The sequence below is a fragment of the Plasmodium yoelii genome, assembly GCF_900002385.2.
Source record: "Plasmodium yoelii strain 17X genome assembly, chromosome: 9".
NCBI classification, from domain to species: domain Eukaryota; phylum Apicomplexa; class Aconoidasida; order Haemosporida; family Plasmodiidae; genus Plasmodium; species Plasmodium yoelii.
The window spans coordinates 107,030-251,208 of NC_036181.2; the positions used below are offsets into that span (position 1 = coordinate 107,030).

General features: G+C 21.3%; 35 protein-coding genes across 36 annotated transcripts; 10 read left to right on the forward strand and 25 right to left on the reverse strand.

Moving 5' to 3' along the window:
• Positions 1–761: 761 nt before the first annotated feature.
• On the reverse strand, positions 762–1,786 carry PY17X_0900097 (PIR protein; the record flags this gene model as incomplete). The annotated part of the gene is made up of 3 exons (XM_034637532.1): positions 762–827; positions 913–1,653; positions 1,772–1,786. The coding sequence occupies 3 exons, from the start codon at positions 1,784–1,786 to the stop codon at positions 762–764; spliced, it is 822 nt and encodes a 273-aa protein (XP_034493486.1).
• A 2,445-nt stretch (positions 1,787–4,231) lies between these two features.
• On the reverse strand, positions 4,232–5,262 carry PY17X_0900100 (PIR protein; the record flags this gene model as incomplete). Its single annotated transcript, XM_022955861.1, has 3 exons — positions 4,232–4,318; positions 4,400–5,119; positions 5,245–5,262. 3 exons carry the CDS (start codon positions 5,260–5,262, stop codon positions 4,232–4,234), a joined length of 825 nt encoding a protein of 274 aa, XP_022812083.1.
• A 2,390-nt stretch (positions 5,263–7,652) lies between these two features.
• On the reverse strand, positions 7,653–8,777 carry PY17X_0900200 (PIR protein; the record flags this gene model as incomplete). The annotated part of the gene is made up of 3 exons (XM_022955862.1): positions 7,653–7,739; positions 7,827–8,630; positions 8,763–8,777. 3 exons carry the CDS (start codon positions 8,775–8,777, stop codon positions 7,653–7,655), a joined length of 906 nt encoding a protein of 301 aa, XP_022812084.1.
• Positions 8,778–11,481: 2,704 nt separating this feature from the next.
• Positions 11,482–12,546, reverse strand: PY17X_0900300 (PIR protein; the record flags this gene model as incomplete). The annotated part of the gene is made up of 3 exons (XM_022955863.1): positions 11,482–11,574; positions 11,675–12,394; positions 12,532–12,546. 3 exons carry the CDS (start codon positions 12,544–12,546, stop codon positions 11,482–11,484), a joined length of 828 nt encoding a protein of 275 aa, XP_022812085.1.
• A 2,284-nt stretch (positions 12,547–14,830) lies between these two features.
• Positions 14,831–15,879, reverse strand: PY17X_0900400 (PIR protein; the record flags this gene model as incomplete). Its single annotated transcript, XM_022955864.1, has 3 exons — positions 14,831–14,896; positions 14,983–15,738; positions 15,865–15,879. The coding sequence occupies 3 exons, from the start codon at positions 15,877–15,879 to the stop codon at positions 14,831–14,833; spliced, it is 837 nt and encodes a 278-aa protein (XP_022812086.1).
• Positions 15,880–18,265: 2,386 nt separating this feature from the next.
• PY17X_0900500 (uncharacterized protein) lies at positions 18,266–19,370 on the reverse strand (the record flags this gene model as incomplete). Its single annotated transcript, XM_725370.2, has 3 exons — positions 18,266–18,352; positions 18,441–19,247; positions 19,356–19,370. 3 exons carry the CDS (start codon positions 19,368–19,370, stop codon positions 18,266–18,268), a joined length of 909 nt encoding a protein of 302 aa, XP_730463.2.
• Positions 19,371–23,216: 3,846 nt separating this feature from the next.
• PY17X_0900600 (fam-a protein) lies at positions 23,217–24,760 on the forward strand (the record flags this gene model as incomplete). Its single annotated transcript, XM_022955865.1, has 6 exons — positions 23,217–23,395; positions 23,539–23,776; positions 23,869–23,938; positions 24,108–24,217; positions 24,298–24,531; positions 24,686–24,760. The coding sequence occupies 6 exons, from the start codon at positions 23,217–23,219 to the stop codon at positions 24,758–24,760; spliced, it is 906 nt and encodes a 301-aa protein (XP_022812087.1).
• Positions 24,761–25,392: 632 nt separating this feature from the next.
• PY17X_0900700 (PIR protein) lies at positions 25,393–26,479 on the reverse strand (the record flags this gene model as incomplete). The annotated part of the gene is made up of 3 exons (XM_022955866.1): positions 25,393–25,479; positions 25,565–26,356; positions 26,465–26,479. The coding sequence occupies 3 exons, from the start codon at positions 26,477–26,479 to the stop codon at positions 25,393–25,395; spliced, it is 894 nt and encodes a 297-aa protein (XP_022812088.1).
• A 2,773-nt stretch (positions 26,480–29,252) lies between these two features.
• PY17X_0900800 (PIR protein) lies at positions 29,253–30,413 on the reverse strand (the record flags this gene model as incomplete). The annotated part of the gene is made up of 3 exons (XM_022955868.1): positions 29,253–29,318; positions 29,409–30,275; positions 30,399–30,413. The coding sequence occupies 3 exons, from the start codon at positions 30,411–30,413 to the stop codon at positions 29,253–29,255; spliced, it is 948 nt and encodes a 315-aa protein (XP_022812089.1).
• A 2,792-nt stretch (positions 30,414–33,205) lies between these two features.
• On the reverse strand, positions 33,206–34,152 carry PY17X_0900900 (fam-b protein; the record flags this gene model as incomplete). The annotated part of the gene is made up of 2 exons (XM_022955869.1): positions 33,206–33,907; positions 34,084–34,152. The coding sequence occupies 2 exons, from the start codon at positions 34,150–34,152 to the stop codon at positions 33,206–33,208; spliced, it is 771 nt and encodes a 256-aa protein (XP_022812090.1).
• A 2,225-nt stretch (positions 34,153–36,377) lies between these two features.
• PY17X_0901000 (PIR protein) lies at positions 36,378–37,541 on the reverse strand (the record flags this gene model as incomplete). Its single annotated transcript, XM_022955870.1, has 3 exons — positions 36,378–36,443; positions 36,531–37,385; positions 37,527–37,541. 3 exons carry the CDS (start codon positions 37,539–37,541, stop codon positions 36,378–36,380), a joined length of 936 nt encoding a protein of 311 aa, XP_022812091.1.
• Positions 37,542–39,837: 2,296 nt separating this feature from the next.
• PY17X_0901100 (PIR protein) lies at positions 39,838–40,985 on the reverse strand (the record flags this gene model as incomplete). The annotated part of the gene is made up of 3 exons (XM_022955871.1): positions 39,838–39,921; positions 40,024–40,833; positions 40,971–40,985. The coding sequence occupies 3 exons, from the start codon at positions 40,983–40,985 to the stop codon at positions 39,838–39,840; spliced, it is 909 nt and encodes a 302-aa protein (XP_022812092.1).
• A 2,372-nt stretch (positions 40,986–43,357) lies between these two features.
• Positions 43,358–44,461, reverse strand: PY17X_0901200 (PIR protein; the record flags this gene model as incomplete). Its single annotated transcript, XM_022955872.1, has 3 exons — positions 43,358–43,444; positions 43,532–44,338; positions 44,447–44,461. The coding sequence occupies 3 exons, from the start codon at positions 44,459–44,461 to the stop codon at positions 43,358–43,360; spliced, it is 909 nt and encodes a 302-aa protein (XP_022812093.1).
• A 3,145-nt stretch (positions 44,462–47,606) lies between these two features.
• PY17X_0901300 (fam-b protein) lies at positions 47,607–48,483 on the reverse strand (the record flags this gene model as incomplete). Its single annotated transcript, XM_721426.1, has 2 exons — positions 47,607–48,245; positions 48,415–48,483. The coding sequence occupies 2 exons, from the start codon at positions 48,481–48,483 to the stop codon at positions 47,607–47,609; spliced, it is 708 nt and encodes a 235-aa protein (XP_726519.1).
• Positions 48,484–50,678: 2,195 nt separating this feature from the next.
• PY17X_0901400 (PIR protein) lies at positions 50,679–51,845 on the reverse strand (the record flags this gene model as incomplete). Its single annotated transcript, XM_022955873.1, has 3 exons — positions 50,679–50,744; positions 50,833–51,693; positions 51,831–51,845. 3 exons carry the CDS (start codon positions 51,843–51,845, stop codon positions 50,679–50,681), a joined length of 942 nt encoding a protein of 313 aa, XP_022812094.1.
• Positions 51,846–54,245: 2,400 nt separating this feature from the next.
• Positions 54,246–55,375, reverse strand: PY17X_0901500 (PIR protein; the record flags this gene model as incomplete). Its single annotated transcript, XM_022955874.1, has 3 exons — positions 54,246–54,332; positions 54,437–55,252; positions 55,361–55,375. 3 exons carry the CDS (start codon positions 55,373–55,375, stop codon positions 54,246–54,248), a joined length of 918 nt encoding a protein of 305 aa, XP_022812095.1.
• A 3,908-nt stretch (positions 55,376–59,283) lies between these two features.
• Positions 59,284–60,627, forward strand: PY17X_0901600 (fam-a protein; the record flags this gene model as incomplete). Its single annotated transcript, XM_022955875.1, has 5 exons — positions 59,284–59,462; positions 59,606–59,843; positions 59,936–60,005; positions 60,174–60,283; positions 60,364–60,627. The coding sequence occupies 5 exons, from the start codon at positions 59,284–59,286 to the stop codon at positions 60,625–60,627; spliced, it is 861 nt and encodes a 286-aa protein (XP_022812096.1).
• Positions 60,628–61,354: 727 nt separating this feature from the next.
• Positions 61,355–62,518, reverse strand: PY17X_0901700 (PIR protein; the record flags this gene model as incomplete). The annotated part of the gene is made up of 3 exons (XM_022955876.1): positions 61,355–61,420; positions 61,509–62,375; positions 62,504–62,518. The coding sequence occupies 3 exons, from the start codon at positions 62,516–62,518 to the stop codon at positions 61,355–61,357; spliced, it is 948 nt and encodes a 315-aa protein (XP_022812097.1).
• A 2,797-nt stretch (positions 62,519–65,315) lies between these two features.
• Positions 65,316–66,158, reverse strand: PY17X_0901800 (fam-c protein; the record flags this gene model as incomplete). Its single annotated transcript, XM_725136.1, has 2 exons — positions 65,316–65,951; positions 66,078–66,158. The coding sequence occupies 2 exons, from the start codon at positions 66,156–66,158 to the stop codon at positions 65,316–65,318; spliced, it is 717 nt and encodes a 238-aa protein (XP_730229.1).
• A 2,114-nt stretch (positions 66,159–68,272) lies between these two features.
• Positions 68,273–69,439, reverse strand: PY17X_0901900 (PIR protein; the record flags this gene model as incomplete). The annotated part of the gene is made up of 3 exons (XM_022955877.1): positions 68,273–68,338; positions 68,427–69,296; positions 69,422–69,439. 3 exons carry the CDS (start codon positions 69,437–69,439, stop codon positions 68,273–68,275), a joined length of 954 nt encoding a protein of 317 aa, XP_022812098.1.
• Positions 69,440–72,472: 3,033 nt separating this feature from the next.
• On the reverse strand, positions 72,473–73,438 carry PY17X_0902000 (fam-b protein; the record flags this gene model as incomplete). The annotated part of the gene is made up of 2 exons (XM_721183.1): positions 72,473–73,192; positions 73,370–73,438. 2 exons carry the CDS (start codon positions 73,436–73,438, stop codon positions 72,473–72,475), a joined length of 789 nt encoding a protein of 262 aa, XP_726276.1.
• A 2,194-nt stretch (positions 73,439–75,632) lies between these two features.
• Positions 75,633–76,780, reverse strand: PY17X_0902100 (PIR protein; the record flags this gene model as incomplete). The annotated part of the gene is made up of 3 exons (XM_022955878.1): positions 75,633–75,701; positions 75,789–76,628; positions 76,766–76,780. The coding sequence occupies 3 exons, from the start codon at positions 76,778–76,780 to the stop codon at positions 75,633–75,635; spliced, it is 924 nt and encodes a 307-aa protein (XP_022812099.1).
• A 2,526-nt stretch (positions 76,781–79,306) lies between these two features.
• Positions 79,307–80,366, reverse strand: PY17X_0902200 (uncharacterized protein; the record flags this gene model as incomplete). Its single annotated transcript, XM_718869.1, has 3 exons — positions 79,307–79,369; positions 79,459–80,220; positions 80,352–80,366. 3 exons carry the CDS (start codon positions 80,364–80,366, stop codon positions 79,307–79,309), a joined length of 840 nt encoding a protein of 279 aa, XP_723962.1.
• Positions 80,367–86,048: 5,682 nt separating this feature from the next.
• PY17X_0902300 (reticulocyte binding protein, putative) lies at positions 86,049–94,491 on the forward strand (the record flags this gene model as incomplete). Its single annotated transcript, XM_022955879.1, has 2 exons — positions 86,049–86,100; positions 86,240–94,491. 2 exons carry the CDS (start codon positions 86,049–86,051, stop codon positions 94,489–94,491), a joined length of 8,304 nt encoding a protein of 2,767 aa, XP_022812100.1.
• Positions 94,492–95,744: 1,253 nt separating this feature from the next.
• On the forward strand, positions 95,745–97,361 carry PY17X_0902400 (fam-a protein; the record flags this gene model as incomplete). Its single annotated transcript, XM_022955880.1, has 6 exons — positions 95,745–95,959; positions 96,111–96,366; positions 96,453–96,522; positions 96,661–96,770; positions 96,864–97,094; positions 97,257–97,361. The coding sequence occupies 6 exons, from the start codon at positions 95,745–95,747 to the stop codon at positions 97,359–97,361; spliced, it is 987 nt and encodes a 328-aa protein (XP_022812101.1).
• Positions 97,362–100,401: 3,040 nt separating this feature from the next.
• Positions 100,402–104,484, forward strand: PY17X_0902500 (serine/threonine protein kinase, putative; the record flags this gene model as incomplete). The annotated part of the gene is made up of 1 exon (XM_721449.2): positions 100,402–104,484. The coding sequence occupies one exon, from the start codon at positions 100,402–100,404 to the stop codon at positions 104,482–104,484; it is 4,083 nt and encodes a 1,360-aa protein (XP_726542.2).
• A 1,388-nt stretch (positions 104,485–105,872) lies between these two features.
• Positions 105,873–106,526, forward strand: PY17X_0902600 (peroxisome assembly protein 22, putative; the record flags this gene model as incomplete). The annotated part of the gene is made up of 1 exon (XM_721450.1): positions 105,873–106,526. The coding sequence occupies one exon, from the start codon at positions 105,873–105,875 to the stop codon at positions 106,524–106,526; it is 654 nt and encodes a 217-aa protein (XP_726543.1).
• Positions 106,527–107,432: 906 nt separating this feature from the next.
• Positions 107,433–113,010, reverse strand: PY17X_0902700.1 (membrane associated erythrocyte binding-like protein; the record flags this gene model as incomplete). 2 transcript variants are annotated; one of them, XM_721451.3, is made up of 5 exons in its annotated part: positions 107,433–107,449; positions 107,574–107,641; positions 107,774–107,852; positions 107,949–112,706; positions 112,827–113,010. In XM_721451.3, the coding sequence occupies 5 exons, from the start codon at positions 113,008–113,010 to the stop codon at positions 107,433–107,435; spliced, it is 5,106 nt and encodes a 1,701-aa protein (XP_726544.3). The 2 variants fall into 2 exon arrangements, with proteins under 2 accessions (XP_726544.3, XP_022812102.2); XM_022955882.2 differs by lacking the exon at positions 107,433–107,449 and having other exon boundaries at positions 107,636–107,641; positions 107,774–107,868.
• A 1,206-nt stretch (positions 113,011–114,216) lies between these two features.
• On the reverse strand, positions 114,217–114,945 carry PY17X_0902800 (ATP synthase subunit delta, mitochondrial, putative; the record flags this gene model as incomplete). Its single annotated transcript, XM_022955883.1, has 3 exons — positions 114,217–114,256; positions 114,411–114,711; positions 114,822–114,945. 3 exons carry the CDS (start codon positions 114,943–114,945, stop codon positions 114,217–114,219), a joined length of 465 nt encoding a protein of 154 aa, XP_022812103.1.
• A 1,460-nt stretch (positions 114,946–116,405) lies between these two features.
• On the forward strand, positions 116,406–118,690 carry PY17X_0902900 (conserved Plasmodium protein, unknown function; the record flags this gene model as incomplete). Its single annotated transcript, XM_022955884.1, has 5 exons — positions 116,406–117,686; positions 117,947–118,036; positions 118,192–118,267; positions 118,416–118,501; positions 118,619–118,690. The coding sequence occupies 5 exons, from the start codon at positions 116,406–116,408 to the stop codon at positions 118,688–118,690; spliced, it is 1,605 nt and encodes a 534-aa protein (XP_022812104.1).
• A 690-nt stretch (positions 118,691–119,380) lies between these two features.
• On the forward strand, positions 119,381–122,377 carry PY17X_0903000 (uncharacterized protein; the record flags this gene model as incomplete). Its single annotated transcript, XM_725194.1, has 1 exon — positions 119,381–122,377. One exon carries the CDS (start codon positions 119,381–119,383, stop codon positions 122,375–122,377), a length of 2,997 nt encoding a protein of 998 aa, XP_730287.1.
• Positions 122,378–123,172: 795 nt separating this feature from the next.
• On the forward strand, positions 123,173–123,653 carry PY17X_0903100 (conserved Plasmodium protein, unknown function; the record flags this gene model as incomplete). The annotated part of the gene is made up of 2 exons (XM_725195.1): positions 123,173–123,258; positions 123,506–123,653. 2 exons carry the CDS (start codon positions 123,173–123,175, stop codon positions 123,651–123,653), a joined length of 234 nt encoding a protein of 77 aa, XP_730288.1.
• A 639-nt stretch (positions 123,654–124,292) lies between these two features.
• PY17X_0903200 (conserved Plasmodium protein, unknown function) lies at positions 124,293–127,442 on the reverse strand (the record flags this gene model as incomplete). The annotated part of the gene is made up of 1 exon (XM_725196.2): positions 124,293–127,442. One exon carries the CDS (start codon positions 127,440–127,442, stop codon positions 124,293–124,295), a length of 3,150 nt encoding a protein of 1,049 aa, XP_730289.2.
• A 2,027-nt stretch (positions 127,443–129,469) lies between these two features.
• Positions 129,470–138,034, reverse strand: PY17X_0903300 (tubulin-tyrosine ligase; the record flags this gene model as incomplete). Its single annotated transcript, XM_725197.2, has 1 exon — positions 129,470–138,034. The coding sequence occupies one exon, from the start codon at positions 138,032–138,034 to the stop codon at positions 129,470–129,472; it is 8,565 nt and encodes a 2,854-aa protein (XP_730290.2).
• Positions 138,035–140,559: 2,525 nt separating this feature from the next.
• Positions 140,560–141,450, forward strand: PY17X_0903400 (dynein light chain, putative; the record flags this gene model as incomplete). Its single annotated transcript, XM_022955885.1, has 4 exons — positions 140,560–140,689; positions 140,821–140,890; positions 141,049–141,112; positions 141,406–141,450. 4 exons carry the CDS (start codon positions 140,560–140,562, stop codon positions 141,448–141,450), a joined length of 309 nt encoding a protein of 102 aa, XP_022812105.1.
• Positions 141,451–144,179: the final 2,729 nt, after the last annotated feature.

A 144,179-nucleotide genomic window follows, 5' to 3' on the forward strand; every position in this document is an offset into this window, starting at 1 on the left:
AATTAATTTTAACACAAATGTAAAATACAAAAAGATAATAGTAACTACAATTAAAACTTAAAAAATGTTGTATATATAGTACGATTTTTATTTTATTATTAAAAATGTTAGAAGCATAATAATATTTTATAGACAATGTTATATTGTCGATTCTCGATCGATATTGCATGTATCTATATTTTATGATTATCTATTACTGTTCAGTTGGATAACATGATTTAAATTAAAATCAATATGTCACAAATAATAAGTTTTACTAAATAAAATAAAGAAACATATTATGATATGCATAATTCAATATAATTATGATTAACAAGCTTTATATAATAAATAATTATGATATATCATAAATGAATTAATATATGCAATATAGATATTTTATTTTAATCAAATTAAATCGGCATGAACACTCAATTATATATATTATAACTTATAAATATGTTATATAACCCCTTTCATATTAATGGCAATGCTCCTTTGGTAGTGCATATTTTTTAACTTCATCTTGTGATTAAACATACGGAATGTTACATATATAAAATTAGTGTTTAAGTTATAAAAAATTAAATGCAATACAATACTTAGCTCTAACCCGAATATGGGTTCCACAAACACAACCCTGACCCACATCATAAAAATTATATAAAAATTATGCAAAAATTACTTCGAAATAGACAATTTCCTAAAATATATCAACCATTATTACTATTCCTGGAATAATCACTACTCTTAGAATAATATATTAATGATCAGTTTCTTTTTTATTTTTTCAGCTTTTCTCTTAAATGTTGTTTTTGAGATCGTTTCCGAAATCCAAATAACGAATACTAATATAAAATTTTAAGAAGCGTACGGTTGTTCGTTAATTCTTACATATATATAATATTTTTTTTTTAATTCCTTATTATTTACCTTATAAGAAACTACCAATAAAATTGATGCTGCAACAAATATAATTGCAATTGGAATTATTATGTTTTTTGTTACTGAACTTCGTGGACAAGCTACAAATTGTGAGTAATTATTACATTTATTATTATATTTATTTTCAAAAATTTTATAATCATTTGATAAACTAGACAATAGATTATAATAAGAACTTCCTTTATGAATATCTAAAGCATTTTTAAGTTTTTCATATTTTTCAACCAATTCTCCAGCAGTTTCTAAACATGTCTTGCATTCAGTACTTTTTGCTGGATCAAATTCACTATACATGTTACATAATGATTTAAATGCATCATAAAAATTAGATATATCTTTAATATCTATATCCATCGAGCTTATTTGTTTTTCTATAATATCCTTATTAATCTTATTATTAGTAGATATATTATCCTTATATTGACTATTGTCTCCTATATAGAAAGTATAAAAATTGTTTAATGTGATGATTTCACTTTCTGTTTTTTGATTTAGTCTATAACTTAACCATAAAATAGCATATTCAGCAAGTTTATCACTCTCAAAATCTTCATCACTAATACCATCAAATAAATTTAGTAATGTTATAAAAGTAGAAATAACTATTTTGTCATAAGTATCACATTCATTATCAAGGCAATAAAAATTATAATAACTCATAGAATTATGATCTTTCGGTTTGTTCGGATCATCAACAAAATTATTATCAGCCCCATTAATTATATCACACTACGAATGTATTTTACGAATTAAACAAAAAATGTATTAATATAAATGTTACTAAAATTAAAATTATTATAATTTATAGGAATGCAACATACGAATAATATAAGAAAATGATATATACCAATTCCTTAGACATTATAATGAAATTCTGTTATAATTCGGAGATTATGCGGGGTGATGTTATTTATATATATTGTATAAAATATATCTTGTATAAAATATATCTTGTGTCTACTTAAGTTCTTTACATAGCAGTTATCTTTCGTTAGACATATTATTCTTAATTTTAACTTCATATAAAATAATAATACATTAGTATTACTAAAATCATATTATACTTATTTTATAGAAGTTAGCTAAATTGCCTTAAACAGAGGGTTGCTTATACACTTTGCCATATGTATATATGATGCATTTTATACAAAAAGTACTATTCTTACTAACATTTGGTATAACTTTATTATAAAAATTAATATACTTTTATAATGAATTTAAAAAATATATACATATGCTTTAATATAAAACACAAACAACGTCCTAAAACTTAAATAATGCACAAATATATAAATTTAAGAAAGTTATTATTATTACAATCCTTAAAGTATATAAATAATTATTTAATAAGATAGACTAAATACTTATATACTTGTTTCTTATAATATATAATACAGTCTTTTCTAAAATAACACTTACAAAATAAGTTGAATTGTTCCATTTTCTATGCAAAATACATAATTTTATATTATTTTTAATGAATGTAGATAAATTAAAAAATAATTTTAATACGTTAAATAACTTTATTTTTATTCCAATATACTTCAATTTGTAAGTATGCCTTATTGGATAATTTTATAATATATTTTCCGCATAATTTCCACGGTTTAAAACGACAATACCACTGAACCCGAATTCATAACCTTAAATAAGTCTTTAAATGCCTATTGTTTTTAAAATAATACTTAGTAGATATTAAATATTAACATATAAATAAGTATTGCTGCTAATTTTAAAGTATAATAAAACTATGTTTGATTATGTCATTATTTTACCCTTTAATAGGAGAGAGATAAGATATATTAGCTCTTTAATATATATATTTATATAAAGATTCGCTAAATATTATACATAAATTTATCTTATATATTCTACTGTTATAGTTAATGTATATCATTCAAATAATTTATTAAAAATTCTATATTTTATTAATTCTATGATGCAGTAATGTTGTTTTGTATTATAAAATGATTATTCACTAAACACTAATGTGAATAATAAAATACCATTTAACATGAATTGAGTCTTTAACCATTTCACCATTGATTCATATTTTATAATATAAAATTATAAATCCCAAATTGGATCTTTAATAAATATATACCATTGATACCTTTATAATGTATTATTATGTGTCTTTTCGATCAAATTAATATTTAATTATATGAAGTTTCCACAATAAAATAATATTTAATATTAATTATTGGTATAGTATTTTGTTATATTATATATATAGGCACATAATAATAACATTATTTTGTCATATTATTTATAATTATTAGAACAAAACATGAAATTTTATTAATATACTTATATTTTGTCTTTTAACGATTTTAAATGTAATATATTTATACCTGAAAATATAAAATTAAAAAATTAATAGTGATTAATCTAATATTATACCTTTATAGTAAATAAATTAATATATATAGAACGATTTATATTATTTGAATTTAAAACTTTAACATAAAATGATACTATATATAATCGAAAGTTAAAAGGATAGTATACATATATCTATAATGTAATTTTTATGTATTACTAAAAATGTTAGATGCATAAAACATCTTTTATAGGTATTGTTGTTGAACCTCGATCGATATTTTATGAATCTATATTTTATGATTACCTATTATATATTGGTAATATGTTTAATTAATCTTAAAAACACACATATTAATATGAAGATATATTATAATGTAGACAATTGTTCCAAATGAATCGAATTATAATAATACCCAACCTCATATATAATGCCATTATTACATTTCAATTGGCATAGTATAATTTAAATTAATTGTAGCATAAATTATAAGTTTCACTAAATAAAATTTTAATCAAATGAAGAAACATATTATGTTATACATAATTCAATATAACCACATATTAACAAGTTTTATATAATAAATAATTATGATATAGAATAATATGAATTGATATATGCAACATAGACATTTTATTTTAATCATATAAAATCGGCATGAACACTCAATTGTATATATTATACTTTATGGGAAAAATATTATGGGCCCTTTTTCATATTAATGGCAATGCTCCTTTGGAAGTACATATTTTTAACTTCATCTCATGAATAAATATACGGGTATAGCACATATATTTAGTTAGTGTTTAAATCATAAAAAATTAAATGCAATATAATACTTAGCCCTAACCCAAACATGGGTTCCACAACATAAAACTATATAAAAATTATGCAAAAATTATTTATTTATAAATAGACAATTTCTTAAAATATATTAACCATTATTACTATTCCTGAAATAGTCACTACTCTTCGAATTATATATTAATGAATCATTTTCTTCATTATATTTTTTATTTTTTCTCTTAATTTTTGTTTTTGAAATCGTTTCCGAAATCCAAATAATGAATACTAATATAAAATGTTAAGAAACGTATATTTTTTTTAATGTTTGCATATATATAATAATTTTTTTAATTCCTTATTATTTACCTTATAAGAAATTCCCAAAAAAATTGGTATTGCAACAAATATAAGTGCAATTGAAATTAGTGAATAAGTTAGAAGAGGTGGAAAATAATAACATTTATTTTTTAAATTATCATAATCATTTGATAATATTGAAAATAGTTTACCATATGATTCGTTTTTATTAATATCCAAATCTTTAAGTTGTTCATATTTTTTAACAAATTCTTGAGTCTTTTCTAAATAACTATTGTAATCTGATTCGATGTTATCACATTCAGTATACAATTTACATAATGATTTAAATGCATCATAAAATTTAGACATATGTTCATTAGGAATATTAAATACATAATTATGTTTATTTATAAGATCGTTATAACTATTATAATCATCAACATAATCTATTTTCTTTGCATACCCATAGTAATTTTTCATATGTGTATTGTAAAATTCATTTATATTGGAAAATTGAGTGTTTAATTTATGATTTAATTTATAGCCTAACCACATCATAATATATACAACAATATCAATCTTGCCATCTGCATAATAGGAAAAAACTGATTTACCATCATAAAATGTATCTAATAACCATAAGAACCCACCGTTAACTATATTGTTATAAGTTTTACATTCTTTATCAGGGCAGTGCTGCTTGAGCGTTCCACTTGTAGACATATACTTTACAGGATCATCCAATTCATCGGGAAATTTTTCCCTCAAAGAATCAAACTCTTCACACTAAGAAAAAATTTTAAAAAATCAAATAAAAATGTCTATTAAAATGAATGTATTATTAATTTATAGATAGTACAATATCAAAAATTTATAATAACAAATATTTTTATTCAAGAAATTGTATGTACCACTGTACTAGTTAACATATTGGAGATTTATTTTTAAACTATAAATTAAGTATATCATATTAATTTCATATATTGCATCAGAATAGGAGACATGAAATTGGATTCTCTATATAAAAATTATCTGTAGTTAACCATATTTTATTTTTAGTATTAATTTAAAATTAATGTAAAGTAATAATACAATAGTAATACTATAGTAAGTTTATATATATATTATTGAAATTAACTAAATTGCCTTAAATTGGAGATATTTGTTTTGGTCATATGTATAACATAAATTATGCTTAAATTTATGATTATTAATAATGTTCATGCTAATTTTATTATAAAAATTTAAACAATTTTATAATGATATTAAAATACATCCCCTTATATTTATCTCTCAATATAGAAAAATACAAATTTGTTTCTCATGTTTTAATAAATAGATTTATACCCATGAACATGTAAATATGTAAAAATTAATAAATCTATTATTAGCATATTTTTTAAAAGTATATAAATAAATATTTTCTAATATATTTTAAATATTTAATCTTGTTTCGAATACTGCATACCACTGTTTTATTAAAATTATAGTATTTTCAAATTAAGTTACATGCTACATTTTCTATGCAAATTAAATAAATTTATATTGTTTTTAATGAATGTAGATAAATTCAAAATTCATTTTAATGTGCTCAATAACTTTATTTTTATTCCAATATACCTTATTGGGTAATTTTATAATATATTTTCCCATCTTTTCCATTCTTTAAAACAACAATTAGCACTGAACCCGTATTTATAAGCTTAAATAAGACTTTGAATGCATATTATTTTTAAAATATTGCTTAGTAAATATTAACATATAAATATATATTAATAATATTTTAAAGTATAATAGAAAACTATATGTATTAGGTTGTTATATTGCACTTTAAGAGGAGAGAGATAAGATATATTGCTATTTTAATATATAAATTTAAATAAATATTTGCTAAATGTTCTACATAGTTCATTTTTATCTTATATATTTTATTTTTATATTTATCAATGTATATACATTCAAATGATTTATTAAAAGTTCTATATTTTATTAATTATATGGTAAAATAATGCTATTTAAGATTAAAAAATGATGATTCATTAAACAATGATAATATAATATGTATTATTGAAATGTCATTTGAGATTAATTGAGTCTTTAACCCTTTCTTTATTTATCTAGTTTTTTAAAATATAAAACTACAAATCCCAAATTGGATCTTTAACAAAATATATAACATTGATACCTTTATAATATATTATTATTTGTCTTTTCGATAATATTAATATTTAATTATATGAAGATTTCATAATAAAACAATATTTCAATATTAATTATTGATAGAGTATTTTATTAGATTATATGTATAGGTATATATAATAATGCATTTTACCTACCATATTATTTATAATTGTTAGAATAAAATATAATATTAAATTTTATTAATATTATTATATGCAATTATATTAACTATTTTTAAATATAATTTATATATATCTCATATCTTTAAAATTTACAAATTAATAGTGATTAATCTATTATTATACCTTTATGATAATTAAATTAATATATATATAACTATTCCTATCAATATAAATTAGAACATTAATATAAATGAAAATTATTGAAATGAAAAAAATTATTATTATATATATTTATAGTTTATAAATTTATTATAATATATCTATAGTACATTTTTTATGTATTACTAAAAATGTTAGATGTATAAAATGCATTTTATAGATAACGTTGTGTTGTCGAATGTCGATCGACATTTTATGAATCAATATTATTACAGTTCAGTTGGATAACATGATTTAAATCAAAATAAATATGATACAAGTTATAAGTTTTACTAAATAAAATTTTCATAAAATAAAGAAACATATTTTTATATGCATAATTCAATATAGCTCTAGGTTATCAAGTTTTATATAATGAAAATTATGATATTGCATAATACGACTTCATATATATTCAACATCTATATTAATATATACAATATAGACATTTTGTTTTAATAATATTAAATCGGAATGAACACTCAATTGTATATATTATACTTTATGGGAAAAATGTTATGGGGCATTTTTCATATTAATGGCAACGCTCCTTTGGGAGTACATATTTTTAAATTCATCTCGTGATTAAAAATACGAGTATAGTACATATATTAAATTAGTGTTTAATTATAAAAATTAAATAAAGATATAATACTTAGCCCTAACCCGAATGTGATCCCACAAATATAACCCTGACCCACAACATAAAAACTATATAAAAATTATGCAAAAATTATTTACTTCAAAATAGACAGTTTCTTAACATATATCAATAATTATTATTATTCCTGAAATAATCACTCTCTTTGAATCATATATTAATGATTTATTCTCTTCTTTATATTTTTTATTTTTTCTCTTAAATATTGTTTTTGAGCTCGTTTCCGAAATCCAAATAATGAATACTAATATAAAATGTTAAAAAACGTACGGTTGTTTGTTAATGTTTGCATATATTTAATGAAAATAATTTTTAATTCCATATTATTTACCTTGTAAGAAATTCCTAAAAAAAATCCTATTGCACCAAATATCGATAAAACTATAAATAAGTTCTTTAATATCGACGAATTTGATGATGTAACTTCAGAAGTTTGTGCAGAAGTGTGTACAGAATTGTCTGTTGTTTCTATCGATGGAAAGGACGAACACTTGTTATATTTCTTTTTAAAATTATCATAATCATTTGATAAATTAACCAAAATTTGACGACATGAACTGTTTTTGGTAATATTAGAATCTCCCATAAGTTTTTTATATCTTTCAACAAATTCATTAGCTTTTTTTAAATAATCCCCGCATTTTGGATTTTCTTCATTAATTTCAACATACATATTACATAATCTGCTAAATACATCATATAATTTAGATATATCTTTAATATCCATATCTATCAAATCATTTTTTTTATCTATAAGATTCTTATAATTACTATATTCCGTAACATTCGCTATAGACTTTTTATACTTATCACCACCATTTACATATGTATTATAAAAATATTGTAGATTGCTTGTTTTTCCTACTTGGGGCTTTAGATTTAACATATAACTTAACCATATGATAATATAATCAACAATATTGATGTTACCTTTTGCAACAGAATTAAACACAGAAGAACTCTCAAAGAATGCATCAAACAAATATAAACATCCAGCATTAATTTTTTCAAGATCATTAACACACCTATTACCACTACAATACCCTTTTAAATTATTTTCAATAATAAGTTGATAGTTTCCATTATTGTCCAATTTATCGGAAATCGTGTTCCTTATAGCAAAGAAATTTCTACACTAAGAAAACAATTAAAAAAGTATAATAAACATATATTTTAATGAAACTCTTATAAAATAAAGTTTAATGATATATATAATACAATATCAAAAAATGTAAAAGAAATTATTATTATTAAAAAATTCATATACTATTTTGTCATCCATTATAATGGGATTTTATTTTTGATTTGTAAATTGAGTAAAATCATGCTGTTATATATATACAGCCCCCAATATGTGACGCAAATACTTTAGTCCTATATATAACAATTACCTGTAGTTAAATATATTATAACTTTTTAATAATTAAGTTAATATAGAATAATATAATAATATGATTACAAAGAAACGCTTTTTTTTTGTTTATCATAATTAGCTAAATTACCTTAAATAGAGGGATGTTTAATACAGTTTTGGTTAAATATAAATATGTTGCATTTTATACAAAAAATGACTGTTAATAAAATATGGTATAACTTTATTATAAAAATGGATATACTTTTATAAATAATTTAAAGTATGTTTTAAGATAGAAAAGGAATATATTTATATCTTATGTTTTAATGATTGCTCTTCTAAAACTTAATACTGTATAAATCTAAAAAATTAAAAATTATATTATTACTATAATTCTTAAAATTATGTAAATAGTAATTTTTTAAAGTATATTAAATATTTATATAATTGTTTCTAATATTATATAGCTTTTATTTTTATAAAATTATATTATTTTCGAATTAAGTTGCATTGTTCCCTTTTTTAATTGCATATACATAATTTTAATATTATTTTATTTAATATAGATAACTTTACAATCTATGTTAATGAGTCCAATAACTTTATTTTTATTCTTATATAATTAAATTTAGAAATATATCTTATTATATAATTTTATAATATATTTTGCACATCTTTCTCACGGTTTAAAACGACAATTAGCACTGGTCCCGTATTTATAAACTTAAATAAGTCTTTAAATGTATATTGTTTTTAAAATAATACTTAGTAGATATTAATTATTAACATATAAATAACTATTGATGCGAAATTTTAAGTATAATAGAAAACTATGTGTATTTAGGTTGGTATATTTTCATTTTAGATAGGAGAGATAAGGGAAGTATACTTTTTTAAGACAAGGATACAGCCATATAAAATTTACCTATTCTATATAGCTAATTATGTATTGTATGCCTTTAACATTAAAAATGCCTTAGAATTATTTTCTAAATATATAGTTTACTTTTATATTTTATAATAAACTATATTTAGTTTTATTATGAAAAACTATAAAATTATTAATATTATTTTTCTTGGTAGTGTTAATTCTAATATTATAGCATTAAATCTTACTTAAATAAATGTTATAATATTTCATTTGATGTTTTGTGCATATAATTTTAATCTTATTACAAGTTTAATAATATATATCAACTTATTCGAATCAAATAAATTTAATGATTTTTTCGTATTTAATACTTTATCTATTGTTATTGTTATTTTTATTACTGCTATATCACTGTATAGTACAACGGAATAATTAATGTGCTTAATCAAAATACTTTAAATCAATTAGTAATTTTTTTGTTTCATTGTTTTAAAGCATAGTATTTAGAACATATTATTTAGCAATAACAATATATTTGTGAATTATATATATATAATAACCTAATAAAAATATTATTAATTCAAATTAAATTAATTATTACATACCATTATACTTTGCATTAATATGTAATTGTATATGTTTACAAATTTAACATATTTCAGTTTTAGTCATTTATACAATATTATATATATTAGGACAATAACGTTAATTTAATATACCAAGTTGTTTATAAGTATTATAGCAAACTATAATATTAAACTTTATTAATATACTTATATTTTATTTTTTAAATATTTTAAAATATAATTTATATATACTTCAAATCTATAAAGTTTAAAAATTAATAGTAATTAATATAATGTTATAACTTTATGATAAATTAAAGCGTATAAAGAAACTCTATTAATACTAATTAATTTTAATACAAAAAGAGAATAGTTACTAAAATTAAAACATAAAAAATATTGTATATATAGTGCATTTTTTATGTATTACTAAAAATGTTAGATGCATAAAATATATTTTATAGGCATTGTTGTGTTGTCGAATCTCGATCGATATCCCATGCATCTATATTTTATGACTACCTATTATATATTGGTAATATGTTTAATTAACAATAAAAATATTCCCATTAACCTGTAGGTATATTATAATGTAGACAATTGTTCCAAATGAATCTAATTATAATTATTATCCAACCTCATATATAATGCTATTATTACAGTTCAGTTGGCGTAATATAATTTAAATTAAAACAAATATGATACAAATAATAAGTTTTACTAAATAAAATGTTTTATCAATAAAGAAACATATTGTGTTATACATAATTCAATATAATCACAGATTAACATGTTTTATATAATTGACAATTATGATATATCAAATATCTATATTAATATATGCAATATAGACATTTTATTTTAATCATATTAAATATATATTAACACTCAATTATATATATTATAACTTATGAACAAATGTGACGTAACCCTTTTCATATTAATGGCAATGCTACGTTGGGAGTACATATTTTTAACTTCATCTTCTGATTAAACATACGGGATGATACATATATTAAATTAGTGTTCGAATTATAAAAAATTAAATGAGATATAATACTTAGCCCTAACCCCAATATGGGTCCCACACCATAAAAACTATATAAAAATTATGCAAAAATTACTTCGAAATAGACAATTTCTTAACATATATCAACCATTATTACTATTCCTGGAATAATCACTTCTCTTCGAATTATATATTAATGATCAGTTTCTTCTTTATATTTTTTATTTTTTCTCTTAAATATTGTTTTTGAGCTCGTTTCCGAAATCCAAATAACGAATACTAATATAAAACGGTAAACAAATTATTTTTTGTTAATGTTTGCATATATTTAATGAAAATAATATTTAAATATTATATTTTTTAATTCCTTATTATTTACCTTATAAGAAATTCCCAAAAAAATTGGTATTGCAACAAATATAAATGCAATTGAAATTAGTGAATAAGTTAGAAGGGATGAAAAATTATTACATTTACTTTTTAAATTATCATAAGAATTTGATAAAATAGACAACATTTGAATATATGAATTGCTTCCAGAAGTACTAGAATATTTCTTAAGTTCTTCATATTTTTTTAAAAATTCATTATCACATTCCAAATATTTCTCGCATTTTGGATTGACGTCATCAAGTCCATCATACATGTCACATAATAATATAAATGCTTCATAAAATTTAGACATGTCTTCAAAATTAATATTCAGCAAATCCTTATTTTTATTTATAAGCTCAATATAATTTGTATAATCAGTAACATTATCTATGCGCGTTTTATAATGTGTATTATCCTTTATATGTTTAATATAAAAATCATTTAGATTCTTGATTCCATCATGTGACTTTTGATGTAACTTATAACTTAACCACGCCAAAATGTATCCAACAATATTGATATTACTGTTTGCATAATTATTGAACGAAACAGAATCTCCAAAAATTGCTTTAAACAACCATAAACAAAAACCGTTAATTTTATCGATATCAGTATATTCCTCTTTATTACGATCCATTTTGTATTGATTATTATCATTAAATTGATAATCTCCATTATTCAATCCATCGGGAAACCAACCTCTTACAGCAAAGAACATACCACACTATGAAAACATTTAAAAAAGTATAATAAAAATATACGTTAATGAAACTTTTATAAAATAAAGTTTAATGATGTTTATATATAATACAATATCAAAAAATGTAAAGGAAATTATTTTTTTTTAAAAAATGCATATACCACGTCCTTATTCATTATAATGGTGTTTTATTTTTGATTTGTAAATTGAGTAAAATCATGCTGTTTTATATACACTTCCCCCAATATGTGACATAAATACTTTAATACTATATATAGCAACTGTCTGTAGTTAAATATATTATAAGTTTTTCAATAATTAAATTAATATAGAATAATATTATTACTAAAGAAACGGTCTATTCCTGTTTTTGATAACTAATAAGCTGCCTTAAATTGGAGATATTTAATACATTTTGGTCATATCTATAATGTAATTTATGATTATTAATAACATCCATTATAATTTTATTATAAAAATTTAAGTAGTTTAGTAATGAATTTAAAATACTCCCTCTTATACGTGTGTCTCAATATAGAAAAATACAAAATTTTTTCATGCTTTAATAAGTATATTTATATCATGAACCCGTAAATATATAAAAATTAATAAATCTATTATTAGTATAATTTTTAAAAGTATATAAATATTTTATATACTTGTTTCTTATAATATATAATATAGTTTTTTCTAAAATTATAACATTTACAAAGTTACATTGTTCCATTTTCTATGCAAATTATATAAATTTATATTGTTTTTAATGTTTCCAATAACTATATTTTGATTTCTACATACTTCAATTTATAAATATACCATATTGAGTAATTTTACAATATATTTTGCGCATAATTTTCACGGTTTAAAACAATTAGCACTGGACCTGTATTTGTAAGCTTAAATACGTTTTTATATGTATATTGTTTTTAAAATAATACTAATTAAATATTAAATATTAACATATAAATAACTATTGATGGAAATTTTAAAGTATAATAGAAAACTATGTTTAATTAAGTTATTATATTTCACTTTAAGAGGAGAGAGATAAGATATCTTTGCTCTTTTAATATATAAATTTATGTAAATATTCGCTAAATTTTCTGAATTGTTCATTTTTATCTTATATATTCTATTGTTATAGTTATTAATGCATATACATTCAAATAATTTATTAAAATTTCTATATTTTATTAATTCTATGATAACATAATGTTGTTTTTAATTAAATACGATTCATTAAACATTGACAAAATGTCATTTAACATGAATTAAATCTTTATCATTTTCTCCATGGATCCAAATTTTTATAATATAAAACCACATATCCTCAATTGAATCTTTAACAAATATATAAAAATTATAACATTATAATGTATTATTATGTCTTTTCGATAAAATTCATATTAATATTTAATTATATGAAGTTTCCATAATAAAATAATATTTCAATATTAGTTATTGGTATAGTATTTTATTAGTTTATATGTATAGTCATATAATAATAACGCATTATATCTATAATCTTATTTATAATTATTGAACAAAATATGATATGAAATTTTATTAATATACTTATATTTTATTTTTAAAAATTTTTAATGTAATATATTTATGCCTCAACTATAAAATTTAAAAATTAATAGTGATTAATCTATTATTATACCTTATGATAAATAAATTAAGGCGTATAAAGCAGCTTCTATTAATACTAATTAATTTGAACACAAATGTAAAGGAAATACAAAAGAGAATAGTAACTACAATTAAAACATCAAAAATATTGATATATAGTTCAATTTTTTATGTATTACTAAAAATATTAGATGCATAAAATGCATTTTATAGATACTGTTGTATTGTCGATTCTTGATCGATATTCCATGCATCTATATTTTATGAATATTTATTATTACATTTCAGTTGGATAACATAATTTAAATCAAAATAAATATGGTATAAATAATAAGTTTTACTAAATAAAATGCTTGATCATATAAAGAAACATATTGTGTTATGCATAATTTAATATAACTATGGGTTAGAAAGTATTATATAATGACAATTATTATATAGAAAATGTCTATATTAATATATGTAATATAGTTATTTTACTTTAACCGTATTAAATCGATATGAACACTTATTATATATATTATAACTTATGGAAAATATGTTATGTGACCCCTTTCATATTAGCTTATACCCCTTTTGGTTGCATATTTGAACTTCTCATGATTAAATATACGGGTATATTTAATTAGCGTTCAAATTATAAAAAATTAAATAAAGATATAATACTTAGCCCTAACCCGAATATGGGTTCCACAACATAAAAACTATATAAAGTTATGCAAAATTTACTCCCCAATAGACAGTTTCTTAAAATATGTAAATCATTATTATTATTCCTAAAATTGTCACTCTCTTCGAATAATATATTAATAATCAGTTTCTTCTTTATTTTTTTAGCATTTCTCTTAAATGTTGTTTTTGAGATCGTTTCCGAAATCCAAATAACGAATACTAATATAAAATGTTAAGAAGTATACGATTTATTTGTTAAAATTTGCATATATAATGAAAATATTTTTAATTTCCTTATTATTTACCTTATAAGAAACTCCCAATAAAATTGATGCTGCAACAAATATAATTGCAATTGTAATTAGCATATTTTTTGTTACTGAACTTCGTGGACAAGCTACAAGTTGTGAGATACTACTACATTTACCAATATATTCCTGTTTAAAAATATTATAATCATTTGACAAACTAGACCATAGTTGTAAATAAGAACTTCCTTTATTAATATCAAAAGCATTTTTAACTTTTTCACATTTTTCAAAAAATTCTCCAGCAGTTTCTAAACATGTCTTGCATTCAGTACTTTTTTCTGGATCAAATTCACTATACATGTTACATAATGATTTAAATGCGTCATAAAAATTAGATATATCTTTAATATCGATATTCATCGATTCTATTTTTGTATCTATAACATCCATATGAATCTTTTTACCACTACTACTATCAGAAGCTATATGCTTATTATAACAATCATTTCCTTTTATATTTCCAGTATGAAAATCGTTTAATCTCGTCGTTCTATTTTCTTTTTTTTGATTTATATTATAACTTAACCATAAAATAGCGTATTCAACAAGTTTATCACTATCTAAATCCTCACCAATATCAATACCATTGAATATAGTTAGCAATGCTATAAAATCAGAGATAAGTTTTGGGTCATCACTACTACAATTATTTCCAGAGAGTACTAAATTTAATAAATTCATAGAATTATCTTTTCCCAGGGTTTTCGGATCACTAGCATAATATTCATCGATCGTATTAATTGATTTACACTACGAATATATTTTGCGAATTAAACAAAAGAATGTATTAATATAAATATTACTAAAATTAAAATTAAAATTAATATAATTTATAGGAATGCAACATACGAATAATATAAGAAAAAAGATATATACCACTTCATTAAACATTATAATGAAATTCTGTTATAATTTGGAGATTATGCGGGGTGATGTTATTTATATATGGTATATTTACTTAATCTCTTTATGTAGCAGTTATCTTTCGTTAGACATATTATTCTTAATTTTAACTTCATATAAAATAATAATACATTAGTATTACTAAAATCATATTATATTTATTTTATGGAAATTAGCTAAATTAAATTAAATATAGGGTTGTTTATACACTTTTGCCATATGTATATATGATGCATTTTATACAAAAATTGCTATTCTTACTAACATTTGGTATAACTTTATTATAAAAATTAATATACTTTATAATGAATTTAAAAAATATATACATGCTTTAATATAGAACACAAACAACGTCATAAAACTCAAATACTACACAAATATAAAAAATTAAGAAAGCTATTATTATTAGAATTCTTAAAGTATATAAATAGTAATTTTTTAAATAGATTACATTTGTATATACTTGTTTCTTATAATATATATTATAGTTTTTTCTAAAATAATTGAATTTTCAAATTTAGTTATATGCTCCACTTTCTATGTAAAATATATAAATTATATTGTTTTTATTTAATATAGATAAATTAAAAAATAATTTTAATGTGTTAAATAACTTTATTTTTATTCCTACATATTCCAATTGAGTAGTATTCTCTATTGGGTAATTTTATAATATATTTTCCCATATTTTCCATTATTTAAAACAACAATTAGCACTGAATCCGTACTTATTAATATATTTATAAGATTAAATAAATCTTTGAATGTATATTGATTTTAAAATAATACATAGTAAATATTAACACATAAATAAGTATTGATGCAAATTTTAAAGTATAATAGAAAGCTATGCGTAATTATGTTGTTAAATTACCCTTTAAGAGAAGAGAGATAAGATATATTTGCCATTTTAATATATATATTTAGATAAATATTTCCTAAATACTATGCATTACTCATTCTTATCTTATATACTTATTGATATAGTTATCAATGTATGTACATTCAAATAATTTATTAAAAATTCTATATTTTATTAATTATATGGTAACGTAATGTTTTAGATTAAAAAATGATTATTCAATAAAAACTAATAATGTAATAAGAATTAATATAGAATAATGAAATGCCATTTAACATTAGTTGAGTCCTTAACACTTTCTCCATTAATACAGTTGTTTAGAATATAAACCACATATCCCAAATTGGATCTTTAACAAATATATAAAAATTATATCATTATAATGCATTATTATTTGTCTTTTCAATAACATTAATGTTTATTATATGAAGGTTTCACAATAAAATAATATTTCAATATTAGTTATTGATAGAGTATTTTATTAAATTATATATATAAGCATATAATAATAACGTATTATATTTATCATATTATTTATAATTATTATAACAAAATATAATTCGAAATTTTATTAATATACTTATATTCTATTTTTTAAATCTTTTAAAATATTATTTATTTATATCTCAAAATATAAAATTTAAAAATTAATAGTGATTAATCTATTATTATACCTTATGATAATTAAATTAATATATATATAACTACTCCTACCAATATAAATTAGAACATTAGCATAAATTCAAATTATTGAAATGAAAAAAATGAGTATTATATATATTTATAATTTATAAATTTATTATAATATATTTATAGTACATTTTTTATGTATTAATAAAAATGTTAGATGCATAAAATGCATTTTATAGATAACGTTGTATTGTCGAATATCGATCGATATTTTATGAATCTATATTATTACATTTCAGTTGGATAACACGATTTAAATAAAAATAAATATGATACAAGTTATAAGTTTTACTAAATAAAATTTTCATTAAATAAAAAAACATATTATGTATGCATAATTCAATATAACACGAGGTTACCAAGGCTTATATAATAGGCAATTATGGTATTGCATAATACGACCTCTTATATAGTCAACATCTATATTAATATATACAATATAAACACTTTATTTTAATCATATTAAATTGGCATGAACACTCAATTATATATATATTATAACTTATAAAATATGTTATGTAACCCCATCCACATTAATGGTTATATCCACTTTTTGGTTGCATATTTGGACTTTATATGTGATTAAACATACGGGTATAGTATATATATTTAATTAGTGTTTAAATTATAAAAAATTAAATAAAGATGTAATACTTAGCCCTAGATCAATATGGGTTCCACAAATATAACCTAAATCCTGACCCATAGCATAAAAGCTATATAAAAATTATGATCAAAAATTACTTCCCAATAGACAGTTTCTTAACATATGTAAATCATCATTACTATTCCTGAAATAGTCACTACTCTTCAAATCATATATTAATGATTCATTCTCTTCTTTATATTTTTTAGCTTTTCTCTTAATTTTTGTTTTTGAAATCGTTTCCGAAATCCAAATAGCGAATACTAATATAAAATTTTAATAAAGTATGTTTTGTTTGTTAACGTTTGCATATATTTAATGAAAATAATTTTAAAATTCTTTATTATTTACCTTGTAAGAAATTCCTAAAAGAAATGCTATTACACCAAATATCGATAAAACTGTAAATAATTTGTTTGTTACCGATGAACTTGCTGATGTATCTTCAGAAATATGTGCAGAAGTTTGCATGTTTTCTATCTTTGGAAGGTCTGGATAGTCTTTACAATTACCACTACTATTACAATGATTTTTAAAATTAATATAATCATTTGATAAAGTAGACAATAGTTGTTTATAGTAATCATTACTATTAATAACAGAATCTTGATTCATTTCTTTATATTTATTAACAAAATTACTAGCATTTTTCGAACAGTTCGCGCAATATGATGATTTATCATCAAATTCAGCATACATTTCACATAATAATTTAAATGCTTCATAAAAATTAGATATAATTTTTTTATCCATACCCAAAAAATATTTTTTTTTATCTATAAGATCCTTATAATTTTTATAATCATTTTCAACGCCAGTAATAGAAATTTTATACTTATCATTATCTATAGTTGTACTATAAAAAAAATTTAGATTGTTATCATTTCCTGGTTGTTCCTTTAGATTTAACATATAACTTAACCATATCAAAATGTACTCAACAATATTGATGTTACTATTTGCAACAGACTTAAACAATTCAGAAGTCCCAAATATTTGCTTAAAAAGATATAAACATCCACCATTAATTCTTTCGAAAGCACTATCACAACTATTACTATCACAATAACCATTTAAAAAATTTTGATCATTAAATTCATATTCTCCTTTATTCAATTTATCGGGGAAAAACTCCCATATACTCCTAAACTTTTCACACTAAGAAAACATTTAAAAACAAATATTAGAAATGTATATTATTGAACATTTGATTAAAATAAAGTTTAATGATATTTATATGTAATACAATATCAAAAATACATATACCACTTTCTTATTCATTATAATGGAATCTTATTTTTGATTTCTAAATTGAATAAAATAATCCTGCTTTATATACACTGTCCCCAATATGTGGCGCAAATACTTTAACCCTATATATAAAAAATGTCTGTAGTTAAATATAATATAAGTTTTTCAATAATTAAATTAATATAGAATAATATTATTACTAAAGAAAGATTTTATTTCTGTTTATTATAATTATTTAAATTACCTTAAATAAAGGGTTGCTTAATACATTTTTGATTAAATATAGATATTATGGATTTTATACAAAAAAGACTATTATTAATAAAATGTGGTATAGCTTTATTATAAAAATGAATATACTTTTATAAAGAATTTAAAGTATGTTTGAACATAGAAAAGAAATATATTTATATCTTATGTTTTAATGGTCACCCTTCTAAAACTTAAATACTGTATATATCTAAAAAATAAAAAATTATATTATTACTATAACCCTTAAAAGTATATAAATAGTAATTTTTTAAAATATACTAAATATTTATATAGTTATTTCTAATACTATATACCATGTTTAATTAAAATTATATTATTTTCGAATTAAGTTGCATTGTTCCCTTTTTTAATTGCATATAAATAAGTTTAATATTATTTTATTTAATATAGATAACTCTACAATCTATGTTAATGAGTCCAATAACTTTATTTATGTTCTTATATAATTAAATTTAGAAATATATCTTATTATATAATTTTATAATATATTTTGCACATCTTTTTCACGGTTTAAAACGACAATTAACACTGTAACCGTATTTATATGCTTAAATAAGACTTTTAATGCATATTGTTTTTAAAATAATACTTAGTAAATATTAAATATTAACATATAAATAACTATTGATGCAAATTTTAAAGTATAATAAAAAACTATGCGTAATTAGGTTGTTATATTGTCCTTTTAGAAAGGAGAGATAAGGGAAGTATGTTCTTTAAAGACAAGATATATCCATATATTATTTACGTATTCTACATAGCTTAATTATGCCTTATATTTTCACCATTAAACTTTCAATTAATGTATAAATTAAAAATAACTTAGAATAATTACTTTTCTAAATATATACTTCGCTTTTATATTTTATAATAAACTATATTTTTAAGTAAATTAAGAATTATTAATATTATTTTGCTTGGTAGTGTTAACTCTAATATTATCGCGCTAAAGATTACTTAAATAAATATTATAATATTTTATTTGATCTTGCATGTATACAATTTTAGTCTTATCATGCCTTTAATAATATATAATGAATTTATATCTATGTAGTGTATCAAATAAAATAATATATTAATATAATATTGTTTTTGTTGGTATTAATGTTATATCACAGTATAGTACAATGGAATAGTTAAAGCGCTTAATAAAAATGCTTTAAATCTGTATAATATTTCATCGTTTCATAATTTTTAAATTAAGTATTTTATAACATATATTATTTCGCAATAACAATATATTTAAATTATATGTCTGTGAATTTTTATATATATAATAATCTAATAAAAATATTATTAGTTCAAATTAAATTAATTATTGCATACTTTTTCTATATACTTTGCATTAATATATAATTGTATATACTTCACAAATTTAACATATTTCAGTTTTAGTCATTGATACAATATTATATATATTGAACAATAACGTTAATTTTATATACCAAGTTTTTATAAGTATTATAGCAAACTATAACATTAAATTTTATTAACATTCTTATATGTAATTATATTAACTATTTTAAATGTAATATATTTTATACATTTCAAAATTCATATATCCTTAAAACTATGAAGTTTAAAATGTAATGGTGATTAATATAATATTATACCTTTATGCGATATAAATTAATGTATAGATCATTATTTCTATAATTTTAATTTAAAACTTTAGCATAAAAGTATACTATATATAATCGACAGTTAAAAGGATAGTATGCCTATATCTATAATTTAATTTTTTATTAATATACATATTTTTATTGATTATTAAAAATGATATATGCATAAAATACCTTTTATAGACATCGTTGTATTGTCGAATTTCGATGATATTTTATGAATCTATATTTTATGATTATCTATTATATATTAGTATTATGTTTAATTAATATTAATTATATACATATTAACCTGAATGTATATTATATTGTAGACAATTATTCCAAATTAGTATAATTATATGTTATAGCCTCATATATAATATTACTATATTGTCTGGTTGGAGTTTTATAATTTAAATCAAAATAATAGCGGCACAAATAATAACCTTTATTAAATAAATATGTTCACAAAATATAGAAATGGATTATATACTATGATATACATAATTCAATGTAACTCTGAATCAGCAAGTTTTATATAATAGATAACAAGGGTTCTTATCTATAGTTAGCCAAAAATAGCAATAAACTATATAATTAGAAGTTATAATATTTCCAAATTTAATATATATGAACAAATTATGCAGAGAATTATAACTTGTGGAAAATATGTTATTCGACCCCTTTCATATTAATGGCTATGTCCTTTGGGGTGCATATTTATATTTCATCTCGAGACTAAGCATACGAGGATTCTCTATATATTTAATCAACATGTATAGACCAAAAATATTATAAACTTATAAAAAATTAAATTACATATACCTCGACCCCTAGCTCAAAACCCAGATTAGTGAACAAAACTATAACCCATAAGCATGACCTTGACCCATAATACATGAACACCTCTACATCAAGGATATTAGAATTAAAAACTAAATTAATTATATATATATTTATTGAATTTGAAACTTTGTGTTTCATTATTTTATTTTTATATTTTATTTATTTGTATTTTTTAAAATTATATATATACTATGTTTTACTATTAAAAGGGAATTTCTAATTTGTATTCATTTATAAAAAAGCATGGGCACCAATATTATTACCCAAAATAATTCTTATAAAATTAACAAATTTTCTAGAAAAATGTAATTTAGTGAAGTTTGTATTAAAAGTAATAAAAAAATCACAAATTGTGCGATTCTCATAATATAAATTTTAGAATACTATTATTATGATAATATAAAAATATTGTTATTATAGTAGTATTAGTAATATATAAAATTAATTATATTTCTCAGATTAAATTAATTATTTTAATATTTAAAAATAGAATATACATGTTTCATATTAAAAACGGTGCATTATCAAAGAAATTTTGTAAAACAAATAGAAGAGAATAGGAAAATAATTATTTTAATATAATTATTAATGTAAGTATATATAATTAAATTGAAACTAATATATATATTTTTATTATTTTCTTACTTTTATATTTATATTTAAATGATTTATTTTCTATTAGGTAAAAACAACATTGTTTTTTTCTATTATATATAAATATAAGTATATATGTAGTTCCATACGTAACGGGATGTTTTATAAATTTTAATTTGAGTTTAGTCAATTATAAAATATAAAAATTATGTATCTATAGTTCTATATGTTAAAAATATCATATATATAATTAAAATGATTAATTTTTAGATATTATAATAATAATCAAATTATTAATAATAATATTTGTTATATTCATTATTTATGAATGCTTCTGTTATTGACTTCGTTTTGTGATTTAATTAATTAAATAAAAATACATTAAACTTATAAATCTGATAAAATATTCATTTTATCTTTTAAATAATAATTGTTTGTACTTGATTAGAGAAATTTATTTGCTTCAATTTTAATTACACTTGTCCAGGTTTTCGAGTTATTAATTTTTAACTAAAAAATACTGATATATATTTTAATATTTTGTTTGTAAAACTCAAAAATGAATAAACTTTGTATTCAAATTGTTTTATTTCTTTTAAGCATCTCCGTATGCGTGAATACTAACCCCCTTGCAACTGAACCTGCTCCAAAAAAAAATACAAAACTCAAATCAAAAAAAAATACAGAATCCAAATCAAAAAAAAATAAAGAACCCAAACCAGAAAAACTTTGTCCTACGTAAGAAAATACAACAACATATATATATTACATATTTCATTATGAACATATTAAATGTACGTCTTTGCAACAATGTTATAATATAAATACAATAACTTTATTTTTGTACGCATAAAAAATATGTCCATTTTGATCAATGATAGTCCAGAAGAAATATATGAAAAAAACAAGCACTTATTATGTACCAATCCCGAAGAAACTATACAAGCAGAAAAACTTATGAAAGATGCTGTAAAACATTTAAAATATTATGCTACAAATAAATATGGTTATTATTTCGATGGAGAATATTGTCATTATGACATGCTTTCTTATAAAAAAATATATCGCGATTTTACATGTATTGAAAAAAATCAATATATAGTTGATAAACCGAATAAGGTATCAATTAATAAACAACATCAAAAGTTATAAACCAAATTGAAATTAAAAAATAATTATAATATATATATATTTATCTTTATTTCCATTAGTATAATGAACTACTAAACGAGTTATGGGATCCCGATAATGACCAATATTTAAATAAAGCCTATGTTAAAAGTATACAAAACATAAATAATTAGGCAAATTAACATAACATTGTTACTATATATTCGGAATTTTGTGATTTATTATTTCCATTGTTATATTATACTATTTATTCTTTCCCATATCTTCAAGATCATGATATTTTAATTATATCTATGCAATTTTATAATATGTTTCTTAGGAAAAATTGCCCGTGTGTACACCCCAAATTTAGTAATGATACAACAACGTTACAAAAATGGTAATTTGGAGCGTCAGAAATATTTTTATGCTTTAGCTGCAAAATTTGAAGTAAGGAAAACTTTCCTCTTCTATTTCGTTATAAATCATATTTTTCGTATTACTCAAATACACTTTTATTAATTTTGTAGATATCAGAAAACAAAACTGTAATTGTTATGACTTCGGCAAATATAAATGATCACAACAGTAAAAATAAGAAGCCCTTTGAAAACACAATAATAAAAAGCGCAAATTTATTCAAAACTGACATTGATTCTGAAGATGATATTAGAAAAGGAAAATTAAAAAAAGCAATTGTTAACATAGCTGGATACATCATTAAAAAAAAAGAAAAATATATTGATATCACCTATGTCGAATCTGTAATCAATATACAAATTTTAGAAACATAATAGTTTATTTCAAAAATTGCTAAAAAACATTATTTTAAATAAATGTACACATTTATAATATGTACTATAACTTGCAAAAAAATTAGCATTTTATATATTCATCCATTTATGTTTTTTTTCTTAGATTGATCGATGCTTTCCCAATTTCCTAACCCGCATTATTATAGAAGCTTTAAAATTTTTTCCCCCTCATAAATAAACATATACTTCATATACATTTTTCACTGCCTAATATTAGAAAATTTATGTTAATAAAACGATTTGTTTACATGCATAATAATTGCTTTAAATTATCATCATAAAATGTTCTTTTGTTTTAAGAATGTTTTTTGCATGTTATTTGTTTGTCTTTTAATATTATAATGTTTTTATATATATTATTTGTTTATATCTTTTAATATTAGAATGTTTTTATATATGTTATTTGTTTGTCTTTTAATATTAGAATGCTTTTATATATATTATTTGTTTATATCTTTTAATATTAGGCTATCTATACATATTAATTTTGTAAATACTACAAATATAACTGTTATAACTTATGAAGATATTTTATTATGATATTCCTTTCATTTAATGCTTGTCACCCTTTTGGGTTGAATGTTTGAACTCCATCTCTGATTAAAAATAAGGAATGGTACATATATTTAATTAGTGTCTAAATTATAAAAAATTAAATAAAGATATAATACTTAACACTAACACAACCCTAACTCACAATATAAAAACTATATAAAAATTATGCAAAAATTACTACCCAATAGACAGTTTCTTAAAATATATTAATCATTATTACTATTCCTGAAATAGTAAATCTCTTTTAATCATATATTAATGATTCATTTTCTTCTTTATATTTTTTATTTTTTCTCTTAAATATTGTTTTTGAACTCGTTTCCGAAATCCAAATAACGAATACTAATATAAAAATGGTAAACGAATTATTTTTTTTTTAATGTTTGCATATATATAATAATATTTTTTTTAATTCCTTATTATTTACCTTATAAGAAATTCCTAAAAAAAATGCTATTGCACCAAATATTGATAAAACTGTGAATAATTTATTTCCTATCGGCGAACTTGATGTAACTCCAGACATTTGTGCAGAAAATTCTGTTGTTATCTCTGGAAGGGATGTAAAACTTTTACATTTATTTATTAAATTATTATAATCAGTTAATAAAAAAGGCAATATTTTGCTTCGTGCTGTATCTTCAATATTATAGCCTTCGTTGAGGTCTTTATATTTTATAACAAAATCTTTCGCCTCATTTGGCAATGTGCTATCTTTTGTATGCTTTTCAGCATTAATATACATACTACATAATAATTTGGATGCATCATAAAATTTAGACAGATCTTCAATATTAATATTCATAAAATCATTTCGTTTATCTATGAATTCTCCAAGATCGCCAATTGTATAGGCATCACTTATAAATTTTTTATATTTACCACTATTTTTTACATATTCAGTAAAAAAATCGTTTATTGTGGTAGCATTATGCCCTTTGTTTTTATTTAATTTGTAACTAAACCATGATATAATATATATAAAAAATGTATTAACACTATTTTCATCATGAGTTTTATTTTTTAATGCAGAATAACATTGTTCAAGTAACCATAAAAATCCAGCCGTAATTTTACCAAAATTATTATCGCATTCATTTTCTCCTGAATCTGTAACAGGACAATAATTTTTGAAGTCTGTATGTTCTTTAAGTTCAAGTGTTCCGTCTTTGCTTAATTCATCGGGTAAATATATCCTCAATAAATCAAATTTTCCACACTAAAAAACCATTTAAAAAAAATTGATAAAAATATGTATTAAGAAAATGTTATTAAAATAAAACTTAATGAGGTTTATAGGAAATATAATATCAAAAAGTGTACATACTAGAGTATCATCCATTATGATGTAATATAATTTATAATCTCTAGGTTAAGGGGCTATCATATTAGTTTTATATATATATACTAAAATAGGTGTTACAATTATTTGTAGATAAAAATATTTTTATTGTTATTAATTTCAATTTAAATTTAATATGGAACAATATATACTTTTATGGTAGTTAGATCAATTGCCTTATTTTGGGGAGGGTTTAATACATTTATTATCATATGTATATATAATACAATTTTGCATAAACAGTTATCCTTAATAACACTCATATGAGCATTACTATAAAAATTAATATACTTTATAATGAATTTAGAATATATATACTTATACATATGCTATAATATAGAACATAAACAACGTCCTAAAACTTAAATACTGTATAAATCTAAAAAATAATATTATTACTATAATTCTTAAAAGTATATAAATAGTAATTTTTTAAAATATATTAAATTTTGTATGCATGTTTCTTATAATATATAATGTAGTTTTTTCTAAAATTATAACATTTATAAAATAAGTTGCATTGTTCCCTTTTTTAATTGCATATACATGATTTTAATATTATTTTTATTTAATATGGATAAATTCATAATCCATTTTAATAAATCAGTAATTTTATCTTTATTCCTATATAATTCAATTTATAAATATACCTTATTGGGTAATTTTATAATATACTTTGCACATCTTTTCCACGGTTTAAAACGACAATTAGCACTGAAACCGTATTTATAAGCTTAAATAAGTCTTTTAATGCATATTATTTTTAAAATAATACTTAGTAAATATTAAATATTAATGCATAAATAAGTATTGATGCAAATTTTGAAGTAAAATATAAAACTATGTGTATTAGGCTGGAATATTGCACTTTGAGAGGAGAGATAAGGGAAGTATGCTTTTTTAAGACAAGAATGTACCCATATAAAATTTACCTATTATACATAGTTTAATTATATTTTATATTCTCTACCATTAAAAATGCCTTAGAATTATTTTCTAAATACATACCTTTCTTTTATATTTTATAATAAACTATATTTAGTTTTATGATGAAAAATAATATTTTTAAAAAGACTAGAATTATTAATATTATTTTGCTTGGTAGTGTTAATTCTAATATTATCGCATTAATACATACTTAAATAAATGTTATAATATTTTATTTGATCTTTTATGCATACAATTTTAATCTTATCATACCTTTAATAATATATATAATTAATATATATAAACGTATTTGAATCAAATAAACATAATATATTTTTCGTATTTAATACGTTTATCTATTGTTATTATTATTATTGTTGTTACTAATGGTATATCACTGTATAGTACAACGGAATAATTAATTCAGTTAATAAAAATAATTTAAATCAATGTATAATATTTTCTTGTTTCATAGTTTTTAAATTATTTTATAACATATATTATTTCGCAATGACAATATATTTCTGAATTTGTATATATATAATAACCTAATAAAAATATTATTATTTCAAATTAAATTAATTAGTACATACCTTTTTTATATACTTTGCATTAATATATAATTGTATATGTTTCTCAATTTTAAGATATTTCAGTTTTACTCATTTATACAATATTATATATATTATAACAACAATGTTAATTTTATATACCAAGTTGTTTATAAGTATTATGGCAAACTATAACATTAAATTTTATTATATACTTATATTTTATTTTTTATCTATTTTAAATATATATTTCTAATTTATTTATACCTCAAAATATAAAATTTAAAATAAATAGTGATTAATTTATTATTATACTTTTATGATAAATAAATTAAACCGTATAAAGCAACTTCTATTAATACTAATTAATTTTAACACAAATGTAAAATACAAAAAGATAATAGTAACTACAATTAAAACTTAAAAAATATTGTATATACATTTCAATTTGTTATGTGTTGCTAAATATGTTAGAAGCATAATAATATTTTATAGACAATGTTATATTGTCGATTCTCGATTGATATTCCATGAATCTATATTATATGACTATCTATTATATATTGGTAATGTTTAATTAATAAAATATACTCACTAACCTGAATATATATTATAAAGTAAAGGAATATTTCAAATGAATTATCTTATAATAATACCCAACCGAATATATAATGATATTATTACATTTCAATTGGCATAATATAATTTAAATTAATTGTAGCACAAATTATAAGTTTTACTAAATAAAATTTTAATCAAACAAAGAAATGCATTATATATTATGATATGCATAACTCAATATAACTATGGGTTAAAAAGTCTTATATAATGACAATTATTATATAGCAAATATCTATATTAATATATGAAATATAGTTATTTTACTTTAACCACATCAAATCGATATGAACATTTAATTATATAAATTATAATTTATGAAAAAATGTTATGCGCCCCTTTTCATATTAATGGCAGTACCCCTTTTTTTTTCATATTTAAACTTCAGCTAGAGATTAAACATGCGGGGGTTGTAAATATATTTGATCAGCATTTACAGATCAATAAACATTATTTAATTACTCAAAATTAAATAAAATATAATACTTAACCCTGACCCGAATATGGGTCCCATAGACACAACCCTGACCCACAGCATAAAAACTATATAAAAATTATGCAAAAATTATGATCAAAAAATAATTCTTAATAGACAATTTCCTAAAATATATCAATCATTATTACTATTCCTGAGATAATCATTACTCTTTGGATCTTATGTTAATTATCCATTTTCTTTATTTTTTTAGCTTTTCTCTCAAGTGTTGTTTTTGAGATCGCTTCCGAACTCCAAATAACGAATACTAATATAAAAATTTTAAAAAATGTATAATTTATTTATATTCACAAATTACTCAATTCTGAATATATTTTTTAAATTCCTTATTATTTACCTTATAGGAAATTCCCCCCAAAATTGCTATTGCACCAAATATCGATAAAAATATAATTATTTTGTTTACTAGTGACGATCCTGACAATGCAGTATTAGAAATCGGGATTATCGTTGGAATATTTTGTTTTCCTGTTTCACTCGATAATTCAGTTGTTTTAGTTACTTTAGTATCTGATATACTGCCATTTTTAGCTGTTTTTTTTGTTGGTAATGAAGGAAAATCTTTTGTTTTATTACGGTATTCACTACCTTTTCCAAAATTAGTATAATACCTGGATAAAACAAGTAATAGTTTATTGTATGAACTGTCTTTAATATTTTTATCATCATTAAGGAGTTCTTTATATTTATTAAAAAAATTATTAGCATGTTTTAACATATCGCTACTACTTTTTTTTCCTATATCATTATTCATATTACATAATAATTTAAGTAATTCATAAAATTTAGGCATATGACTAATATTAATATCCATATATTCCTTTATGCCTTCCATGACTTCCTTAATATATGTTCGTTGATTATTAACTTTATTCTCAGTGTACATCTTGTTTTTTTCTATATGGTTAGAATAAAAATCGTTTAATGTGTTGATTTTATCAAGTGGTTTTAGGCTTAATATATAACCTAACCATATCATAATACATGTAGCATCATCCATAAGAGTATTATTATCAACTGAAAAATCAGATGTGCTGAAAATGTTATTAATTAACCATAAACATCCAGCATTAATCTTATTTGTATCACTGTCACAATTATTATTAGGACAATATTTCCTAAATGATACAGTATTAAAATTATAATTTACAGAATCTTTTAATCCATCGGGAAAAAACCTCCAAAAAGTATCAAAATCTCCACACTAAGAAACCATTTTAAAAAATCAAATAAAAATGTCTATTAAAATTATATTATTATTAATTTATAGATAATATCAAAAATGTGTAATAACAAACATTTTTATTCAAGAAATTATATGTACCACTTTACTAATCGCCATATTAGAAAATTACTTTTGAAGTATAAATTAACATCATATTAATTTCATATATATTCCATCAAACTAGGGGATGTAAAATTGGATTATTTGTATAACAATTATCTGTATTTAACGACATTTTATTTTTATATTAATTTAAAAATAATGTAAAGTAATAATACAATAGTAACACCATAGCAAATATATATATTATTGAAATTAGCTAAACTTCCTTAAATTGGAGATATTTGTTTTGGTCATATGTATAACACTATTTATGCTTAAATTTATGATTATTAATAATATCCATTATAAAAACTTAAATAATTTTGTATGAGTTTAAAGTACATCTCCTTATATTTATGTCTCAATATAGAAAAATTCAAATTTGTTTCTCATGTTTTAATAAATATATTTATGTCTCTGAACCTGTAAATATGTAAAAATTAATAAATATATTATTACTAAGATTTTTAAAAGTATATAAATAAATATTTTCTAATATATTTTAAATATTTAATACTTGTTTCGAATGCTACATACCACTGTTTTATTAAAATTATAGTATTTTCAAATTAAGTTGCATTGTTCCCTTTTTTAATTGCATATACATAATTTTAATATTGTTTTTAATGAATCACTTAACTATTTTTATTCCTATATACTTCAATTTAAAAATATTCTTTATTGGGTAATTTTATAATACATTTTGCATATTTTTCCACTGTTAAAAGAACAATTAGCACTGAATACGTATTTATAAGCTTAAATGCGTCTTTGAATGCATATTATTTTTAAAATAATACTTATTAAATATAATATATAATATATAATATATAACATATAAATACTATTGATTCAAATTTTAAAGTATAATATAAAACTCTACGTGATTAGATTGTTATATTACCCTTAAGAGGAGAGAGATAAGATATATTTTCTCTTTTAGTATATAAATTTATATAAATATTTGTTAAATGTTCTTCATTGATCATTTTATATTATATATTTTATTGTTATAGTTATCAATATATATGTATTCAAATAATTTATTAAAAATTCTATATTTTATTAATTCTATGATAAAATAATGTTGTTTGGATTAAAGATGATTCACTAAGCACTGATAACATAATACGCGTTAATATGAAATAATAAATGACATTTGACATTAATTGAGTATTTAACCTCTCCATTAATCCATATTTTAAAATATAAAATTATAAATTCCAAATTGGATCTTTAACAAATATATAAAAATTATGCCTTTATAATATATTATTATGTGTCTTTTCGATAAAATTAATATTTAATTATTTGAAGTTTCCACAATAAAACAATATTTTAATATTAGTTATTGGTAGAGTATTTTATTAGTTTATATGTATAGGTATATAATAATAACGAATTTTATCTACCATATTATTTATAATTGTTAGAACAAAATATAATATTAAATTTTATTAATATTCTTATATGCAATTATATTAACTATTTTAAAATATAATTTATATATACCTCATATCTTTAAAATTTACAAATTAATAGCGATTAATCTAATATTATACCTTTATAGTAAATAAATTAATGTATATAGAACTACCTCTATTATTTGAATTTAAAAATTTAGAATAAAATTATACTATATATAATCAAAAGTTAAAAGGATAGTATACCTATATCTATAATGTAATTTTTTATTAATATGCATATTTTTATTGTATTATTAAAATTGTTAGATGCATAAAATGCCTTTTATAGATAACGCTGTATTATCGATTCTCGATCGTTATTCCATGCATCTATATTTTATGACTACCTATTATATATTGGTAATATGTTTAATTAATCTTAAAAATATACGCATTAATATGAAGGTATATTATAATGTAAAGGAGTATTCAAAATGAAATTTATTATATTTTATACCCTGGTATATAAGATTACTATATAGTTCAGTTGGGTAACATGATTTAAATTAAAATAAATATGGTATAAATAATAAGCTTTACTAAATATATATTTTCGCCGAACATATAAATACATTGTATATTATGATATGTATAATCCAATATAACTATGGGTTAATATGTCTTATATAATAGATAATAAGGGTTCTTATGTATAGTTATACCACATTAGCAATAAAATATATAATGCGAAGTTATAATATTGGCGCATTTATTACATATGAACGAATTAAACATAAGTATTATAACTTATGAAAAAATGTTATGTGCCTCCTTTCATATTAGCTTATATCCATTTTTTGGTTGCATATTTAGACACCATCCCGAGATTAAGCATACGGGGTAGTAAATATATTTAATTAGTATTCAAATATCAATAAATATTATCAAATTATAAATAAATTAATAAAAATATAGCCCTAACACAAAGCATAGATTACATAGAACAAAACTATAACTCATAGTACAAAACCCTGATCCAAAATACGAATTTCCTAAAGCGCAATTCTAAACCTGGGGATAAACCCTTAACATAGCTTATAATTTTATTAATAAATGTGTCTAAATTAAGTTTATTTAAAATAATTATAAATATTAACTAAAAATTAGTAAATTCAAAATCCATTAATATATAATATATATGCATAAAAATAAGGATAAATGAGTTTTTGACAAACACTAAAAAAATATAAATTAAATATATATAATAATAAACAAACAATTAAACAAAATTTCATTATTCTATAAAACGTAAAAAAGTATAACTTTATGTCATAAAATGTTAAATATATTATTTATAATCATTTAAACAAATATAATAAAGAGTGGTTATTTTGAATTTTTTTATTTTTTAATGTTTAATTCATAGATTTCCCACCAGTTCTTAATTCCGTCAAATAAATCCTGTGTAATTAAAAGCATAAATGGAATTGCGAGCCCTGATGATAGTATTATCGCCAAAAAAGTTGAACTCGTTATCATCATCTTAAATAGTTTTTTTTTTACTTTTTTAAACTTTCGATTAGTTTTGGGTTCCTTATAATTATTATTTGATGTAATTTCATTATATTCATTTTCAATTTTACCATCTTCAGTCTCCAAAATATTTTCATAATTTTCTAAATGTTTAAAGTCTTTTTGTTCTAATACATAAGTATTTTTATCTTTTTTTGTTATTCTTTTATCTTGTATTTGTTGTATTGGTAATTCATCATTCCTTTTATTATCAAGCTCTTTTTTTACTTCTTCTAATTCTTTTCGAAGTTCATCAATTAACTTTTTAGTTTTCCTATTTACATTATTTAAATTGGGTAATGTATTATTCTCTTTATGCTTCTTTACATGTGAATTTATAATATTTCGAAGATATATTATTTTTTCGTCATCAACATTGTATTCATTAAATTGATCTGCAAGACTCAAAATTGATTGATAAAACTCATTTAAATCGAATTGGTTATCTGTATCTGCTAATATCCTATTATTTCTAAAATTTGTTATATTCCTTTCATGATATATGTTTCTCTCATTTACAAGGTATAATTCCTGAAATAAATGAAATATTTATTAACATATATATAACTAATTTTAATTATTTCTTTAACTTAACATACGTGTTTTACCAATATATGAAACAATAATATGAGGTTAATGTAAAAAAATAGATACGAAAACTATAATAGAATAGTATTAATAATAAAAAAAAATCATGTGTAACTTACATTTTTTGCATATTCAAAAGAGCAAATAACAATTGAAAAAAGAACATATTTTAAAATAGCGACTCTCATTTTTAGCTTTGTTTGTTAAATAAATGAACTAATATATGTAGTTTGAAATAATCTTTATAACTTGATATTTATTCCAAAAATAGTAATATTTATTAGTTTTTTTTTCTAAAATTTATGAATAAATGATGTCTATAAAAACATAATTTATTTCATTTATTAACTTTTTCCATTTTCTATAGAATTTATAAATGTATTGTTGTAATAAAATTCGTTATATTCATTAAAATTATTTATGGACATAAATATTATATACTTATTTCACATAAATATTAATTTTTCTCTAAAAAATACACCATTTTTAATATTTTAATTATAAAAAATATATATCTATATAATAATTTTTCCCTAAAATATATTTTTTGGAAATTTTATATAAAATAGGCTTTTAGTATAATTTATAATAGATTGGTGCGTTTAGTGATACAATTTTAATATTTTATAAACTTATATTTTTCTATTATTGTTTACATATGAACCAATTAATAAATATCTATTAAAATAATAAAATATTAGATATATTTTTATATGAATAAATACAAATATATAATGAAAACATTAACAAAGCACCATTGATATTTACATTTAAATCGTTTCTAATTTATTATATTTTATTATCATATTTCTCCAATTTTAAATATTACTTGATATTATTCTACATTTTATTTTTCTTCGGTTTTTAAAATATATGGCCTCCATAGATTGATATGTAATAATTTTATTTACAAATATATCTCAAAATATACAGCATCAAATATACTATTTATATTAAAATAATATAAAATATACATTTTTTCAAATTTAATCCAAACTAAAAATAAAATTACAATATTAAATCACAGAAATAATACATATAGAACCAATTTATTTTTATTCCAAATCAAAAAATGAAGTATACTTAATTCTACTAATTTTTATTTTCATCATATTTGTTTAACAAATCTTAAGACACTTTTGTGTTTAAGAAATGCAATATTTGACTTTACAAATAATAGTTAAAGACAAATATAGATTATAATTAATTTATAATAGAGAATTTTATCATGTAGAAAATTTATTTTATGTTTTATTATAAAATAAGAAACAAACTCTTGACATATATCATATATGCACAATACTTCTTTATATTAATAGACAAATCTACTATTTAGTATTATTTAAATTTATACATTTTTTAAATTCGACTTCAAATATAAGTTAATTAAATTTATAATTCTAAAGAATTGTGCTTTCTTTATAAAAAAAAAATTGACAAACAAAATAAATTAATAAATGTACAGGATCGGCTCCATAGCATTCTTTATATTTAATAACCACCTTTTCTCATCAATTCAATTTACGACTTTTTTCATGTTTTTTCCTTATTTCCATTTCTATCCCAACTCAAATACTATCATATGCATTAACGTAAAAATCACTAAAATATATAAAATTTTCAATTGGACAAATATTTTTAAAATATTATACTAGTTCTTAAAATAATGGGTATTAAAATAATATATCTTTAACGTAATTTAACTTTTCTTCTTTAAATATATTTCCTACAAATAGTACTTTATACTTCTATTCCATTCAAATTCATTCCTCCTTCACTTACTCCATTTATCATCCGATTCAGGTATCACTGATGGAGGAAATCATAATAATTATTTTCTTTCAATTCCCTTTCTCCCCCAGTTTCTCAGATTATGCATCGTAATTATTTAAGTCATCGTTTCCTTCTAGGGCCAAGTCGATTCCAATATTTGATCAATTTCCCCATAAAGCATTAACCCCCAATTAACAATAAAATATAAAAAGTAAATAGTTCAACGGATTTACAATTAATTTATATTAACACGAAATCAAATTCATATAATTTATCAAGATATATTTCTTTATTAGTCCTTTTTATAGTAATCTTCATCATCATATTTTCTTACATATTTAGACTTAATATAAATCTTAAAAACTCCAACTTATCCTATGCATATTTTTATTAACTTATTTCCTACATACATTTAAAACAATTCCTTAAAATAATAAATATTATCAAATTATTCAAAATTATAAAAAATTAATACAATATAATTATTAGCCCTAACCCGAATATGGATCCCACAACATAAACACTATATAAAAATTATGAAACATTTTTGATAAAAATTTGTTATTTCCAAATATAAAAATAACTTAAAGTATATTAATCGCTATTCTCAGGGTCGTGTATTAATGATCCATTCTTTTCCTTATTTTTTTAGCTTTTCTCTTAAATGTTGTTTTTGAGGTCGTTTCCGGAATTCAAATAACGAATACTAATATAAAATTGATAAACGTATGATTTTTTTGTTAACGTTTGCATATATTTAATGAAAATAATTTTTTAATTCCTTATTATCTACCTTATAAAAAATTCCAAAGAATATTGGTATTGCAACAATTATCGATAAAACTGGAATTAATTTGCTTAATATTGATGGGTTTGATGATGTAACTCCAGAATCTTGTAAAGTTTGTTCAGGACTGTTTACAGAAACTTGTATTTTTTTTATAGGTGGAAGGGATGGAATATCCATGCAATTAACACTATTACATTTCTTTTTAAAATTATCATAATCATTTGATAAAGTACACAATACTTTTCTATACGAACTGCCATCAATATTATTAGAATCATCATTAAGATTTGTATATTTCGAAACAAATTCATTAGATTTTTCTATATATCCCGTGCAATTTGGCTTATGTTCATTAAAATCAGTATGTATGCTACATAATAATTTAAATGCATCATAAAATTTAGACATATTTTCAATATTAATATTCAACAAATCCTTTTTTGTATCTATGATTTCCTTATAGTTTGTATATCCCGTATTATCTTTTAATAAATTACTACAATCTTTACCACCAGTATTACAATTAGTATAATGCGTATTATTTCTTATATATGCTTCATAAAACCCTTTTAGATTGTTGATGTTTTTAACTTTCTTTAGGGTTAACATATAACTTAACCATATCATAATGTATTCAAGAGTATTGATATTACTATTATTATTTTTCACAAACAATTGCTCAAACAACCATAAACATACAGCCTTAATTTTGTCGAAATCAGTCTTACATTCTTTAGTGTTTCCTGAATCTCCATCAGAGCAGTAATCCTTAATATTCCCATTACTATGAAAATCAGAATATGAAGGTTTGTTTAATTCATCAGGATAAAATAACCTTAATGTACTAAACCTACCACACTAAGAAAACATTTAAAAAAGATAATAAAAATATACATTAATGAAACTCTTATAAAATAAAGTTTAATGATATTTATATATAATGCAATATCAAAAAATGTAAGGGAAATTATTATTATTATTATTAAAAAATGCATATACCATATAATCATCCATTATAATGGAATTTTATTTTTAATTTGTAAATTGAGTAGAATCATATTGTTTTATATACATTTCCCCCAATATGTGACGCAAATATTTTAACCCTATAAATAACAATTGTCTGTAGTTAAATATATAAGTTTTTCAATAATTAAATTAATATAAAATAATATTTTTACTAAATAAACGCTTTGTTCCTTTTTATGATAATTAGCTAATTCACCTTAAATAGAGGGTTGCGTAATACATTTTGATTAAATATAGATATGATGTATTTTATACAAAAAATGATATTCTTGGTAACACATGGTATAACTTTATTATAAAAATGAATATACTTTATAAAGAATTTAAAAAATATATAATTACAGATATGCTTTAATATAGACATAAACAACATCCTGAAACTTAAATACTTCACAAATATAAAAAGTTAAAAAAGTTATTATTATTATAATCCTTAAAGTATATAAATAATTATTTAATAAGATAGAGTAAATACTTATATACTTGTTTCTTATAATATATAATGTAGTCTTTTATAAAATTATAACATTTACAAAGTAAGTTGCATTGTTCCATTTTCTATACAAATTACATAAATTTATATCATTTATAATTAATATAGATAAATTCATAATCCATTTTAATGACCCCAATAATTTTATTTTTATTTCTATATACTTCAATTTAGAAATGTATCTTATTGGGTAATTTTATAATATATTTTACCATCCTTTCCACTGTTAAAACAATAATTAGTACCGAACCCATACTTATTAAGCTATTTATAAGCTTAAACAAGTCTTTGAATGTAGATTGTTTTTAAAATAATACTTAGTAAATATTAACATATAAATAAGTATTGATGCAAATTTTAAGTATAATAGAAAACTAAGTGTAATTAGGCTGCTATCTTGTCATTTAAGAGGAGAGAGATAAGATATATTTTCTCTTTAATATATAAATTAAATTGAATATTCGTTAAATAATCTACATAGTTCATTTTATCTTATATATTTTATTGTTATAGTTATCTATGTATATATATTTAAGTAATTTGTTAAAAATTCTATATTTTATTAATTCTATGGTAAAGTAATGGTAATATAATATGCATTAATATGGAATAATAAAAAGAAATTTAACACTTTCTCTATCCAGTTTTTTAGAATATAAAACAACATCCCCAATTGGATCTTTAACAAATATATAACATTTATACCTTTATAATGTACTATTATGCGTCTTTTATATAATATTAACATTTAATTATATGAAGTTTCCACAATAAAACAATATTTCAATATTAATTATTGGTAGAATATTTTATTATTTTATATGTATATAATAATAACGCATTCGATCTATCATATTATTTATAATTATTATAATAAAATATAATACTAAATTTTGTTAACATACTTATATTTTTCTTTTAACTATTTTAAAATATAATTTATTTATATCTCAAAATATAAAATTTAAAAATTAATAGTGATTAATCTATTATTATATCTTATGATAGATAAATTAAAGCATATAAATCAACTTCTATAGTACTATTAATTTTAATACAAATATAAAATACAAAAAGAGAATAATAATTACAATTAAAACTTCAAAAAATGTTAGAAGTATAATAATATTTTATAGACTATGTTACATCGTCGATTATCGATCGGTATTCCATACATATATATTTTATGAATATCTATTATTACATTTCAATTGGCGTAATATAATTTAAATCGAAATAAATATGATATAAATCATAAGTTCTAAATAAAATTTTCATAAAATAAAGAAACATATTGTGTTATGCATAATTCAATATAATTCTGGGTTTACAAGTCTTATATAATAGATAATAGATAATAAGGGATCTTAAATGTAGTTAACCATAATTAACAATAAATATATAATTCGAAGTTATAATATTACCACATTTAATATATATGAACAAATTAGACATAAGTATTATAACTTATAAAATATGTTATGCTAACCCTTTCATATTAATGGTTATATCCCCCTTTTTGTTGCATATTTGACTTAATTTCTAGATTAAAAATACAGGGATGGTACATATATTTAATTATTATTCAAATTATACAAAATTAAATGCAATATAGTACTTAGCCTTAACCCAAATATTGGTCCCACAAGCACAATCTCAACTCTGACCTACAACATAAAAACTATATAAAATTATGCAAAAATTATTTATTTCTAAATAGACAGCTTCTTATCGTATATCAATAATTATTATTATTCCTGAAATAGTCACTAATCTTCGAATTATATATTAATGAACCATTTTCTTCTTTATATTTTTTATTTTTTCTCTTAAATGTTTTGGGGCTCTTTTCCGAAATCCAAATAATGAATACTAATATAAAATATTAAGAAACGTACGTTTTTTTGTTAATTTATGCATATATATAATGAAAATAATATTTAATATTATACCTTTTAATTCCTTATTATTTACCTTATAAGCAATTCCCAAGAAAATTGGTATTGCAGCAAATATAGATAAAACTATAATTAATTTTTTTGCTATCGACGGACTTGATGCAGCATCAGAAATTTGTATAGTTTGTTCAGGACAATTTACAGGAATTTTGTTTTTGTCTATCGTTGGAAGGGTTGAAGATTTGCAACAATGAGTATCATTACATTTATTTATAAAATTATCATAATCGGTTGATAAAGTACACAATACTTGTTTATATGAACTGACATTAATATTATTATGATCTCCACTAAGTTCATTATATTTTTTAACAAATTGATTAGCTTTTTCCGAAAATGTTTTGCAATCTTGATTGTTTTTATCAAATAAAGTATACAATTCACATAATAATTTAAATGCTTTATAAAAATTAGATATAATATTATTATCCATATCCTCAAAATATTTTTTTTTATTTAAAAGATCCTTATAACTGCTATAATTTTCAACGCCAATTATAGACTTATTATAGTGTCCACTACCATTTATATATGTTCTATAAAAATGTTGTAGACTGTCTTTTAATTCATTTTCCTTTAGGCTTAACATATAACTTAACCATATCATAATGTATTCAACAATACTGATTTTATTATGATTCTTTAGCGAAGAATCCTCAAAGATTTCATTAAACAAATATAAGCATCCAGCATTAATTTTTCCGAGATCAGCATCACAATTACTATTACAATACTTTTGGAAAGGTTTATCATCATTAAATTTATACTTTTTATTATTGTCTAATTCATCGGGAAAATTTTTCAATAAATCCTGGAACTTTTTACACTAAGAAAACATTTAAAAACAATTATTATAAATGTATATTATTGAAAATTTTAATAAAATAAAGTTTAATGATATTTATATATAATACAATATCAAAAAATGTAAAGAAAATTATTATTATTAAAAAATGCATATACTATTTGGTTATCCATTATAATGGGATTTTATTTTTTATTTGTAAATTTAGTAAAATCATGCTGTTTTATATACGCTGTCCCCAATATGTGACATAAATACTTTAATCCTACATATAGAAACTGTCTATAGTTAAATATATTATAAGCTTCTCAATAATTAAATTAATATATAGTAATAAAATAATATTATTACAAAATAAATGTTACATTTCTGCTTATAAGAATTAGCTAAATTACCTTAAATAGAGGGGTGCTTAATACATTTTTGATTAAATATAGATATGATGAATTTTATACAAAAAATGCTGTTTTTCTAGATTCTGTTATAATTTTATAATGAATTTAAAGTGTGTTTGAACGCAGAAAAGGAATATTTTTATATCTTATGTTTTAATGGTTTCAATTCTAAAACTTAAATACTGTATAAATCTAAAAAATATAAAATAATATTATTACTATAATCCTTAAAAGTATACAAATAGTAATTTTTTAAAATATATTAAATTTTTATATACTTGTTTCTTATAATATATAATGTAGTTTTTTCTAAAATTATAACATTTACAAAATAAGTTGCATTATTCCCTTTTATAATTACATATACATAATTTTAATATTTGTTTTATTTAATATAAATAAATTCATAATTCATTTTAATGAGTCCTATAGCATTATTTTTATTTCTATATACTTCAATTTATAAATATTCCATATTATGTAATTATAGAATATATTTCGCGTATCATTTCCATAGTTTAAAACACCAATTAGCACTGAACCCATACTTATTATGCTATTTATAAGCTTAAATATATCTTTGAATGTAGATTGTTTTTAAAATTATACTTAATAAATATTAAATATATAATACATAAATAACTATTGGTGCAAATTTTAAATAATACTAGAAAATTATGCGTAATTAGATTAGTATATTACCATTTAAGAGGAGAGAGATAAGATATATTTTTCTTTTAATATATAAATTTAGATAAATATTCTCAAATTTTTCTACATAGTTAATTTTTATCTTATATATTTTATTGTTATAGTTATCAATGTATATACATTCAAATAATTTATTAAGAATTCTATATTTTATTAATTCTATGGTAAAATAATGATAATATATTACGAGTTAATATAAAATAATAAAAATATTTTTAACGTGAATTGAAGCTTTATCCTTTTCTCTATTTATCCAGTATTTTAGAATATAAAACTACAAATCCCAAATTATATCTTTAACAAAATATATAACATTGATACCCTTATATTGTATTATTAATTGTCTTTTCGATAATATTAATGTTTAATTATATGAAGGTTTCACAATATAACAATATTTCAATATTAGTTATTGGTATAATATTTTATTATATTATATGTATAGATATATAATAATAACGCATTATATCTATCATATTGTTTATAATTATTAGAACAAAATATAGCATTAAATTTTATTATATACTTATATTTTATTTTTTAACAATTTTAAATGTAATATATTTATACCTTAAAACTATAAAGCTTAAAAATTAATAATGATTAATCTAATATTATACGATTATGGGAAATAAATTAAGTATATAGAACTATTTTTATTATTTGAATTTAAAACATTAGCATAAAATTATACTATATATAATCGAAAGTTAAAAGGATAGTATACATATATCTATAATTTAATTTTTTATTAATATGCATATTTTTATTGATTATTAAAAATGTTAGATGCATAAAATGCATTTTATAGATAACGTTGTATTGTCGATTCTCGATCGGTATTTCATGCATCTATATTTTATGAATATCTATTATTACATTTCAGTTATATAACATGATTTAAATCAAAAAAAATATGATACAAGCTATAAGTTTTACTAAATAAAATTTTCATCAAATAAAGAAACATATTATGATATGTATAATTCAATATAGTCTCTGAATAACAATTTTTATATAATGACATTATTATATAGCAAATATCTATATTAATATATGCAACATATACATTTTATTTTAATCATATTAAATCAGCATGAACACTCAATTATATATATTATAACTTATAAAATATATTATGTAGCCCCGTTCATATTAACTTATGCCCATTTTGGGTTGCATATTTAGACCTTTAAACTTCTTCTTGAAATTAAACATACGGAATGACGCATATATTAAATCAGTGTTTAAATTATAAAAAATTAAATAAATATATAATACTTAGCCCTAACCCGAATATGGGTCCCATAACACAACCCTAACCCACAATATAAAAACTATATAAAATTATGCAAAAATTACTTCCCAATAGACAGTTTCTTAAAATATGTAAATCATTATTATTATTCCTAAAATAGTCACTCTCTTCGAATCGTATATTATTGATTCATTCTCTTCTTTATATTTTTTAGCTTTTCTCTTAATTTTTGTTTTTGAAATCGTTTCCGAAATCCAAATAACGAATACTAACATAAAATTTTAATAAAGTATGTTTTTTTTGTTAACGTTTGCATATATATAATGAAAATAATTTTTAAATTCCTTATTATTACCTTATAAGAAATTCCTAAAAAAAATGCTATTGCACCAAATATCGATAAAACTGTAAATAATTTGTTTGTTATCGATGAGCTTGATGATGCATCTTCAGAAATTTGTTCTAATCTTTGTGCAGCTTGTTCAGGATTTTGTTTAAAATTTTCTACACATTTTTTTGGTTTTTCTATCTCTGGAAAGGATGAACAATTGCTACATTTACTTTTTAATTTATTATAATCAATTGATAAAGTACACAATAGTTGATTATAGGAACTGTCGTTAGTGCTATTATAATCCTTGTAAAGTTCTTCATATTGTTTATCAAATTTATTAGCTTGTTCCGAACATTTTGTGCAAATTGACGTGTCTTCATCAAATTTAGTATACATTTCACATAAAATTTTAAATAAATTATAAAGTTTAGGCACTTTATCTTTAGAAATATTCATCAATTCTTTTTTATTATTTATAAGATCAATGAAACTATTATACTTTTCGTGTTTATTTACATTTACTTTATAAAAATTATTTAGATTGGTAATGGTATCATCTTGAGTACTCTTTAGGTTTAACATATAACTTAACCATAGAATAATATATTCAACAACATTTATATTATTTTCCACATTATACAATGACCCAGAACTCCCAATGAATTGATTAAGCAAATAAAAAAATCCAGCATTAAGTTTTCCGTAATTAGTATTACATTCATAATTATCACAATAACCTTCTAAGAAATTTTCTTTTTTAAAATCATACTCATTATCACTGGTCAATTTATCGGGAAATTTACCCCATACATTCTCGAACTTTTCACACTAGGAAATGATTTAAAAACAAATATTAGAAATGTATATTATTGAACATTTTATTAAAATAAAGTTTAATGATATTTAAATATAATACAATATCAAAAATGCATATACCACATTCGTATCCATTGTGATGAAATTTCATTTTATATTTGTAAATTGAGTAGAATCATGCTATTTTATATACGATCCCCCAATATGTGACGCTAATACTTTAACCCTATATATAGCAACTGTCTGTAGTTAAATATATTATAACTTTTTAATAAATAAATTATTATACATAATAAAATAATATTATTAGTAAAGAAACGTTCTATTTCTGTTTATCATAATTAGCTAAATTACCTTAAATATAGGGTTCTTAATACATTTTAGTTAAATATATATAAATGAATTTTATACAAAAAATGACTATTAATAAAATATGGTATAACTTTATTATAAAAATGAATATACTTTTATAAATAATTTAAAGTATGTTTGAACATAGAAAAGGAATATATTTATATCTTATGTTTTAATGGACGCCCTTCTAAAACTTAAATACTGTATATATCTAAAAAATAAACAATTATATTATTACTATAATCCCTAAAGGTATATAAATAATAATTTTTTAAAATATATTAAATATTTATATAGTTATTTCTAATACTATATACCATGTTTAATTAAAATTATATTATTTTCGAATTAAGTTGCATTGTTCCCTTTTTTAATTGCATATAAATAATTTTAATATTATTTTATTTAATATAGATAACTTTACAATCTATATTAACGAGTCCAATAACTTTATTTTTATTCTTATATAATTAAATTTAGAAATATACCATATTATATAATTTTATAATATATTTTGCACATCTTTCTCACGGTTTAAAACGAGAATTAGCGCTGACCCGTATTTATAACCTTAAATAAGTCTTTAAATGCATATTATTTTTAAAATTATACTTAGTAAATATTAACACAAATAACTATTGATGCAAATTTTAAAGTATAATATAAAACTATGCGTAATTAAATTGTTATATTTACATTTTAGATAGGAGAGATAAGGGAATTATACTTTTTTAAGACAAGGATGTAGCCATATAAGATTTATTCATTCTACATAGTTTAATTATATTTTCTACCATTAAAACTTTCAATTCGTGTATACATTAAAAATAACTTATAATTATTTTCTAAATATATAGTTTGCTTTTATAATTTATAATAATTAACTCAGATTCATAATGAAAAACTATATTTTTAAGTAAACTATAGAATTATTAATATTATTTTGTTTGATAATGTTAATTCTAATATGATCGCATTAAATCTTACTTAAATAAATGTTATAATATTTCATTTTATTTTGTATGTATACAATTTTAGTCTTATTACAAGTTTAATAATATATATAATGAATTTATACCCATGTAGTGTATCAAATTAACATAATATATTTGTTTGCATTTAATATATTTATATATTGTTATTACTATTATTATTGTTACTGCTATATCACTGTATGGTAGAACGGAATAATTAATGGGAATAATAAAAATATTTTAAATCAATGTATAATATTTCCTCGTTTCATAGTTTTTTAATTAAGTATTTTAGAACATATATATTATTTCGTAAAAGATTACATTTAAATTGTATATTTGTGAATTTATATATATTATAACCTAATAAAAAATATTATTAGCTCAAAAGAAATTAATTATTATTTGCATTCTCGATAAAATTAATATTAATATTTAATCATATGCAGGTTTCAAAATAAAATAATATTTCAATATTAGTTATTAGTATATTATTTGACTAGTTTATATGTATAGACGTATAATAATAACGTTATTCTATCTATCATATTATTTATAATTGATAAAACAAACGATAGTACTCAATTTTATTAATATACTTATATTTTATTTTTTAAATCTTTTAAATTATAATTTATTTATACCACAAAAATATAAAACTTAAAAATTAATAGTGAGTAATCTAATGTTATACCTTTATAGTAAATAAATTAATGTATAAAGAACAATTTCTATTATTTGAATTTAAAACATTAAGATAAAATGATGCTATATATAATAAAAAATTAAAAGGATAGCATACATATACCTATATCTTAATTTATTATTAATATGCATATTTTTATTGTATTATTAAATATGTTAGATGCATAAAGCATCTTTTATAGATAACGTTGCATTGTCGAATCTCGATCGATATACCATGCATCTATATTTTATGATTATCTATTATATATTGGTAATATTCTTAATTAACATTAAAAATATACTCATTAACCTGAAGGTATATTATAATGTAGACAATTGTTCCAAATGAATCTAATTATAATTTATACTATGATTTATAAAATTATTATACTGTTCGGTTATCAAAATACGATTTAAATTAAAATAAATATGATACAAATAATAAGTTTACTAAATAAAATGTTTCATCACATATAGAAATATATTATGATATGCATAATTCAATGTAACTATGGGTTAAAAAGTTTTATGTAATAAATAATTATGATATAGATAGTATGAATTCATATATAGTCAATATATATATTAATATATTCAGTATGCTATTTTATTTTAATCATATTAAATCAATATTACACTTTATGGAAAAAATGTTATGCAACCCCTTTCGTATTAATGACTATGACCCTTTGGGGGGTACATATTTGAATTTAATTTCGAGATTAAACATATGGGTATAGTATATATATTTAATCACCATTTATAGACAAATAAATATGATCAAATTATAAACAAATTAATAAAAATATAACCCTAACTCAAAGCATAGATTTCATAGAGCAAAACTATAACTCACAGTACAGAACCATGACCCAAAATACGAGTTCTCCAAAATGCAATTCTAAACCTAGAATAGCTTATAATTTTATTAATAAGAGTGCTTAATTTTTTTTACTTAAAATAATTATAATGCTAGCTAAAAATTAGTACATTCGAAAACCATTAATACACAATATATATGCATTAAAATAAGAACAAATGAGTTTTTGACAAACGCCAAACACAGAAAAATTAATTATATAACGTGATTATATGTTAAATTCAAATATTTAATAATATAACAAGCAATTAAATTATATTTAACTATTATATAAACTGTAAAAAGTATAACTTTTATGACATAAACTATTAAATATATTATTTCTAATCATTTAAACATGTATAATAAAGCATAATAATAAAAAGTGGTTATTTTTATATTTTTTTTAATTTATTGGAATTTTTATTAAATCTTCAAAGGAAGTAATATATGGAAAAATAGTAGGTATACATAGTATCATTAAGGATGGCCCTCCTAGTGATAACCAAAAAGCAACTACTAGAACTGACAAACGTGACAAGATGAATTTGTTTGCTTCTTTTCTATATTTTTTAGTCAACTTTGATTTCATATCACGATTACTTAATGCAATTTCATTATTTTTCAATTGTTTAAAATCTTTACATTCTGATAAAAAACTATTTTCATCTTTTTTTACTTTTTTTTTATCATGTATCGGTTGTATTGCTAATTTACCATTCCTTTTATTACCATGCTCTTTTTTTACTTCTAGTTCTTTTTGAAGTTTATCAATTAACTTTTTAGTTTTATTATCTACATTATTTAAATTGGGTAATGTATTATTTTCTTTATGGTTCTTTATTTGTGAATCTATAATATTTCGAAGCTTTGTTATTTCTTCGTCATCATTACAGTCATTAAATTGATATACAAGACTCAAAGTTGATTGATAAATATCACCTAAATCGAATTGATTGTCTGCATCTGATAATGTCCTATTATTCCTAAATTTTATTAAATCCCTTTCAAGGTATATCTCCCTCTCGTTTGCAAAGTATAATTCCTGCAAAGAAATGAAATATTTATTAACATATGTATAATTAATTTTAATTGTTTCATTAACTTAAGCGTTTTACCAATATATGAAACAATAATATAAGGTTAATGTGAAACAATAGATACGAAAAGTATAGTGAAATATTAATCATAAAAGAAAATAATGTGTAACTTACATTTTTGGCATATTCAAAAGAACAAATAACAATTGAAAAAAAAACATATTTTAAAATATTGACTCTCATTTTTATCTTTATTCATTAAATACATGAACTAATCTGTGTAATTTGAAATAATATTGATAAATTGATATTTATTCCCAAAATAGTAATATTTATTAGTTTTGGGTTCTAAAATTTATGAGTAAATGAACATATCTAAAAAAAACGGAATTTATTTCATTTATTAACTTTTTGCACTTTCTATAGAATTTATAAATGTATTGTAGTAATGTTCGGTATATTCATTAAAATTATTTATGGATATAAATATTATATTTTTTTTCAAATAAATATTATCTTTTCTCTAAAAAATACACCATTTTTAATATTTTAATTATAAAAAAAATATATGTAAATAATAATTTTCCCTAAAATATATTTTTTGGAAAATTGTTATACAAATAGGCTTTTAATATAATTTATAATACATCGGTGTGCTAGTGGTACGGTTTTAATATTTTATAAACTTATATTTTTCTATTATTGTTTACATATGAATACATTAATAAATATCTATTAAAATAATAAAATATTAGATATATTTTTATATGAATAAATACAAACATATAATGAAAACATTAACAAAGCACCATTGATATTTACATTCAAATCGTTTTTAATTTATTATAATATTCTCCAATCTGAAATATTACTTAATAATATTCTCCACTTTATTTACCAATTTTGTGTAAAAAAATATTTTTTTATATATTATTATGTAATAATTTTATTTACAAATATATCTCGAAATATACAACATCAAATATATTAAAATAATATAAAATATTCATATTTTCAAATGCAATTCAAACAAATAATTAAATTATAATATTAAATCATAAAAATAATACATATAGAACCAATATATTGAATGTGATACCAATTTATGTTTATCTCAAGTCGAAAAATGAAATACACTTAATCTATTAACTTTTATTTTCATTATATTCATTTACATATATTATGACACTTTTTGTATTTAAAATATACAATATTTTGACTTTTATAAATAATAATTAAAGACAAATAAATATTATAATTAATTTATAATAGAGAATTACATCATATAGAAAATTTATTTTATGTTTTATTATAAAATAAGAAACAAACTCTTGACATGTATAATATATACACAATACTTCTTTATATTAATATACAAATTTACTATTTAGTATTATTTAAATTTATACATTTTTTAAATTTGACTTCAAATATAAGTTAATTAAATTTATCATTCAAAATAATTGTCTTTTCTTTATAAACAAAAAAAATTAACAAACAAAATAAATTAATAAATGTACAGGATCGACCTCCATAGCATTCTATATATTTAATAATCACATTTATCAATTCAATTTACGACTTTTTTCATGTTTTTTCTTTCCACTTCTACCTCAACTTATAAATTCTAACGTAAAAATCACCAAAATATATAACATTTCACAATGGACAAATATTTTTTAAATATTATACTAATTCATAAAATATGTCTATTAAAATAAATATATCTTTAACGTAATTTAACTTTTCTTCTTTAAATATATTTCCTCCAAATAGTATTTTATACTTCTATTCCATTCAAATTCATCCCTCCATCAATTGGTTCATTTATCATTCGGTTCATGTGATACAAGGAATTAAATCGTTTTAAGTGTTCTTTTGTTTGAAATCATAATAAATTATTTTCTTCCAATTTCCCTCCTCCCAGTTTCTCATATTAAATATTGTAATTATTTAAGTCAACGCCTCTTCTATGATCAAGCCAATTCCAACATTTGGTTAATTGTCCCATAAAACACTAACCACAAATTAACAATAAAATACAAAAGAAATATTTCAACACATTTACCATTAAGTTATATTAACATGAAATCAAATTAATATAATTTATCAAAATATACTTCTTTATTGTTCCTTTCCATAGTAATATTCATCCTCATTTTTTCTTACATATTTAGACTTAATATAAATCTTAAAAACTATAACTTATCCTATATATATATTTAATAACCTGTTTACTATATATATTTAAAATGATCCCTTAAACTAATAAATTTTATCAAATTATACAAAATTATATACAATAAAATACCCAACCCTGATCCACAACATAAAAACTATATAAAAATTATGCAAAAATTACTTCGAAATAGACAGTTTCTTAACATATATCAATCATTATTAATCTTCGAATAATATATTAATGATCAGTTTCTTCTTTATTTTTTTAGCTTTTCTCTTAAATGTTGTCTTTGAGCTTGTTTCCGAAATCCAAATAATGAATACTAATATAAAATGTTAAGAAATGTGTGATTTTTTGTTAACGGTTTCATATATATAATGAAAATATTTTTCGAATTCCTTATTATTTACCTTATAAGAAATTCCAAAAAAAATTGCTATTGCACCAAATATCGATAAAACTATAAATAATTTGTTTACTATCGACAAACTTGATGATGTATCTTCAAAACTCAGTTCAGAAATTTGTAATTTTTTTTTTGTTGTGTTTATCGGTGAAAGGAGTGGAATATCACTACAATCAACGTGATTTGCACTACAATAATTTTTAAAGTTATTATACTCATTTGATAATGTAGACAATATTTGATAATAAGGACTATCTTCAGAAATATCAGAAGCATTAATTTTTTCATATTTTTCAACAAATTTTCTAGCATTTTCTAAACATTTCTCACATTTTGGATCGTTTGCATCAAGTTCAGTATACATGTTACATAATAATTTGGATGCATCATAAAATTTAGACAAATCTTCAATATTAATATTCATCAAATGCTTGTTTTTTTCTATGAACTCCTTAAAATTATTATATCCCGTTTTATCTTTTAATAAATTACTACAATCATTATCATTTTTTTTACAATTAGTATAATGCGTATTATTTTCTATATATTTTGTATAAAAGCCATTTAGGTTTTTAATTTTCTCATCTTTCTTTAGGTTTAACATATAATTTAACCACAGCATAATGTAAATAATAAACACTTTAGATTGATCCTTACTTAAACTGTCAATATTATTAATAATATTTTGCTTGAACAACCATAGGCATCCACCATTTATTTTATCGAGATAAGTCTTACATCCTGTTCCCTCTGATTCCCCATTAGAGCAATAATCCTTAATATTCCCTAAACTATGAATATCATTCTTTGTAGGTTTGTTTAATTCATCGGGGAAATAATTTCTCAATTTATCAAACCTTAGGCACTAAGAAAACATTTAAAAAAGTATAATAAAAATATATGTTAATGAAATTCTTATAAAATAAGATTTAATGAATTTTATAGGTAATATAACATCGAAAAATATAAGGAAAGGCAGATTTTATTAAAAAAACTATATACCAGCTGATAATCCATTGTAATTTCATTTTGTTTATAATATGTAAATTATGTAACGTCATGTGATTTTATATATTTTACGCTTAATAAATGGCAAAATAATTGAACCATAATATATAATTGTCTGTGGTTAAACATGTTATTATTATTCGTAATATAAATTTAAATATAATATAGAACAATATATATGTTTATGGTAGTTAGGTAAATTACCGTATTTTGGGGATGTTTAATACATTTTTTACCATATGTATATAAATACAATTTTGCATAAATTGCTATCCTTAATAAAACTCATATGGATATTATTATAAAAATTAACATTGTAATGAATTTAGAATATATTTTCTTTTACATATGCTTTAATATAGAAAATAAACAACATCATATCTTATGTTTTAATAAATGGTACCCCAAAACTAATATACTGCAAAAATCGAAACAATTAAGAAATTCATTATAGCTATGATATTAAAAGTATATAAATAGTCATTTTTTAAAATATATTAAATTTTTATATACTTGTTTCTTATAATATATAATATAGTTTTTTCTAAAATTATAACATTTACAAAATAAGTTGCATTGTTCCCTTTTCTAATTACATATACATAAATTCATATTGTTTTAATGAATATAGATAAATTAAAAAAGAAATTTAGTGCGTTATATAACTTTATTTTTATTCCCATATACTTCAATTTAGAAGTATTCCTTATTGGGTAATTTTATAATATATTTTATCCATCATTTCCACGGTTTAAAAAAGCAATTACCACTGAAACTGTATTAAGCTATTTATAAGCTTAAATAAGTGTTTGAATGTGAATATCTTTTAAAATAATACATAGTAAATATTAAACATATAACAAATAAATAAGTATTGATGCAAATTTTAAAGTATAATAAAAAACTATGTTTGATTAGGTTGTTGTATTACCCTTTAAGAGGAGAGAGATAAGATATATTTTCATTTTTAATATATCAAATTATATAAATATTCGCTAAATGTTATACATTGTTCATTTTTATCTTATATATTCTATTATTATAATCATTAATATATATACATTCAACTAATTTATTAAAAATGATATATTTTATCAATTCTATGATAACGTAACATTGTTTTGATTAAAAAATGAGTATTTAACAAACACTAATAATATAATACACGTTAATATGGAATAATAAAATGGAATTTAACATGAATTGAATCTTTAATATTTTATTTATTTATCCAGTTTTTTAGAATATAAAACCATATATCCCAAATTGAATCTTTAACAAATATATAAAAATTGATACCATTATAATGTATTATTATGCGTCTTTTCGATAATATTAATATTTATTTATATGAAGGTTTTACAATATAACAATATTTCAATATTAATTATTGATAGACTATTTTATTAGATTATATAGACATATATAATGCATTATATTTACCATATTATTTATAATTATTAGAACAAAATATGATATGAAATTTTATTAATATACTTATACTTTAATTTTAACTATTTTAAAATATAATTTATATATATCTCAAAACTATGAAATTTAAAATTTAAAATTTAATAGTGATTAATCTAATATTATGCCTTATGGGGAATAAATTAAAGTATATAGAACTATTTCTATTATTTGAATTTAATACTTTAGCATAAAATGATACTATATATAACCGAAATTTAAAGGATAGTATACATATATCTATAATTTAATTGTTTATTAATATGTATATTTTTATTGATTATTAAAAATGTTAGATGCATAAAACATATTTTATAGATAACGTTATATTGTCGAATATCGATCGATATTTTATGAATGTCTATTATTAAAGTTCAGTTAGATAAAATGATTTAAATTAAAATAAATATGATGCAAATAATGAGTTTTACTATATAAAATTTTCATAAAATAAAGAAACATATTATTATATGCGTAATTGAATATAGCTCTTGGTTATCAAGGCTTATATAATAGGCAATTATGATATTGAATAATGCGACTTCATATATAGTCAACATCTATATTAATATATGCAATATAGACATTTTATTTTAATCATATTAAATCGATATGAACACTCAATTATATATATTATACTTTATGGGAAATATGGTATATGGTTCCTTTCATATTAGCTTATTCCCCTTTTTGGCTGTATATTTGAACTTTTGAACTTCTCTTATGATTAAACATAGGGAAATGGTAGATATATTTAACTAGTGTTCAAATTATAAAAAATTTAATACAATATAATACTTAACCCTAACCCGAATATGGGTTCCACAACATAAAAACTATATAAAAATTATGCAAAAATTACTTCCCAATAGACAGTTTCCTAAAATATATAAATCATTATTACTATTCCTGAAATAGTCACTCTCTTTGAGTCATATATTAACGATTCATTTTCTTCTTTATATTTTTTATTTTTTCTCTTAAATATTGTTTTTGAGCTCGTTTCCGAAATCCAAATAACGAATACTAATATAAAATGTTAAGAAACGTGTATTTTTTTTGTTAGCGTTTGCATATATATAATGAAAATAATATTTAAATGTAATATTTTTTAATTCCTTATTATTTACCTTATAAGAAATTCCTAAAAAAAATGCTATTGCACCAAATATCGATAAAACTGTGAATAATTTGTTTGCTGTCGACGAACTTGATGATGTAACTCCAGATTTTTGTGCATAAATGTTTGGTATTGTCTCTGGAATGGGTGGAAAATCTTTACATTTATCACCTTTGCTAGTACAATTATTTTTTAAATTATCATAATCAGTTGATAAAACAGGCAATATTTTATTACGTACGGTATCTTCAATTTTAGAGTTATTGTTAAGTTCTGTAAGTTTGTTAACAAAACTAGTAGCACTATTTGACAGTATGTCGTTTGTTTTATTCTGTGCAAGATTACTATGTATATTACATAATAATTTGAATACATCATAAAATTTAGACAAATCTTCAATATTAATATTCAAAAAATCACTTTTTTTATCTAAGACATCCTCAAGATATGTAAATTTATAAGCATCTTTTGTAAAACCGATATATTTATCACTATTTTTTACATGATTGTTATAATAATCGTTTATTGAGGTGGTTTCGTGATTTGATTTTTGCTTTATTTTGTAACTAAACCATGAAATCATATATAGAAAAAATGGATTAGTATTATTTTCATTATATTTTCCATTTTGGGACATAGAATAATATTCTGCAAGTAGCCATAAAAATCCAGCCGTAATTTTATCGAGATCAGTATGGCATTTATTTTCTTCTGTACCTTTATTAGTACAGCATTGCATAAAATCATTATTTTGATGAAAATCAAGTGTTGAGTTTTTGCCTAAATCATCGGGGAAATATTCCCTCAAAGTATAAAATTTTCCACACTAAAAAATTATTTAAAAAAAAATGATAAAAATATGTATTAAGAAAATGTTATTAAAATAAAACTTAATGAAGTTTATAGGAAATATAATACCAAAAAATGTACATACTAGAGTATCATCCATTATGATGAAATATAATTTATAATCTCTAGGTTAAGGGGTATCATATTATATATACTAAAATAGGTAATACACTATTTAACCCTATATACAGCAATTAACTGTAGATAAAAATATTTTTATTATTTTTAATTTCAATTTAAAATTAATATGGAATAATAATATAATATTATTACTAAAAGAATATTATATTTTTGTATATGGTAGTTAGATAAATTACCTTGTTTGGGAGGTTGTTTAATACATATTTTATCATATGTATATATAATACAATTTTGCATAAATTGTTATCCTTAATAACACTCATATGAGAATTATTATAAAAATTAAAGTAAAATTGTAATAAATTTAGAATATATCTTCTTATATATGTACTTTAATATAGAAAATAAACAACTTCATATATTTTGTTTTAATAAATGGCGCTCCAAAACTAATATACTGAAAAAATCGAAATAATTAAGAAATATATTATTACTATAATCCTTAAAAGTATATAAATAGTTATTTTTTAAAATATATTAAATATTTATATGCTTGTTTCTTATAATATATAATATAGTTTTTTCTAAAATTATAGTATTTTCAAATTAAGTTATATGCTCCAATTTTATGCAAATTATATAAATTTAATATTTTAATTAATATGTATCCATTTCAATTATATTTTAACATTTTCAAAAACTTTATCTTTATTTCTATATACTTCAATTTATAAATATACCTTATTGAGTAATTTTATAATATATTTTGCACATCTTTTCCACGGTTTAAAACGACAATTAGCACTGACACCATATTTATTATGTTATTTATAAGCTTAAATATGTCTTTAACTCATTGTTTTAAAAATAATAATTAGCAGATATTAAATAATAACACATAAATGAGTGTTGATGCAATTTTTAAAGTATAATAGAAAACTATGTGTATTAGGTTGGTATTTTGCACTTTGAGAGGAGAGATAAGGGACGTATGCTTTTTTAGGACAAGGATGTAGCCATATAAGATTTACTTATTTTACATAGTTTAATTATGCCTTATATTTTCTAACATTAAAATTTTCAATTAATGTATACATTAAAAATAAATTATAATTATTTTCTAAATATATAATTTGCTTTTATATTTTATAATAAACTATATTTAGTTCTATGATGAAAAACTATATTTTAAGAAAACTATAGAATTATTAATATTATTTTGCTTGGTAATGTTAGTCTAATGCTATCGCATTAAGCATACTTAAATAAATGTTATAATATTTCATTTTATTTTGTATGCATACAATTTTAATCTTATCATACCTTTAATAACATATATAATGGATTTATACCAAGGTAATGTATCAAATTAGCATAATGTATTTGTTCGTACTTAATGCATTTATCTATTGCTATTACTATTATTATTGTTACTGTTATATCGCTGTATAGTACAACGGAATAATTAATGCGCTTAGTAAAAATACTTTAAATCAATGTATAATATTTCCTTGTTTAATAGTTTTTAGATCAAATATTTTAGATCATATATTATTTCAAAATAACAACATATTTAAATTATATATTTGTGAATTTGTAAATATATAATAACCTAATAAAAATATCATTAGTTCAAATTAATTATTACATACTTTTTCTATATGCTTTGCATTAATATATAATTGTATATATTTCCAAATTTTAAATATTTCAGTTTTAATCATTTATACAATATTATATATATTAGAGCAATAACGTTAATTTTATATACCTAGTTGTTTATAAGTATTATAGCAAACTATAACATTAAATTTTATTATATACTTATATTTTATTTTTTAACTATTTTAAAATATAATTTATATATACCTCAAAACTATAAAGTTTGAAAATTAATGATGAATAACCTAATATTATACCTTTATGATAAATTAAAGCGTATAAAGCAACTTCTATTAATACTAATTAATTTTAATACAAATGTATAGGAAATACAAAAAAGGAATTGTAACACAATTAAAACTTAAAAAAATATTATATATAGTTCAATTTTTTATTATATTATTAAAAATACTAGATGCATAAAATATATTTTATAGATATTGTTGTACTATCGAATCTCGATCGATATTCCATGCTCCTATATTTTATACTACCTTTTATATATTGGTAATATGTGTAATCAATATTAAGAACACACATATTAATATGAATATATATTATAATGTAGAGGAATATTCAAAATGAATCGAATTATATGTTATGGTCTCGTATATAATATTACTATATAGTTTGGTTGGAAAGTTATAATTAAATCACAATAATGATGACACAAATGATAAGTTTTACTAAATAAATTTCCCATCAAATAAAGAAACATATTTTATATTTTGTTATGCATAATTCGATATAACCACAGATTAACAAGTTTTATATAATAGACAATTATGATATAGTATAATACGACTTCATATATAGCTAATACATATATTAATATATGCAATATAGACATTTTATTTTAACCATATTAAATTTATATTAACACTCATTTTAATATATTATAGCTTATGAACAAATTATATGCTACCACTTTCATATTAATGGCTATATCTCATTTGTGTTGCATATTTAGACAATCTCGAGATTAAACATACGTGTATGGTACATATATTTAATCAACATTTACAGACAAAAAATATTACCAAATTGTAAAAAATTAAGTTACAATATACCATAAACCCTAGCTCAAAACATAGATTCAGTGAACAAAATTATAACTCATAAGCATAACCTTGTCCAATAATACATGAACACCTCGACATCAAGAATATTAGAATTAAAAAATTAATTATATATATATTTCTTGACTTTACAAATTTATGTTTCATTATTTTATTTTTATATTTTATTTATTTGTATTTTTTAAATTTTATATATTCTATGTTTTACTATTAAAAGGGAATTTATAATTTGTATTCATTTATGAAAAAACATGGGCATCAATATTACTACCAATAAATAATTTTTATAAAATTAAGAATTTTGCTAAAAAAAATTACAAACATCTCGATTTATCATCATATATATTTTATGATGAATTAGTAGCATTATTATTGTGGTAGTAGGAGCTGAAATCATGCATAAACTTAACTGTAATTCTTAGATTGAATTAATTTTTTTAATATTTATAAATAAAAGACATTTTTATACTAAAAATGAACCATCATATAAAAACTGAAAAAATAAATAGAAAGAAATAATAAAACAATTATTTTAATATAATGCTTATATTACTTTGGCCGTTTATTTATTAACGTAAGTATATATAATTATATTAAAATTGCATGCTATCCAAATTATATTCAAACAAATATATGTTTTTATATCATTTTCTTACTTTTATATTTTTATTTAAAATGATTGATTTTCTATTAGGTAAAAATAATATTCTTTTTTTCTATTATATATAAATATATGTAACTCCATATGTAATGAACTGTTTTATAAATTTAAATTTAGTTTAGTCAATTATAAAAATATAAACTATCGTATTCATAATGCTATATATTAAAAATATCATATATATAATTAAAATTATTAATTTTTAGATATTATAATAATAATCAAATTATTAATAATAATATTTGTTATATTCATTATTTATGAATGCTTCTGTTGTTGACTTCGTTTTGTGATTTAATTAATTAAATAAAAATATATTAAACCTATAAATCTGATAAAAACATGCATTCTATCGTTTAAATAATAATTTGTATTTTTTTTTAAATTAATATTTGTTTTTTATACTTTATTGAAGAAAGTTATTTGCTTCAATTTTAATTATACTTGTCCATATTTTAGAATTGTTAATTTTTAATTAAAAAAGTACTAATATATATTTTAATATTTTGTTTGTAAATCTCAAAAATGAATAAACTTTGTATTCAAATTGTTTTATTTCTTTTAAGCATCTCCGTATGCGTGAATACTGAAACCCTTGCAGCTGAGCCTACTCCAAAAAAAAATACAGAACCCATATTAAATAAATTTACAAAACTCATATTAAAAAAAAATAAAGAACCCAAACCAGAAAAAATTTATCCTACGTAAGAAAATACAACAACATATATATATTACATATTTCATTATGAACATATTAAATGTACGTCTTTGCAACAATGTTATAATATAAATACAATAACTTTATTTTTGTACGCATAAAAAATATGTCCATTTTGATCAATGATAGTCCAGAAGAAATATATGAAAAAAACAAGCACTTATTATGTACCAATCCCGAAGAAATTATACAAGCAGAAAAACTTATGAACGATGCTGTAAAAAATTTAAAATATCATGCTAGAAATAAATATGGTTATTATTTCAATGGAGAATATTGGCCTCATACTATGAATTCTTATAAAAAAATATATCGAGATCTTACATGTGTTGAAAAAATTGAATATACAATTAATGATCCAAATAAGGTATCAATTAATAAACAACATCAAAAGTTATAAACCAAATTGAAATTAAAAAATAATTATAATATATATATATTTATCTTTATTTCCATTAGTATAATAAAATAATAAACAAGTTTTGGGATCCCGATAGTAACGATTTGTTTTATAAATGCTCGGCTAAAAGTATACAAAAATAAATAATTAGGAAAATTAACATAATATTGATACTATATATTCGGCATTTTGTGATTTATTATTTCCATTGTTATATTATACTATTTATTCTTTCCAATATCTTCAAACTCATGATATTTTAATTATATCTATGGAATTTTATAATATGTTTCTTAGGAAAAATTGCCCGTGTGTACAGTCCAAATTTACTAATAATACAGCAACGTTTCAAAAAATGGCCATGGTCTCGTGAGAAATATTTTTATGCTTTAGCTGCAGAATTTAAAGTAAGCAAAACTTTCTTCTTCCATTTCGTTATAAATCATATTTTTCGTATTATTCAAATACACTTTTATTAATTTTGTAGATATCAGAAGACAAAACTATAATTGTCATGACTTCAGCAAATATAAATGATCACAATAGTAAAAATAAGAAACCCTTTGAAAACAAAATAATAAAAAGCGCAAATTTATTCGAAACTGACATTGATTCTGAAGATGATATTAGAAAAGGAAAATTAAAAAAATCAATTGTTAACATAGCTGGATACATCATTAAAAAAAAAGACAAATATCTTGATATCACCTATGTCGAATCTGTAATCAATATACAAATTTTAGAAACATAATAGTTTATTTCAACAATTGCTAAAAAAGCATTATTTTAAATAAATGTACACATTTATAATATATACTATAACTTGCAAAAAATTTTACATTTTATATATTCATCCATTTATGTTTTTTTTCTTAGATTGATCGCTATGTTCCCAGTTACCTAAACCGCATTATTATAGGAGCTTCAAAATGTTTTTCCTCTCGTAAATAAACATATACTTCATATATATTTTTCACCGCCTAATATTAGAAAATTTATGTTAATAAAACGATTTGTTTACATGCATAATAATTGGTTTAAATTGTCATCATAAAATGTTCTTTTGTTTTAAGAATGTTTTTTCGTATATTATCTGTTTATTCCTTTTAATATTAGGCTGTCTATACATATTAATTTTGTGAATACTACAAATATAACTGTTATAACTTATGAAGATATTTTATTTATTATATTCCTTTCATTTGATGATTGTCACCCTTTTTGGTTGCACATTTGAACTTCATCTTGCGATTAAAAATACGGAATGGTACATATATTTAATTAGTGTCTAAATTATAAAAAATTAAATAAAGATATAATACTTAACACTAACACAACCCTAACTCACAATATAAAAACTATATAAAAATTATGCAAAAATTACTACCCAATAGACAGTTTCTTAAAATATATTAATCATTATTACTATTTCTGAAATAGTCACTACTCTTCAATCATATATTAATGATCCATTCTCTTTATTTTTTTAGCTTTTCTCTTAAATTTTGTTTTTGAGATCGTTTCCGAAATCCAAATAATGAATACTAATATAAAATGTTAAGAACCATACGATTTTTTGTTAACATTTGCATATATATAATGAAAATATTTTTTAAATTCTTTATTATTTACCTTATAAGAAATTCCCAAAAAAATTGCTATTGCAACAAATATCGATAAAACTGGAATTAATTTACTTACTAGTGATGAGCCTGATAATTCAGTATTTGAACTCAGAGTTATCGTTGGAATATTTTGTTTTCCTGTTTCACTCGATAATTCAGTCGTTTTAGTTATATTAGAAACATCTACATCACCTTTTTTAGATGTTTTTTCTGTTGATAATGGAGGACGTATCATTTCTTTTTTAATAAAAGCTCTGTACTCTTCAAAATTATTATAATAATTATATAAAACATGTAATATTTTATTGTATAAACTGTTGTCAGTATTATTATCATCATTGAGGAGTTTTTCATATTCTTCACCAAATTTCTTAACATGTTCTGAAAAATCGATACTATTTGTACTTTTATAAGCAGTATCCATATTGCATAATAATTTAAGTAATTCATAAAATTTAGATATCTCATTAATATCAATATCCATATATTCCTTTATTGTATCTATGATTTCCTTATAACTTTTAAATTTTTCATGACGAAGTTTATTATCAGTGTACTGTGTGTTATTTTCTATATGATTAGAATAAAAATCGTTTAATTTAATGATTCCATTTCCTGTTTTTTGATTTAATTTATAACTTAACCATATCATAATACATAAAACCGCATTCTTATATGTGTCAAGATAAAGTGAAATACCACCTGTACCGAAAAAAATATTAAATAACCATAAACAGCCAGCGTTAACTATATCGGTATCAGCAACACAATTATTATTAGGACAATATTTGTTAAAAATATAACTTCTAAAATCATATTTAGATTTTTTCAATTCATCGGGAAAAAGCTTCCAAAAATTAGTAAAGTTATGGCACTATGAAGCAATTTTAAAAAATCAAATAAACATGTCTATTAAAATGAACGTTTTATTAATTTATAGATAATAAAATATCAAAAATATGTAATAACAAACATTTATATTCAATAAATTGTATGTATCACATTATTAATTGTCATATTGGAAAATTATTTTTGAATTATAAATTAAGTACATCATATTAATTTCATATATATTGCATCAAAAGAAAGGACATAAACTTGGATTATTTATATAACAATTATCTGTAATCAACCACATTTTATTTTTAGTATTAGTTTAAAATTAATGTAAAGTAATAATACAATAGTAAGTTTAAATATAATTTATTGAAATTAGATAAACTGCCTAAAGTTGGAGATATCTAATACATTTTGACCATATGTATAACATAATTTATTCTTAAATTCGTGATTATTAATAATATCCATTATAATTTTATTATAAAAAATTAAGGAAATTTGAATGAGTTTAAAATACATTCCCTTATATTTGTCTCAGTATAGAAAAATAAATTGTTTCTCATGCTTTAATAAATATATTCATATCCATGAACCTATAAATATGTAAAAATTGAAAATATTATTATTACTATAATCCTTAAAAGTATATAAATATCAATTTTTTAAAATATATTAAATACTTATATACTTGTTTCTAATACTATATATTATTGTTTTTTCTAAAATTATAATACTTGCAAATTACATAAATTTATATTATTTGTAATTAATGTAGATAAATTCATAATCCATTTTAATAAGTACAATATCTTTATTTTTATTCTATATACTTCAATCTAGATGTATACCTTATTAGGTAATTTTATAATATATTTTCCATATTTTTGCATCCTTTAAAACAACAATTAGCAATGAACCCATACTTATTATTCTATTTAAATGTAAATTGTTTTTAAAATAATACATAGTAAATATTAAACACTTATTATGCCTTTTTGCTAATATTAAATATATAACATATAAATAATTACTGGTACAAATTTAAAGTATAATATAAAACCATGTTTAATTAGGTTGTTATATTGCCCTTTAAGAGGAGAGAGATAAGATATGTTTACTCTTTTAATATATAAATTAAATTGAATATTTGTTAAATGTTCTACATAGTTCATTTTTATCTTATATATTATACTGTTGTAGTTATCAATGTATATTCATTCAAATAATTTGTTAAAAATACTATATTTTATTAATTCTATGGTAAAATAATGATAATATAATATGCGTTTATATGGAATAATAAAAAGAAATTTAACACTTTTTCTATCCAGTTTTTTAGAATATAAAATAACATATCCCAAATTAGATCTTTAACAAATATATAACATTGATACCTTTATAATGTACTATTATGTGCCTTTTAAATAAAATTAATATTTAATTATATGAAGGTTTCACAATAAACCAATATTTCAATATTAGTTATTAGTAGAGTATCTTACTAGTTTATATGTATAGGCATATAATAACAACACATTCGATCTATAATATTATTTATAATTATTAGAACAAAATATGATATGAAATTTTATTAATATACTTATGTTATTTCTTTTAACTATTTTAAATATAATATATTTCTAATTCATATATACCTCAAACTATAAAGTTTAAAATTAAAAGTGATTAATCTAATAGTATACCTTTATAGTAAATAAATTTAAATATATAGAACTATTTCTATTATTTGAAATTAAAACATTAGTATAAAATGATACTATATATAATCGAAAGCTAAAAGAATAGTATACATATATCTATAATTTAATTTCTTATTAATATACATATTTTTATTGTATTATTAAAAATGTTAGATGTATAATAATATTTTATAGATAATGCTGTATTGTCGATTATCGATCGATGTACCATGCATCTATATTTTATGAATATCTATTATTACAGTTCAATTGAATAACATGTTTTAAGTTGAAATAAATATGATGCAAATAATATGCTTTACTAAATAAAATTTTCATCAAATAAAGAAATATATTGTGTTATGCATAATTCGATGTAACCACATATTAACAAATTTTATATAATAGGAATTATGATATAGAAAATATCTATATTAATATATGCAATATAGACATTTTGCTTTAACCATATTATATCGATATGAACCCTCAATTGTATATGTTATAACTTATGAAAAAATGTTATGTGACCCTTTTCATATTAATGGCTATGTTCCTTTGGGGTGAATATTTGAACTTTTGATGTTTATCTCGTGATTAAGCATACGTGGGTGGTATATATATTTAACCAACATTTATAAACAAATAAATATGATCAAATTATAAACAAATTAATAAAAATATAACCTTAACCCAAAACATATATTCCATAATACAGAACCATGACCCAAAATACAGGTTTCCCCAAACGCAACACTGAACCCTTTCATATATATATATTACCATAATACTATTGACTCAATTAAATAAATGCAATATATAAACGAACTTGTTTATATTGTTTTTCTATTAATAAACTTCAAAAGATGAAATTTCGTAAAATTTTACTTTCATTATATAAAATATAAACATACGTATATAATATAAAATTATATGCATACAAATAATAAATAAGATGATTATAGCAAATGTATCAATCTTATTTCAATTATTAATTATTTTCGAAACATGCTTTCACAAATTCTATACTACAAATAAATATAAATAACAAAAAAATTCATATAAATATATATATGCTAGCGTTTTATTCAAATATATAATCAAAATATATTACATTTATTTTAATAATTACATAATAAAATTATAGACTTAAAATATGAGATCGTAAATGTATAAAAACAGCATAATTCATTTGTCTACAGGCGTCACATGTTAAACATTGTAGTTTAAGTGATAATTAGAAGGAATTCTTTTGTTCGCTTTTTAGTTCGATATCACTTGAATGTAATTATTATATGAAGAGTATTATCTTTGTTTACTATTTGATGAGCGTTTTCTATTTCTTCTTTTAAACGTGAAAAAAACTTTAAATGTTCTGGATCTTTTACAGTAATTCCATGCAAACTGTTTTTCACCACAAATATTATCTTAGGAAGAGAACTGTTATTATTTGAATATTGTTTGTCTAATTCTTCTTTTATACGTAATAAAGGCCATAGCAGTTCTGGTTTTTTTGCAAGTATGATACTCATTTTTTTTTGCATCTTCAATGCTTCCTTAGGAATAGATTTATTGTTATTTGAAACCCTTTCTTCTAATTTTTCTTTTAATTGTAATAAAATCTTTGAAAGATTTGGATTTTTTGCAGGAAAGGTATGGTAATATTTTCCCAATCGCACTGTTATCTTAGGAAGTTCATTGTTATTTGAAGATGTTTTTGTTTTTTTATTTTTTTTATTTCTTTTAAATATATTAAAAAAATTAAATCCTTTATCGTCTTTATCGTCTTTATTATCTTTAGGATTGTTATTCTTTAATCGCGTTTCGTGTTTATATTCTATATCACTTGTTTCGTTGCTTCCGTTTATTTTTTTAGTATCTAGATCACTCGTATATCCTGCAACAGATACCTTAGATCGATAATACAAGGGAATATACTAATATATATATGCGTTAATATATACATCATAACATGCAAATAACCACTATTATATAATTTTCTATATATTAGTTTATATTTTGTTTTGACAACTTACTTTCGGTTCGAAGCAATGTATTGACACATCCAAAAGGGTATATAAAGTAATACAAACTAAACTAAATATTCTTTTATTCATTTTCTTGTTAATAAAAAGTGTTTCCTCGAAGCAATACGCTTTAAATAATATATAGTTTTTATTCTTTTTCAGTCTTTTTTATCTATTATTGTTGTAAAACAATGATTCTATTATTTAATATTACAATTTGTTTAATTTTAATTTATATAAATAAATTATTTGGTATTTATGAAAGTATATTATAATAAAATTATATGTTGCTTCTATTTTAAAGCATCCACAATTTATAATTCTTCAATTATAATTTAGAAAAATTTAATATTTTATTTTTTCTTTAATGTAAATAATAAAAATAAATAATATAATTTATTTTAAATGCATAAAAAAATATATAACAATTTGTTCTGAATATATTTTGTTTATTTGAATCATTGTATTGAATATAACAAAATTATTTTTAATACTTAAAATATAAATAAATTAATGCACTAATATACATGCATATATCATCATATAAATATATAATAACTGCTATCACCAGAGGTATAAGCATGCAATTGCTAAAATTTTTATATTTATTTTTTTTTCAAATACAACCGTTTTCGAAAATATTACATTATTTTAGTTATAAACAATAAGCTTATGTAACAAATTCAATCTAAAATATATTTTTTGCATATTTTTATATAAATAAGTCTTTAATATAATTTAAAGCCCCATTTAATAGCATGTTTGGTAGTTTATAAACTTATATTTTTCTATTGTTTGTCTACATGCAAATTAATATATATTAATTATGGTAAGTATTAGATGCATATATACTGTAAATCAATATATGCAAATATATGAAAAAGAATTAGCAAAAGTTGTTTGCATCTAAATGGTTTCTTATTTGTTATACTTATCAATTTTTAATATTATTTAATAATATTCTACATTTTATTTACCACTTTTTTGTAAATTTTTTTTTTCATAGATTGGTATATAATAATTTTATTTATAAATATATCTCAAAATATACAACATCAAATATATTATTTCTATTAAAATAATATAAAATATTCATATTTTTAAATGCAATTCAAAAAAAAATCAATTACAATATTAAATCACAAAAAATAATACATATAGAACCAATATTTTTAAAGAAATACCAATTTATTTTTATCTCAAATCGAAAATGAAATATACTTAATTATATTTGCTTTTATTTTCATCATATTCATTTAATAAATATTAAGACAATTTTGTATTTAAACAATACAATATTTTGACTTTTATAAATAATAATTAAAGACAAATAAATATTATAATTTAGTATAATAGAAAATTTATTTTATGTTTTATTATAAAATAAGAAACAAATTATTTACATATATTATATATACACAACATTTCTTTATATTAATAGACAAATTTTCTATTTATTATTATTTAAATTTATATATTTTTAAAAATTAATTTCAAATATAAATAATCGCTTTTTCTTTTATAAACAAAAAAGTCAACAAACAAAATAAATTAATAAGTATACAGGATCAACCTGCATAAATTTGTATACATTTAATAATCCCATTTCCCATAGACGCAATTTACGGTTTTTTTCATGTTTTTTCCTTACTTCCATTTTTTCTCCCCAGATTTTCATATTATGCATCGTAATTATTTAAGTCGTCATTTCCTTCTAGGGCCAAGTCGATTCCAATATTTGATCAATTTCCCCATAAATCATTAACCCCCAATTAACAATAAAATATAAAAAGTAAATAGTTCAACGCATTTACAATTAATTTATATTACCACAAAATCCAATTCTTATAATTTGTCAAAATATATTACTTTATTCGTTCCTTTTCATAGTAATATTCATATTCATGTTTTCTTACATATTTAGACTTAATATAAATCTTAAAAACTACAACTTATTCTATACATATTTTTAATAACTTAATTCCCATATATATTTAAAACGATTTCTTAAAATAATAAATATTATCAAATTATTCAAAATTAAATCAATAAGATACTTAACCCTAACCCGAATATGGGATCCACAACATAAAAACTATATAAAAATTATTCCCCAATAGACAGTTTATTAACATATATAAATCATTGTTACTATTCCCGAAATAGTCACTCTCTTCGAATCATATATTAATGATCCATTCTCTTTATTTTTTTAGCTTTTCTCTTAAATGTTGCCTTTGAGATCGTTTTCGAAATCCAAATAACGAATACTAATATAAAATATTAAGAAACGTGTTATTTTTTGTTAACGTTTTCATATGTTTAATGAAAATAATTTTTTAATTCCTTATTATTTACCTTATAAGAAATTCCAAAAAAAAATGCTATTGCAACTACTATCGATAAAACTGGAATTAATTTATTTACTAGTGATGAGTATGGTAATATAGTATTAGAAATTGTGGTTGTTGTTACAAGATTTGATTGGTCTGTTTTAATCGAGGATTCAGGTGTTTTAGTTCCATTAGAACCTTCTACATTAACCTTTTTGACTGTTTTTTGTGTTGGTAATGATGGACGATCTATTGATATATTTTTATAAGATCTGCCAATTTCAAAGTTATTATAATATTTAGATAAAACAAGTAATACTTTATTGTATGAATTATTGTCAATATTATTATCATCATCAAAAAGGTTTTGATATTCAACAGCAAATTTATTAACATGTTCTGAATATTTGCTATTATTTTCATTCGTATAAGAATTATTCATATCACATAATAATTTAAGTAATTCATAAAATTTAGGCATATGGCTAATATCAATATCTATATATTCCTTTACTTGATCTATGACGTTCTTATAACTGCCATATTTTTCATCATTAACTTTACGATTAGTGTATTCCGTGTTATGTTCTATATGCTTAGAATAAAAATCCATTAAGTTCGTGATTCCTTCATGTGACTTTAGGCTTAATATATGGCCTAACCATATCATAATACATACAGTTTCATCCTTATAAGTTTTAGAATCAAATGAAGAACCATAATTGCCGAACATATCATTAAATAACCGTAAGCATCCAGCAGTAATCTTATTGATATCACTTTCACAATTATTATTAGGGCAGTACCCATTAAAAAATGTACTTTTAAATTCATATTCTTCAGATCCTTTCAATTTATCGGGAAAAAATCTCCAAAAAGTATCAAACTTTCCACACTAAGAAACAATTTTAAAAAATCAAATAAAAATATCTCTTAAAATTAACATATTATTAATATATGGATAACACAATATCGGAAATGTGTAATAACAAACATTTGTATTCAAGAAATTGTATGTACCATTTTACTAATTGCCATATTGGAAAATTATTTTTGAACTATAAGTTAAGTACGTCATATTAATTTCATATATACTTCATCGAAATAGGGGACATAAACTTGGATTCTATATATAAAAATTATCTGTAGTTAACCGCATTTTATTTTAAGTATTAATTTAAAATTAATATAAAGTAACAATACTATAGTAATTTTATATATAATTTATAGAAATTAGCTAAAATTCCTTAAATTGGATATATTTAATACATTTGGTCATAAGTATAACATAATTTATGCTTAAATTCATTACTATTAATAATATACATTATAAAAATTTAAGTAGTTTTGTAATGAGTTTAAAATACCCCCCCTTATATTTATGTCTCAATACAGAAACATATAAATTTGTTTCTCATGTTTTAATAAATAGATTTATACCCATGAATCTATAAATATGTAAAAATGAATAAATATATTATTAGTATAATTTTTAAAAGCATATAAATAGATATTTTCTAATATAGATTAAATTTTTATATACCTGTTTCTTATAACATATAATATTGTTTTTTCTAAAATTATAACATTTACAAAATAAGTTGCATTATTCCCTTTTCTAATTACATGCACATAAATCTATATTGTTTTAATGAATATAGATAAATTAAAAAAGAAATTTAGTACGTTATATAACTTTATTTTTATTCCCATATATTTCAATTTAGAAATATACCTTATTGGGTAATTTTATAATATATTTTACGCATAATTTTCACTGTTAAAACGACAATTAGCACTGAAACCGTGTTTATTATGTTATTTATAAGCTTAAATAAGACTTTAAATGCATTTTTTTTTAAATCATACTTATAAATATTAAATATATAATAAATAAATAAGTATTGATGCAAATTTTAAAGTATAATGAAGACTTAGGGTATTAAGTTGTTATATTTCCCTTTGAGAGGAGAGAGATAAGGGAAGTATGCTTTTTTAAGACAATATTGTAGCCATATAAGATTTACCTATTCTACATAGTTTAATTATTCCTTATATTTTCTACCATATAACTTTCAATTCATGTATATATATATTAAAATTATTCATTAAAAATGACTTATTATTTTCTAAATATATAGTTTCCTTTTATATTTTATGATAAACTATATTCTATAATGGAAAACAATATTTTAAGGAAACTATAGTATTATTAATATTAGTTTGCTTGGTAGTGTTAATTCTAATATTATCGCATTAAAAAAATACTAAGTCAAAATTATAATATTTCATTTGACCTTGTATACATATCATTTTAGTCTTATTAGAAGTTTAATAATATATATCAACATGTTCGAATCAAATAAAATAATATATTAATCTAATATTATTATTATTATTGTTACTAATGGTATATCACTGTACACTACAATGAGATAATGCAGTTAAGAGTAATACTTTAATCCAATTAGTAATTTTCTTTGTCTCATTGGTTTTAAGTATATCATTTTAGAACATATATATTATTTCGTAATAATATATTTAAAATATAAATTTTTAATTTGTATATATATAACCTAATAAAAAATATGATTAGCTCAAAATAAATTAATTATTATTTGCCTTCTCGATAAAATTAATATTAGTATTTAATTATATGAACTTTTCACAATAAAACAATATTAATTATTGGTATTTTACTAGATTATATATATAGTCATATAATAATGTTATTCTATCTATCATATTATTTATAATTATTAGAACAAAATATGATATGAAATTTTATTATACTTATATTTTATTTTTTAACTATTTTAAATATAATATATTTCTAATTTATATATACTTCAAAACTACGAAGTTTAAAAATTAATAGTATTAATCTAATATTATACATTATGATAAATAAGTTAATGTATATATAACTATTTCTATCAATATAAATTATAACTTTAACATAAATGCAAAGTATTGAAATAGAAAAAGTGGGTATTATATATATCGAAAGTTAAAAGGATAGTATGCCTATATCTATATTGTATTTTTATTGTATTATTCAAAATGTTAGATGCATAAAATACCTTTTATAGATAATGTTGTATTGTAGAATTCTGATCGATGTTTTATACATCTATATTTTATGATTACCTATTATATATTAGTATTATATTTAATTAATATTAACCATATGCATATTAATCTGAAGGTATATTATATTGTAGACAATTATTCCAAATGAATATAATTATATGTTGTGCCTCTTATATAAGATTACTATATAGTTTGGTTGGGAATTTATAATTTAAATCAAAATAATAGTGACACAAATTATAAGCTTTACTAAATAAAATTTTAATCAAATAAAGAAGCGTATTTTATATTGTGTTATGCACAATTTAATATCCCCCCTTGATTAACAAGTTTTATTTAATAGACAATTATGATATACCATAATACGACTTCATATATAGCCAATATTTATATTAATATATACATTCTATTTTAATCATCTTTAATATATATGAATACACATTTTAATATAGTATAACGTATGAACAAATTTTATGCGACCCCTTTCATATTAATGGCTATATCTCATTTGTGTTGTATATTTAGACAATCTCGAGATTAAACATACGGGGATAGATATATTTAATTAGTGTTCAAATTATACAAAATTAAATAAAGATATAACACTTAACCCTAACTCGAATACGAGTTCTCCAAATGAAACTCTAAACCATAATCTAAACCTTATATATACCTTATAATCTTATTAATAAATGTGTTTAAATTAATTTTATTTAAAATAATTACAAATATTAACTAAAAATGAGCAAATTCAAAATCCATTAATATATAATATATATGCATAAAAATAAGGATAAATGAGTTTTTGACAAACACTAAAAAAATATAAATTAAATATATATAATAATAAACAAACAATTAAATCAAATTTCATTATTCTATAAAATGTAAAAATTGCAACTTTTATGCAATAAAATATTTAATATATTATTTTTAATCATTTAAACAAGTGTAACAAAGTATAATAATAAAGAATGGTTATTTTGATAGTTTTTTTAATTTAAAGCGTAATTTAATGACTTTCCAACATTTCTTAATTATGGAAACTAAATATGGTATAAGTAATACTATTACGTACCCCCCTCCTGTTGCTGCTATAAAAATTTGAGATACCATAAACATCATAAGCTTCTTAAATGCAACTAAATTTGTTTTTTCTATCTTTTGACCAATTTCTAATTTCTTATAATGATTACTTGCTGTAATTTCAACATATTCACCATCAAAATTATAATCTTCACTCTCCAAATTATTTTTATAATTTTCCAATTGTCTAAAATTTTCATATTCTGATACAGAATTATTTTCATCTTTTTTTGTTATTCTTTTATCTTGTATCGGTTGTATTTCTAATTCACTATTCCTTTTATTATTAATCTCTTTTTTTACTTCTTCTAATTCTGTTAGAAGTTCATTGACTAACTTTTTAGTTTTCTTATCTACATTATTTAAATCGGGTAATTTATTACTTTTTATATGCTTCTTTATATGTGAGTCTATAGCATTTCGAATAAATGACATTTCTTCGTCATCGACATAGTTATCATATTCATTAAATTGATTTGCAAGACTCAAAGTTGATTGATAAAAATCATTTAAATCGAATTGATTGTCTGCATCTGCTAATATCCTATTATTTCTAAAATTTGTTATATTCCTTTCATGATATACATTTCTCTTATTTATAAAGTATAATTCCTGAAATAAATGAAATATTTATTAACATATATATAACTAATTTTAATTATTTCTTTAACTTAACATACGTGTTTTACCAATATATGAAACAATAATATGAGGTTAATGTAAAACAAATAGATACGATAATTATAATGAAGTATTATTAATAATAAAAGAAAATGATGTGTAACTTACATTTTTGGCATATTCAAAAAAACAAATAATAATTGAAAAAAAAACAAATTTTAAAATGCTGATTCTCATTTTTAACTTTATTTATTAAATAAATGAAATAATGATGATAACTTCATATTTATTCACAAAATAGTAATATTTACTAGTTTTTTGTTCTAAAATTTACGAATAAATGAATATATCTAAAAAAAACGGAATTTGTTTCATCTATTAACTTTTGCACTCTCTATAGGATTAATTATTGTAATTGTTGTAATAAATTTCGTTATATTCATTATAATTATTTATGTATATAAATATTATATATTTTTTTTAAATAAATATTAATTTTTCTCTAAAAAATACACCATTTTTAATATTTTAATTATAAAAAATATATGTATATAATAATTTTTCCTAAATTTTTTTTTTTTGGAAATTTGTTATACAAGTAATCTTTTAATATAATTTATAATACATTGGCGTGCTTCGTGATACAGTTTTAATATTTTATTAACTTATATATTTTCTATTATTGTTTGCATACGAACAAATTAATAAATATCAATTAAAATAATAAAATATTAGATACATATATATTTTTTATATGAATAGGTACAAGCACATAATGGAAACATTAACAAATCATGTTGCTATTTACATTTAATGGTTTCTTATTTGTTATACTTCTCAAAATTTAAATATTATTTAATAATATTCTCTATTTTATTTACCACTTTTTTGTAAAAATATTTTTTTTCATAGATTGGTATGTAATAATTTTATTTATAAATATATCTCAAAATATACAACATTAAATGTATTATTTCTATTAAAATCATGTACAATATTCACATTTTTAAATGTAATTCAAAAAAAAAAAAAAAAAATAATTATAATATAAAATCCCCCAAAATAATACAAACAGAACCAATATATTGAAAGATATTCCAATTTATTTTTATCCAAAGTAAAAAAATGAAATACACATAATGTTATTAACTTTTATTTCCATCATACTCATTTAACAGATGTTAAGACACCTTCTGTATTTAAACAATACAATATTTGACTTTTATAAATAATAATTAAAGACAAAAAAATATTATAATTCAGTTATAATAAAGAATTACATCATATAAAAAATTTATTTTATGTTTTATTATAAAATAAGAAAAAAACTCTTGGCATGTATCATATATACACAATAGTTCTTTATATTAATAGACAATTTTACTATTTATTATTCTTTAAATCCGACTTCAAATATAAGTTAATTAAATTTATCATATAAATAATCGCTTTTTCTTTTGTAAACAAAAAAATCAACAAACAAAATAAATTAATAAGTATACAGGATCGCCCTGCATAAGTTTGTATATTTTTAATAATCCCAATTTTTCATTGACTCAATTTATAACTTTTTTCATTTTTTTTCCTTGCTTTCCCTTCTACCCCAACTCATAAATGCTAACATAAACACTAACGCAAAAATCGCCAAAATATATAATATTTTTCAGTGGACAAATGCTTATAAAATATTATACTAATTCCTAAAATAATGATTATTAAAATAAATATTCCTTTAATGTAACTTTTCTCCTTTAAATATATTTCCTCCAAATAGTACTTTATATTTGATTCCATTCAAACCCATTCCGCCATCAGTTCATTTATCATTATGTTCAAGCATCACTGAGGAGGGAAATCATAATTAATTATTTTCTTCCAATTCCCCTTTCTTCTCCCCCAGTTTTTCATATTAAATTTTGTAATTATTTAAATCAGCGTTCTCTTCTAGGACCGAGTCAATTCCAATATTTGATCAATTTCCCCATAAACCCATTAACCACAAACTACCAATAACATACAAAAAGGCATATTTCAACACATTTACCATTAAGTTATATTAACACGAAATCAAATTCATATAATTTGTCAAAATATATTATTTTATTCGTTCCTTTTCATATCCATCTTCATTCTCATTTTTTCTTATATATATAGACTTAATATAAATCTTAAAAACTATAACTTATCCTATATATATCTTTAATAACTTGTTTACTATATATATTTAAAACGATTCCTTAAACTAATAAATTATATCAAATTATACAAAATTATATACAATATAATACCCAACCCTGATCCACAACATACAAACTATATAAAAATTATGTAAAAATTATTCCCCAATAGACAATTTCTTAAAACATATAAATCATTATTACTATTACTGAAATCGCCACTTTCTTCGAACCATATACTAATGATTCATTTCTTATTTATTTTTTAGCTTTGCTCTTAAATGTTGTCTTTGAGATCGTTTTCGAAATCCAAATAACGAATACTAATATAAAATTTTAAGAAGCATACGTTTTTTTTGTTAATGTTTGCATATATATAATAATTTTTTTTTTAATTCCTTATTATTTACCTTATAAGAAATCCCTAAAAAAAATGCTATTACACCAAATATCGATAAAACTAGAATTAATGTGTTTGGTATCGACGAACTTGATGATGTGACTCCAGAATTGTGTAAAGAAGTTTCTTCAGGATTGTTTACAGAAACTTGCGTTGCTTTTATCGTTGGAAGGGATGGAATATCCATACAATTAACATCATTACATTTCTTTTTAAAATTATCATAATCATTTGATAAAGTACACAATACTTGTCTATATGAACTGCCATCAATATTATTAGAATCATCATTAAGGCTTGTATATTTTGAAACAAATTCATTAGATTTTTCTATATATTCCGTGCAATTTGGATTGTTTGCACTAAAATCAGTATGCATGCTACATAATAATTTAAATGCAGCATAAAAATTAGATATATCATCAAAATTAATATTCAACAAATCTTTTTTTTTATCTATGATTTCCTTATAACTATTATAATCACTAACATTAGTTATAGACTTATTATACTCATCATCATTTTTTATATATTTATCATAAAATTCATTTATATCCTCAAACTCCATAACATTCTTTATGTTTAACATATAACTGAACCATATCATAATGTGTATAATAAATATTTCGATCTGATCTTTATTTAAATTGTTAATCTTATTAACAATAATTTGATTAAATAACCATATAAATCCAGCCTTAATTTTATCGAGATCAGTCCTACATTCTTTATTTCCTGAATCTACAATAGGACAGTAATCTCTAATTTTCCCATTACCATGAAAATCGATTCCTGTAGAATTTTCTAATTCATCGGGATAAAATACCCTTAATGTACCAAACCTTATACACTAATGAAACATTTAAAAAAGTATAATAAAAATATATGTTAATGAAACTCTTATAAAATAAAATTTAATGAATTTAAAGGTAATATAACATCGAAAAATATAAGGAAAAACAAATTTTATTAAAAAAAATTAGATACCCGGTGATGATCCATTGTAATTTTATTTTGTTTATAATATGTAGAGTATGTAACATCATATTATTTTATATGTTTTATGCTTAATAAATGATAAAACAATTGAACTTTAATATAAAATTGTCTTTGGTTAAACAAATTCTTATCATTTTTAATGTTAATTTAAAGATAATATGGAACAATATATAATTTATTGTAGTTAGATAATTGCCTTATTTTGGGGGGTGCTTAATATATTTTTTACAATATGTATATATAATACAATTTTACATAAAGTATTGTCCTTAATAACACTCATATAAACATTATTATAAAAATTAAAGCAACATTGTAATGAATTAAAAAAATATATTCTTATAAATATGCTTTAATATAGAAAATAAACAACGTCATATCTTTTGTTTTAATAAATGGTGCCCCAAAACTAATATACTGAAAAAATAGAAACAATTAAGAAATCCATTATTACTATAATCCTTAAAAGTATATAAATAGTCATTTTTTTAAATATATTAAATATTTATATACTTGTTTCTAATACTATGTATCAATGTTTTATTAAAATTATAACATTTTCAAATAAAGTTACATACTCCATTTTATATCCAAATTATGTAAAATTATATTGTTTTTAATGAATGTAGATAAATTCATAATCCATTTTAATGAGTCCAATAACTTTATTTTTATTCCTATATACTTCAATTTAGAAATATTCTTTATTGGGTAATTTTATAATATATTTTACGCATCTTTTCCATAGTTTATAACAATAATTAGCACTGAACCCGTATTTGTTATGCTATTTATATGCTTAAATAAGTCTTTAAATGCATATTGTTTTTAAAATAATACTTAGTAAATATTAAATATTAACATATAAATAAGTATTGATGCAAAATTTAAAGTATAATAGAAAACTATGCGTAATTAGGTTGTTATATTGCCCTTTAGTAGGAGAGAGATAAGATATATTTTCATTTTTAATATATCAATTCAGATAAATATTTGTTAAATGCTCTACATAGTTAATTTTTATCTTATATATTTTATTGTTATAGTCATCAATGTATATAAATTCAAATAATTTATTAAAAATTCTATATTTTATTAATTCTATGGTAAAACACTAATAATATAATACGCGTTAATATGGAATAATAAAATGGAATTTAACATGAATTAGTCTTTAGGCATTTCTCTATTTATCCAGTTTTTTAGAATATAAAACTACAAATCCCAAATTGAATATTTAACATAATATATAACATTGGTACCTTTATATTGTATTATTATGCGTCTTTTCGATAAAATTAATATTTAATTGTATGAAGTTTACACAATAAAACAACATTTCAATATTAATTATTGGTATTTTACTAGTTTATATTATATGGATATAATAACAATGCATTATATCTACCATATTATTTATAATTATTAGAACTATAACATTAAATTTTATTAATATACTTATATTTTATTTTTAAATCTTTTAAAATATTATTTATTTATACCTCAAAATATAAAGTTTAAAAATTAATAGTGATTAATCTATTATTATACCTTATGATAAATAAATTAAAGCGTATAAAGTATTTTATATTAATACTAATTAATTTTTAAACAAATGTAAATGAAATACAAAAATAAATAGTAACTATAATTAAAACTTAAAAAAATATTGTATATATAGTTAAATTCTTTATATGTTACTAAAAACGTTAGAAGCATAATAATATATATAGATGATGTTGTCTTGTCGATTCTTGATCGGCATCCCATGCATCTATATTTTGTGAATACCTATTATATATTAGTAATGCGTTTAAATAACAATAAAAATATACCCTCTAACCTGAAGGTATATTATAATGTAAAGGAATATTCAAAATGAATCGAATTATAATTATACTATGATATATAATATTATTATACTGTTCGGTTATAAAAATACGATTTAAATTAAAATAAATATGATACAAATAATAAATTTTACCAAATAAAATGTTTCATCAAATAAAGAAATGCATTGTATATTATGATATGCATAATTTAATATAGCTCTGGGTTAACAAGCCTTATATAATAGATAATAAGGGTTCTTATGTATAGTTAACCAAAAAATTGTTATAAAACATAAAATTCGAATTAATAATATTGTCAAATTTAATATATATTAACGAATTAGATGTAAGTATTATAACTTATAAAATATGTTATATAACCCCTTTTTTGGTTGCATATTTAGACTTCAGCTCGAGATTAAACATACGGAAATGGGACATATATTTAATCAACCTTTACAGACCAATAAATATTATCAAATTATAAAAAATTAAATAAAGACACAATACTTAACTCTAACACGAATATGGGGTCCATAAACACAACTTCAACACTGATCCACATCATAAAAACTATATAAAAATTATGCAAAAATTGCTGTGAAATAGACAGTTTCTTAAAATATATCAATTATTATTACTATTCCTGAAATTGTCACTACTTTTCGAATCATATATTATTGATCAGTTTTCTTCTTCATTTTTTTAGCCTTTTTCTTAAATGTTTTTGAAATCGTTTCCGAAATCCAAATAACGAATACTAATATAGAATTTTAAGAAACATATGATTTTTTTATTAACATTTGCATATATTTAATGAAAATAATTTTTTAATTCTTTATTATTTACCTTATAAGAAATTCCCAAGAAAGTTGATACTGCAACAAATATAGATGCAATTGAAATTAGTGTGTGTTTTATTACTGATCTTCGTGAAAAAGTTGGAAGAGATGGAAAATTGATAGATTGAGCAGCATTACATTTATCTTTTAAAACATTATAATCATTTGATAATGTAGACAATATTTTATTATAGAGACTGTCTTTAGTATTGTTATAATCTTCATTAAGATCATCATATTTTTTAGCAAATTCTTGAGCTTTTTCTAAATATTTACTGCAATTTGAAATGTTTGCATCAATTTCAGTATGCATATTACATAATAATACAAATGAATAATAAAATTTAGATATAATCTTCATATCCATATTCATCAACTCTTGTTTTTTATCTATAAGATCCTTATAACTCTTATAGTCACTAACACCCGTTATAGCCTTAATATACTTATCACCATTATTTATATATTGATCATAAAATTCTTTTAGATTGTTGATATTGTCATGTGATTTTAGGCTTAACATATAACTTAACCATATGATAATGTAATAAACCATATTGATATTATTTTTTGCATAATTCCTAAACGAATAAGAATCCATAAAAATTGCATCAAACAAAAATAAACATCCAGCATTAATTTTATCGACATCCTTATCACATAATTCATTATCACAATACTCTTTGAAATGGTTACTATTATTAAATTTATACTCTCCCTCAATTAATCTATCAGGAAACGAGGTTCTTACAAAAAAAAACTTATTACACTAAGAAAACATTAAAAACAATTAATAAAAACGTGTATTATTGAAAATTTTATTAAAATAAAGTCTAATGATATGTATAATGCAATATCAAAAAACATAAAGGAAATTATTATTATTAAAAATGCATATACCATTTGGTCATTCATTATAATGGGATTTTATTTTTAATTTGTAAATTGAGTAGAATTATGCTGTTTTTATATAAACTGCCCCCAATATCTGACGCAAATACTTTGACCCTATATATAACAACTGTCTGTAGTTAAATATATTATAAGTTTTTCAATAATTAAATTAATATAGAATAATAAAATAATATCACTAAAGAAAATTAATATTCGTTTTTATTATAATTAGCTAGATTACCTTAAATATAATGTCGTTTAATACATTTTTGATTAAATATAATGCATTTTATATAAAAAATTCTATTATTACTATAATCCTTAAAAGTATATAAATAGTAATGTTTTAAAGTATATTAAATACTTATATACTTGTTTCTAATATTATATAACCCAGTTTTTGATAAAATTATAGTATTTTCAAATTAATTTACATCTCCATTTTCTATGCAAATTATATAAATTTATATTGTTTTTAATAAATGTAGATAAGTTCATAATCCATTTTAATGAGTCCAATAACTTTATTTTTATTCCTATATACTTCAATTTATAAATACCTTATTGGGTAATTTTGCAATATATTATATGCATCATTTCCACGTTTTAAAACGTCAATTAGACTGAACCCGTATTTATTAAGCTATTTATAAGTTTAAATAAGTCTTTAAATTCATACAATTTTTAAAATCATACTTAGTATATATTAAATAATAACACATAAATAACTATTGATTCAAATTTAAAGTGTAATAGAAAACTAAGTATAATTAGGCTATTATATAGTTCTTTGATAGGAGAGATAAGGGAAGTATGTTTTTTTAAGACAAAGCTGTAATCATATAATATTTATTTATTCTACATAGTTTAATTATGCCTTATATTTTCTACCATTAAAGCTTTTAATTCATGTATATATATATTAAAACTCTTCATTAAAAATGACTTATAATTATTTTCTAAATATATAGTTTGCTTTATATTTTATAATAAACTATATTTAGTTTTATTAAGAAAAAATATATTTTTAAGTAAACTATAGAATTATTAATATTATTTTGCTTGGTAATGTTAATTCTAATATTATCACATGAATACATACTTAAATAAATGTTATAATATTTCATTTGATGTTTTGTGCATACAATTTTATTCTTATTACAAGTATAATAATATATATAACTACTGTATGTCCATGTATTTGAATCAAATGAATTTAATGTTTTTTTCCTATTTAATACTTTATCTATGGTCATTACTATTATGACGTTGCTGATAAATCACTGTATAGTACAACGGAATAATTAATGCGGTTAATAAAAATACTTTAAATCAATGTATAATATTTCCTCGTTTCATAGTGTTTTAGAACATATATATTATTTCGTAATAACAATATATTTAAATTATATATTTTTAGTTTTTATATATGTAATAAACTAATAAAAATATTATTAGTTCAAATTAAATATTACATACTTTTTCTGTATATTTTGCATTTATATATAATTGTATATATTTCCAAATTTAACATATTTCAGTTTTAGTCATTGATACAATATTATATATATAAGAATAATAACATTAATTTTATATACCAAGTTGTTTATAAGTATTAAAACAAACTATAACATTAAAATTTATTATATACTTATATTTTATTTTTTAACCATTTTAAAATATAATTTATATATATTTCAAAACTATAAATTTTAAAAATTAAAGTAACTAATATAGAATTATACCTTTATGGTAAATAAATTAATATATATAGAATTATTTATATTATTTGAATTTAAAACTTTAGCATAAAATGAAACTATATATAATCGAAAGTTAAAAGGATAGTATGCCTATACCTATAATGTAATTTTTATGTATTACTAACAATGTTAGATGCATAAAACGTCTTTTATAGATATTGTTGTGTTGTTGAACCTTGATCAATATTTTATACATCTATATTTTATGACTACCTATTATACATTAGTAGTGTGCTTAATTAACATTAAAAATATAATCATTAACCTGAAGGTATATTATAATGTAGACAATTGTTTAAAATGAATCGAATTATACTATGATATATAAAGTTATTATGCTGTTCGATTATAAAAATACGATTTAAATTAAAACAAATGATACAAATAATAAGTTTTACTAAATAAAATATTTCATCAAATAAAGAAATATATTATGTTATACATAATTCAATATAATCACATATTAACAAGTTTTATATAATAAATAATTATGATATATCATAATATGAATTAATATATGCAATATAAACATTTTATTTTAATCATATAAAATCGACACGAAAACTCAATTATATATATTATAACTTATAAATATGTTATGTAACCCCTTTCATATTAATGGCAATGCCCCTTTTTTGTTGAATATTTGGACTTTTGAACTTTATCTCGTGATTAAACATACGGAAATGACACATATATTTAATCAACCTTTACAGACCAATAAATATTATCAAATCATAAAAAATTAAATAAAGATACAATTAATAACCATAATTCAAAACATAGATTCATATGACAAACCTATAACTCATGATACAGACCCCTACCCCCTATATATAATAATAAAATATATATTTAAAAATATCATACAAGTTTATAATATATAATTTAATTCATCATTTAATTGACTTTATAATTTAGGAAAATTACTACAAAAATATCTAACTCCTATTTTGACAATACAAATTTAAGTTAATACTTCATAATATGATACAATTACGAAAAGCGTGTTGAAAAAATGGTTTCTCAAAACATTAACCTTTTTATTTATTTGCATTCCATTACTATCCCTTAACATTAGTTCTATTTTTCCGTTCCATGAATATAAAACATTTTCAAAAAAATAATGGTGCAATTTATCCATTTTATTGCGATTTCTTATCAGAATTCATATTAAAACTTTTTAACAAGTGAAATAAATTTAAATAATGGAAAATTGTCACACACGCATATTCGCATAAAAGGGCTATGTCATATTCTAAAAATTGTTTTACATTATTAATAATATCAACTATTTTTTAGCTTAATTTAATGTATTTTTATTAAAACTATTTGCTTTTTATATTCTTTAGTTAACTGTCTATATTTTTTGTTTTACTTCATCTTTTACTTCTGAATGTTATTCTCATTTATGTCTTTTTATTTTTGTGAATTAACTTCTTCTATTATAGTGGAACTAAAATTACCAACTAGAATATATTTATTTTTAAAATATCATCGTCGCTTGTTCCTAGGTTTCTATCTCCACACTTCTTAAACATTGTATTTTGTATTTGCATTTTCACTATTACACCACGATTTTCCAATAGTAGCAACTTCAAATGGGTTAGAATAAAACAACTTATAAACTATTTTTCATTTTTAACCTTTATTTTATTAATTAAAAAAAACTTTAATAATTGACAGCGATTATATATATTTCCTCAATTTAGAAAGTATAATTGAACATTATTTGAATATGAAAATAATAAATACATTATATGTATGGACGTTTGCTTTTTTAATAATCTTAAGTATTATTTTAGTTATAAGGACATGTTTCAAAATTAAGTTAATCATTTATATTTATTTTTCTATAGACAGAAAAAAAGAAGTAATAACTAATAATACGAAAACAATCAAAAATATTTAATATTTACTATGTGTAAATGGATATAAGAAATGTTGTAGCTTTTAAAATGAGGTAACTTAAAATTAACAAAAAAAATGATTTGATCTTGGTGTTTTTATAATTTTATTTAACAATTTTTGATAAACCACAAAAAAACAAAATGGAAAATATAATAAATCATAAAATAAAAATATTTTATAGTGTAGTCATATCATGCAAATGTATGTAAATTTGTTAATATTTCCAATGTCTCCAGTTTTAATTGAAAATATACGCGAACTTTGGAGAAAAAAACATATATAAATGTAATAATATGCACACCGATCAAGTAGTTGTTTATTCGCCAATTACACATGCGTGAAAATTATGTTTATTTATTTACTTATTATTACTACTATTTTATTATTGTATACTACAGTGGTCTAATTAATGAATACAATAGAATACTTTAAATCAATCGATAACATTCCATTTATAATTTTTTTAAAATAATATATTTTAATAAAAATGGTATATTTAAAACATATATTTACGAATTTTTATATCTATAATACCATAAAACATAGTTAAAAACAAATCATTTGCTATACAAATTTTCTATAAAATCTACATTCACATATAAATATATTAATTTACCTGAATCAAATAATATTCAGTATTTAATTATCAATATAACATTAAAAGATGTATATAGTAGAATAAATAATTCCAATTTTATATCCCCATTTTTATTCATTATTACAAACAAAATATATTATAAAAAATAAAAAATATTCTTATATTATACCCATTTTAAAACATATTAATTTTATATAAATTTACGCTTCTCAAACAATATATGTGTAGCTGTTAAAACAAAAAAATAATTTTAATAATAGTGTTATACCTTTATGAAAAATAAATTAAACCATATAAACCATTTCTACTTTATTATTCGAAAATTAACAAAAAAAATTAAATAATTAAATTCAAAAAAATGTGTTAATATAATCCAAATTTTCATTATTTATTATTCATATATCTATAATACATGTTTATTATTAAGATATATAATTAATTATAGGCAAAAATATAATAATTAGCAATTTGGGGATAATTTATAAAAGTTATATATAATTAACCAAAACTTACCATTAAAATATAATATACTAATATTATACATTAATAATACTTAATCTATATAAACTTATTAAATTTTAATACTAAATTTGATTATAAATTTTTTATTTACGATTTTATTTTTATGTCAATGTTTATACATGTTTTCTGTGTCAAAAATTTTCTCTTTATCTAAAGGTTAAAAATTCAGGTTATAGACATTTTTTTATAATTTTTACTTATATACTTAAACAATTTATTATTATATATATTGTTTAATAAATATTATCAAATTCTACATATTTGATTAAAACAAAACTCTACACATGGAACCTGGGTACCATCTTAATTTTGGTTCTATATACATGACACTAATTATTTATTCTAAAACCGAAACATGGAGAATTTTTAATTAAAATTTCCATTGATTTTCTGCATGCATAAAAAGTAAAATAAAAAGGTCTTTATTTTGAATCACTATTTTCCTTTATTTGGAAATTATTATAATATTTTTTTAATTAATATGTGTAAGTGTTTTGGTGTTTTCCAATTTTTGTCGGTACACATTTATCTTAAAAAAAAGTTATAATCAATTATTAAATTTTTTATTTATATAAATTAAAAAAAAAATGAGAGCATAATTATTTAATTTCCTTTTTTATCTACACACCAACAAATAATCATTTGTTAATTTTTAAATTAAAATTTTTATTTAATGGGAAATTACTTGTTTTATATACTTACATATATATTTTTTATTTATATATAAAAATGAAGAATATTAATTTAAATAAAACCATCGCCAATTAGAAAATTAAAACAATTAGTGTAGAACAAAATTAATATTGAGAAATAAAATCAAATAAACATATCAAAAATATAGAAGAAGAAACATATATATAATATATTTTTTTAACTCAAAAAAATATATTATGTATATTATATTTAACCATGAAAAAATATATTTATATTATTAGTTTGGCTGCATTTTTTATATCCTCCGGTAATAATAGAGATCTTTAACAAATCATTTCAATTCGTGGGTTTACACATTTTATTTAACATGTGTGTATGTATTAATTATGCAAATGTGTATGTTCCTATACTAATATTACTTAATTTTTTTCACCATTAATATGCAGATATAATTTATGCAACCAAAATTGAGGAAAATAACAACAAACATGTCCCAAAGTTAAACAATTATAATCCATACCATAATTTAAAAGAAAGTGATTTTGATAATTCAAACTTTTCAAATGAAAAACAATATGATAATGAAAATAATTCCATTAATAATGAAAAATATATACAGCCACATTCAATAAATAACAATTCTCTTCAAAATAAAAAAGACATAAATAATACAAAACTCACATTGTATAATGAATATAATAAGACAAATAATCTTGATGATTTTAGAAATTTTAATCATGAACATGAAAAAACAAATAACAGATTAATTGAAATTAATAAGTCTTTTTTACAAATAACCGTTATAACTCAAATGAATAAAGATATATTCGATGTGGTAGATGTTATATATGGTGTAAATGATAATAATGAAAAGGCATTGTGGTTTTTTTATGAACCTCTACATTTTTCTGAATATATTCTAAAAATATTAGATAAATTAAATATATCTCAATCCACTGATAAAAGTAAATTGAAGAAAGATCATGATGAGGTTTATAATGATATCATAAGAATAAAAGAGTTATGCAAACCTAAAAAACTTGAACTAATAAGTGAAATTAACAAAATGCATGATCCTTTTTATAATTTTTATAATGATCCTCCTATGGATGACTATAAGTCATATACAGCATCAAAAACCGACTATTTAAATTGTTTAAAAGATGAATTTGAAAAAATAAAAAATAAACCAAATAATATTATTTCATATGAAAAAGACGTATATATAAAGAAATGTAAGAATAGCATCAAACTCAAGGATCTTAGTAAGAAAGATTCTGGATTTTGTAAAAATGTGACGCATCTCGGTCCAAAATGTAATAGAGATTGGGAGGTTCCCAAAGATAAAGAAGTAGTTCCATTTATAGATTTTCTAATAACCGAAATAAAAAAAATCAATAATCTAAAGACTCTTGTAACAAAACTAGAATTTATGAAAAAACAACTCGCGGATATTATAAGTAAACATAATAAACACATAGAAATATGTAAAAAAGAAGAGGCTTCTGTGAATACATGTACCAAAAACAATATTGATAATAATAATTGTAATCAACATTTTAATGAAGTTAAAAAAATAGGCGATTCATATAGTATTTTAGAACATAATCATAAAGTTCTAGAATATTTAGAATCAATACGTATTGGTTTTAAGGATTCCGTAATATACTTTTTTAAATTAATAGGGGAATTATTAATAAAAAAAGTAGATTCAAATGGAAATATAATAGAAAAAGATGATATTGATCATTTTGATTTGTTGAAACCCAAATCTATATTCAAATCATTAGAAGATGAATTCCATAAAATATTTGAAAACAAATGGGAGTTTTATAAAAATAAACAAAATCTTGATAAATCCAAAGATATAATGAAAAATACAATATCATTAATTTTACCACTTATGGATAAATTTACAAATTTGAATAAGTCTATGGTACAATTAAAAAATAAAGGAATTTTAAAAAAATTTTCAATTAGTTCTCAAATCAAAAATAAATTAAATGTATCAACTTATCCAGAAAGAAAGGAAGGGTTTTTATCTTCCATAGAATTAGCAAAAAGTTGGGAAAAAGAAAAGGAGGAAATAATAAAGAAATTAAACGAAGAAAATGAAGAAACTGTTCAATTGGATATAAAAATTAGAGAATTATTTAAAAAATATTTAGATGAGTTGGCTGAAAAGAAATATATAGAAGACTTAAAATTAGAATTAAACAACAAAATAAAAGACATAACTGAGAAAATTAAATATGTTAAAAAAACAGTTGACTTAAAGAAAGAAGTTGAAAAAGACATCGTGTATATTGATGAATTAGCTAAGCAACCACCATATCAAATTACGGAATATATAGAAAAAAAAAATACAATATATGATACAATAAAATCAGACATCAAACAAATTTATGTAGATGATATTGACCTACTTTACAATGAAATGTCTTCTGTACTTCAAGAAAATACCATTAATAATATAGAAAATAAAACAGAACTTGAAACTTTAAAATCGAAAATAGATAACGTATATAATAAAATCAAACACATGGAAACTGAAGCAGTTGAAAAAAATCTAAATAATATAGAAACTAACAAAAATAAATTATCAGGCACAATTTTGGAAATAAAAAAATATATATATGGAGAGATTGATAAAGAGCTAAATAAAACATTAAACGACTTTAAAAATAAAGAACAAGAACTATCAAATAAAATAAATGACTACACTAAGGAAAATGACAAATTAAGTGTATATAAATCTAAAATATTAGAAATCAGAAATTATTATAATGATCAAATTAATATAGACAATACAAAGGGAGAAGAAGCAAAAGAAAACTATGATAAATCCAATGAACATATGAAAACAATACCAACTAACGAATATGAAATATCAGAAGCCATCAATGAGGTAAAACGTATGAAAAATGAACTCTTAAGTAAAGTAGATAAATATGTTAAGTTTGACAATATTTATAATGGAAATGTCGATTCAGAACACAATAAATTTATTGATTTAACAAATAAAATAAAAAACGAAGTTTCGGATGAAAAATTAAGCAAACATGAAACAAAATTTAATGGTAGTAAATCTTTAATTAATGAAACAAAAAAATCCATTGATGATGAATACCAAAACATTAATACTCTTAAAAAGGTAGATGAGTATATAAAAGTATGTAAAAGGACTAAAGAGTCAATAACAAATTTTTTTAGTAAACAAACTACATTAAAAGATAAATTAAATCAAAATATTAATACCATAAAAAAAATTGATCCAATAGAAAAACCTTATAAAGACCAGTTTGAAAATAGGTTGATCAATAAAATTAGTGAGTTAGATAAAAAATTTAAAGATGCCTCTTTAAATGATCACGAATCAAATAACAATGGATTAATGGAATATTTCAATAATTTAAAGGCAAATTTAGGAAAAAATAAAGAAAAAACGTTATATCATGAGTTCGATGAAAAAGAAAAAGCCGTTAATAATATTATAAAAACAATCGAAGACATAAATAAAAATATTTCAAATATCGAAATAGAAATTTATACATCCATTTATAATATTAATGAAGAAATAGAAGATGCGATCGGAAAAAATATAAAATTACTAAATGATCAAGTAGTTAAGAAAGTAAATGAAAACGTAACCAATTTGAGTGGAATAAAAGAAAAATTAAAACGTTATAATTTTCTCGATTTTGGGAAAGAAGAAAATATAAAATATATTAATGAAATTAAAATTAAAAATGATATTAATACCTTAGACCAAAAAATCGATAAAAGCATAGAGACATTAACGAAAATAAAAAAAACATCAGAGAGCCATATTGGCGAAATAAAAGGACAAACAGATAAATTAGAAAAAGTAGCAGATATAAACACATATAATGAGGATCCAAAGGAAATTGAAAAAAAAATAGAAAATGTAGTAAAAAAAATAGACAAAAAAAAAAATATATATAAGGAAATAAATAAATTGTTAAATGAAATATCAGAAATAGAAAAAGATAAAACTTCGTTAGAAGAATTAAAAAATATAAATTTATCATATGGAAGAAGTTTAGGTAATATATTTTTGGAACAAATTGATGAAGAAAAGAAAAAGGCTGAACGTACGATAAAAGCAATGGAAGCATATATAGAAGACCTTGATAATATAAAAAAAAAATCAGATGAAATAGAAAAGGACATGAAGATAAAAATGGACATAAATGAGGAAATGAAAGCGCTTAATATATCAAATGACGACGACAGAAATTATCACACTAAAAGTAAGGATCATAAAAAAGGTATTTCTGATATCCATGATAAATCTTCAAAAATAATACAAAATTTTTCTAAGGAATCAGATATAAATAATATTAAAAACGAGTTACAGGAAAATGTTTCAGAATCTCGAAAGCATAATAGTGACATTAATCATTATTTAAGCAAAGTTGAGAACATATATAATATCTTAAAATTAAATAAAATTAAAAAGATTATTGATAAAGTAAAAGAATATACTGATGAAATTAAAAAGAATAATAAAAGCATAAATGATGAATTAATTAATTCAGGAAAAATAATTACAAAAATAAAAGAAAATTCAAGTTTAACAGAATGTCAATCAAAAATAGAATCAACTATAGATGATAATTATATTAGTAAATGTATAAAGGATATTGCAGATTTAAAAACTTATATTTTAAGCGAAGAAAATAACATCAACACTTATTTAAAAAATGCCGAAAATTATAATGAAAATGTATTATTAAACTTTCATAATATAGAAATGGGGGATACTAAATCACAATATATATTAAACATTAAAAAAAATAGTGGCACTAATAACAGTGATTATAACATCAACGAATTGAAAGAACACAAGGAAAAGTCTAATGGTTATAAAGATGAGGCTGGTAAAAATACAGAAACAATCAAAAAAAATAAGGAATTATTTGAAAAATATAAGCAAGATGTAACTGTACTTTTAAATAAATATTATGCGGTAGAATTAAAAAATAAATTTGATAAAACGAAAATTGATTCAGAACAAATCATAAAAGAAATAAAAGAGGCACACACCAATTGTATATCGCAATCAGGAAAATCGGAACAAAAAATGAATGAAATAAAAAACGAAAAAATTCATATTGAAGATGAAGTCGCTAACAATGATAAATCTAATAAAGCAATACTGAATATTAAACTATCCGTAGATCAATTCGAAACAAAATTCATAAAAATAAATGATATAAAAAAAAAATCAGATGAATGTTTAAAAGAGACCGAAAATATAGAGAACAAAATATCAACCTTATCTATAGATACTCAAGAAACAAGACTAAAAGAAAACGGGGAGATATTTGGTACCCTTAAGAAATTTTTAGAATCTCTCAAAAACCAAAAAAAAAATATTGACGACCAAAAAAAAGAATTAGATGGAGTTAATTCCAAAATTGAAAATATAGAAAGCAATGTAAACCAGCATAAAAAAAATTACGAGATTGGAATTGTAGAAAAAATAAATGAAATCGCCAAAGCAAATAAAGACCAAATTGAATCAACAAAAAAATTAATAATACCAACAATAGAAAAACTAACATCTTCTTTTAAAACTAATGATTTAGAAGGTATTGACACTAATGAAAACCTGGGAACATATAATAAAGAAATGAATAAAACATATAATGAGTTTATGGAATCATACAATCTAATAGTAGACTATTTAGAAACGGTTTCAAAAGAATCCATAACATATGGTGAAATTAAAAATAAACGAATAAGCACACAAAAGGAACTCTTAAAAAGTATAGAAAATGTAAATAAAGCCAAATCCTATTTAGATGATATAGAAACAAATGAATTTGATAGAATAGTTACACATTTTAAAAAAAAAATAAATGATGTGAATGATAAATTTACAAACGAATATTCAAAAGTTAACAAAGGGTTTGATAATATTTCAAACTCTATTAATAATGTTAAAAAATCAACTGATGAAAATTTATTATTAAGTATACTAAACCAAACAAAAGAAATGTATGCAAATATTGTCAGTAAAAAATATTATAGTTATAAATATGAGGCAGAAAACATATTTATAAATATTTCTAAATTAGCAAATTCTTTAAATATTCAAATACAAAACAGCTCAGGAATAGATCTACATAAAAACATTAATATAGCTATAGTATCTTACTTGAACTCCCAAAAAGAAGATATGCTAAGCTTTATTCCATCTCCACAAAAAACATCAGAAACATATAAAAAAATAAGCGATTCTTACAATACTCTTCTTGATATATTTAAAAAAAGTCAAGAATTGCAGAAAAAAGAACAACAAGCATTAAATCTTATATTCGAAAACCGACTTTTACATGATAAAGTCCAAGCAACCAATGAATTAAAAGACACATTAAGTGATTTAAAAAATAAAAAAGAACAAATATTAAATAAAGTTAAACTACTATTACATAAATCTAATGAATTAAACAAATTATCATGCAACTCTCAAAATTATGATACCATTTTAGAATCATCAAAGTATGATAAAATAAAAGAAAAAAGCAATAATTATGAACAGGAAAAAAATAAACTTGGAATAGATTTTGATGTAACAGCTATGGAAAAAAAATTTAATAATGATATTAAAGATATAGAAGAATTGGAAAATAATTACAAACATTCAGATAAAGATAATTACAATTTTTCAGAGGAAAATAATAATATTTTACAATCTAAAAAAAAACTAAAAGAACTATCTAACGCATTTAATGCTGAAATAAAAAAAATTGAGGATAAAATAATAGAAAAAAATGGTTTAATTAATAAATTAATAGAAACGAGAAAAGAGTGCATGTTTTTTACATATACAACATTAGTCGAAGCTCTTAGAATCAAAATAACTGATTACTCGAAATTCATAACGTCTGCAACTAAATTTTCAAAAGAATTTTTAAAATACATTGATGATACTTCCAATTCTTTAAATGATGACATCAACACATTGCAAACAAAATATGATTTAAATCAAATAAAAAAGCACGTAACAAGTATGTTTGCAGATGCAACTAATGATAATAATAATTTAATAGAAAAGGAAAAGGAAGCAACTAAGACAATCAACAATTTGACCGAGCTATTTACAATAGATTCAAATAATATCGATGCCGATGTATTACACAATAATAAAATACAAATGATTTATTTCAATTCTGAACTTCATAAATCAATCGACTCCATAAAACAACTTTATAAAAAAATGCATGTCTTTAAATTATTAAATATAGGCCACATTAATAAAAAATATTTTGATATATCCAAAGAATTTGATAATATTTTACAGCTGCAGGAAAGTGAATTAAAAGAAAATTTAAATGATTTAAAGAAAATTGGTCAAAAAATTTCTGATAAAAAGAATAAATTCCTTAATGAACTAAGTGAAATTCCAATTCCCAACTTCAATACACTTAAAGAGATATATCATGAAATTGTTAAGTACGAAAGTCAGATAGATGAAATAAAAAATATTACTAACGATGAAAATGATAATATAACCTTATATATGGATATAATTACTAAATTAATGAAAAAGGTAGAAAGCATTTTAAATTTTGTTACAACTTATGAAAATGATAGTAATGTAATCAAACAACATATTCAAGACAATAATGAAAATGATGTATCAAAAATTAAGGATAATTTAAAAAAAACAATTGAATCATTTCAGAAAATTCTAAATAAACTAAATGAAATCAAAGCTCAATTTTATGATAATAACAATATAAATAATGTTATATCTACCATATCACAAGATGTAATTGATGTTAAAAAACATATTTCTAAAGATTTAACTATAGAAAACGAACTTATCGAAATACAAAAGAGTTTAGAATATATTAAAAAATCTACTTATGATATCAGAAGCGAACAAATAACTAAATATGTCAATCCTATACACGATTATGTTGAGCAACAAACTAAAAAAATTCAAAATGATCCAAATAAAGACGAAATAGACGATCTAATACAAGAAATCGTCAATTATAATAAAGAATCAGAACTAAAATTACCCACCATTATAAATAATAAAGATAACGTTACACCAATAATCTCTCGTATTGACAAAGTCATTAATTTAATAAAATCAGAATATAATAACAATGATAATGTATCATATAATGTTGCCAAAAAACTTGAAGAAGATGCCAATAGCATAATTCGTGATTTAGATACGAGTCAAAACATGCTTAATGATTTAATACAGAAAAATTTAAAAATTATAGACGATTTAAAAAATAAAAAACAGGAGATAGAAAATCGTAATAATTTACAGACTATTAATAGGGAACAAGAAATAACGCAAACAGAGCATGTTAACAATACATATCATCATGATATTAATGACATTAATGATGTTAATGATATTAATGATACAAACGATATAAATCAAAATCACCAAAACTCAAGCTCAGATAAAAAGGACTATTCCAAAACAAGAAATACAGGGAATGCGATTAGATATGCCGGAGCAATTGCATTTGGTTTAGTAACATTTTATGTAATTATAAGAATAAAAGAAAAAAAGGATAAAGATGAAATGGAATTCGATAAATCTAAAGGTTTTTATGATGGCGGTGAAAGTACGCTTTTTGAAAGAAAAGATGAAGTTATAGAAATAGATATGAACGAGGATTTATCATTTAATTAAAAAACATTTGTTTATAAAAGTTAATATTATAGGAAATTTATAATTACAATTAACAAAAAGTATTCTATATGAATATTTACCATATTAATGCAACAATTCTATGTTTAAAATATTTTTTGTGTTGCACATAAATGTTAATTGTCGAATGTTATATAATTAAACATATTTATAAAATTGTAATTTATAATACCAAATTAATATGTCAAAGAGTATTATAATTACATACAAAATTAAATTAAATTAAATTAAAAAAATTACCATTATGTTAAATATTTCATTTTTTTTTTATGTTTTGTTTCAATTCTTATTATATATAATATTTGTTTTGTATTAAAAATATATTTTATAATTCACGTTAATTTACATAAAGATATGTGTATCAATATTATTAAGGATACACAATTTTTATCAACTTAAGAATTATATTGCATTTTATTTAGTAAATTTTAAATTAAAAATAATAAAAAAAAATCACATAGAATGGAATTTACCATAATATAATTTTGCGATGAATTAACAAATATTATTTTGTGGATGTTGCAGCACCAACATCATCCATGGATAAACATAATATAATTTGTTAAATTATTTTTTTTAGCATTTAAAAATAAAGAATTGTGCTAAAATGCTTAAAAAACGGAAATGTATAACAAAATTATTATTTTCATATTATAATGTTTATTCATTAATACATGTATATATAATTATATTAAAATCACATATGATCAAATTGATATTCAACAAATATATGTTTTTTATATTTTAAATTACCGATATTCTATTAGATAATATCCGTGGTAGTATATAATATATTTTTTTATGCATGTAAAAATATATAAATTACATGGATAATTAAATATTTTATAAATTTTAGTTAATGGGCTATAAAAATAAAAACCATGTCTGTCCATAATTCAACATATTGTAATGTATAAAAATAAATAATTTTAATTATTATATATATGATATTAATAAATTAGAAATCATATTGTTTTTTAACATTTATTATTTATGAAAGTTTTGGTTATTGATGTTGCTTTATAATTAAATTATTTAAATATAAAATTATAAATCTATAAATCTATAAATAGTATATACACTAAATTTTTGCATAACTTTATCGTTTAAATATAATTTTTTATATTTTTTTTAATAAATATTCGTTTTTCATAATTTTCTTGAATGTCTTTTTTTTGTTTTTAATTTTTAATTTAAAAAAATATATTAATATATATTTTAATTTATTATTTATCATGTCCCAAAATAATAAAGGATATAGTGATATTATGTTTTTTATTTTAATCATGCTCATATATGTGAGTAATAAAGCCTTTGCAAGTGAACATGTTATAACTAATACTATACCACGTAATACTTTTCGGCGAAGAAATACTTCGAAAAATGATAGTTTACGCAAAGCTGCCTTACTCAACGCTACTCTAACCAAAACATATCCAAGCAGTATTAAGTGAGAAAATATAGCAATATATATTCACATTTAATACAATTATGCATTATACGTCTCATTATGAAAATATTATATTGTGGAAATTACACATACATAGTGTTTGAATACCAAAATTATATTTTATAAATATTTTTATTTATTCATACATTAGAGATAACTCCATTTTGGATAATAATAGTTCGAATGAAACACATGAAGAAACCCCCACAACATGTACCAATTCTGAAGAAATTAAGAAAACAACAGAAATTATTAACGATGCATTGTCAATTTTACGATACCATGCTACAAGTGAAGAAAACTACAAATTACAGTATGTATACGATAAAGATGCATTGGTATATTTTAAGAAGCATGGAAATACAGACATTGAAAAACTTAATCTTAAAATACGCAATCCCGATAAGGTATGAATTGCCGAACAATGTTTTTTAAGTTTAAAATTAAAGTTAAAAAAATTATTATACATATTTACATTTTTTGGTTTCATTAGTATAATGATGTAATAAACAATCTATGGGATCCTTATGGTACCAAAAATTTCAATGATTACTTTATTAATGGTATATAAAAAAATTAATAGTTAATAAATTTGATATATCTTTATCATTCTTTATTCGATTTTTATTATTTTTTACCTTTCTGTATATTAAATTTCATAATATTTTAATTTATATCTATGCAAAATTATATTTTTTTAGGAAAAGTTGTCTGTATATACAATCCAAATTTACTAATGATAAAACAACGAAGCATAGACCCTACAGAATCACCCCATGAATCGGTTTATGCTTTAGTCTCAAAAATTAAGGTAAGGAAATAAAGTTTTCTTCTTTCACCCTAGAAATAGGGTTTTTCGTATTACACCATATTTTATACAAATATATTTTTATTCATTTTGTAGATATCAGAAGACACAACGGTAATTATCATAGCTTCAGCAAATGTAAATGAGTACAAAAGTTCCAATAAGCAAACTTATAAAAACAATGATTTGGAAATAAACAACTCATTAAATACTAACAGATCTTCTGAATCAGATATTAAAGAAGAGTCTAAAAAAACGTTTATTAACTTATCTGCGTTTTTCATTAAAAAAGAGGACAATTACATCAATGTTACTTATGTTAATGCTGTAAGCAATATAATAATTTTATTCCATCATTTATTTTTTGTACTCATTTTAGTATTCGTCAAAAATGCGTCCGCTATATAAACATACATATTTATAATATATGGCATACATTCCCTCCAAAATTGGAATATTTATTTTACACATTTTGTTTTTTTTTTGTAGATGGATGATAACACATCTTCTTCCAAAAAATACTCTATTAAAAAAGCTAAAGCTCCGAACATAGCATTTTACCTCCGCTTAATGGAAATATTTTTGAAGAAATAAATGTATATTCCGTATACCAATTTTTAACAGTTTAATACTTCAATATATATATATATCGATAAATTTAATTTATTTTCATGGGTGGCATATATTTTAATTTACACCATAAAATATATTGTTTTTTTTTAAGAAATATTATTTGTATATAATATATGCATCCCCTTTAATATAAGGATGTTCTACATCTATTTAAATTTGTGAACAAATAAATATTATTATAATTTATGAAATATTTTTTTTGTATTACTTTATATTCATGTTTATCACTTTTTTTTGTTAAAAATTTATATTTTTATGCTTTTATTATTTTTGGCATTTTAATTATGATTATTAAACTTAAAATTTTGATAAAAGTTTGTTATTTTTAAATACAAAAATGTCTTAAAGTATATTGATCACCACATTCAGGGTCAGATATGAATGGTTTACTTCATATTTATTTTTTTTTCTCTTAAATATTGTTTTTGAGCTCGTTTCCGAAACCCAAATAATGAATACTAATATAAAAATAAAAATAAATGTATAATTTATTTATATATCAACCACATGTATTATATTGATAAAAATATTTTACACCCCTTTTTAATTCATTAATTATAAAGCAAATTAAGTGCTTATCATATTACATAGAAATTTTATAGGTAAAAAAGGGGATATACCAAATTATATAATGTTTTTATTTTTATACAAATTTCTAGCATGATCATGCATATCTCCAAAAAAAGATCCTTTTTCAGTAAATAGTGAATCATATAAAATATTCGAAAAAACACTCCCATAAAAAATTGAGTCATTCGAATAGTCACTATTATCATCTTCAATAAAAAATATAATGATTGACATAGAAATATATTAATTTCAGGATAAATTGTCAATACGACAAAGGATGCATCAAACATATAATGGAAAATTCTGGCATTAAGGACAAATAATTATTATTATAAATATATTTTTTCAATATACCCTAAGATTTGAACCACGTAGACAATGTATTGAAAATGAATCTTATTATAACCAAGCACATAAGATTATTATTATATTTGATGGGGATAAAAAATCCATAACATTACATCACGAAAGAAATGAACATTGATAATCTAGCATGTTGAGAGTTTTTACATTATGGTTAGCTAAAAATTAACACTAAAATATATAATATCAATATTATATTTTGATAATACTCATTATTTAAATTATAATCACAAATCAAATATAATTGGTGTAATTTACGAAATATTTTTTATTTGTGTTTTTTATATTAAAAACACACAAATTTCAATTTAAAGGGATTGTGGTATAAATATTTTTTCTTTTTTATAGTTTACTTGTATAAATAATTTTTATTTTGGACATATTCACTTTATATATAGAGATGTTACTCGTTTATATTATTTTTAGGCATCTTTAAAATTGTGTCTTAAATATAACATATGCATGAATAAAGTTAAATATATATATTTATCTACTTAAAGTCGATAAAAAGAATATATATGTATGATTTGTTTTTATAGTACCAGATTTCTTATATTATCATACTTCAAATAGGAAATATCATTGATTTTCCTTATTTTCCAGTTGTTTGTAAAAATATATTTCTCATATATTTATGTAAATTTAAAACAATTATAAATATATTTCTAATATTAATGCTCTGAGTATGAATTAATTCTACATTATATACAATCAAATTAAATTAGTTTTTTGCTATATTAATTTAAATGCCCATTATATTTTGCATATATATATATAACCATTTTAATTAACCAACACAATATTAATCAAAAAATATATTCATAAAATTTCAGAAAGCTATACGTCAACGGTTTATATATGTTATATAAAAATACGAATACAATAATATTACGCCATTTAAATATTTTTTCCATATTTTGAGTTTTTTTCTTATATATTTTGACGATTTGCATATATTTTTGTTATGTTCTTGTAAATAAATTCATTAATAATGTTTGTCTTTTTTTGTTGCACTTTTCAAAATAGTTTTAGGCCCATATATTTTTTCATAGATATGGTTATTTTATTATTAATTTTTTAATTTTAAATGCTACTAAATTATATAATAATATTAACAAGCATGCACAAATATTTATTGCATTTTTACTTTTTATTATTACAATACTTAATAAGTTGCATAGGCCAATAAATATTATCAAATCCTAAATAATTCAATCCACTGTCAATTCTAGCTTTGAATCTTAATATAAAGCAGTATAATGAGCTTTGAGGTGTAATAATTGCTTTTTCCAAACAAAAAATCGGATTTTGTAAATTTTAACATATATTATTAAATATAATTGCAAATTTATATGTATAACCGATAATTACATTCTGGATACACATATATTTATGTTTGTGTGATTAACTATCTAAGCATTGTGTGTATTTGTTAAGATTAAATCTTATATAAAGCATCTAATCATATAAAGATTAATTTTTAAGAATGAAGAGACGAACAAAATATACACTTAAAACCTTGAATTTTTTATGTACATATATATATGATATACTATGGATGTAATTTATTTTCATGTTTTTTTTCTTATGCTTCTTACACATTTTATGATACAAAATTTGTCCGCATCAAATTATTTTGCAAGATAAAAAAATATTTTTTTTTTATAAAAATACATGGAAAAACTTAAGAAAAAAAATATAAAATTTATAATTTATAATTTGAGCCATATTAATTTTACACACAGTTGTATATCAATATTTGTATCCTTTTTGATAATAAAATAAATCCTCATATGTTCCATTTAATGTATTTTTTTTAAATTATAATTTTAAGCATAATTTTTTTTCATTTTAAAACTGTAAAATTTAATACAAATAATTATTTTTTTTTAAATACATCATTTAAACCATTCCCTTTTTTATTTTAAGAACCATATATATAATATATTTTTTCCTCTTTTCCTCTTTTTTTTTTTTTTCAAAAAGGGGTTATTTAATTTATGAATCCTTCTCACCATTTAAATAATAAAGGATAAAACAATATAAAGGAGGAAATATAAAATGAAAAATGACAGAAAATGACCCCTCAAATTTCTTAAAACAAAGAATAAGCAATCTGAAAAATATACTGACTAAGGAAAATGAGATGCCTAAAATTGATCAAATCTTTAAATATGAACTAAAAACCAACTTCACGGAAACAAACGATTTATTACATTATATGAATGGAATAATTTATAAAAATTTGGACACCTTTCAAAAGTTAAAGCTGCTCTATTCTTATGATGATAACAACTGTTACAATAATTCAGGCATTAATCAAAATACTTTTTTATTTTTATTAAAACAAAAAAGTAAATTTAGAGAAAAGTATGTAAATGAAAATTACATCGATTATTTAAGAACAAACCCATTAATTTTTGTTGACACACTTAATCAATTATTAATAATACCAGGAATAAATTTTGAATTTAAGGTTTATAACTTTGATGAAAAGGTCAATAAATTTTTTGTTAAAAAACCAGACATTAAAATTAATAGTTTATATAATCCATGCTTCATTAAAATAAAAGAGTCTAATTTTAAAAATATTGTTAAAATAAATCGGAAAGTAGAAAAAAATTATAAAAAAAATGAACACCAAATTGAACATTATTTTGCTAAAAGAAATTCAGTGCCTTCTATCACACAAAAATCAAAAACTGAATGCGATTCGAAAGAAGATAATCTCATTTCTAAAGACGATTTAACAATACCAATTAATTCATCATGTAAAAATTATGATCCTGATTTAAGCAGTAATAACGAAACAAAAATATATAATGAAGTTTGTGATAAAGGTGAATTAAATGGTAATCTTAATACCATCAAACACGATATCAATAATACCACAAAAAAACATAGTAATGAAAGTATTAATACTATTGATGATAAAGAAATAAAATATGAATGTAGAAAAGAAAAAAGGCCACGACGAAGTTTTAGTATTTCCACTAATGCAGAAAGCAATAACAAAACTAGTACTAAAAAAACTAAAGGCAACTGCAATAGTAGTGTAAAAAGAAAATACGATAAAGTTTCGAGTTGCAAAAAATTAAAAAAAGGCGAAGAGGAGGAAATTGATGAATTTGAGGAAGAAGGTGATGAAGAAGACAATAGCTTAAATAATGATGGGGTACCCCCAAAAAGTATACACACATTTTATGATTTAATAAACGAATACGAAATATATATAAACAATGCTAAATGCTATATTATTTTTGATTTAAAAGGTTATTATAAAAATTTAGATATTATGAAAAAATTAAAAAAAAATTTAGAAGATTTAAAAAGGCCAACTAATGATTTCAAAAAAATTATAGACAAAAAAACTTTTAAGTCATATAGGGATAAAATCGAATTTGTAAAACGATTTAAAAAATTTATTATTCCAAACTTTCGATTAGAAAAGATAAGAAAGCAAAGAAACCATCTAATTATTGTTGAATTAATGTCTAAGATACAAAATCGATTAATAATAAAAAGATTAAACCAAGAATTAACTAATAAAGTAAATCTTGAAAATTTAATAAATGATGTGCTCAATATGTTTTCCGAATTTGTGGAAAATATGAAAGACGAAAACGTTAAAAAATTTTATACGAATATGATTAATACTTACTTTCGTAATAAAAATTTATCTTCTGTTGATTTTAAAAATTTAATACAATTATTTAAAAAAAAAGAGGAACATGAAAAAAACCAAGAATTTTACGATCTATTTCAAAACGATTTGAATTATTTAGATAAAAATAAAACTCAACGTGATGAAATAGAAGAGAAAATTAGTTCCTTAAAATATCTAATTTTAGAATCAATATTAAAAGAAAAACAATTAGAAAGATCAGTTAACAGATTACTGTTAAACCACGAACAATCAAAGTATGGATATTTCTATAAAATAGACCAAAGTGATGAAAATACATTAGATACCACTGAATATGGAAAATTGTTAGAAAACTTTTCTAAAGAACCCATAAACTTTTATACAATTTTAAGTAAACGAAATTTAGACAAACATGCATATCATGATATTAGAAATTTTAATTATAAAAAAAAAAATATCGATATTTCAAAACATGATGCAACTAATTCAAGTATTAACCAAGGAAATTATAAAAGAAATAAACAATTTTTGGGTAATTGCAAATTCAATATGGATTGTAACCAAAGAAAAAACGAAAATAATAATTACAATATAAATGAACAAATAACTTCTAGTAATAATCCTGAAAATAATGATAATAATTCATTATGCAATATAAAGGATTCGATATTAGTTACAAGCGACAAAAAAACAAATAATAGTGATTGCCAAATAATTGATAATAATAATAATAATAACATGTTCAATTGCCAAAAAAACATAGGACAAAATCAGCCTCGAAATGAGAATAATTACAACACAAATGAATATTATAAATGCAAAATTAAAAAAATACAAACCGATACACCAAATGAAAAAAATAACGAAAATAATTCGGTACTGGAATATGATTTTGATAAAAAACGAAATTGCCCACAAATAGATGAAAATAAAAATATTGACAAATCAGTTACAACCAATGATAGCGATGCTGTAAACCAACAATGTAGTCACCAAAATACGAGTCAAATAAATTGTTGTATTGACACAAACAAAAATATAAAAGAATCTCACTTTAAAAAATCAAATAGCTATGAAGACAAAAGGCAAATAAATCCAAAAGCTAAACATAAATTCGAACGAGACGATCCCGTCATTGAATGTGGATATGAACCAGAAACAGATATAATTAGATCAATATGTGAAAAAAAAAAATTCACGTTTGCTAATGAAAAACAAGAAAAAATAAATAATGAAATATTTTATAAAGTATTTGAGCAATATCCATATAGTTTTTTTTCTAAATCAGTCAAAAATTATAATGCTATTTTAAATGAAAATGAAGAAGAATCTGAATTGTCATGGCTCACAATGTTAAAAAAGAAAAGTCATAACAGATCTATTTTACCACCAAGCAGAGATACATTTAGAGACGGAACGCATTTTTCTAATTGTCGAGCAACTGAACACACATTAAAATTTTTCTTGTCACTTTTATCATTGCTAACAAAAGGGGATATCGACATTAATTTAAAAAAGTACTTGAAAAAAAATATTCAATTTTTAAATACCGAACTATTCAGTATGAAACTTAATTTAGATAAAAAAAGGGCTATACTTGAAAAACGATTAGATCATTTTAATTTTCAAGAGAATTCGGAATTTTCATTTTATAACCCATTAAAAATGAATATAAGAATGATGAACTTAATAGGACGAGGAGGGTTTGCTGAAGTATGGGAAGTTTTTGATTCCATAAATTTAGAAATGTATGCAGCAAAAATTCATAAGATTGAACCAAGTATGACAAATGAAATCAAAAATAAAATAATTCAAAGAGCAGAAAATGAAATAAATATACATATACATTGTCATAGACATATTTTCATTGTAAAATTAGAATTTTTCTTTGTTTTTGGATCCGCAACTAATTTATTAGTTGGTATGGAGTTATGTGACGTTGATTTAGATAAATATATTAAATATCATGGTCCAATTAATGAACTATTAGCATTATCATGGATTAAACAGATATTACTTGGATTATTATATATGAAAAATTTACCTACAGGCAAGGTTCATCATTGCGATTTAAAACCAGCTAATCTTCTTATAAAGGATGGAATCATAAAAATATCTGACTTTGGATTAGCTAAGTTAATTTTACCTGATACTTATCAATATTATAATGGTGGTGGAACTTTATATTATCAACCCCCTGAATGCTTAAAACCCAAAAGAAATTTACTTATAACAGATAAAATTGACATATGGTCATTGGGGTGCATTCTTTATGAAATGATTTTTTGTGAAAGACCTTTTCAATTTAATTATCTTGAAAAATGTTCAAAGGAACTATTAGTTAATAAAATGAAACGGGGTTTATCATATCCAAAAATTAATCAACATATATCAAAAATAACTTTAAACTATATAGAATATTTACTAAATTTTGATCATGAATGCCGACCATCGATAGAAGAAGCCCTAAGCTACCCGATTTTTAATTATTTTAACATACCTTAATGATTATATTCTCAATACATTAATTAAAAATTTGAATTATGTATTATTACCATTTCAAATGCATATATATTTTACTTTTAATGATTTTTTTTTAAAACACAATATGTATATATGCGCATTTCCTTTATTACAATACAATACTTATGATAGCCGCTATAGTATGTATCACATGTGTGTATCTCGACAAATATATGTATCTTATATATGCAATTTTTATTGGTCAAAATATGTAAAAATAAAACTTAAAAATGTCTTTTAATTTAATATAATATACACATTTTCTCGGCGTGCCAAGCCAATAAAATTTTTGATGGATGCACATCCTTACTGTAAATGTATATAGTTCCTATGTTTTAATTTTCGTTTTGTTTTATTATTAATTTTTTTAAAATTTATCTTATCGATCTATTGATATTTCTCGATTGATACTTTTTTTGTGGAAGTCGTAGTCCATTAATTCCAATAATCTAATGATTTAAAGGAAATGAATAACAATATATTTTTTTTTATTTTAATACAACTACACTAAAGCTTATTTATGTGCGCCATTTTGTAATCATTAGAAATATTTTTTTTTTTTTTATGAGAAGAATTTATATATTGTCAATGGTGATAACTAAATAATAAAACTTATACTATATTTGTAAAAGTGGTATATACAAATTATAGATATTATAAAAATGGACGATAAATATTATATTAATTTTTTTTTGCAATTTTCCGTTTTTAAAAAATATAAAAGAAACAATTTTTATATACACATAGTTAATTTAAATAATCGAATAATAAACAAAAAAAATAAAAATTTCGCAACACTTAAATGATATTTTTATATAGAAAAATTATTTGATGAATTATTCTCCATCTAAATATAGCATATTAATAAATGTATGCATAATATGTATATATCTTTAAATTAATATTTTCACGAACAATATATAACCTCTTCAATATCATGTAATAAACTTTTAAATGATAAAATATTTTAAAAATGTAATTTCCAAAAAAAAAAAATAAAAGAAGTCAATGAATCACATGTCATTTACCCTTACATAATATGTATGTAATTATAATCCTAGTGACGCACTAAAATTATATAAGATAATTTTACAGGATTTTTTTACTTTTTCAAAAAAACAAATTCTTTTTTTTTCTTTTTTTTAAAAATATAAATTTATGTATACTGTATTATATATACATATGTTTCAACTTTTTCTTTAAAATTTATATTTAAAAAAATATACATTATACACATGCAGCTTTATATACTAGTAATTTTCAAATATTTAATATACATATTCCATCACACCTTTGATCTTAATACCTAAATATTTATCCATTTATATATCATTTTTTATATATGCTTTTTAAGTGGAATTTATATTAAAATGCCTAAAAAGTGCACAAATGGGCAAGATTGTAGAAAATATAAATCATACGAAAATGGTGAAGATAAGAATGCTTCGATCCTCCAGCCAATATTATTAGTTGGCATGATAATTACGTTTTATATTATATTTTTTAGAATGTTTAAAAGACGATTTATAGATAATGGTGAGTTTGGAAGAAAAACTAATAATAAAAGCGAATATAATAAGCCTATTATTTCATTATGCTTAAATGATATTGTTTTAAAGATTATTGGTAACAATGCACACATAATTGAAAACGTTATAGAACCATTGACCAAACTATGTTCAATTTCAGAACTCTTTGTAGTTGCACAAGTTTCAAATGATATACAAGAAACAAATATAATTAATCTCTTAAAAAAAACTGGGTTATTTAATAAGGGTTTAAAAGAACATCGTTTGATGTTTTGTTCAACTTCAAATGGAAGAGCATCAATGATACGCCAATTAAGCCCACTTACTCATGTGGATAATGACGAAACTGTAATAAAAACTCTAACAGGGAAGATTCCAAATCTTGTTCAGATATATGGAAATACAAATACTGATGGAAATTCCAATGCATTCACGTCTTTACAAGCGTTTACTCAAGTCATTTGTGCTGTTGCAACCGTCGAAGGCATAAATTAGTCTTAAATATTTGTATATATTATCCTTATAGATAATAAAACAACACTTGTATAACAATATATAACAAATTTAATTTAAAATTATAAACACTATACTGGCATATATATGCATTTCATTTATATCTATTTTAATATATTAAGGATGTTATCGTTATTATTATTGTGTATATATTTTTTTCGTATAATTACATGAAAAAATATAAAAGGTATACATATATATGTATTTTTGTATATTTTTAATTTTTTTTCGCCTCATTTTTTTTTTAAAGTTTTATCTAATCATATATTATATGTTTCTGTATTTTTATGCATATATAACAAAAATTATTAATTAAAATCAATACATTAAAAAAAGTATAATAAAAATAATAAGACAAACTAATATAGCTAAGAAAGTTTGCTATACAAAGAAGATTTTAAATTAATTTTTGCGCTTGGTGTCAACTTATATGTTAAAGAAATCATATTACACCATTTTTTCGTTTTTCGTTTTTCAGTTTTCTATCGTTGCATATTTTATTAATATTTTCCCTTCTATTAATAACATTTATCTAAATTATAAAATATTTATGGTTTTCATATAACTAAACATAAGTTATTGAATACATTAAAATAAAAAATTAACAGAATAAAAAATAATTATAGCAATTATGCTAAATATAAAACATCACAAATTAACACATAATTATATTATTAATAATACAAAATTTTATATTTATTTGAAAATTGCATAATATTTTATAATTCTTTTAGAATATGTATATTTATTTGAATACACATAAATATATACGTTTGTATACATATATATTGTGCTGTATAAATTTCCGTATGTATATATTTATTATTCTAAAATATATAATACGCCTTTTTCATCTGTCTAATTGGGTAATATAATAGGGACCGGTTCCTATAATTTTTCGCTAGCTAAAAAGACATGAAAATAAAAATATATATGCAGATGTATTTTTCAATGCGTAACATTTAATTGAACAAATTTTAAGTATAAAAAACTAACAAATTATTAAATTATTTTTTGAAATATTATTACATATCATAGCTAACGTATAGACTTTATCATAATCTTCAACAATTTCATCAAAAGCAACTTCCTTAAACCTATAAAAATAATAATGAATGTTTTAAAATATGCAGGACTAGGAACTTATATTATTATTAAAAAATTTATTTGAAAAATTTAAGAGAGATAAACATAATACATATATAATTTTTTGTGGCATTTCTTCATACCATTTTTTTCCTATAATTTTTAAACATATGGCAATCAGGATTGACATTATTATTCCCGCCCCAGCAAAATAAACCGCTTCTATAAAAAAACGTAACTTAAAAAATATTATAGCATTTTAATATGGAATTAGTTTGATATGTAATATACAATTCTTTATTTATGATTTTTACATACTTGAATATTCCTCGTTACTAAAGCATTTATATAAAGGATCTGAAAATTCCTTCTTTGTACAATCATAATATTTATTTGAATTATAATCAAAGTAGTTTAAGCAATAATCTGATATTGAGCAGCATAATTGTTTCCTTTCATCATTCGAACAATTTCCAGATGATATTTTGTCTTTCATATAGTCACAATATTTTGATGAAACATCGTTAGTACACATATTTTCCTTTGACATGCTTATGATTTTATTCCGTGTATTATCAATATTTCTTGATTTATACTCTTCTTCATCTAATTTTTTAAAACTATTATCATCAATATTGCGCGTTTCATAATTATTCGAAATTTTTGTTTCAGAAAGATTGCTGTTTTTTTTTATTACTTCTTCTTCTTTCTTTACAGCTTCAGCCTTTATTCGTTCTTCTTCTGCTTTCTTTGCAGCTTCAATTATTTTTCTTTCCTCTTCTGCTTTCTTTTCAGCTTCAATTCGTTTTCTTTCTTCTTCTGCTTTTTTTACAGCTTCAATTCGTTTTCTTTCCTCTTCTGCTTTCTTTTCAGCTTCAATTCGTTTTCTTTCTTCTTCTGCTTTTTTTACAGCTTCAATTCGTTTTCTTTCCTCTTCTGCTTTCTTTTCAGCTTCAATTCGTTTTCTTTCTTCTTCCGCTTTCTTTTCAGCTTCAATTCGTTTTCTTTCCTCCTCTGCTTTCTTTTCAGCTTCAATTCGTTTTCTTTCTTCTTCCGCTTTCTTTGCAGCTTCAGCCTTTTTTCTTTCCTCCTCTGCTTTCTTTTCAGCTTCAATTCGTTTTCTTTCTTCTTCCGCTTTCTTTGCAGCTTCAGCCTTTTTTCTTTCCTCCTCTGCTTTCTTTGCCGCTTCAGCCTTTTTTTTTTCTTCTTCTGCTTTCTTTGCCGCTTCAGCCTTTTTTTTTTCTTCTTCTGCTTTCTTTGCAGCTTCAGCCTTTTTTTTTTCTTCTTCTGCTTTCTTTGCCGCTTCAGCCTTTTTTTTTTCTTCTTCTGCTTTCTTTGCAGCTTCAGCCTTTTTTTTTTCTTCTTCTGCTTTCTTTGCCGCTTCAGCCTTTTTTTTTTCTTCTTCTGCTTTCTTTGCAGCTTCAGCCTTTTTTTTTTCTTCTGCTTTCTTTGCAGCTTCAGCCTTTTTTTTTCTCTCTAATGCTTTCTTTGCAGCCTCAGCTTTTTTTTTTCTCTCTAATGCTTTCTTTGCAGCCTCAGCTTTTTTTTTTCTCTCTTCTGCTTTCTTTGCAGCTTCAGCCTTTTTTTTTGCCTCTTCTGCTTTTTTTACAGCTTCAGCCTTTTTTCTTTCCTCTTCTGCTTTCTTTGCAGCCTCAATTTTTTTTCTTTCCTCTTCTGCTTTTTTAGCTTCTTCAATTCGTTTTCTTTCTTCTTCTGCTTTCTTTGCAGCTTCAATTATTTTTCTTTCCTCTTCTGCTTTCTTTTCAGCTTCAATTCGTTTTCTTTCTTCTTCTGCTTTCTTTTCAGCTTCAATTCGTTTTCTTTCCTCCTCTGCTTTCTTTTCAGCTTCAATTCGTTTTCTTTCCTCCTCTGCTTTTTTTACAGCTTCAGCCTTTTTCCTTTCCTCTTCTGCTTTTTTTGCCCACGCAGCCTTTTGTGCTTCTTCAAATTTTCTTATTATCTCAGCATTCTTTGCAGCTTCTTCACGTTTCCTTATCACCTCATCCATTTTCGATTCATCGGTATTTCTTGTAGAATCACTTTCCTTTGCAAAATTTTCTCCCCTCCTATTTGGTGTATAACTGTTAATTTTTAAACTACGAAAATGTTCAGGAGCACTATTATGTTTTCTTACAATAGTAGATTCAGAATTTTCAATAGGCGTATTATATTTTGCTCTATTATGTGAAGATGATTGGTCATTATTTATGACTAATTCATCAAGTTTTACGAGATTAATATTTTGATTAAAATCAATATCATTTGTTGTGAGGGAAGTAAATGAGAAATGATTTACTTTGTCAATAACACAATTAGGTTTTTCATTTATATAATAACATTCTCCTTTAGCATTATACAAATTACTCGAATTAACAGATTCACTTGCAACCCACACACCCCAATAATTTTTTTTTTCAGTTCTCTGTAAAACAGAAGGATACATTATGAACATATATTCTAAACAAGAAGAAAACAAAGGAATATTAATGATATTCTTTTTATTTATAAGACTTTTGCATTTTCCTGTTTCTTCATCATATTTTCCAAAACTTTTAAATTTGAGAGGATATCTTGGTGGGCATTTCTCTTCATAGTCTGGCCTAATAAATGATGTTACATATGTCCAATTTTTTGTTGATATATTTTTTCTAACATTCTGGCAATTCGGTTTATCTGTATCAGATCTCCTCGTTCTACAATTATTATTCCTTTCTTGTTCGTGTGTTCCTAATATTATACATTCATTTGTTTCATGATTAAAATATGCTGGCAGACTACGGAAACATTTATTATTATATGCATTTTCCAGGCATGGACCTAAACAATAACTATATAATGAACAATCAAGTAAATTTTTTATTGATGATGGATTAAACATTGGTAATGTTATGTTATTTGGCTGTGATTTAAATATATTTTTTACTTTTGAAATATTAGATCCCAATCGCCCCCCTAAACCATAAAGACCAAAATATAACAGTTTTTTAGTTTTATAATCAAACATTTTCAATGGTATAGTCGATTTCATTACAGTGCTTTTGCACATATCATAATTATAATCTCTATTTTTTTTATACAAATTTTCTTCATCCCAAGATTTGGGGCATACACTTAAATCACCATGATGCATAGCTAACCCACTTTTTTCATATGGAAGTTCAACATTAGATTTCATATATTTGTTAAGGTACCCAGTACGTATTTCATTTAAAAAATTTGAATTCAAATGTTCATTACCATTAATACTTTCAGGTGTTTTAACAACAATCGATTTACCATAATTAGGGCAACTTCCTTGCGCTCTTCCAGGAGAATAATGATTAGGACATATGTCATCTTTGTCGGTAATTAATAATGATTGAATAGTATCAGCGGTTTCATGTGATATTATATTATATTTTAATTTACCGCTTCCATATTTACCATCTTGTTTCCAATCAATATATATATGATTTTTTTCAATATCAAACCTATCCATATATTCGGCTTGAGGATTAGGTTTATTTTTTGGTTGATTATAATTATTATTTCTATTTAAATTTATATCCTGAGTTCCATATGTATTCTCTCTTTTGTTATTTACGCCGGTGCTAAATTTACTATTCCCTTCATAGTGAGTTGGAGCATTCGTATTATGGAAAGATGTGAAAGAATTTTCAGAATCCATATTATAATTTTTTAATTCCATTTTATGATGTATTTGAAGATATGATATTGGTGTAATCGGATAATTGTATAATCCATATTTTGTCTTTTTCGTTTCGTTGCCCTTATTAGTTTGGAGTTTACTATTTTCTTTTATTTCATTAATATCATTCATATTTATTGCCATTCCTTTATTTATATCGGAATTTTTAAACTTTTTATCATTATATTTTAGATTATCACTCAATTCAGAATTTCTATTTTTCCATATTTTGACATTTTCGATATCTGGATACTCAATATTTTGATTATTATCAAAATAATTTGCTGTTAAATTAGTAAAGGAGTAATAATTTTGTTTTTTTAAAACACATGTTGGTTTTTCTTTTAATAATGCACACACTCCCAAATCATTCATTGAATTTAGTTTATTTTGTTTATTTCCTAAAACCCAAACTCCCCATAAATAATTATTCCTTTTTTCCTCAGGGTCCTCATTCGCATAATTAAAGTTAAACAATTTCTCAATACATTCATTAAAGCTAATTACACTATTATCGTATAATTTTGTAGGTGATTCGCAGTTTCCAGTGTTATAATTAAAGTAACCAAATTCACTATTATTTAGTGGGTATCTTGGTGGGCACTTTGTTTCATAATCTGGACGCAAAAAAGAAGATGCATATGTCCAATCCTTTCCCTTTTCTTTTTTTATAGATGAAAAACATCTACCATTATTTCTCGAATTGTCTGAGTTGCAATTTGTTGTTTTTTTTTCTTCATGAGTTCCTATTATTATACATTCTTTTGTTTTGTGATTAAAAGCTACAGGTAAATCGCGAAAGCATTTGTTATCAAAATCTCTATCAAAACAGGGTCCGATACAATGAGAATATATCGAACAATCTTCCAAAGTTTCGACTAATTTAGGATATCTCATTTTTTGTGTTCTATAATTTTCAATTGGGTTATAAATGTGTAAAGGATATTCGGTATTAGAACCTAATCTCCCCCCTAACCCATGTGACCCAAAATATGTATATTTACTTATTAACGGGTATTTTTTAATCCTTGTAGATATATTCTGTTTATTGCTATAGAATTTATCAAAACACATATCATACTCTTTTTCATTTTTTATATCATTAACATGATTTTTGTCATAAGGACAATTTGCAAACAAACCTTGGTACATAGCTAGCCCACTCATATTAACTGGGATTTCCACATCAATCAACAACTTCTTATTTAATAAACCCAAACTAATTTCATTTAAGAAATCTTCACTATATTCATCTTTATCCAAGTCCATCGAAAACGTTTTTCCGTAATCTGGACAACTACCTCTATATATGTTTCCCTTTTCATTATTTGGACAAAGTCTTGCATTTTCTAAACTATTTAACTTAGAACTTATATTATCTTCATCATCTAATATAACGTAAATGCGTGAAAATAATATTAAAGGATAATTTAAATGTAGAAAAAAAAACAAATTTATATAATTTACATAAAAATGAAATGAATTTTGATTCTAATTTCTTTTCTTACAAATATCAAATTTTAAATTCCCTTGTCCTAATGATCCTGAGTTCGTCCATTTTATATTTACATGGTTATTTAGGATATCAAATCTGTCCATAAAATCTTCTTGTGGGTTATCTATAGCTCGTATAGAAGGAGTCCATAAGGATATAAAAATGCAGAATCCAAAAATGTTATGATATATCTTCATACTTTATATTATTGTAATAATTGAAAATATTTATATATTAATATAGTATATATCTACAAATCAATTCAATTGACTCTTTACATTTATCAATTAAAAAATATGCATATAATATGCAATGATGCAGAATAAATGAAACACACCCGCAAAAAAATTAAATTAAAGCATTGGAATACCCCCAATAATACTAAAACAACAATTCATTTTAATAATGCATTTTATTAAACACCCCTCAAAAATTACTTTCAAATATAGTTATTTAAATTTTGAAAACAAAAGGAGGAATAAATATATGCAATATATTAAACTGGATAATAAATGACTGCTATCATGTATGTGGTTACAAGTCTATCCAAGTAAATACATATATATAGATCTGTAATAAAGCAAAAATTAAAAAATTTTCAGCATATTCTGAATATAGAAATATTCTTATACTAGTAACACATTTAAATAATGCTGTGAAAGAAAAAAGGCACGAAACCCAAGTAAATATTAAACTTCATATATGTACATAAACTATAAAAATATTTTTTAAAATACAACATGAAGCAAATAATAACAAATTATATATATAAAATATTTTAATCATTTAAAATCTATAGTGATTCACTTTAAAAATAATTTAAAAAAATAAATAATAATAAAATATAAGTACACCATTTAAATATTAAGCTATTTCTTATAAAAAATAATTACTATAAATAATTTGTTTATTATGTCTTTTTTTGTCTAGCAAAACTGTAGGTAACTATCAATATATACTCTTTCTCATAAGAATGCATGCATAATAATATTATATATTTTTTTTAACTTGTTCTATTTTTTTATATGGTTCTTAATTCAAATGCTTTACATTTTTATAAAAATAATTCGCATTTATTAATATGTTAAAAATAATATAATAATAAATAAATGATAACATAAACAAGATTAAAAAAAATGTGGAATTTTATGCATGTTGCTCTTTGTGTGTTATAATGAGAACATAATGCAAATTATGACCAAGTAAATATATTATCAATATAATAAATATATGTACATGCATAAATTGTGTAATTCCATTTTTCTTTTAATAGGTCTTGATTCTACAAAATAAATAACACACAATTATTTTGGCATCATTTTTTAAAAAGTATATATACAAAATGCTCATGCAAACATTTTTGATTGTTATATATATTTTTTTTTGCGTTTTCTGGATTTATTTCATGGTGCGTTTCGAATAATTGAGGAACATAATTCCTTCCTATAATAAATTTAATAAAAAAAAATATTATGTATATTAATTATGGTTTTACAATTATTGGGTTATGTACAAACATAAAAATTATAGTTTAAACCTAATTTATAATGAACATAATACGAACGCACATTTGCACACACATATATAGATATTTAACCCCATCATAGTTTTGATTTTTCTCCATTTATCATCAGTTGTGTCATTTATTGCGCACATTTGTTGTAATACTTTAACAGTTTTGTTTTTGTCTAGATATTCTAATGGAACAATTTCAATACCTACAATTTCGGCATTATTATTGTTGTTATTGTCATTACTTTTTTTATATATAAATATTCCATCAGAAATAAAAAATTGTTTTTTTTCCTTTTCATCAAACTCAACGGTAATTACTCCATTTCTTAATAACGTAACTAAAGGGCTATGGTTATTTGTTATAGTGAAATATCCTTCAATTCCTAAAAAATGAGAAAAAATATAAAATATGTTTTTTATAAATTATTTTTTGGCTATACTCTTTTTTTAATAAAATTTTCACTTTTAATTTTTCATATGTTTATTAACTAACCGGGGACTGAAGCCCTCTTGATAACTTGGTTTCTAAATATAGATTCGCTTGACGAAGATATAGTTAAATACAAATTGCTATTTTTTGCAGTACTAAAAAAAAGTTTTTGGGCCCTGTTCAACATTTTCTGTATTTTCACGTTTCGTTAAATGTGCTAATATTTCGTCCTTTATTTTAATCTTAAATACACATATTTCCCTTACAGCTCTATAGTTTTCTTTTTATCTTATATATTTTTATTTCTGTGGCCTTTTCTTAATGTGTTTGCTTATATTTTTAATTCGAACTTAGATTTTATTTCTGTTATATATTTGCTTTTCTTTTACTTCGTTCTTTATTTATATTAATCGCATTTTAACAAAGAAAAAATTGTCATACATAAGTACATCCCTTTAGTGAATTAAGAACATAATACTTTTAATATTTTTGCTATTTTGAAAATATATGAAGGTTATAAAAGAAATAAAAAATAAAAATAAAAAAGATACATACTAATTTTATAATTTTGTTCGAAAAAGGAATAACAATAGCAATTTGTTAAAAATTCTTCATGCACATTTTATTTTTTATTGACTATTGCATAAATATTCCGTTTCATTTATGAAATAATATCAATCAGATTAACAGGAAAATAGCGTTGTTTAATCGCATAGCACTCATAATTACAGTTTTATTTTAATTAAAATAATTTTTTACATAAAAATTTCATAATATATTTTACATTAAATTAATAATGAAAACCTTTTACTATGCTGCTGTACATTTTTCAGCAGCCAATATTAGAGATAATATATATATTTATTTTGATATTTGTATAATAAAAGAAAAAACAAAAAATACACCTGCCATATAAATATATACTATTAAAATTTTTTTTTTATTTTATATAATTATAATATATGCATTTCAAACAAATAAAGACTCAATATACTTTACCAAAACAGGTTAATATTGTCGCCCCAATACAAATATATATATATAATAGTGTTTTGTAAAGAAAATTACACAAAAATGAAAATACGGAAAAGATTAATATTTTATAAATGTAAAATTCGCCCTTTAAACATATGCAATATATAACGATTTATATTCAAATTTTATAGTATCCACAAATTAATGCTCTTAATTAGAAATAAGTTATAATTTGAACTTATAAGACCTTTCCTTCTCTATCCTTTTCATATTTACAACCATTTGTGTGAATATATACACTCTCGTTTCATATGAACGAATTGTGTATATAGTTCTCTCATAATACCAATTAAATTCGTTACTATTCTTTTTAATCTTATTAAAATTTATGATAACACGCTGTATTTTATAATATAAATATTACTGCGTATGCTTTTTTCAATGTAAACATGCCTTTATTTGTGACTCTTCGATATATTAATAAGGAATGTTTCACAGAGAATTACACAAAACATATAAACAACAAATAAAATACATATACATATATGTGTGTGTGCCAATAATGTATTTTCAATCTTATAATAATTGAAAACAATATAAAACATATAAATTAAAACAAGCACAATACGATAAGAATAATAATAAAACACCCTCGGACATATATATTTCGAAATGGCAAAAAGAAAAACAATTGGTAAAGTTACACAACCGAAGTTTGATAAAGGAAGCACAATTAGAGGAAGCACTTATAATGGAAAAGATAAAGCGGGAAAAAAGGAAAATCCAAATTTAACAAACAATTCAGGAGACCACAGAAAAGATAAAAATTCAAATAAAGGGAATCATGGAACAAATAATAATAATACTCCTAAAGTATGCTCTATTGAAGAAGAAAATAAAAATGAATATTTTATCTTTGAAAAGTTAACAGTTAATGAAAATATTAAAAATAATATGCATCATTATACATGGTTTTATTATTTTGAAAATATTAAGCTAATGTTAGATTATTTTCAAAATTATATTTTGAATTACTCTTATTACTTACTCAATAGTACTACTATAATTAATAATATACATATGTATAATAAACGTAATGTATTGCTAACAAATCAATCATGCTTAAATAATGTAAACACTGATGGAAACGAATTCAAATTAAATTTTAACAATAGTTTATTTAAATATATAGAAAAAATTACAGTAAATAAAAATGAATTCATTGCGGATAATAAATTAGATCAACGAGAAAAAAATATTATTAATTTTATAAAAAAACAAAATATTAAAAGTATGATGTATATTAACGATATTTTTGATTCACGATATTTTTCAATTCTATTTTTAATTTATTCCAATAATGAAAATGATATATTTCATACTACGAATGGTTCACAATCTTCAGTAGACCAATTTACAAATCAAGCTAATCAACAATCCCATATTAATGAATTGGGTGCGGAAAAAGGATATGATATTATCCTTTTAAGATATTCTCTTGAAATTATGTATTTTTATAAAAATTCGAATAGACATAATAATTCTGATAACCAAACATTTTCATTCAATAAAACATATAATAATTTACAAGAACCAGAATATATTCAAATCAAAAATAAAAACAAATATAAAAATAACTTTAATTATACACAAAATCAAACACAAAAAAAAAGTAATATTAAAAAAAAATTTATAATAGATAAAAGTAAATATCATACAGTCATTAATTGGAGAACTTATTTAAATGATTATAATTCATTAAAAGAAACTGTGGTTTTAGATGCATTAAATGTTTGTTCAGGAATGGATGGATACATAGACGATAAAAATTTTAATTTCGACGTTATGCGAAATGATCAATATTCTTATCTAATTCAATATAAAACAGAATTATCAATTTTCAAGCTAATATATGCCGTTACGTCCTTATTGCAGAAGAAGATAAAACCAATAGTAATTAAAAAAATAATTAATAAATCTAAGAAAATTATGTGAAATATCGCATTATACATGTGCATAAATGTATAAAAATAAGCATGTTTATATATAGTACTCTTAAACCGTTTTGTTAGATACGCTTAACAATAAGTGTATCTATATGGACAAACCAACATCGATAAAAATCATCCCCTAAATTTACGTTTATTGAATATGCGCATTTAGTATAATGTATGTTATAAATCTCAAATTTTTAATTTGTTTTGCTGTTTCAGATATATATTCCCCACTGGTGGTACTATGACATACCGTTTTGTGAAGATAACATTACTGAAGAAGTAGAATTTCAATTATACATTTTCAATGTAATATAGACATTAAAATAATTAAAAATATATATACTTATGCACATTTGAAAAATGTTATAGAATTCCATATAGGTGTAAAATTTTTAAAAGAAATTCATTTTGTTTGTATTATGGAATGTCCACAATTTTTATATTTTTTGTATTTTATTTAGGAATTGAATAAGGACGGGTTGCTAAAAGTTGGTGATAAAAAGGTTAATTTAATGATGCTAACAATGGATGAAAAAGGTAATTACATATATATTGAGCCTAGAAAAAAAGATATAATATCACACATTTTCCAATTTAATATTTCTTTAAAAGAAATTACCACCCTATTTGTTATGCATAAAAACTACATAATTATTCTTTCATTATAACTTTATTTTACCTTTAGATGTCGATATTCTTATTGACCTAGCTATGCAAAATAATGCAATATTATGTACAAATAATAACGATATTATAAAATATTACCTTAATGTAAATTTCAAAAATAAAAAAAATCAATTCAAATTTGATATTGTGTAATACACACCTATATAAATATATATGTATATTTACATTTATATATACCCTTTCATATTCATTATTATATAGGTTAATGAAAATGCCAAAGTTTCCAAGTTCATTTCAAAAGGAACCTTTTTCGTACTAACAAATTTTCTTTAAACAAATTTTTAAGAGAAGGATTTACCTCATTTATTTTATATTTTAATATAAACAGCGTTTTAAAATTATGCGTATTCCTGTTTTTGTGTTTCATTTCCCTTGTAAAAAATTAAATCAATTTTTTTTTGTTTACACTACATGCATTTTTTTAATTCTATATTTATATTATATTGTATTCTTAATTTTTAAATAGTTTTTTTCGTGAAAATATACTTATTTGCAAATAATATCATATTTCGTAAATTATTTTTTGTTTTAATTCTTAAAATTTCATTTTATATTTTGCATATATTAGCTTCCACTTTTTTTTTACAACTTTTAATATTTTTTTTTACAAAATTTATCTATAATTCATACTGTAAATAATTGTAAATGCTACACTTGGATACACTTTTACATAATTTTTTCCATAGTTTATTATTATTTTCACAATTAAAACTTTTGTAAATAATTAAAACATAATAATATTAATACCTTACAAAGAAAAACCATACAAACATTCTGAAAGTATACTATATGTAAACATAATAAAATACTCATAAAAAATATGCACAATTTGCATTACATACATCCCCATCAAGTTTTCTATCTTCTCCTTTAGTGGGGGTTTAATATTAATAATCTTTTAATAGTATCTTAAATGAGAAAAATATAATACAAATAAAATATTCCGCCAAAAAGAAATTCAAAATGGATATTCAGAATGACACATATAGTCTAAGATATAATAAAAAAATATATCTCATAAAGTTATTATACGAATTAATTATATGTGAAAAAAACAAAGATAATTATTTTCCAGATTTTGAAGATGATAAATTTTATAATTATATAGATCATATTTTGAAGCTATTATTTAATTATATATTTGATGTAAACAACGACTATTATACACATGATGTAGATAATAATATTGACATAAATATATCCTCAAGCTCTTCCGATACATCAAGTGATGTTTTTTTATATTCTGAAGAGAAAGAAAAAGAGCTATCAGACTTTTTCAACTTTAAAATAAGCAATACAAATCAAAAAGAAGTTTATCATAATGAAAATGACGTGAAACATGAACTCGATAAATTTGAAGATGCAAAAAATCATATAAATATAATTACTAAAGAAAATACGATTAATGATAATATAAATACTGCCATCAAATGGGATCCAAATTTAAGCATAAATGAAACATATAATCTTAAAGATTATAATGGGAAAAATGTTACTAAAGAAAATGAACAAAATCAATATATTAAATCATTTTTGTCAGAAAATAATAATCATGATAACACCAATAATGATGATTTATCTGATGTACTTTTCAATTATCACTTAAATTGTGATAGAAACACTAAATCTATAAAGGATAATAAAAAAACTCAAAAAGAAATTCTGAGTATATATTACAAGTCCTTTTCTACAATTGTTATTGATATGCTTTTAAACAATAATAAAATTGAGATATCAGACATAATATTATTCTTTATTTTTGATCATGATAAAAATATTGAAGATATAAGCTCTTTTTTTTCAAAAGGTTATTACACCTTTGATAAGATATATTCTTACATCCAACAATGCAAATGTGGGAATAATGTACATTTAAAAAAGGATAAAAGCAAATTCCCTTCCATCGATAATTATTTAAAGTTTAATAATTCCAATGAAAAGAAAGATAGTGATATAAATCCTCAAAATTCTGATATTTATAATGCACAAACAATAAAAATGGACGAAAAATTTATGCAGGTCGAAAATTTGCATACTCTTGAGAGTCAGCCTCAAAATAAATCATTATTTCATACTAAAAATCTAGAAGAGAAATCAATAGGAATAACCAATGAAATAAATAATCACAAATCCTCTATCACTACCAACCATATAAAAAACTTATATGATACAAAATTTCTCAATTGTATACCATTTCTAATATGTGAAAATGAAGAAAAAAACACAGAAGCATTGATAAATGATATGCTAAAAAAATCTGAAATGAATATAGATGTTAAAAATTGTGACATTTTAAAATTAAAAAACATTAAGATAAATGAAAATTCATTCACGATTGAAAATTATGAATTTCAATTAAATAAATCTTCTGTTTTGCTCAATAAATTTATTTTTATATTAAATATACAATTAGAAAAAGAACGACATTTCAAAATTTGCACTGATATATATTTTTTAAAAAACTTAAGCTTAAGTTTTTTAGAAGCATCGAAACCGTGGATTTTTTATTGGTGCATACATACTATTTATATTTTATATAACGATTTTGAAATCGAACAAAAGTTGTGTAAAGAGACATTTAGTATTATAAAAAAAAATGTTTTTTATTATTTAAATAAAATTAAAAATAAAAATGATGGGTTTGGTGGGGGGTTAAATCAGTATACACATATAACAACTACTTATGCTGCAATCTGTGTGTTTATATATTTGAATGATGATGAAAATAATTTTTTAGGTTTTATTGATAAAAAAAAATTGCATTCTTATATTCTTCAGTTGAAATGCAAAGATGGATCTTTCAGATTACACAAAGATGGAGAAATAGATATGAGGGGAACATACTGTGCTATATCAGTATGTTCTATGTGTCATATATTAACTAAAAAAATTAAAAAAAATGTTGCAAAATATATTTTATCATGCCAAAACTATGAAGGAGGATTTACAAGTGAAAAGTTTCAAGAAAGTCATGGTGGATATACATATTGTGCTTTAGCTACTTTATGTATATTAGGAAAAATTAAAAAGGTAAATTTAAATAAATTGATGTTATGGTTAATTAATAAACAAGGGAATTTAGAGGGCGCATTTACAGGAAGAACAAATAAGCTAGTTGACGCATGTTATTCATTTTGGATAGGATCTATCTTCTTTATAATAAATGAGATTTATATACTAAAAAAATTATTCAAGCAAAGTGAAAGCAAACAAAAACCTATTAATAAAAATATCAAAGCTATTGATAATGCTAGTTATGCCAAATCAGATGGATTTAAAGTTTTTGAGAGTGATCATTTGAAGGAAAACTCAAAAAATTTTGAAGGAAATCAAAAATTGAATATATGCCCAACTTCCCCTAAATCAGGTAAACTCCCTATTCTTTCAAATAAAAATATCACATTTACCACTATTGCTTCTCATACTAATAATAACAATAACACCGAAAATAGCATACCACCTCTTGACACTAAAGAAAAAAACACACATATAATTCATGATAAATTAAACACGAGTGTAAAGGATCTATATAATACATCAATGGAATATAAAGAGGATTTATTTTTTAAAAAATGTCAAAACAAATTTGCTGGAAACACAAATATATTATTCAATATGAATTATCTAAGGCTATATCTACTTCTCTGCTCTCAAAGTAATAAGGGAGGAATGAAAGATAAACCAAAGGAAAAAACTGATTATTATCACACATGCTATGCTTTAAGTGGGTTAGCATTAGTAGAAAATTATTTATTAACACATAAACAATATTTTGAAGACACATACAACGTCGAAAATATAAATAAGTTAAACAAAATACACATTTTATACAATATAACTGTTCAAAAGGTTTATAAAAGTTATAACTACTTTTCCCCTGATTTTCCACTAAATGAAAATAAAATTAATCATAAAGTTGGAAAAGGAGCATATTTCTATTTGAAAAATCTTATTTATTAATATTTATATTCGTAAATTTAAAATGTTGTATATGTGTGGATATATGTGGCAATATTCCACATATATATTACATTATTTATGTTAATTTTTTTTACACAAAAAAAAAATTTGTGTGTTGTATGTAATCAATGACATTTTTCATTTTTTACACGTTTTAATATTTATCGTTATAAGTTTGTGTATTGTGTAATACATGATAAATTATATTTTTATATACCATTCCGATAAATAAGCTTTCAATAATTTATTATAATCAACAATTAAAAAATTCAATTACGCATTTTCAGTAAATAGGGAATTACGAAAAAACTTATTTCATATTAATTTCAACTTGTTTTATTTAATAATTAAATTCGTTGAAAATTTATAACTTCGGGGTACGTACAAAAATTATAGGCATTTATATGCATTTATGTAAAAATACACCAATAATTTTAAAGGCTAATTAAAAAAAAAATTATAAAATATAAAATAAAATTCATATATAATTTTCCGTTTTTTTTTAATACTTATTTTCTTTATAATAAAGCTTAATTAAAATTTATTGACAGCCACTAGCTATGCATAGTATATATTTTCTCCAATATGATTATTAATATAATTTTGTGAAAAATATGCAAACTGTGTATAAGTAAAATTACAATTTTTAATGAATATTTTTTGGGATGAATTATCCTTTAAAATATAAAATATGCAAATCGAAAAATTATATTCGTCATAACATTAAAAGTAACTAAAGTAGTAGTAAATAAAGTATTACACTTTTATTTTTTAATTTTTAAATTGAATCGCGTAATGGAAAAGGAACAAAGAAACAATTTTTTCTCTAAATGTTTTAATGCATTTAAAAAAAATTTGGTACCAAACTTTCACATAGCAAGGTATGTTTCCCATTAACAACTAAAAAATATAAGGCAAAAGCATTAGCTATCTACATATATACTATACAAATAAACCTTTACATAAAATACTTTACCATGTTTAGCGTTATGAATGCATATAAGTGTGTATTACTTTCTAGATCGTTTTTTAATTATATACTAAATATTGGTTATAGTGCAACAATTTCGTTTTATCACACCAAAGTAAATATGCATATATATATGTGTGCATGTATTTTTTTTATAGATGTGATGCCCCCAAAATGTGGAGAACTTCAATGGGAGGTACCGACCCTGCAACACCCCAAGCTGAATCATGTATTAACTTTCACAACCATACTGTAACATATATGGTTTTTATTATGTTTACTGTTCTTCTATCATTAAAAAGATAAGAGATACAGCTATATATGTATGCGAAGACAAAAACATAATTAAACAATTACGAGGAAAGAAACCCCCAAAATGGACACATATAATGTATTTAAAAAATATTAGTATGGATATTTTATAGTTTTAATAAAGCATATATATCACTATGTTTTGAAAGTTTCATTTTATATTTATGGAATTAATGTCCAGATTATATATTTTTTCGTCCTTTGTTTTTCCTTTCTTCATTTTTTTTGTGACAAAATGTATATATTCAAAAGTCTGTATAACATTATAGACATTTAAAGTTAAAAAAATGTTCGCATAAAAAACAATAGATTACTATTGATATCAAAAAAAAATATATAATAATATGTGTAATATTAAAAATTAATGCAAATATTAAATGTAAATTAAGAAAGATGTATAGTAAAATGGTAAAAATATTAGATAACACTTCATATAAAATGAAATTGGTAATCTTATTTTTAATAGTGCTGCGATATGTGTTTTTTATCAAAATGTAAAAAAGATACACACTACCAATATAATGCATAAATCGAATAACAAATCATTATACATCCAAGCATATATAGATATAACGGTGGATTTATTTTTTTTCAAAAATAATAAAATAACATAATTTTCGTTAAATAGAAACTTTACTCATATATGTTATTCACAAATTTATTCACATCGTTTTCTTTCCCATTATATATATCTTCTTTTTTATAAATTACAGTTGCTTGCTCATCATAATCAATAATTACCGGTTTGTAAAAAGTCAAGAGTTTATATTTCGCATTTTTATATACTATAACTTTATCTTTTAAATTTTTAGAATAAAAATTAACATTTAAGTCGTAATTGTTAGTAATATCGGATATATCTTTTTCATATTCTTCTCGGCTTTTTCCAAAATGTTTTTTATATTTATTTTCATCATTTTTTGCATCTTTCTTCTTTTTTCTTTTTATATAATTTTTTGAGTTTTTTTTTGTGACATTTTCCTCATTCTTGTTCTTATTATTTTGATCTGTTTCATTTTCATCCTGTACACTTGTACAAGATTCATTAAGCTTGTTTAATTTGTCTCTTTCGGTGCGAGAATTATCTAATATGTGGCAAACACTTTTATCCCGACTATTGCCATTTGAACGATTTTTTGGATTTTGTATTTCTTCACTTTTTTGGGAGTTTCCTTTATTTTTATTGGAAAACTTATTGTGCTCATCACCAAATGAATTACTATTATCTTTTACCATACCATATTTTGTTTTATCAATTTTATTTTCCACATTTAACGAAAACATGTTTTTGTGAAAATCCATATTATCCAATAATAAAATCGTTTCATCATCTAAGTGTATATTATTATTCACACATGTTTTATTATTGTTTTTATTTTTTGAATTTTTATCATAACTAGAATCATTACAATCTGATGAATCTAAAAATGAATCATCAGAATCGGGATTTTCAATTGGACGTAAAATATACCCATAAAAGGTATAAGATGGTCTTGAAACTAGAATTGTTTTTTTGCCAATAAAATGTTCATTGTAGTTTAATAAATTGGTATATGTTTTACTAATTATTAAATCTTTTTTTTTAAGATTTATTTCATCATTCAACAAAACTATATTTGTATACCAACTATCACAAGTACCATATTTTGTACCAAAATGCTCCCCTTTTCTAATTTCCACATCTATTGTAATTAAAAACCCACAAAATGATTCATTTTTGTCTACCTCAAATATTTTACTTCTTTTTTGTATCATTTGGTTAATTAAATTTTCTTCTAAATGTATATATTCTAATTTTCCAAAACTATCATCATTATCTTTATCATTCAAGGTTAAATTAAACCATTCTAACATAATTGATTGTAATAATTTATTTTTAGGACTAATAATTGTTCTTTCTGGGTGTTCTATACTCTTATATATTATATTATCATAATAAGGGAATTTTACAGGACAATAATATGTTGTAACACTATATGGAATACTTTTAATATTCATATTATAGAATTCTTCTGATTTATATAAATTATCATCATCTGCAAAATCTTTATAGCTTATTTTTTTTTGCTCTTTTACTAAATCCTTTTTTATAGAATTGGAATTCCCTTCCTCTTCTTCATTATATTTATTATCTCTTTTTTCACTTTTGCAGGATCCATCATTTATAGACACACTATTATTGTCGCTATGTACATCGTCTTTGTAATTATCCTTTTTGTTATTATTATCATGACCATCATTATTATTGTTATTATTATTTCGCCTTTCCCAATCGATCAAATATTCTTGATATTTTCTGTAAGAAAATATTTTCTTATGTAAATCCAAATATATATCCGCAACTCCTTCTTGAGAAGCAAAATCTCCTATAACTTCACTTATTATTAAATCATAATTAAAATTTTTACAGTAATGTTCATCTAAATTATTTTTAAAAAGATTATGAAAAAAATTTTTTTTTTTTATTCTTTTATTATTAGATTCTTCTTTATATATATAAGCCTTAGAATAACAATTTATAACTCTTATATAATCTTCTAAATTATAACCTTCTATTAATTTTTTGGCTATTTCAGAGGCATCTTTATTCACTTCTAAAGCATCTACATGCTTAGCTCCATTTAAAATGGCATTAATAGATAATAAAGATAAAGGCCCTGTACCAATCTCAATAATATTTTTATTATAAACATAACAGTCTTTATTATTTTCGAAAAAAATATAAGGATTCTTTTTTTCACTATCATTATCTCCATATTTATATAAATGTTCTTTCTCTTTGATATTTAAATTATTTGTATTATTCATGGGGTTTATTATGTCTTTTTTATTTAAACTATTAGAGTTACATGGAACTAAATCATTATTTTTTTTTTCATTCTCAACAATATTTCCATTATGTTCATTTACCCCATTATATCCAGTCCATCTCATTGCAGCTCTGTAATAATGTAATCTATTAAAGTCGTTTAACATAGTTAAATGATTATGTAAATTAAACTGATTACATATAGATAATGTATTTGGTTTTTTCCCATATTTATATTCTGTTTTTGTAGCTATTTTATTTTTAATAAATAAATTAATTTTTTGTTGTAAAGTTAATTCTTCTCCCCATCTATTAATTCTTTTTTTGTTTTCATTATCTATTATTTTGTATGATATATCATTTTCCAAATTTTTTAAAAGCCTTACATATTTTTTCTTCATATTCGTACTATTATTTTCCTTAATATCTTTATTATTTTCATTGTTGTCAATATTTTTCGTAATATTTTTTTCTTTTATGTCTTTTTCTTTGTTATCATTATTTTCTTCATCTTTCTCATAAAAAATTTCATCATTATGTGTGTCGCATATATCTTTTTCATTCGCCTCATTAAGTGGTTTGATCGAATCGTCATTATTCATAAAACTAGGACATGTTTTTTTCGTCTTCAATTTCGTTCCAGGATATTTTTCACATGAATCATTATCACATTCATTATCTTTAGTAATTTCGAAATTCAAATTTCTTTTTCTACTTTGTCTTTTATATTCATTTTCTTCAGTAGATGTTCCTTTCATATCATATTCTTCCTGTTCGCTATATATTGCATCATTAGTTTCCCTTTCAGATAAATCACTACCCTTAGATAAATGTTCTTTATTTAATTGTATTTCATTTTCTTTATCATTTTCATTTAAATCTGAAATATTATTTGTATTCCCCCCATGCTTTTTTAGTGTAGTATCCTTCAAATATTCATTTACATTCTTATTATTTACATCTGTACATTCCATTTCTTTGGTATTATTATATATATTATTAACTCCTTTATAATTCGTTTCAATTATATCAACTCTTTTGTGTAATGCAATTTTATTCACTTTTTTTCATAAAACCCTTTTTCTATCATCTAATTCATATAATATCCAACTCTCCCAATTTATTTTTCATATCAACACTGCACAGTACATTTATTTTTATTATCTCTGTGATATGTAATATATTTATAAATGTTACTCTTTTTTTTCCATCACCAATCTAAATAAAGTGATATTTCGGCTATATTCATCGATCAATTACATATAGTTACAGTTGTAAATATTTCCATACATATTTTGTACAATAAAATATCATTAAAAATTTTTATAATATACAATCATGAATATATTTATTTATTTTAAGTTTTATTTTTGTATCGAGTATCATAATATGCTCTTATGAAATTATTATAGTACACACTTGGTGTAATATATATATTTATTTGATTTAATCACACAAAAAAATATAATATATAACCGCATATAAAACTTACATCCATATTTTTTCGTTTTTATGGTTGCATATTGTGTAAATTCATTCTTTATTTTTGAATAAAAGCCTTTTTTGACTACATAAAAAATACCAGTTGTGTTTAAGCGCAGTTAATATATCACTCATGTAGTATTACATGTGTTATATGTGCACATATTATAAATGCATATTTGTTCAAAAATATATATGCTTTGAACACAAATAAAAATATGAGTAGCTATATTTCATGTAACGATACGTGTAGTCCTTAAAATTTCGAAACTAGCAAAGGAAATTTCTTTCATAGTTTTCATTTATGTGTCATTTTATGTAATTGGAACTAATATTTTGTGTAAATTGCACTTTTATTAAAACACAAGAAAAATCAAAAACATAAAGGTGATGTAAAAAATAATAATCAATTAATAAAATCCTTCCATTACATATATTGTACATTAATAATAAATTTTATTATTACAAGCAAATATTTTTTTATAACAATATAACCATAAAATCGAATGCTTCCTGTTTTTTGTCATACGGTATCTTATTTTTTAATTTCGTGCCTTAAAATATGCATTTTAAACCTTTATATGCATTTAAGTATGTGTGTATATATTATATATATTTTTTTACAAGATATACATTTAAGCATACTTCGAAAAACCACATACATATTATATTATTATATAATTTTTTTGTTTTGTTTTTATATTTTACATTTTAATTTATTAATGTAATTCTTGCGAATAATTTTAATACTTTTTTATTATAATATATTTCCCAAATTTGTCAGTGATATAATCTAATTTGGTTCGTTTAAAGAAATGAAAAGCAACAAGGGAAATCTTTAATTTGTATATTAAAATGTGTAATTTTTTGCTACTATGAGTTTTATATTATAATTATGTATATTTGCCAGGAATTACATAAATGAATAAAAAAATTAGATTGAAAATATCATCTATTATGAGTTATATAAAGACAGTATAAATATATTATGTATTATTCTCTCTGTATCCTAGTTTATATACATTTTGAAATAGACAATAATTCTCTATTTTAAAACACCCCACAAAAAAAATTATAAAAAGTATAGGCAACTAAGCATAAAAATTTCGAAATAACAAAACAGGAGAAAAAGTTAATAATGAAACTAAAAATGATAATGCTACAATATATAAATGCACATTGCACAAAAACAAATTAATAAAAATAATAAATACAAATTGTCATAAAAATTTGAATTTCAACAAAATAGTGTAAATAAAATCGACCCACAGAACGGACAAAACACAGCATCCAATATAAAGATTCATTATAAAAAATATTGTATAGGCTTATGTGAAGCTAACACTGTTTATAAACTGGAAAAAGAACGAAACATACAAATGTATGAGTAAACAAAAACAACTTTACAAACAAATAAATTCAAATAACATTATAAAACATAGCATCATTTTTAAATGCTAAGAATGAAAAAAAATATTTTGTAAATATTGCACACGTAAATAGTAGGCTTTTATAAATTTTAAGAATATGATATTGAATATTTGTTAAAAACAAAATTTAAAAATGTTTCCATACACATATTTTTTATAGCAGGGTTGATATTAATTTGAACATATCCATACAAATTGTATATATTACTACAAACATTTTTGTGCCATGTATAATTATGTTTTTTTTTCTCTTCTATATTTGTTGGGTTATAATTATGATTTATTCGATTGTTTTCTTCTTTTAAATGCTCATTTATTATTTGTACCTTTTCCTGGTCATCTTTAGTACTATTTTTTGGTAAATTTATAATATGACCTTTATTTCCTTTTTTCAAATAATTATTATTATCTTGATCATTCTCTCCTTTCTTTTTAATACTCTTGCCATCTTTTTTGATATTATTTACGCTCTTAACATTAGTTTCATTTCCACTTATATTATTTTCTCCATTGTTTAATTCATCATAAAGTATACAGTTATAAGGTTGTATACCATTACAAGTGTAATCGTGGCTAATATATGGGAATATTAAAAGGGCTATTTGTTGCATTAATAAAAAAAAATCAATCAGTGTTAAACCTTGATTTTTGTTAATATATTTGCTAAAAAACACTTGTCTCGTATATAAGTATTCCAAATCATAGATATTCATTTTTTTTTTTTTTTTGTTCTTATACTTCATGCTGTTATGTCCAATCATATTGAAATTTATCAAATTTGTTGAAGTTGAGACTAAAGAAAATGGGCAAAATATAGACGAATAATAAGTGTTATCATTATTATTATTGTTGACAGTACTACTTTGATTATTATTATCACTGATGAAACTATTATGGTTGCTACTTCTTTTGTTGTTTTTGGTTTTCTTATTTGTGTTATTTTTCTTACAACCAATTTTTTCACAATTTTTTGTTGATTTATTATTTTTTGTCAAAATTTCTCTCTTAGAACGTAATAAAGAAATTTTGCTTGTTTTCGTTTCTTCCTTTTTGCAATTTTGTTTATAATCATATTCTACTGGATTATCATTTTCATCATCGTTTGGATTAGAAAGACAGGAATTATTTGAACTATTTTTCTGAATATTAAAATGTTCATCTTGCTCTTTTTCTTTTTTCAATTTATCTACATCTGTATTTTTACTTTTAAAAATTTTACTAACAATTTGGTACATTTCATTTTCATGAGAACTTTTATTTCCTTCGAATAAACTATTGAACGTACTTGCAGGTATTTCGATGTTTTCAATTATTTTATTTATTTTAATATCTGCACACATACATAGAAAGGTATTTTTATCAATATAGTATTCAACTCTTTTATTGCATTTTTTTGCGTTATTGTCATATTTTTTTAAAATAAAATCAAATAGCATGTAACAATCATTATATAATTTCATTTCTTTATAATAACTACTTGTTTCTTTTTTTAAATTTATATATATATTTTTTTCTAATATATTGTTTTTCAAAGGATGCAAAATATCTTTTCGAACTTTTGTATATGTTTTTTTAAAATCTAGTGGTACGTTCTTATTATACATTTCATCAAAATTGCGTATCTCATTATTATTAATATATCTTATTCCAAGAACATTTAAGCAATTCATATATTTATATAAACTACTTCTTATCATAATAAAATTTTCTATCTTCTTTTTATATATACTATCACTAATATTTCTATAAATAGATTTACACATTTCAATATCATTATTTAAAAATTTATCTAACTGTATATCTTCTTGATTATCAATTTGTACATATGTTTCATTATTTAAAATATTCGACTCAATTAATGCATCTTTTTTAACCATTTTCTCAGAATCTAGTTTCTCATGATCAACACTGGTATAACTAGCACCCGAATTATTTATCATGTCATCTGATAAGTTGCCCGTTATATCTCCATTTACACTATTTTCCATGATTTCATTATTTTCAACTTCGTCGGAATTGTTTCGACATGCATGAATTTCATTAATACAAAAACAACTATTACTATAATTATTATACAAATTATCACCACTATTATCATCTCTTTTTATTTCTTTAGATATGGCTATATTATTATTACTATTTTCTTTGCAATTATGTTGACTTAATTTACCCTCACTTGAATTTATTATTTTACCATGTTGTTCTCTATTATCATCCGAAAATTTTATAGTATAATTATCTTTATTGTATTCTTCTGTTCTATCATGACTATTATTTTTATCTTTTATTTGTGTTTTTATGCAACCAATACTTTTTCTTAAAATATTGTCTCTATCACAACCCTCATCATTAATGATGCTTTCATTATCATTCTTATTCTTATCCCATCCATTTTCTATCTGTTCAGTTTTGTTCAATTCATTAGTCTTTATTATTTTACTATCTTCATATCCTTTTTTGCCTACTTCTCTTTTTTCTCCCACATTTACCATTTCTGTCTTATCCTCTTTTATCAAATTTTCATTTCTATTCAAATCATTTTTAACATTACTTGACAAGCTAAAACTATCAATGTCATTTTCATCTACACATGTTTCAACATTGCTCATGATTTCCTTTTTTAAAAATAATTTTTTTTTTTTTTTTGAACCATTTTTTTTTTTAATAAAATTATTAATATCAATATTAGTTAAATTTCTATTTTCTAATCGACTATTTGCATTTTCAACTTCCAGATTATCTCTATTGCTATTTGATATAATCGAGTATTCACTTTTTATGCAACTTTTCCCAAGAATAGGAAAATGCTTGGTTGTGCTTATTTCACTTTTTAAAATTCCAGAGTTATTATTATTTTTTTTTTTATTACTTCGTGCCAAAAGAAATTTAAATTTTTCTTTATGAGAATAATTATTTATTACCTTATTATCATACCGTTTTTTATTTTCAGTTAGCCCTTTTATTATTTTATCATGGAAACTAAATATACTATTATTAGGTAAACTATTTTGTGGGTTCACTTTTACCCCACGTTTTTTATTGTTACTACCATTATTGTTGAATGTAATGTTCTGTTTGCCTTTTTTCTCTACTTTATTATTATTATTATTATTGGTAGAAATAGTTGAAATTGTATTTCCAGCATTTGTAATCCCTTTTTTACTTCTTTTCCTTAAATATTTTTGATAAATTTTTTTGTATATTATTAAAAACATCTCACTTATTACAGGCTCCTTTACATATCTGTCAAACATACTTTCTAATTGTATTTCAAAATTTGCATATCCTGGGTCTATATAATCTATTCTTAAAGAAGGATTTGAATTAACTTCCAATAACCACGCTTTTCCATTAGCGTCTAAAAGTATATCCAATCCAATTAATTGGTAGAAATAAAAATTGTTATTAAAATTATTTTTAATTTTCTCCTTAATATATGAATATATTGCTAATGAAGTTAAACATGTTATTTTTTTTATTTGTTTCCATATATCATCTATATCATAACCATTATTTTTTAAGTATATAAATACATCACTTAACAGTTGTTTATTGTTGTTTTTATCATGTATATTCTTTTTTCTTACATATTTATCATTATCTTTATTTATGCTATAATTTGTTAAATGCACAAATGTATTACAAATGTATTGTTTCTTTTTTTTATATTCTTCTGTGCACAACCTTGCAAATCCAACTCTAGATATATATATTTTGGGATAATTTTTTCCTGGCAATAATAAAATATATATACGAAAGTCAAATTTCTTTTTATACATCAATAATGGATTGTCTATGTACCTTTGTATTATATAACAATTGTGTCCATTTAATATATTGATATTAATATCACTATATTTATTGATTATTTTAACCCCTATTCCCATACTTCCACAATCTGGTTTCATAATATAATAATCTTTATTATTCCCATTCAAAATATATTTTATAATTTCTTTATTTTCAGGTAATACAAATGTATTAGGATAAAAATCATATAAACTTGGAAAAATAAGTGATAAATGAGACAATAAAAATGTAAGTGCCTTTTTTTTAGTATACATATATAAAGATGGTATTCTATTTATTATTTTTTTCTTTTTCATATAATTATAATGATCAAAATCATTTATATTATATCCTATCCAATATAATATTCCTTTATTTGTATTATCAATACATTTTTTCCAATTTAATTTATTAATACATGTGTGTATTAATACTCTTTCATATCTAGCTAATTTTGTATTCATTGTTATATTTTTCATTTTCAATAGTTTGCTCTTACTGTTTAATTTAACTATATTATCTTTATTCCAAGGAAAATTATTTTTTTTTTTTACCGAGTTTATTTTTATATCCTTTTTAGAACATATTTTGTCTGACACTTCCCCATTTATATTTTCGATACTTACATCATTTGTGGATAAAAATATATTGCCACATTTGTTTCTATCGCTACTACTGTAGTTATATACGTCATTTTCATCTGATTGGTTACTATCGCTATTATTTCCGTCGCTATCTTTACCAGTTTTGTCAATTTCGCTACCACTATTACTACTACTATCATTACTATCACAACTGCAACTATCATTTTTAATATTCTCCATATATTTACCATTAAACTTTTTATTGTATTCTAAAATATCATTTCCGTTTTCATTTTTTCTATTTTTATAAAAATTCTCCATATTACTATTCTTTGGATAATTCTCTTTATAATCTAATGAAGAACTATATCCGCTTATATTATTATTTGTTTGCTTATTAAAAATTGTCTCTTTTTTTTTTATTTCTATATTTTTCTCCAAACATATGTTATTTTCGTTGCTTTTATTTTGCACCTCCTTAATTAAAATATTCTCATTTTTTTTATATATTATTTCTTCAGAATAGGAAATACACTTCACATTAATAATATCACTTTCATGTTCTGCTTTATTGTTGTCGATGCTAGATGTGTATAATTCATCATTAAATGGGTAATTAAACTTTTTGTTTAAAATTATCATATTTTTACCTTTTTCGCTTTCCAATTCATTCCCGTTATTTTCAATTTCGTTTTCTTCTTTTTCACCTTCTTCTGCTTCTTTAGGATTCTCTATTTCTGTATTTATGTTTCTTAAACTATTTTTATTTGCTCCCTTTAGATACAAATCATAATTATTTTCATTTGAGGGCCATTTATTAATTTTTAGTTTTCCTTTTTTATTATTTTTCGAATTTTCGATTGCTTCCATGTTATTTAAATGATAATTATAGGAATCGGTTAGTGGCATTTTGCTATTTTTCTTTATTTGACTAATATTAAAATTTGTTTCCTCTTTTGTACCTATAGAATATTTTTCATTTTGGCAATCATTTAATCCTGTATTACATAATTTGTCTCCATTATTAGTTTCATTACATGATAATTTTTTATTTTTTATAATTTTATCAATATCAACATTATTATTATGGCATATATTTATGCTGTCATTTTCTAGAAAGACATTATTTTGGGTTGAGCCAGTTTCAATAATTTTATCTTTGCCCATTACCGTACCATTTATTTCATATTCATCATACCCATCCATTTCAATATTTTGATTTTCCTTCCCTTCGTTTTTAATTTTATTAATATCTCCATTGTACACAAAATTTTTATCATAATTTAGATGCAATAATTCATGTGTATTTTCCTTTAATCTAAGACTATCATCTATTACCTTATAAATATTCTCTTCATTATTATTTTTTATTAATCCCTTATAGTTTCCATTAGAATAATTAATATTATTAGCACATGCAATATGCCTTATATCTTTATTATTATCATAATTTATAGAATTCCATTTATTGTATGGTTGTGATTCTAATATACTTAAATTTGTTGTATTATAATTTATATAAGGGTTATTCAATTCTTTCCTATTTAAATGAGACTGTTTTATTCCAATAATATCAGCATTAGGTTTATTAGTAGTTTTTTTTTGGTAACCTTTGAATTTATCTGATACATTTATTGTGTTATGATTTACATTTCCAATATTATAGTTAATTTTATTATAATTTTCATCTATGTTATTATATACATGGGGAGCGCTTATAAAACTACGATTATCTTGTGGTTTTACAAAATTCATAGAGGGGTTCATTAAATATACCCCTTTATTGCTATCATAATAATAACCTTTAAGATGTGCATTATCTTCAGTACGATGAAAATTAGGTTTATAATTTTGCTTTATGTTTTGCTCATTACAATTAGCTGGAATATGCTGAATATTCAAATAATCTTTTACTTTAATAAATTCATTATTTGGCTTATTCGCATCATTTTCTCCGTTGTAATTAATTTTCTTAACATCATCCTTACTCACACTTTTATTTTCATACCCATTCATATTTTCATTTTTCACACCATCGTTGCAGTTTTCTTTGTAAAAGTTATTATTTAAATTTTCTCTCTTTTCGTAAGCATTGCTATTATTTACTTCCTGATTTAATTTGCCAGTTTTATAGTAATTATTGTAATTATAATTACCATTTATTTTATCGACAAAAGTAGAGTAAGTATAACAATGTTGCATATCCAAATTTTGAGAACGTTTACTAACTTCTATATTACCATTTTTTAAGTCTCGATTTCCACAACCTACATAATTTTTACATAAGGAATTTTTTTCGGCATCATTTCCATGGTAATGCATATTTGAGGTGAAATTTTTACAATCTTTTGATTTTAAATTATCAGACAATAAAACTGTATGATTCAATTCATTTGCATTGCTAATATACTTACCTTTACTAGTTCTATCATTAATAATATCATTATTTATTCGTTTATCTATATTTTCTTTCTTATTTTCCTTATTTTTTCCTGAATTTCTTTCATCAATTATATCATTTTTTTCGTTTTTTTTGTCGATATTTTTTTTCTCGTTTAATATTTCCATAACACTACTGTTGTTACACTTTATTTTGTCATTTTCTATTTCTTCAGCTTCATATAAATTATTCAAATGTGGTACATTAATATTTGTTAAATTATTAACATAAATTATTTCATCTTTTATTGGCTCAATATACAGCATCTTCTTATTTGTAAATCCACCTTTAAATTTACTACTTTTATCAATCTGATTGTTAAAAAAATTACTCGTATTTATTTTATTAAAATTCTTATTATCATTCTCATTTAATATGCTATTTCCCGCATGCTTCATTAACAAATTACCTCTAGGTAATTGATTTTTATCACCATATATATTACCACATTTCATATTACTAACATTTGCTGCATGACTTTCATTTCCGTTATTTGATATAATACCACAACTGTTTTTTTCATTGACATTATTTTTTATGTTTCTTCTATTTTCTATATCATAGTTTTTTAATCCGTTCCTAACTACATGCATATCTTCTCCAGTTTCTTTGGCTAAAGAGTTTTTTAAATTTTGATCATTAATAGTCGTTGCTAAGCAATTTTTATTACTTTTTTCCGTTTCCATAACTTTCATATTTCTATTATTTTTATGTGAAATAGTTCTAATAAGAAAATTACGGTTTTCATTTAAACTAGACTTATCAGAATTTGGCTCCAAAATATTTTCTTTCGTTTTCATAATTTGTACTGGGGATGTATTATTGGGAATTATGTTACTACATTGTTTTCTTTCAAATGAATTTTTAATACTACCATTTTTATCATGGTAAATGCTTTTTTCGCCATTTTCCCTTTTTGCAATATCAACTAAATTTTTGTTTGATTGATCTATGTAGTATAAACTATTTACATTCATGTTTGGATCTCCATTTTTTATTTCATTATGATTAATTTGGCTTAATGATCTACTTGTTTTTCCATTTTTCATAAGATTATTATACACTTCTTCATTTTTCTTTACAACATAAACACGAGGTAATACACCCATTGTATTCTTTTCAAAATTATTGTTCCCAATTTTATGTTCATTATTTTTTTTTATAATAGACATATTATTTCCATCAGTATGATATTCATTGCCATATTTGTTCCTATTATTGTCACGATACAATCCTCCCTTTTGTGGTAATTGCCTAGTTAAATTTGTATTATTTCCTAATAAATAATTGTTTCCAATATATTTCTGTTTAATGTTTATAATATTTTCTTCTGCATTCTTTATTGCATTTCGAAAATGCTCTTTTTCTATAGGACAATTATATGAATTATACTCATTTGCTGAATGGATATTTCCCCCATATTTTCCATTTTGAACAGTATAAGGATTATTCAAATGGTATGAATTGCTTATGCAATAAGGATTATTATATACACTATTAATGCTCTTTACATATCTGCTATCATAATTATTTTTCATTAATCCATGAACCGAACTAACTTTTTTGTCATGCTTCATAGAACTATTATTAGTAATATGACTAAAATTGTTTACCTCATTTAATAATAATATATTTCCATTTCCATTTATATTTTGTATCACCGTTTTGCTCATTTCAATATTATTTTCTTTTATGTTTTTTAATTCGCTACTCTTAACTTCATCAGTAGAATTGTTCTTTAACATTGTGGACATAATAACGTTTGATAGTTCTCCATTTTTTTGCGAATTATTTACATCATTGTTATTCTTGTTTATAAACAGTTTACTAAACTTATTCATATTTCTCAGAAATTATTACATATACGCACATGTATATGTAACGTATTTTAGTTAAAACAAACAAAATGCCTCAAATATAATAACAACAAATAAAAATAATGTGTATATATGTTCATATGTTTGTAGAATACGTGTTTATATTTTAATATTTTGGGTTTTTTTACTCATTTCATATCCATAAAAAAAAACAAAAAAAAAAATACATACACACAATAAAGCTTAAGAAAAAATTGTATCTCTTTTAATAGGCACTAGTATCCTTATTTATTTGAGATATTTGAATTCATATTTTGATTAGAAAAATATATAATATTTAACAAACAATATTTATAATATGCAAATAAGTGCCTTTTTAAATTAAAAGTACCGAAAGTTTAATCTCAATTTTTATTAGGTATACGAAATAAACTAAAAAATAACAATATTATAAACACACATAGAATATGCATTATATAAATCAAGTAGTAAGATCATAAAAAATAGAATTATACACAATTAAACAACGAAATACTATTAAATGTGTACAAGCCTAATTATGAAACGAAAAAATACGTTACTACTTTTTACTTTAATTTATATATATGCATATATATTTTTTGAGGTATAATAATTATTTTTTAAAATATTATTTTAAATTAAATTTTCCATTCATATTTTTTTACATAAGTAAACATATATTTTTAATATAAACAAAAAAGACGCGTCTTTTAAGTCACATATTATCTCATATTAATGGAACAAACCTACATATAACAATAAAAAAAAATTATAAAATAAAAGGAGAAAATGCAATCTAGTTAATAGCCTCATAACTACTGATTATTTATAGACCTTTATAATTTATTTTTAATGTCACATTTTAATTGCTTGTCATATACATATAAAATACTTATAATACGTAGAAATCACAAGGAGATAAAAATTGTAAGAAAATGGCATGCAGACGTGTACATACAACATTTTTTTTTAGTAAAATATGAGAAAACACAAACAAATATAGCCATTTCATTCATTTCAATAATATACATTCACAAATTTAATAAATATATTTATATTTATATCTATATATAATAAACCATTTTTACCACATACATAAAATTATATTTACATTTATCAAAAAATAGTAGAGTCAACAAAAAATAGGCCAAGCATACAATTTAAGAACAAAATTGTACATAAATAAATTTTAATCTATAATAAAGAAAAAAATAGAAACATGGTTGTGAAAATAAATTAGCATCACCCTAAATACGAGTAATACCATAAAAAATTATATACATATATATACCTTATAAATCAACCATTAAATAAACGAAACGATAAGCCTGCATTTTAGTGCAAAGATACCAAATAAATATGTCCCAAAAACTATCTCCCTTAAATATAGACCATTCTATATCTATATATAATGATATATGTAATGCATTATTCTAAGCCCTTAAAAAAAAGGAGTGTTTATTATTTGTTTATAACTTTTGACTGTTGCATTGTTATTTTGTTGCGTATTTCCATAAAATGACATAGATTAATAAATCCTGCATAATATTTTTATAGACTTTTTTCATCATGCATTATTTACAAAATAAAAAGTATTCATCAATATTTGTATAATCGTATTGATATTAGCGACAATTGCATATACACCGCTATTTATTAATATATTCATACTTCCATGTCATAATGAAAGTTTATTTAATATTCATCATAATTTTTTAAAAAATAAGGTATTATATATTTCAATTAATTTATAGTTTTCGAAAATATACTTTTTTTATGTATGTGAAGGTGCTAAGATATTTTATTTTTATTAATTTTGATGTTTAAGATTTTCTTCATATTCATATAATATATACGTATAGAAAGAGAGGGAGACATACATCCATTTGCACACCATACATATTTCCGTTATTTTTCATTTTATTGCATATTTCTTTATAATTAAAAAAGCATATAAACATAAAAAGAAATATGTGCTTACAAAAGATTCACATATATTATTTTTTCCCTATGCATAAATAAAAATGTAATATTTAATATAATTATTTTTTTTTAAGACACATAAATTCTTCATCTTAATAATGAAGTTTAATCGCCTTATGAGAATTTCTTTTCAATAGTACACAACAATATTGTAATGTGTGTTTTATTTGATTACTTATTTTTGTATTATAAAAATGCTTTTTTTCCAATTTGAGGAGAATATTCGTGATTAAAATAAATATATTATTTAATGCATAAAAATGCGATAAAAAATTGGTAACAATAGAGGAATATATTTAACTTATACATATTATACTTTCTATTGAATCTCAAAAAGATAGTACAAAGACACAAAACATATATATAAGTATAAAATGTAAATAATATATGAATAAAAATACGAAATTTCTATGTTCAATTTATCTCATTCAATATTATATAAAATATTAAGGTATACATGTATATATATCTATACATACTCAAAATAAACACAAATAAGTGCTGAATTTTCTTAAGATTAATTAATATATTTGAACTACTCTAGAATGAAGTCAAAAATTATTAATTCTTTAACGACATTATTTAATAACGAATTGAAAGAAAATTTACTAAAATCAAGAAACAAGGAAGAAATTTCTAATACCGTTTCGAATCTTATTAAAAATAATATAAAAGGTAAAAATATATATATATATATATATATATATAATAACAATAAAAGGATGATAGCCACATAATTTTATCCTATAAACATATTTCAAATAAAATTACATGTTGCTTGCTAATTTATTACATTAATAATTCAGGCATAACAGCAAATACATACAAAGTCGTCATTGAGATACTTCTTAACGAAAATAAAGGGCAAGGCATTAAGTGTGTATTATAATATATATTTATTTATCCAATATACTCAATTTTTATTTATTATATAATTTAAGCATGAAAAATGTAACAATTTTACAAGCAATATAAAAATATTAAGAAATTAATTTAAGAGATCATTTATATTTTCTTATGCCTTATCATTTCAGTGTTAATACAAGACTTTTTTACAATAATCAGTCTGATTTTTTTTTTAAAAAATTCATTGAGAATGTAATAATTTAAATAAAATGAAAAATAATGTTCATCAAAAGTTCATTTCATAAAAATAATAGCATATATGCTTACACAATTTATGCACTAAAAATTGTATATTATATCTTATACCAAATATACATGTTCTTAACAAAACGACAAATTTTGTGCGGATATATGCCAAAGTGTAACATAATGAAACTATACATAAGTTTATTTTTTCAAGTTACAAAAAAATTTTATTTTTTTAAAATTATTAAATTTTCATTGAGGAATACATATATATGTTTTTTATTTCTAATGTTTTCCAGGAGACACATTATTGTTTTATAGTTGTTTATCTAATTCACGTATAAAGTAATATGAGAGAATAATAAAACTCCCTATTCTCATATATACATTTGTTAAAAGGACGAAAATTTGGGAAATCCCCGTATAATACCCTATTCGGTTTATTTTTAAAATATTAATTCATCAAAATTATTGGTCATTTTTTGAGCATATACATATGTAAATTTGTGTAAATGCAGCACATGAAATTAATAAATTCCAAAAAATGCGTTGCAATATCATATTTTTATTCTACAACTTTGAATATTCAACTTCAATATTTTAACATGCTTTAATTGATTTTATATTTTTTTTACTCATTCAAATGTATATATACATACATACCTTCATGCACCCATATCAACTTTTATAATGATGTATGTGCAATATCTACTAATTATAAACCATATATAATGTTTTACCATGTACAAGTATAATTATTTATATATACACCAAAATTTTATTATAAACTTATTAAAAAAAATTATATCACCCTTTTAACATGAGCGTTATTATGATATAACGCATGTAGGACTTATTCATGGAAATTGTTTTCTTCTTCACAATTTTTATTATTAAATTATATAAAAAATAAACAAAAGGAAAATATCAACATGATTTGCAGGATAACAAAATAATCGCATTCACTATTTTTATTTTTTTTTAAAGAATATCACAAGGAATACATTCCATTTGAATAGATCTACTGATATAAATGGTGTAATTTAATTAATATAATAACAATGTCACATTCCCCATTTTAACACAACAATTTAAAAAAATATATATTTACGGGTTTATATAAATTTGGAAAATATCAAAAACATAAGAAAAAAAAAAAAAAGTTATACACCATATTACATTCCTATTAAATAACATTTTTGTCTGCATAAAAAATAATTGCATGCTTAATAAAAATTAACATATTATATATAATAGCTTTCTTTGAAATTCAATACTTTTTATTTTTTTATTTTTTTATTAATTGGTATGAAAATTAAAAAAATCCCATTTATTTACATATTAATTATGTTTACGCTATTTTCATGCATATATAAGGGGGCACACCGCTGTTTTTTTTTTAAATAAAAGTATACACAATATAAAGGAACACTTGAAAAAAAAATATAATATATAACTTCAAAAGACAAAAAATAAATAGGTAATATTGCAATTATAGATCAAAAAGCTATTATTTTTTGATCTTATTTTATATTTTTTTGTGCTGCAAGAATTGTTCTTTTATATATGTATAGAAAATGATAATTATATAAATTAACTTCACAAAAAATTAATGAAATTTTCACATTATATTTCTTTTACTGAACTTTTTATTCATTTAAAATACATTTTATTCCTGAATTTTTATCAATAATTTTTACATGGATGATATAAACATTTTCCACCACTTCATTCCATTACATAAATATATATCGATTATGCATACATGCATAGAATCGTTTTCTCCTTTAGTGAATTACATATACTTATAACTGAAACTGTTAACACATAAAAAAATATTAAAAGGATAATGCCAATATAAAAATTCATGCAAAAATCGTTCAAAAATAATTAAATAAATTATGAACCCATGTAAATTATATTTTATAAAATGCTATTTCTTTCTATACATCTGTATAATTATGATATACGCATAAAGCTTCGAAAGCAAATTAATAAGAAGGAATGTATAAAAGACGAAAAAGGCATCATAAAAAATATACATGCAGGTCTCTTTGCATGTGGCATTATTAAGTGATAACATTTATTTTTATAAAAAAGGAGCAAATAATAAAAACAACGGCACACAAAAAATTAAATGCATATATATAGAAAGGGGAAAAAAAAGAAAAAAATATAGATACATGCATAAAACCAAAGGTTATAAACATAAGAGAAGTAATTTTTTTTGTGTTTAATGCAAAACTTATTTTTATATTTTATATTAACTTAAATATCTTCAATACCCTTTTTAAAAAAATTAAGTGGTCTCATTTTCACATGCATATAAAAAAACGTATTTTTATTTTATTTTCGCTATATACTAGATTAAACCTAAATAAATTTTTAGTAAAGTCTTAATGCACCTATATAAAAATGTATATGGGCATTTTTCTTTCTTCTGTAATTATATATACATTCCCAGAATTTTTTTTCTCTTTTTGGGAGTCAAAAACGGTATGCAAAGCTAAATAAGCATGTGCAATGTGAAAATGATAATGCTCGATAAGAAAACATTAAATTTCATGAAATTGTCTTTACACAATTATTTATCCATAAATATTTATATATTTCATTAATAGCAAAATTACAGTTTCAATATATGTGTATCTTAAGTATTCTACAATATAACTTTTGTATGTATGCATGTATGTAAGAATATATATATATATATTCATATAGAAAAATACTCATTTTTTTTGCTTAAAAAAAGTGATATGGATATTCATTCAAAAAATATATATGCATGTATATATTGACATATGTATTCATTGTGAACAAATAAATCGTATGTTGTATATAATTAAAATAAATATCTCTATATATAGATATTTTTATCTTTTACAATCCCTTTTTTAATATTAATAAATATGAGTTCATCTTTTTGCACGCTACATTATACAATGAACTTTTCCTTTTTTTATTTTTTCAACATTTCCTTTTTCAATTTACACTTGTATAATATATTTATGCCATCATACTAATTTACATGCATATTATATATATATTCATAATATGCATACTTGTATTTATG